Raw genomic sequence first — 124,464 nt, forward strand, 5'->3', positions numbered from 1 at the left:
CAAAGAGAGGTTACTATTCACACTATTCACTAGTGAGTTTCTTGAATTTATTCCCCCCATCAAACCTTGATAAAAAGAGATGAAAGAATTTTCTTACCTTAGTTTAGTTGCTAGGAGGCTTGGGAATTAATTGGGTGATTTTACAAGAGCTTGAACTTGGAGTTTTAAATTCCAATTCTCCCTTTTTCTTCAATATAGCCGAATGGAACAAAAATGGGGATGGGGGGGGGGGGGTATTTATACTACTTGGTTGCTTCTCTTGGATGCTTGGATAGGTTGCTTCTTGGAAGGTGATTTGATATCTTTGCAACTTACTTTTATTCTTTCTAGGATAGCATTCTAGGTTTATTCCTTGTTGCCAAATCCATGGACATATCTTTGTAGCTTGCTAGCTTACAAGCTAACTACAAGGACAGCTTCTTAGCACACTATTTGATAGCTAGCTTGGTCATCCTATGGTTAGCTCACTATTTGATGAAGTAACCATGGTTACTTCCTTACCATGGTTTATTTAGTGCGTTACGTTTATTTAATCGTTTACGCGTTCACTCGGTTACTTAGACGTTCTCCGTAAGTGGTTTGCAATGTAATTCCTTTCGTATTTATTCCTTATATTTTTATTTATCCTACTTGAATATAAATCCGTAGGATTTTAATCTCGTAATTATATTGTGATTCCCGTAATCCTCGATAAATCGTAAATACGGTCGTTTTTCAAAGTTCGTTTTCTTTGAAAACTAATAGCGTTTACATATACTCATTTGGTACGTATAGTCGTAATATCAATTCCGAAACTCATTTTCTCATGCACTACATAGCATGGGCTCAAAAGTTTTTCCCATCTGTCAGGGTTACTATTCATTAAACTTTTTACAAGGTCTCAAAAATTTGAGTTATTACACAGTTAAATTAGTCTGATTTCCCATCTAGATCAAACCTTTTCTATTTTGTATCTATGTTATTAAAATAAGTGTTTTGTGTTTCAGGATATACTACTTGACATAAAATTAATTGCTCCTAATTGTTTCTATTGAAAGATGTACATACCTTTTGTAATAATAAGAGTTAATCAAATTATAATTAGTTTAGTATAGGAATCAGGTAATTTGGTAGAGCTTGGTAATAATCAGAGAGTGATCTACATTCTCCGATTAAAGTTCAATTAGCTATAACTCTAGGTGCATTTGGTTCATGTCATATTGAAGGAGCTTTCCTAGAAGTAATTTTTGGTTTGACATTTAAAACACTGTCAGAGTTGCTAATAAACAAGCAATGTGAATACATCATAGTGTTAAAGGTGTTGGACAAGGCAAGCTATTCTTTGTCAAGATTTAAACAGAAAATAATTGTAGTCGTATCACAAGTTTTAGCTAATAAAGTAAATATTAGTTACGAGCTGCAAGCAGAAACTGATATCTGAAGGGAAACAAAAAATACATTTATTAGCTCATTTGGTTAATGCTTATAAGGATATGAATTCGGAGACAATTACTTTGCCGATCTACACAGGGAGGTGTTTGTCTCTGTTGTTTTATCAAGTATCCCATGTTCTAAAAGATTACAGAATTTCATTTTTGGGACATGTTGAACTTCATGTTTGAATGAACATTATTGTTTTTACTGTTTTACTTAACACTTTTTATAAAAGCTGGTGAAGACTTATACATAATTTTAAGGTGATTTTGTTGGATGGATTCATCTTTTAGTTGTTCGCTACAAGGTTTGTTTCTCTCCCTTATTCATTTGCAGCTTTGTGGTGGGACTTGCCAAGTTCTGATATTTGACATTTTTCATCCCATCAGGCAGGTTTATCATGATGGACTAAAGCTTCCCATCAGATAAAGTCAGTCCAGAGGATAAAAATAAGCTAAGCTAATGTACAACTTTACTTTTTAATAGTGATGGTTTGATGAGGGTAGAAAGCTTGAATCTTGACTCCCAAGTCTTCTGAAAAGGTGGTTATGAATGTCAATGAGTCACAATGTAATCAGTTTTTGTGAATAATCTCTTAATAATCTGGAGATATTTAAATTCATTTTGTCAGCTTAGACATGAATGAAGATTGGAGTTTGAAGGTCTCTTAATGATGTTTCTTCTTCCTGTAGGAAGGACCAGTCGATCAGGATTACAAAGTGGTCAAAGAACCCAAATCATCAGTCCAAGTTGCCAGTAGATTTAGCTATTTTAATACTTCTGATGAAAAGAAGACGGGTCGCCAAAGTACCAGATTTGATATGCTTCCTTTGACTTCCACAATGTGATGGGGAAGTGAATAATGAAGAGCAACAGATTCAGAAAATTTTTAAATTTGAGGGACAATGGGAAGCGGAAGCTATGGCGGAGAGGGTGGCGGTGAGATTCTCAAGTACCAACTCTACCGAGAAACTCCACAACCATCATTTATCTCACATAAAATGATTTGATCCTCCAGTATCAGAATCAGAAGCCACTTTTGTTGGCTCAAATCTAGCTTTGCATGGGATTAGCCAAAAATGAAGATATGATAACGAAGATAATAATCAAAAATAAAAATTGGACTTCAGTGATTTGTATGGCTTAAGTGATCATACAAGTTTTTCAAGAGAATGATTCACAGATACCAGATTCAACATCCAGTTTATGAAGAAGAGATATGATTAGGGTTCTAATGTGATCAGCTGGACACCAGCAAATGTTGAAAGGTACTTTTTCCCAGTAGATCCTAATCATGTGAAGGACATTGATTTTGGTAGTACTTCCTTACTTGGATAGACAAAATTGTCAGTGGATGAAGAACCCCGTAAAGATAAGTTCCCAAATCTTAATCTTGCTTTAGGGGTAGACACATAAACAGAAAACCATGACCATGATCAGCCTCCTGGTAGGATAGTTATTACTTCGGAGGAAGATGCATCTGCAGCTCTCCCGCTTTCACTTGCATTTCCCTTTGTAGATACAGAGCAGGTCGGGCAGCCAGTTTCAACAAAAGAGCTGCTCCCATCAGGAGGGCCAAGAGGTCAGTTTTCATATAGGCTTTTCTGCTAAGTAGACACATGAGGACTGCTGTATATTGTAGCCCATATGGTAGAAGTATACCAATATCATGTATACTGATGTTCATAGTGAGTTGTATGTGAAAGCTTAATCCTATGTGTTCATAAGCAGCATAGGATTTATTGATATTATATCTTGCTTTTTGATCTTTGGTTTGCAAGTGCATGGACAAAGCTGTTTGTGTATATAGAGTTGGAGAAAACTTTGGATTTATATAAAAAAATCAAGATTTTGGACCATTTTATTTTTCATAGGCATTGGTTTACTAGCGGCCTCTTTAAGTTACATATTTGTGTACTACAATTTTGGAATCTATCTTGAATCCTTACTACTTATTGTTCTATCAATAAATTTTGGAAACTAAAAAGTGAGAAATGCCAGAATTTATCGGTGTTCAGTTTGCCAACAATCTGGATTCAACAAGTCACCAAACAGGTATAAGACTAAATCCATGGTTGTGGTCCCTTTTACCTGACAGGTACAAGAATCTATCCCGGATTCGTTTGTGGTTCCTTCATAGACTTGGAACATAGATGTGGTTCCTTTATAACACAATTTGTAAGGATGGAAAAGAACCATCTTTGACATGGAATGCAAACATGACTGAGGTAATGGTTCAAGCTGCAGCAGGATGCGAATGATAAAAGAGAAAGTTGCGGTGACATCTTAGGTCCTTATATTGATAAGAAGATAATTAAAGAAATTTGAATTTTAAAAAACCAATTGGATGTGTAAATATAGTAACAGATTGGAGCAGATCATGCATGAATTGATTTGAATTTAATTTTTTCCATAGATAACTTTGTTTTTAAAATTCAAATAATAACCATATAGATTAAGATGTGTCAATTAAACTTAAGTTGCAGTTACAACTTACCTCTGTCCTGAAATTACTTTTTAACTTTACTGTATGAAAGGCATCCATGAATTTGTTTGTTGTGCTGTATGCATATGAGTGGTATACGGGTATGTTAATAGCATCAATTTTTCCGCCAACCTTTATAAGCCAACGGTGTCAAGTGTCATCACCAGAAACCGTAGGATGCAAAGAGATCTACATGTAGGAAACATATATTGCTATTGTCTACAGAAGATTAGTAGGAACTAAGGATATTTTATTGTAGCCACAATTCGAATCTTATTTTAGTAGTGGTTGAGATTGGGATTATTTCTCTTAGAAGCTACTTTGGTTCTATTTTGTCCCATTTATCATCTAACATGTTAACTCTCTCTTCCAGGGAGCAAAAATGATCTCGAGGCTTTGTTATTTTACTTAGATATTACATGCATGAGATACAAATCAAAGATTTTACAAGAACACTACATGTATAGGATACAAAACTTGAGAATTACATGAATTTGAGCAAGTAATGTTCTTAAATTCTATATAACATTAATCGATTAAGTTAAGGTGTGTATACTTTAAAACTCTATCAATCAAGCAATATAATCTCAAGTTCTAACACTGATTCATGGTTCCATTGTATATATATACTATATGAAAGCAAGATAAACTATAGAAAAAGAATCGATTCATACATCCATTGTAGAGAAAGAGTTTGATTCTACCGAGAGTGTTGTCTCCTTGGTGAAAAGAAGTTACTTTTTGCTTGAAGACATTGAGAATCCGAAAGTCACGGTAGTTTTCTTATCTGGGCTTCTTTTAAGACAGGACTTTGATTTTATGTGGGTTTCTTTTAAGACAGGAGTTTTACGTATCCCAAAGTCAACTTATTTGGGTTGTTTGAGTTTTTTTAATTCTTTTGATATTTCTCCTTTTTTATAATTTTTAAAAAAACGATTTTTACAAAATAGTGTTATATATTATGTTTTAATATAAGTGGGTTTTATATTATTTTGGTTTTAAAATAAAATATTGCAATAAATTGTATGTTATGTAATATTTACTGGATTTTTATAAAAAGTATTTAATTAATTTTTTTTTTACTCAGTTTTGTTGTACAAATTATTAAAACATTGACTACTAAAAACGTAAAAGAGAAATGTTAAAATATGAGTTAAGAAACTTTTAATTGGTTAAAATGTGAGAGAAAGAAAACTAAAATAAAATATTAAGATTTAACGTTAAACTATAATATCAATTTTATATTTCAAAATTAATGGAACCTAAATAACTGTAATAAATAAATTAAATAAAACTAGAAAATAACTATTTATGTTATAAAAATTACAAAATTCGAGAAAAAAATTCAAAATTAAAGAAATTTAGAACGGGTATATGGCGGACAAAAATTCCTTAGTTAAAAAAAACAGGAGATTTCTAAATAGTACACGGCAGACGGTACTAATTCATTGCGAGTTTCCCCTTTAATCTTCGGCTCTATTCTCTCCCCAAAATTGCCGTCCAACATAACAACAGTCCACAAACTCAGTAGTCCTACAACTTTTGAAATTTAAAAATCAAACATAAAATTATTTGCAAAAATGTACGAGTCTCAACAACATTTCGTAGATTTAGATGACAGTGCCGCCGCTAATTCATGGCTCGCCGCCGGTCAGGATCGGTCCGTGGACTCTCCGCTTCTCCGGCGTACTCATGACTCTTTCTCCTCTGCTCCGGCCAGTAATCTGGATCGGAATCTCTTCAATGACCTTGTCGAGATTGTTCCTCTTGTTCAGTCTCTAATTGTAACTAATTTTCCTCTTTATTTTATTTTTGAATTGCGTGAAATTGTATTTTTGTAGTTTTTCATGTCTTTTTTCTTATTTTCATCAGGATAGGAAGGCCAAAACTTCGTTTACTCGTCGAGCCTCGGTCATTTACACCAAGACACCCAAGGTTTTATTCCTCTTAATTCGCATGTAATTTAACATTATACTTGTGTGTGTAGAGAGAGGGGGGGGGGAGAGAGAGGGAGATAGACAGAGAGAGAGAGAGAGATAGACAGAGAGAGAGAGATTGTCAAATGTGATTACGAGAATAATCTCCACTGTATCTCTTGTAATGTTACTTACAGTCAAACGTTATACGTGTGTGTTGGAGAGGCAAATCTGTGAATCTCTTATTATCTTGTATATGTGTGTGTGTGTGTGTGTTGGAGATGGAAAACTGATAAACAGAGCAATTCGTAAGAATTGATGAGTATTTATTACACTGGCTTGTGCAAAGGAGTTGTTTTAATTGATATTGATTTAACTTTCAATGTGGTTCATTCTGAATATAATCATTCTGATCTTAGATTTTAGAAATTACTTCACAGAATGTACCTTTTAGTTAATATTTCCATTTGTGTTTGATAAGCCTTTTTAACTTTACTTTATACTTTATATTAACTTAGTTAGAGCTGTTTACTAATATTGATCGAATTAGCAAAGGTGCAATAAGTATAAATCTAGAAAATTTACCTCTTAGTTAAATTTTGTATTGGGTGTGAACTCTCTAGTGTAAATTCTCCATCTGGAGCTATGGAGTTTACCATGAGCTTTACTGTATATTTATCCATAACGTTTCTGAGAAATAGGGAACCTCTGACATGAGTTAGATAGCACGAAGTTTTAAATCCCAGTTCATTAATTTATTCCATCTACTAAAATATGCTTGGCTCGGAAGCCAAATATGAAAAATCAGTGAAAAGGATGTGTGCAGAAAACTCTTTTGTAAGCAAGTTGTTTGTGTATTCATTTAGTGTACTGTATATTTAGTTTTGAATAGATCCTTTCTCCTATAAATTGACCGTTAAAGTGTAAAATCATCTTCTGTTTAATTCATCTTCTATTGTCATTTGGACAAGCATGTTTTGGAATTGCATGTGACACTGATTATTAGCATTTTTCTTAGGCAAGTGAACTGAAAGGGAAAAATGCAGCTCAATCCATTCCAGCAAAAAAACGTAGAGATCTTGGAGACAAGGACCAAAATAAGCAAGCTGGTGATAACAAAGATGGATGTGCCAACGACTTCTCATTTCTTCCCATAAGTACTACAGTATCAGAGAACAGTGAAGAATTACTTGAGTTGAGGGATCAAGTGGTAGATCTACAGAGGAAACTATCAGAGAAAGATGAACTTCTGAAATCAGCTGAGATTATGAAAGGACAGATGACTTCAGAGATTGCTAAACTTGATGAACTGAAGCAACTGGTTTCTGAAAAGGATTCTGTGGCGAAGCATACCCAGCAACAACTTTCTGATGCAAAGGTGTGAGTCTAATATATGTGTGGCTTTATCAACTTTTTCCTGATATTTATTTTGACAAACCTTTGTCTGTAGTTGTTAAAAAATCACTGCATTCGATCCTTTGGTTTCCTATCATTTTATGTACATCAGTTAACAATATATGTGAGACTTGCCAATGTGTTGAATGTTTGATTTATTTATGTTGACATCTAATCACATGTGGGAACATAATTACATACTCATTATTTAATGAAATTCATAATTTCTTGTTTTTTTTGGAATCAAGTTTTATTAGTTATTGAAAAAGCTGTGAATGCCAAATATTAAGGTTTTGGACAATGTATCAGTTATTGTAAACGCTATAAAATCGGTATATTACCAATTATCTTTCTGTAACATACACAAACATCAGGAAGTTACCTCAAATGACTACATTGATATGGCAAGTGGCTGAACTGTAGGATCATTGCCTTTTTTGGTCTTTCTTAGGGGACACTGCAGATTTGTCAATATCTTGGGACTTGGAAATAAACTATTTACTTCATTGAATATGACATCTAGCAATATAAAACATCTATAGGCATGTCATCTCTAGTCTATGTTATTGTATGAGATATTTTTCCCTCTTTTAACCTAAGACTATTAAATTTCATGATATTCATTTAATAGAGTGACTTCCCTGACTTACATTTCTTACATTCATGTTAATGTTGTGTCATGTATATTTAGTTTTGATACTGCCACAGCTAATCATTTTGAAGGTTACCTTTTAATATCCACAGTATTGCTTCTGTTCCAGGTTTTTAATACCATAATAAGTCATTTCCAAATGACCCATGCTAAAGCTTTTTTGTAATTAGTACTAAGCAAGATACACCTTTAATTTGAATCATCCCTTTCTCTCTTGATTTAGCTTTGTCAAATGTCAGACTATTGAAAACATTGTAATTAACAAAACTGTCATTTACTCAGAGTCTCTCATTGTGATACCATCATAGTCATTTCCACAATGATCTTTGCTAAATCTTTTCAGTAATTAACATCAAGTAAGATATACATTAAATTTGTACCATCCCTTTCTCTCTTGCTTAAGCTTTGTCAAATGTCAGACTATCCATAACACTGTAATTAACAATTCGCTGTTGTTTCCGCAGATTCTCTCCAGTTTTGTAATACCATCATTGATAATTAACATAAGCAAGATACACTTTAATTCGAATCATCCCTTTCCCTCTTGCTTAAGCTTTGTCTAATGTCAGACTACTGATAAGTGATAACGTTTTAAGTAACAACTGGTTTTTCCGCAGATAATGCTTGCAGACAAACAAGCAGCCCTTGAGAAGTTACGGTGGGAAGCAATGACTTCTAACACGCTAGCACAGAAGCTGCAAGAAGATGTGAATACCATGCAAGAAGAGATGTCATCAATCATGATTTTATGCGAAGGCCTAAGAAAGAATAGTGATGATGTGTCTACTGAAGACTATGATATCCCTCTGAATAATGTAGATCACATCCCAGAGGATGTGGTAAGATGAAGACCAGTATTTACTAGTTCATGTTTCGATGTGGTTACTATTTCAATATGTATTTTACATTAACAAATTTTACGAGTAAACAGAATGGAAATACTGTCCTCAAGAAACTGCTTCAAGATAGTACACAGTTAAAATTTCGAATGCTTCTGTTTACACTAACAAATGTGCCATTATTCAGCAGAAAAAACACATAAACAAATGTGCCATTAATTATCACTAAAGAAAGTGTTGTTACTACTCTTTTATAAGCTTCTTGGGGATTATACAAGTTACTGATTTTTTTGCAGGATTCTTCAAATGAGTTGGAGATGCAAAGAATGGAGGACGCACAAGAAGCTTACATTGCTGCTGTTGCTGCTGCAAACGAGATTCAAGACGAATATTCTATTGCTGCAGCTAGGAGTGCAAGGTTACATCTTCTATCACTTGTGATCAAGAACTGAATATTAATGTTGAATGAATATTTATATCATTGCATGCCCAAGACCTTCTGGTGAATACCTTTCACCATATCCTAGTGGCCATCATGGTTCTTGCCACTATGAGATGTAGTGTAAAATTATTTTCATGTCAGCGCAAATGCTTAACCCTTTTGTATGAATGTTACGAAGCGGGCTTTGTAGTTTGTAACTTGTACTAGTGTTTGGGTATAATTTGTGCTGTTGAAGACTTGAAGTGTCTTTAGTTTTCTTTTCTTTATCTTGATATTATAATCTCTCTCGTTAAAACCTGGAGGAGAAGAGAAATAGTAGTTAATGAAAACATAGTTTAAAATGCTTGGAGATGGTTTAGGTTAACTAAACTTGTTTATTAAATTCAGCAGAACTCATATTTATTTGCTTCCAGTGTTGCACTCAGGAGAATGTCGTGCCAGAAAATCATGAGAAAGTGGCAATTTAGTTGAGTTGAGGGGCAGATTAGGTATACATTTTATACAAACCAATGGGCTAAGCTATTATAAAGACCGGTATGCTGTTTAAAATCTGCAACTCAAGAAACTTTGTAACTCCTCCCCTTTCCCGGAAGCTCTTCTGATTCTGTCAATCTCCCATGACGCCACTCTAGACTGTTTGTTAGTTACCAATTTATTCTAAATGTGTATAATTCCGCAAGTTAAGATGATAATGCTCGACTTTCTGCTTGGTAGAATCTTCACTTGCCAGTAAGACTTTCTGCTTGGTAGAATCTTCACTTGCTAGTGAAGAAACTTACACAAGCCAACGAACTCGAAATACTATTTGAACTAGTTGACCTGCCTACGCTTGGATGTAATGTACTACTTAAAAATGATTCGACTCGCTTAGGAGGCAGTGACTATTTATAGTGTAAAACTTCTTTTTTACCAGGACTTTCGTAATGTTAGTGTACCTGTTTCTTCCACCTCTGAAGGACTTCCTTAGATTTCCTTTATATCAATATCTTTACATGGATTCGAGCTGCTTAAAAGAGACAGTCGCTCCACTTTGCACTCTGTGACCTTCAGCCCCTCTAATCTTTTATGTCATTATTTCTGCTTTCTTCTCCGCTTTGATAGGCAGAACCATATTATAAACATCAAACATATATTAATTTACTGATATATATTTTAAACAAAATCAATTGAATCATTAAAGAAATAATTGTTTCACTTTGCTGATCTCCTCGTAATGATCTCTTCACCACCTTTATGCCAACGACTGTAATGTACGTCAGGGAGGGATACAAGTGTTCTAAATTCTTTAGCATCTTCAATGATCTCCGTTAATTCTATGGTATCTCATTATTCACTTCTAAACTTGATGAAATCTACCGTACATTCTATTAATGTGTGTTAGCTGTTTCTTGAATTTTCTCATGAATTTTAGTTGCATTAGACACTTGAATCTACAAATCAAACGCCACAATGATTAATGATATTATGAAGCTCTTCGTCCCTGAAATTGTATAGCAAAAATAAAAATGAAAATGTGTGTTTCATATTTCATTAAACAATGTAAAAGCAAAAACTTGAAACACTATACAATTAATAAATATTACCTGTTTCTTGAGAATATACCCTAGTTTGATGTATTTTTGTGTTGAGTTGGTATAGATTGTTACTCCTTAAACAAAGGCCTAGAAACACTATACACTTGATCTTCTTGAAAACCTTAATTATTGAATATGGTCAACATAAATGGATTACAAACCTTAATCTCCTTTTTCTTTGTATCTTTAGTAGTTGGTATCATTCTTTGTTATGTGTATGATTGTCAATGAATCGAAGTAGCTGCAATGGTCATGTGGTTTCAAGAATATAAATTTGGTTAAGTTGTTGATACACAGAAATTTAGTACCCCGCTTGTCAAATTTGATCAGCCATCGCAGTTGGATTAAGTTTCTATACCATCACGCCTGATCGTACTCTGTTGGTGGTAGACGATATCAGCCGGGATGAAATTAAACATTCAACCCAAAAGAGTGTTAGAAAATGGAAATTTGAGTACATATGTAATATGTCTTCTTGATGTAGTTTCCGGTTAATAACAAGTGGAGGTTGTTCCTTACTATAAGAACATAAGCTTTCATATTTGGATCTAAAATATTTTTTTAGTGAAATTCATATAGAAATAAGAGTAAGAATGTTTATTTGTATAAGATTTGTTTCGGTTTTAGCTGAAAAGCATATTGTGAAATTTATTTAATGTTCAGGATCTGAGGCTAGAGGTTCAGGGCCTGATAATGTGCTGAAATAAGTTTCTGTAATGTTCAGGGCCTGAGGTTGGAAGCTCAGGACCTAATGGTATGCTGAAAACGTTTTTGGAATGTTCAGGGCCTGGGGTTAGAGGTTTAGGTCCTGAGGTGCTGAAAAATTTTGGTTTGCTTAGGGCCTGAGGCTTATGCTCAGGGCCTGAACTGGAAGCCAATTGCTAAAACTATATAAACATGGTTTGTATAAATAAGTATATTATATATTAATATTTGAGTGAGGATTATTATTATTTTAATAATAATAATAATTAGACTCTTATACAATATATAATAGATCAGATTACATACGTTACTTTTGTAGAGAAGAGCAAAAGTTGAAGTGTATGAAAATCTGAGAGGGAGATAGATTGAGGAAAATAGATAGAAACCCTAGAACATCATCTCTCTGACTCTCTCCCACACATACATACATATATTCATTGATTTTCTTGGTGAATTGAGCTGATGATCGTTGTTGAGCCTTCTCGTATTTGTGAACGGATCTCTCTGAGATGTTTTATCCTGAAAGTGATATTGCGGCAACCCATCACAGTGTAAGTGGGGCAATAATCTCTTCAAGAACAGTCAAGTCTTCTCGAGGGTTTGGCGACTCAGCTGATTCTCTAATTCTGATAAAATTTCATAGATGTAAGTGATTTTCTCTAATTTTTGTCAATTCGGTCTCTTCATAGAGCGAAATGACGGTCTGACGATCTTATCGTGTCTTTAAATCTTTTAAGTTTGAAAGAAATACGGAGAAAGTAAACTGAATGGAGTATTTTAAGCCCACTAGCAATTTCTTAAAACGCAATTCATAATGTATACATCACTGAAGCACTCAACTATATGAAATATGATATATAGAGATTTGAAATTGTAAATACTAGTCATAATGTATGCAAATTCAAATGTATACATCACTGAAGCACTCAAGTATTGGAAATATGATATATAGAGACTTGAAATTGTAAATACTAGTCATAATGTATGCAAATTCAAAGTATATGCTTTGGAAATTAAACACAAACAAGGACTAAAAAAGATGATGTAAAGTACACACATTATTTATTTGTATACAAGAGTAGCATCATCTTTGATATATGACATACATATGTGTGTGTTCTGGTGAGTAAGGTCCATGGTTACGATGAATTCATGTGCGAAAACATCCAAGCTGGCATTGTTGTGTTAAAATTTTGTTGTCGGGAAGCATCTTCTTCAACATCTCTAATATTGCTACTGCCTTTTTGCACATCACTGCATCCTCATCAAAATTTACTTGGCCTGTGTTAGTTTATAATCATATAATCCTCTCTTTATAAGTAAATGTGTTGTGTAGTTTAGTAGTGACAAAATATTTGACTGATAAGAGTGTTGTGTATTTTAACAGAGACCCAGAAAAAATTCTACCCATTTTGAGTAATTAAAAGGGTTTGATATATTTCTCTCATGTGAATTATATTTGGGACTCCTAGGAACCATTGCAGTTGCTCCAACTGCACCATTCATGTCACTTATATATGTAGAATGCATTTCTGCCAAAAATATTGTAGTTGTAATCTATAAAGCAAATGGAGATCTTTACCTTGCCCCTGACATGCAAGGCATCTTTTGACATGCAAATATTATGGACTATTTTATTTTGATCAGCTAAGTATAAAATAATTAAATTTATATCTACACACACACATTTATGTACATATACAGAATATCAACTGCTATACTTGTATTTTATATACAAATTACTCTATGTAAGAACACTGATATAAGAGGGTGATCTTCCTGGCTTGTGCGTAGATGATGACTGTTTAATTTGTATGTACTTATATTCCACTATCACTATCAGAGCATGCATGCATGATGAATGTATGGGTATATAATTATATATGTTAAGCATTAATTAATAGTTTCTGAAAACAAATTTTAGGCTAACATACATTTTAAACGCTTTTAAGTTTCAATAGCACACAATGAAGTTGTAGGGGTAGTGAGTTAATATCATAAATTAATGTAGAGGAATTGAAGCCTACACAGAAGGGGCAGAAAGACCAAGTAACCTGGTGATGTTCAAGGGTTGTAATGGCTTTAGCAAAACACTGGATGAACTCTCTTGGTGTTGTTGCTCCGGTGTAAAGACTTGGGCTACCTCTTTCCTTATTCTTCACCTACACATACATACATACATATACACATTAGGCTTGTGGCTTTCTGCATTGCGTAATTTTGTTGAAAATTAGCATTCAAGACGTAAAATTCCCACCTTCTTTGAAAGTTGGTTATATTGTTCCTGCAAAACCTTGTCCTACCAAACAAATAGTAAACAAAGCTCAGATACCAAAGGCAAACAAACCCTATTGGTCTTGTGGACAGGTTGGTCATTGGAGCAAGTACTGTCCAAGTTGAAAGCTAAGAAAGCTGGAGTGGTAGCTCAAGCAAATACTGTGTTAGGACTTGGAATCACGAGTGGGCCAGTAGCTAACATGGCCATTGGTGAGGTTGTTGCCTCTGGAACCGATGACATGTATGTTACTTACAACCCTGTACTACTTTCCACTTATCTGTCACATGAGTGGTTGATTGATACTGGAGCTAATGTACATATTTGTGCTGATATTAGCTTGTTTGTATCTTATCAACAGAGTCATGGAGTGATAGTGACGATGGGGAATGCTAGTGCTGCACAAGTGCTTTGAATAGGAAATGTGGACCTGAAGTTTATTTCTGTGCGATTTCTATCTCTCACTAGAGTGCATCATGTTCCCTCTATTCGTAGAAATATTATAAGTGGAAGTTGTTTAGTTAAAAACGGCTTTGAACTTTCTTTGAAGTGTAATAAAGTAGTTATTAATCATACTGGTACATTTTTTGGCAAGGGTTACTTGTTTGATGGTTTGTTTTTAGTAAATGTTGAACCAATTTTGGGTGGTTTTATTGATGATAGTGTTGCAGCTTCTGTTAATTGTGTAGAATCATCTGATTTGTGGCACTTACGACTTGGTCATTTAAATTTTGGTACTCTAAAGAATATGATGAATTTAGAGTTGATTCCAAAGTACGCCATTAATAAGAAAATCTAAGTGTCAAGTGTGTATAACTGCTAAACAAACAAGGTTCCTTTTCATAATGTTGTTAGGGATTTAGACTTGTTAGATTTAGTGCACTCAGACATATGTGAATTTGGTGGTGTGTTGAGTAAGGATCACTGTAGATATTTCATTACCTTTTATAGATGATTGTAGTAGATATTGTTATGTTTATTTGCTTAAACATAAGGATGAAGCACTAGATAAATTCATTATGTATAAAAATAAAGCTGAAACACAAACTGGCAAAGTACTTAATCGTTTGAGATCTGATAGAGGTGGTGAGTATACGCGTACCTTGTTTAATGAATTTTGCGCAAGCAATGGAATAGTTCATGAGGTTACTCCACCATACACACCTAAGTCTAATGGGGTGGCAGAGCAAAAGAACAGAACCTTTAAAGACATGATTAACAGTATGCTGATTAATCCTGGGTTGCCTAAGTACATATGAGGAGAGGCTCTGAGTGTTAGGTCACACACACACTGTAGAGGGGGTGAATACAGTGTATAGTACACTCAAATCGAACTTTAAGAACTTAAGTAACAGAAAACAAACTTTATTGAAACAATAAATTTTGTAACAGTATGGAACTGTTACCTCTCAGTGATGAACAAATATCACGAGAGCTGCTAGGGTTACAATGAATAATCTTTTCTAATAATGATAACACTTATAGTGTAAACCCTATGTCTGTGTTTATATACTACACAGTTACAAGATAATCGCTAATTGATATGGAATATAATTCTGCTTCCTAAAATATATCAATCAGATATCTTTTCTTCCAAGTATTCTATTCTTCACGGAATTCCTTCTTCATGCATATCTCTTCTTATGTTTATCTTGATCTTCTTTCCTTTAATCAGCTACTGTCCTTATCTGATTGTCCTTCAGCTCTTAAGTTCTGATATCTATCTTCTGATGATTATCTCCTGATAACATACGTACTGATATCCTTAAGTCCTGACTTCCAGTATAAGTACTGATCAACAGTTAAGTACTGATTTATCCTGTTCAAGTAAGATCTGAAAGCTAAACATAAAACATATTAGCCATGACATTATCAAATATATCTAACAATCTCCCCCAACTTGTAAATTAACATAATATACAAGTTTAACAGATATTTGATGATGTCAAAAACATTAAGTACAAATGCATGAGAATTAGACTAGATAACTACAACTTACAGTCCTTAAAGCTTTTACCAATTTCAACTTCTGATAACAACTTCAGTCTGTATAAATATCAGTATTTAAGCAGTTGTAGATCTTCGACTTGGCTTCATCATTTTCTGATCTCTCTGATGTCAGGAGTTGTTCTGAGATAGTTCTTCAACAAACATTTCTCAGCATATCTTAGTTCATCAATCATTCTCCTTTTGACATCTTTAAGCTCTGCAGTATCTTCACCAGTTTGAAAGATTGCAGCTCTGAGATCATTGATCTTTGCTTTTCTCAACTCCTGATCTAGTCTTATGACATAAGCTTTGTCAGACTCCAGATTGAATTCAAGTCCCTTAATACCAAGATATGTTCTGATCTGTGCAGTATTAGGCTTCATATCAACAATATCACCATTGTGATCTCTGTACTTTGGAACATATATGCTGTCAGACTTAACAGAATAAAGCCTTTTCTGTCTCTGAATCTGTTCTTTTAAGTAGTTTGCAGCAGTCTCCGTTATTCTGTCATCCACTTGAAGTAAGAAAAGTACATGCTCCAATTCTTCAAAATACTTCAATGGAATGGCATTTTGTCTTATATGATAAACCCTACCATCTGTCATGAAATACAACATGATGTATTCTTTCAAGTAGGTATGGTAAACCATCTGTACAGATTCCAGTTGATTCAATCTCTCAGGAGTTGCTCCAATACCTGGTTCACTCAAGGAAGTTGGATCATTGGTAGTGTTGTGTACTCTTCTTTCATCAACACTTCCCAATCCAGTTTTATCTCTAGCTTTCTTTCCAGTAACTACTCTTGCTTCAAAACCACTTGCAGTAGTCTTCAAAGATTGAGTCTGTTTTGCTTTAGTGAATCCTGGTAAGAGTGTCTTTGATCTATTTTATGATATCAAGTTAACTTGAGCTCTGTCAGAGGTTACTTGCTTCTTCTGAATATCAGAACTTACAATTTCTTGACTCTGAACAACTTGAGCCATGTCAGAGGTTGTTTTAAGAACTTTTCTTGAAGTCAGAGCAAGATCATCCTTTTCATCAGTAATTTCTTCTTCCTCAGGAGGTACATAAACCTTGATAGGTTAACCAACCTTTTCTTTACCCTTGGATCTTGGATCTATCTGTGGTTGTGATCTAGCCAACGTTGCTTCAGTATGTGTCCTTTCTTTGATCACAATGCCTTTGAGTTTTGGAAGTGAATTTTTACCAGAAGCTTCAGATTTAGATGTGACTTTCTCTGATTTAAGTCTAGCTTCTTCTTCCTTTAAACTTTCCAAGTCCATTCCTGGATTTTCTTGAAGAAATAACTGTCTTGACATTTCCTCATCAAGATCTAGAAGTTCATCAGAACTTATCCTTTTACCAGCAGCAGAACTTATTCTTTTCCCAGTATCAGAACTTGTCCTGTGACTAGCTTGTCTTGATGTAAACCTTCTACCTTGACTATGACCGCTACCCATTCCAGAGTATCCTTGATCATCATTTCCATCATCCTTTCCTTGCAGTGTCTTGTTAGTGTTGCATTTGGACTTAATTACCTTCTCCCCCTTTTTGGCATCAGCAGGTAGTAAAAGAGAGATAAGTAATTCCATTGAGGATTGGATTTCAGTAAGTTGCGATTGCTGAGAAGCTTGATTTGTCAGAATATCATCAATCTGAGCTTGTTGTTTCTCTTGAGTTTTCTCAATATAAGCAATCCTGTCAATGGTAGGTTAAAAGAACTTTTTCTTATCAATTTTCCAAACTTGTTCTTGTTTGATAAAGTTCTCCTGAATCTTGTGTAGCTCTGTATGAGTAGTTGAATGAAGACCTTGTAGATGTTTAGTACTCAATGCAGTGACTCTAAGCTGGGTTTTTAAATCATCAGAATTTAACATTTCATCAGCTTTAGTCAAGTGCTCAGCAAGATGTATTGCAGTTGGAACACATGAAACTGAGTTCCATTCCTTAGTCCACTCCTGACCTGCAGGAGTTTCACTCCAAGGTACTGGTGCATCCCCGATAACAAACTCCTTTACCAGTTCAGACTTAGGAAGAGTCTGTTGAGGAGTATGTCCTGAAGGACCTGCTGCATCAGCATCTACAGTTGGAGCAGCTTCACCAGTATCTCCAGCATTTGCAGCATCAGAACTTAAAGAATCAGTATCTTCTGATAAGACAACAGTGTGAGTAGCAATGGAGGCTTCAACATCCTCTAATTGCTGATCTGATACTAAGTTCTGATCAACAGCCATATCCTGATGCTCACCTAAAGTCTGATCATCAGCATCTTGATGCAGAGAAGGTGTTGTTGATAACTCTGGAGTTTGAACAACATCAGTAACAGGTGTTGTGGAATGATTATTTGCTGTTGGAGCTTCTAAGAGAAATACTTCAGACACAACCAAGTGTTGAACATCAATATCAGCACTTGTGCCTGGATCAACAAGAGATACAGATGGTGAGTTAGCCTTGTCAGATATAGCTTCCTGAGATGGAGTTGATGGAGAAGAAGTGACTGGAGCAAATTCCTTTTCTTGTGAGATCAGAGATTCCTGATCCCCTTCCTTAGCTGCTTCCTCTTCATCATCTGAAACTGGCCTTTGTGCCCTCTGTTTCTTGTACTTCCTTGTTGATTTGGATTCCTTGGGAGTTTCAGGAACTGTCATTCGTCTAAGCCTCTTGAGAAGCCTAGAACCCCCAATTTCAGAATCCTTTTGAGAAATCTCTTTCTCAGCTTCAGAAACAACAGGTTCTCTAGAAGAAACCTATTTCTCAGAATCAGATTCATCTCTCAATACAATCCTCCTTCTCTTTTGAGATGTTTGAGGAACATTCTTTGTCCTCTTTGGCTTGGAAGATGAAGGTGTCACAGTAGGTGCTGAAGATGAAGGTCGAGCAGTCTGTGAAGTTGAGAGATAGGATTTGAGATATGTTCTGAGGGTAGGTTGAGTAGAATGAGAGGTAGGTACTGAGGTTGATGGATTTTGGGTGTTTGGAGTTGGTTGGACATCAGAGTAAACAGATCTATAAGTATCAGGATCAGCATTTACCAGGATCTGTTTTACAGACTTAGGAATCTGTAATGGTCTAACCACTTTTTTCTTAGTATCAGCATTTACCAGGTCATTAAAGTATCGTTTTGCAACCTTAAAAGGTGGGGTTTGAGTGCTGACTAAATGAGGTTCAGCAGTACAATAAGTGTAAATAAGTTGACAGAATCTAGCAAAATAAACAACATCTCGATCCTCTGTCATCCTATCCCCAATAAAACCAATTATTCCAGTTGCAAAATCAAAATGAGTTTGATGAATAATAGCAGACCCTATGTGCTGACTCAGAATTGGGATAACATCAAAATTTGAACATTTGTTCCCAAAAGCTTTGGTGATGCAATCAAAGAAGAAACTCCATTCTCTTCTGATATTAGCCCGTTTCAACTGTCCAAGTTTCGTCAGACTCTTTTCATATCCCAATTCAGCCATTAACTCCCGAAGGGCTGAGTCCTTTGGAATTGAGAAAGTACAATCTTCTGGAAGATGTAAAGCCCTGCGTACTGTACCAGGAGTGACTACAAAGGATGAATCACCCACTTGGAAGATAATACTGGGAGTTCCACGTTGACCACCATCATCAAAAAGTCCAGTCCTCCAAAACCTCAGAACTTGTTGGCTTGAAAAGAATTCAGGCTGTGTTAATGCATACCCAACCTCACTATGTGCAAGAAGATCTTGCACAAAGTGCAATTCAGATGAAGTTTCAGTGTGATCAAGAACTGCAGCATAGTTGTTGGGGACAAACTTAGCTCCATCAATGATTAAATCCTTTGGTGCCATGTGATAAAAAATAAGATTCAAGTATGCCTGTTAGGTGTCTGAGATAATGTCTGTAGGAAAAACCAACGTGAGAAATAAAGAGAAAGAGAGTAAAAGTAAGGAGAGAGATAAAAGATGAAAAAAATAAAAGATTAAAGAAATCTTCTCTCTGTTGTACTTATACTCTGAAAAAAATGTTACCGTTGGACACCTGTCAGACATGCAGTAATAACAGACAGTTACTGGGCTCGAGAAAACAGGAATCATTACTTACCCATTTGCCTAGTTTCAAGGAAAAACCGTTCCATTTATCAAGAGAAACAGTTTTAATTCAAAATTTAAACCGTTATCACTGATTGAATTATTTTTCACTGCATCATTGATATTCTGAAAATACATCACATGAAAATGACCAAGATAAATTAGATAAGTAAGTGCTGAAAAATGAATCAGAACTTAATATAAAACAAAATTTATATGGTCATCGAAATATCAATCAGGATTTATCAACACAAGATAAAATAACTCAGAGACAAAATCTTGAAGTAAAAAAACTTTCATTAATATATCAAGACAATACATTTATGAAATGGAAATTACATCAATACTTATACAAGATTTTCCCTAAGCTTCTAAGCCTAACATCAACAGCCTTAGTCCTAGCTAAGAAGCCTGACAAAGCTGATGATGAAGAAAAACAGGAAGAAGACGAGATTAAGTCATCTTCTTCTTCCTACTCTCGACAAACAGAATGGCGAGTCGGATGATTCGCTCTTGCTGGCGGAGACGATGAAGATGAAGTTCTCTTCGAACGGCTACCAGATCACGTTTGATAACCTCTGGAAGTTGAATCCAGAGATTGTGAGGAATGTTGGTGATAGGGTATGGAGTTGGAATTCCATTCAAAAAGACATGAACAGTCTCATCACCATAATTGTAGAACCAGCCAAATTCAGCCATTTGTGATGATAAGTGAAAAACGAGAGTGAGTTTGTGATAAAAGTGTGATGGGAAGGCTGATGTGAAGTGGTTGCTTATATAGGCAAGAGAATGCCAGGAGACGCAAAGAAATTGAATGCTGACAGATAGAATTAATTCTACCTCGTCTCCCTAGACTTTGAAAAAGAATAACATTCATTGGAAAGAGGAATCATGGTTTAAACCGCACAAGAAACAAGAAACAGTGGACTGTTCAAGGTTGAATACCATTAATCCTAATCATAGTGACTATTAATCTTCCACTTCAACATATTCTAGTTCGAACTGAGACTGTTATCAAATTTTATTCACAGATAAGCCAAGTAAAGGATTAGACTGAGAAATCAGAACTTAGACCTATACCAGAACTTAACAGTCATCAGAACATAATTTCTTAACTCGAAAAAGGAATGCCCATCTCAGTAAATCCTCATACAAGTTCTGAGTTATAGACTTCAGAACTTAATCATCAGAACGTGTAACTAGAACTTGTCCTCAGAATTTGTGCAGTAATGACACAATGACTGTTTATCTAAAATAACATAGACCACCACAGAAATTTTCATCATTCAGATGGAGTGATTAGTGTGTGCATTAAGCTAAATAACAGACAAAGAGTAAAGTCTGATTCACTTCAGTACATCTTAGAAATAAGGCATAACTAAAATTTTGCTAAAGAGCTGTCATTGTCCTGAAACCTACTGATGAATGAGTTCATGCTTGAGTCCACCTCAACTGTTTTGTGCTAATTTTATGCATCTTTTGAAATTCTATTTTACAGTGGCTTCTCAGTGTAAGTGAGTCACGACTGTTTATCAGAATTTATGCTATTATCAGAGTATTTCTCCAGTAATCATAGAGTGTGAAAAGTCACCAAGAAAATATTTTGCTTTTCTAATGCATATCTACTTAATACCAGCAATGCACTTGGGTCGTCCCTTCCATATTTTTACTCTAGATCTCAAAGGAGTACCTGATTTTATTCTTTGATCTTTTTGCTTTTTCTTTTGATAAGTGAGGTTTATCAGCACTTAGTACATTCAGCAGTTTTACTAGTATCAGAACTTAACAGATGAGTAGCATTATTCTAATTTGTGACTTAGTAATAAGATATACAAAGTAAACTTAACTAAGCTCAATTATCAGAATTTGCTAGTGTCATAGGGTTTCCACTGAAATAATTACTTCTTACATGGAATCATTTGTTTATTGAAGACTACTAGGTCAGTATCTAGCACAGTTATCCTTATAGGATTGAATAGGTACTTGAATAGACATATCACTTATCAGAGTTTAGAAACATATATCAGACAACAGTCAGTACTTAAAGACATTTATCAATTAAGCACAGAATACACAATGAGATTAATTCTGTAAATACTGAGCATAAAGTCTGATAACACAAAACAAGACTAAGCAGATTTAGAGAAAGAACTTGAAACCATTCCAAGTTCATTTACCAATCTTGTAAAAGTAGCTTCACACAGTGGTTTTGTGAAGATATCTGCTAGTTGTTGATCTGTGGGAACAAAATGCAATTCCACTGTACCTTCATCCACATGTTCCTTGATGAAGTGGTACCTGATGCTGATGTGCTTTGTCATTGAGTGTTGAACTGGATTACCTGTCATAGCAATAGCACTTTGATTATCACAGTAAATAGGGATTTTGAAATATGTTAACCCATAATCCAGTAACTGATTCTTCATCCAAAGAATCTGTGCACAACAGCTTCCTGCAGCAATATACTCTGCTTCTGCAGTTGATGTGGAAATTGACTTTTGTTTCTTGCTATACCAAAAAACCAATCTGCCTCCAAGAAATTGGCAGCTTCCACTTGTGCTTTTCCTGTCAATTTTACAACCTGCAAAATCTGCATCTGAGTAACCTATTAGTTTAAAATCTGATTCTCTAGGATACCATAATCCCAGAGCAGCTGTTCCTTTAAAATATTTAAAGATTCTTTTTACAGCTGTTAAGTGAGGTTCTCTTGGATCTGCTTGAAATCTTGCACAAAGACAGGTAGCATACATGATATCAGGTCTACTAGCAGTTAGATAGAGTAGAGAGTCAATCATACCTCTGTAGTCAGTAATATCTACTGATTTACCGGTATCCTTATCCAGTTTTGTCGCAGTGGCCATTGGAGTGGATGCACTTGAACAATCTTGCATTCCAAATTTCTTCAGCAAGTTTCTGGTGTACTTGGTTTGACAAATAAAAGTGCCTTCCTCATTATGCTTGACTTGAAGGCCCAGAAAATAGATAAGTTCCCCCTTCATACTCATCTGATATCTTGACTGCATTAGCTTGGCAAACTTTTTGCAAAGTTTGTCATTTGTAGATCCAAAAATGATATCATCAACATAAATCTGGACCAGAAGTAAGTCCTTTCCATGGTTGAGGTAGAACAATGTTTTGTCTATTGTCCCTCTGTTGAATCCACTTTCCAGAAGAAATTGAGCTAAAGTCTCATACCATGCTCTAGGAGCTTGCTTAAGTCCATAAAGTGCTTTATCAAGCCTGTAGACATAATCTGGATGTTTGGTATCTACAAAACCTGGAGGTTGTTCAACATATACCTCCTCCTCCAATTCTCCATTGAGAAAAGCACTTTTCACATCCATTTGAAAGACAGTAAACTTTTTGTGAGCAGCATAAGCTAAGAATATCCTTATGGCTTCTAACCTAGCAACTGGTGCAAATGTTTCATCATAATCAATTCCCTCCTGTTGAGAATATCCTTTTGCAACCAGCCTTGCCTTATTCCTTGTAATTATGCCGTCACTGTCAGTTTTGTTTCTGAATATCCACTTTGTACCAACAACAGATCTATTCTTTGGTCTTGGCACTAGGGTCCAGACTTTGTTTCTTTCAAATTTATTCAACTCTTCCTGCATTGCTTGCACCCAATCAGCATCTTGAAGAGCTTCTTCCACTTTCTTTCGCTCAGTCTGAGAGAGAAAATAATTGTAAAGACATTCATTTGAAGTACCTGTTCTAGTTCTGACACCTGCACCAGGATTTCCAATTATCAAATCAGGTGTATGTGATTTTGTCCACTTCCTTGCAGATGGAAGGTTTTCTCTAGAACTGGATGCTCCCCCATGATCCATGCTATTTTCATTTTCATTTTCTGATGCTCCCCCTGAAACTATGCTCTCTGAGTTGGATTCTTCAGTATTTAGATTTTCAGCACTATCAGAACTTGGCTTATCAGAACTTGAAGAGCCAGATGCTTGTTCTGATGTTTCTTGAGATGTTGTAGGATCTTGAGTATGCTCCCCCTGCAGGTGCATCTTCCTTTGACGTAGTCTCCACAGTTTCAATAACATCAGAGTTTAATCCATCAGAGTTTACAGTATCAGGACTTAGACTGTCAGGATTTTCTGTATCAGAATTTGAGTCTTCATTTTCAAATCTCAGCTGATCATGGTCAATGAAATCTTCAAGACCAGTAATCTTTTTGTCATCAAAAGAGACATTGATAGATTCCATGACCACTTTTGTTCTCAAATTCTAGACTCTGAAGGCTTTTGTGGAAAGTGGATATCCAACAAATATTCCTTCATCAGCTTTTAGATCAAACTTTGATAGCTGTTCAGGATGAGTCTTGAGAACAAAACACTTGCATCCAAATACATGAAAATATTTCAGATTTGGCTTCTTTTTCTTCACCATCTCATATGGTGTTTTTCCATGCTTGTTAATGAGTGTTGCATTTTGAGTAAAACAAGCAGTCTGCACAGCTTCAGCCCAAAAATAGGTTGGAAACTTTGCTTCTTCAAGTATTGTACGTGCAGCTTCAATGAGAGTTCTATTCTTCCTTTCAACAACTCCATTTTGCTGTGGAGTTCCAGGAGCAGAAAATTCCTGCTTTATTCCATGGTTTTTGCAGAACTCTTCCATTATCAAATTCTTGAACTCAGTGCCATTATCACTCCTTAAAACTTTCACAGAGTCTTTGACCATTTTATCCAGATGTTTGATATGATCAATCAAGGTTGATGCAGTTTCACTTTTTGTATGCAAGTAATACACCCATGTGTATCTGGTGAACTCATCCACTATGACCAACGCATACTTCTTCTTTGCAATAGACATGACATTTACTGGACCAAATAGATCAACATGTATTAGATGATAAGGCTCAAGAATTGATGATTCAGTCTTGCTCTTGAATGAAGATTTTCTTTGTTTGGCTTTCTGACATGAATCACAAAGACCATCAGGAGCAAATACTGTGTTTGGCAATCCTCTCACAAGATCTTTCTTGACCAGTTCATTTATATTGTTGAAATTTAAATGAGAGAGTTTCTTATGCCAATTCCAGCTTTCTTCAATTGATGCTCTACTCATCAGACAGATTGCAGAACCATCAGTACTTGTTGAAAGCTTAGCTTCATAAATGTTACCACGCCTGTATCCTTTCAGAACAACTTTGCCTTTAGATTTACTCACAATTTCACAGTGTTCTTCAAAGAAATCAACATGATAACCTCTGTCACAGATTTGACTTATACTCAGTAGGTTGTGTTTAAGTCCTGAGACTAGAGCTACTTGTTTAATTATGACACTTCCAAGATTGATATTGCCATATCCCAATGTTTTTCCAATGTTGCCATCTCCATAAGAAACACTTGGGCCAGCTTTCTCCACAAAGTCTGATAGCAGGGCCTTGTTTCCAGTCATATGTCCTGAACATCCACTGTCCAGAACTAGAATATTTTTCCTGTTGCCCTGCAATCACAAAGACCACTAATTATTAATTTTAAGGACCCAGACTTGCTTGGATCCTTTGGCCTTATTAAGTTTGTTAACATTTGCAGCGGATTTAGCATCAGAGTTTATGTTAACATTTTTCTTATCAGAACTTACACTATCAGACTTTGAATCATAATTTACACTAGAAGGAACAGTGGAAACTTTCTTCAAAGAAGGTTTTATTTGATAATAATCATAGTACAGACTATGATATTCCTTACAAGTATAAATGGAATGCCATAAACTACCACAATGAAAACAAGGATTTTGTGGTTTGTATCTAACAGACTGACTCTTAACTCCTGATTTTGAAGGTAAGGAGTTAATATTCTTATTCTTCCTGCAAAAAGAAGCCAGCTGGTTAGAACTTCCACAGTTATGACATGTTTTCCTAGGAGCATCAGGAACAGGTTTATAACCATTGCTTTTATTCACACCTTCCTTTCCATTTCTATTTTTCCTAGGTGATTTTACCTTGTTTGCATTCTTGACATCTTTCAGCTTATGCTTAAGCTGCTTCTTTGTCATTAAGCCTATGTTCACTTCAGCTGTCTTTTCCTGTTTTAGTTTGTCAGAAGTTGATTCCTTTGTAACTTCTGATTTTTCATTTTCAGACTTTACAGTTACAAACTTAACAGGTTTTAACTTTGGCTTTTGCTTATCAATAGACTTAATTTCTTTAGTTCTTTTATCTTTCTTATCTTCTCCATAACCTAAGCCTTCTTTCCAGTTTCCACTACTTAGCAAATTTTGAGTTGTTTTGCCAGAGTTAGTCCAAGTCCTGATAATCTCTCTTTCCTTTTCTAACTCAGTTTTTAGAGATTCATTTAATTTTAGCACTTCATTTCTAACATAAAAAGCATCATCTCTATCCTTCTGAGTTTGATGGAACATGACTAACTCTTTTTCTAAGAAATCATTTCTTTTCTTAAATGCAAGATTTTCAGAAGTTAATCTTTCACATGTTAAAGTTTGATCTCTATAACTAACAAACATGGTTTTAAGATATCTTCTCAACTCATTAATATCATCAGTATGAAAAGCATAAGTAGTCTGAGTACCTTTGTTTCAGCAGCTTCAGAACTGCTCTCAGCACTTTCTTTATCAGCATTTGCCATCAATGCATAGTTTTCCTCACTTTCAGAGTCTGAGGTGTCTGTCCAGCTTTTCTGCTTTGTGACAAGAGCCTTGCCTTTATCACCCTTTACCTTCTTGCAGTCAGGAGATATGTGGCCTTTCTCACCACAGTTATAGCATTTAACATTGGTGTAATCTCCTCTGTCAGACTTTCCTCCTCTGCCTTCAGATCTTCTGAAATTCTTCTTATCAGAACTTATGCCTTTCCTGGAAAACTTCTTTCCCTTCCTGAACTTCCTGTATGCAATCTTTGTGATTCCTTTCACCATAAGAGCATACAACTTCATCATCTCCTCATCAGCATCAGTCTCAGGCAAGCTTTCAGAATCTGAGTCATCATCACTCTCAGAACTTGATGACTCAGTATCAGACTTTATGAAAAGAGCTTTACCCTTGTCTTTCTTTGAGGAAGCTGCTTTGGGGAATTTTTCTTCAGCCTTAAGAGCAACTGTCCTTGACTTTCCTCCTTTCCTCTTGCTTCTTTGTTCCATCTTCAGCTCATGAGTCTTGAGCATTCCATAGATTTCGTCAAGAGTTGTTTCATCAAGATTGTAGTTGTCTCTTATTGTCGTTGCCTTCAAATCCCAGCATTCAGGAAGAGCTAACAGGAGCTTAAAGTTTGAATCTTCAAGATAATACTCTTTATCAACCAATGACAAATCATTCAAAACTTTGACAAATCTATCATATAAATCATTCAATGACTCATTAGTCTTTGAGTCAAAGTGTTCATACTCTTGAGTGAGTATTGTCTTCCTGTTCTTCTTAATTGTGTCAGTTCCCTGACACCTTGTTTCCAGAGCATCCCATATCTCCTTAGCAGTCTTGCAGTTGATTACCCTGTTTGACATTACATTATCAATGGCGCTATGCAGTAAGTGTCGTACCTTAGCATCCTTAGCAATTGATGCTATGTCTTCAGCAGTATAATCACTCTTCTCTTTTGGTACGGTCTTTGCTGCTTCACCTGCAACTACAACAACAAGCTTGGTTGGTTTGTGAGGGCCTTCCTTGATTCTATCAAGGTATTCTGGATCTGTTGCTTCCAGGAACATGGTCATCCTTACCTTCCATATGGGATATTCAGATGGTCTCAGTATGGGAACTCTGATGGTCTCATACCGACTCTGAATTTGTGTCTTTGGTGATTCCTCAGTTTTGGTAGGCTTAGTTGGAGTTTCTGTTTCCGACATGATTGTGTTTGGATCTTTAACTGTATGTATGTTAACAGATAGGCTCTGATACCAATTGTTAGGTCACACACACACTGTAGAGGGGGTGAATACAGTGTATAGTACACTCAAATCGAACTTTAAGAACTTAAGTAACAGAAGACAAACTTTATTGAAACAATAAACTCTGTTACAGTATAGAACTGTTACCTCTCAGTGATGAACAAATATCACGAGAGTTGCCAGGGTTACAATGAATAATCTTTTCTAATAATGATAACACTTATAGTGTAAACCCTATGTCTGTGTTTATATACTACACAGTTACAAGATAATCGCTAATTGATATGGAATATAATTCTGCTTTCTAAAAATATATCAATCAGATATCTTTTCTTCCAAGTATTCCATTCTTCATGGATTTCCTTCTTCATGCATATCTCTTCTTATATTTATCTTGATCTTCTTTCCTTTAATCAGCTATTGTCCTTATCTGATTGTCCTTCAGCACTTAAGTTCTGATATCTATCTTCTGATGATTATCTCCTGATAACATACGTACTGATATCCTTAAGTCCTGACTTCCAGTATAAGTACTGATCAACAGTTAAGTACTGATTTATCCTGTTCAAGTAAGATCTGAAAGCTAAACATAAAACATATTAGCCATGACATTATCAAATATATCTAACACTGAGTATGGCTTGCCATATTCTGAATAGAGTCCCTCCGAAACATATGGACAAGACACCATATGAATTATGGAGAAAGCGTAGGACACGTTTGAGTTATCTTCGTGTGTGGGGGTGCCTTTCTAAGGTGCTTGTCCCTAAACACAAGAGAAAGAAACTGGGTCCGAAAACTGTTGATTGAATCTTTCTAGGCTATCTTGAAACCACAACTGCTATGAGATTTTTAGTATCAAAATCTGACATAGATGGTATTGTGGCGAATACGATAGTTGAGTTTCGTGATGCAACTTTCTTTGAGGAAGTATTCCCTATGAAGACTGGTATACCTTTGGGTAGTTCTGAAATTGATCCCACTCAGACATCGAGTTCTATTCCTGATCATGTTAAAAAGATGACAAATGTGGGGGTGGATCCTGGTAGTAGTTTTACTCCTAACGAAGTAGAGGAACCTAGAAGGAGTAAGCGTGCAAAGGTAGTCAAGGACTTTGGAAGTGATTTTATCACTTACAATGTCGAGGATGAGCCTTTAAATTTCTGTCAAGCCATTGATTTTTCGGAGTCAAGGCATTGAAAAGGTGCTTTAAAGAGTGAAATTGACTCAATTCTTTCAAATGGAACATGTGAGTTAGTTGATCTCCCTCCTAGGTGTTCTATTATTGGATGTAAATGGATCTTCAAGAGTAAACCTAACCCTGATGGCTAAATAGATAAGTACAAGGCTAGGCTAGTTGCTAAGGACTTTAGGTAAAGGGAAGACATTGATTATTTTGATACATATTCTCCAGTTGCCCGAATGACAACAATCAGAATGTTTATTGCATTGGCTTCTGTACATGGTCTTATCATCCATTAAATGGATGTAAAGACAGTTTTTCTTCATGGTGACCTTGAAGAAGAGATTTATATGGATCAACCTGAGGGATTTATTGCTTCTGGTAATGAGAGGAAAGTATGTAGACTAGTCAAGTCCATCTATGGCCTTAAATAAACACCTATAGACTGGCGTAAAAAGTTTGAAGAAACTGTTTTAGACTTTGAGTTTTTAGTTAATGAAAGTGACAAGTGTCTACTATAGGGTTAGAGGTAATGATTGTGTGATCGTGTGCTTGTATGTAGATGATATCTTGTTGTTTGGAACCAATATTGAGATTATTAGCGAGACAAAGAGTTTCTTGAAGAGGCACTTTGAGATGAAAGATATGGGTAAGGCTAGCGTGATTCTTGGGATCAAGTTGACTCAGTCAACTGAAGGAATAACTTTGTCACAGTCTCATTATATAGAGAAATCTATACTTGAGAAGTACGGTTATTCAAATTGTAGAATCGCTAGTACACCATATGATTCAAAAGTTGCCTTAGTCAAGAATAGTTCAGGAGTTCCTGTATCTCAGTTAAGGTATTCTCAGATTATTGGGAGTTTGCAATATCTTGCTAATGTGACTAGGCCAGATATTTCTTATTCTGTGTCTAAGTTGGCTAGATATACAAGTTGTCCAAACAAGACTCATTGGGAGCCAATTGCTAAAACTATATAAACATGGTTTGCTTAGGGCCTGAGGCGTATGCTCAGGGCCTGAACTGGAAGCCAATTGCTAAAACTATATAAACATGGTTTGTATAAATAAGTATATTATATATTAATATTTGAGTGAGGATTATTATTATTTTAATAATAATAATAATAATTAGACTCTTATACATTATATAATAGATCAGATTACATACGTTACTTTTGTAGAGAAGAGCAAAAGTTGAAGTGTTTGAAAATCTGAGAGGGAGATAGATTGGGGAAAATAGATAGAAACCCTAGAACATCATCTCTCTGACTCTCTCCCACATATACATAAATATATTAATTGATTTTCTTGGTGAATTGAGCTGCTGATCGTTGTTGAGCCTTCTCGTATCTGTGAACGGATCGCTCTGAGATGTTTTATCCTGGAAGTGATATTACGGCAACCCATCACAACGTAAGTGGTGCAATAATCTCTTCAAGAACAGTCAAGTCTTCTCGAGGGCTTGGCGACTCAGCTGATTCTCTAATTATGATAAAACTTCATAGAACTAAGTGATTTTATCTAATTTCTTGTCAATTTGGTCTCTATTTATAGATTGTTTGTTCCTTCATGTTTGTTTCGTTACTTGGGTAAATTTGCATGTTCTTTTTAATTTGTTATATATAACTGTCCCATTGTTGCGCGTAGTGTTAGTTCTATTTAGAATTATACTCGACAAAGAGCTCATGTACTATTTGTATTTCTTTTCTACTAAGGTACTGCAATAATATAACCAAACTAAACCTGAAACGAAATGACGGTCCCACAATCTTATCATGTCTGTAAATCTTTTAAGTTTGAAAGAAATACGGAGAAAGTAAACTAAATGGAGTGTTTTAAGCCCACTAGCAATGTCTTAAAACACAATTCATAATGTATACATCACTGAAGCACTTAACTATAGGAAATATGATATATAGAGACTTGAAATTGAAAATACTAGTCACAATGTATGCAAATTCAAAGTATATGCTTTGGAAATTAAACACAAACAAGGACTAAAAAAGATGATGTAAAGTACACACATTATTTATTTGTATACAAGAGTAGCATCATCTTTGATATATGACATACATATGTGTGTGTTCTGGTGAGTATGGTCCATGGTTATGATGAATTCATGTGCGAAAACATCCAAGCTGGCATTGTTGTGTTAAAATTTTGTTGTCGGGAAGCATCTTCTTCAACATCTCTAATATTGCTACTGCCTTTTTGCACATCACTGCATCCTCATCAAAATTTACTTGGCCTGTGTTAGTTTATAATCATATAATCCTCTCTTTATAAGTAAATGTGTTGTGTAGTTTAGTAGTGACAAAAAATTTGACTGATAAGAGTGTTGTGTATTTTAACGGAGACCCAGAAAAAATTCTACCCATTTTGAGTAATTAAAAGGGTTTGATATATTTCTCTCATGTGAATTATAGTTGGGACTCCTAGGAACCATTGCAGTTGCTCCAACTGCACCATTCATGTCACTTATATATGTAGAATACATTTCTGCCAAAAATATTATAGCTGTAATCTATGAAGCAAATGGAGATCTTTACCTTGCCCCTGACATGCAAGGCATCTTTTGACATGCAAATATTGTGGACTATTTTATTTTGATCAGCTAAGTATAAAATAATTAAATTTATATCTACAGACACACATTTATGTACATATACAGAATAGCAACTGCTATACTTGTATTTTATATACAAATTACTCTATGTAAGAACACTGATATAAGAGGGTGATCTTCCTGGCTTGTGCGTAGATGATGACTATTTAATTTTTATGTACTTATATTCCACTATCACTATCAGAGCATGCATGCATGATGAATGTATGGGTATATAAATATATATGTTAAGCATTAATTAATAGCTTCAGAAAATAAATTTTAGGCTAACTTACATTTTAAACGATTTTAAGTTTCAATAGCACACAATGAAATTGTAGGGGTAGTGAGTTAATATCATAAATTAAATGTAGAGGAAGTGAAGCCTACACAGAAGGGGTACAAAGACCAAGTAACCTGGTGATGTTCAAGGGTTGTAATGGCTTTAGCAAAACACTGGATGAACTCTCTTGGTGTTGTTGCTCCGGTGTAAAGACTTGGGCTACCTCTTTCTTCTTATTCTTCACCTACACATACATACATACATATACACATTAGGCTTGTGGCTTTCTGCATTGCGTAATTTTATTGAAAATTAGCATTCAAGACATAAAATTCCCACCTTCTTTGAAAGTTGGTTATATTGTTCCTGCAAAACCTTGTCCTACCAAACAAATAGTAAACAAAGCTCAGATACCAAAGGCAAACAAACCCTATTGGTCTTGTAGACGGGTTGGTCATTGGAGCATGTACTGTCCAAGTTGAAAGCTAAGAAAGCTGGAGTGGTAGCTCAAGAAAACATTGTGCTTGGACTTGGAATCACGAGTGGGCCAGTAGCTAACATGGCCATTGGTGAGGTTGTTGCCTCTGGAACCGATGACATGTATGTTACTTACAACCCTGTACTACTTTGCACTTATCTTTCACATGAGTGGTTGATTGATACTGGAGCTAATGTACATATTTGTGCTGATATTAGCTTGTTTGTATCTTATCAACAGAGTCATGGAGTGATAGTGACGATGGGGAATGCTAGTGCTGCACAAGTGCTTGGAATAGGAAATGTGGACCTAAAGTTTATTTCTATGTGATTTCTATCTCCCACTAGAGTGCATCATGTTCCCTCTATTCGTAGAAATATTATAAGTGGAACTTGTTTAGTTAAAAACGGCTTTGAACTTTCTTTGAAGTGTAATAAAGTAGTTATTAATCATACTGGTACATTTTTTGGAAAGGGTTACTTGTCTGATGGTTTGTTTTTAGTAAATGTTGAACCAGTTTTGGGTGGTTTTATTGATGATAGTGTTGCAGCTTCTGTTAATTGTGTAGAATCATCTGATTTGTGGCACTTACGACTTGGTCATTTAAATTTTGGTACTCTAAAGAATATGATGAATTTAGAGTTGATTCCAAAGTACGCCATTGATAAGAAATCTAAGTGTCAAGTGTGTATAACTGCTAAACAAACAAGGTTCTTTTTCATAATGTTGTTAGGGATTTAGACTTGTTAGATTTAATGCACTCAGACATATGTGAATTTGGTGGTGTGTTGACTAAGGATCACTATAGATATTTCATTACCTTTTATAGATGATTGTAGTAGATATTGTTATGTTTATTTGCTTAAACATAAGGATGAAGCACTAGATAAATTCATTATGTATAAAAATAAAGCTGAAACACAAACTGGCAAAGTACTTAATCGTTTGAGATCTGATAGAGGTGGTGAGTATACGCGTACCTTGTTTAATGAATTTTGCGCAAGCAATGGAATAGTTCATGAGGTTACCCTACCATACACACCTGAGTCTAATGGGGTGGCAGAGCAAAATAACAGAACCTTCAAAGACATGATTAACAGTATGCTGATTAATCCTGGGTTGCCTAAGTACATGTGAGGAGAGGCTCTGAATATGGCTTGCCATATTCTGAATAGAGTCCCTCCGAAACATATGGACAAGACACCATGTGAATTATGGAGAAAGCGTAGGACACGTTTGAGTTATCTTCGTGTGTGGGGGTGCCTTTCTAAGGTGCTTGTCCCTAAACACAAGAGAAAGAAACTGGGTCCGAAAATTGTTGATTGAATCTTTCTGGGCTATCTTGAAACCACAACTGCTATGAGATTTTTAGTATTAAAATCTGACATAGATGGTATTGTGGCGAATACTATAGTTGAGTTTCGTGATGCAACTTCCTTTGAGGAAGTATTTCCTATGAAGACTGGTATACCTTTGGGTAGTTCTGAGGATGATCCCACTCAAACATCGAGTTCTATTCCTGATCATGTTAAAAAATGACAAATGTGGGGGTGGATCCTGGTAGTAGTTTTACTCCTAACGAAGTAGAGGAACCTAGAAGGAGTAAGCATGCAAAGGTAGTCAAGGACTTTGGAAGTGACTTTATCACTTACAATGTCGAGGATGAGCCTTTAACTTTCCATCAAGCCATGGATTTTTCGGAGGCAAGGCATTGAAAAGGCGCTTTAAAGAGTGAAATTGACTCAATTTTTTCAAATGGAACATGTGAGTTAGTTGATCTCCCTCCCGGGTGTTCTATTATTAGATGTAAATGGATCTTCAAGAGGAAACTAAACCCTGATGGCTCAATAATTAAGTACAAGGCTAGGCTAGTTGCTAAGGACTTTAGGTAAAGGGAAGGCATTCATTATTTTGATACATATTCTCCAGTTGCACGAATGACAACAATCAGAATGTTTATTGCATTGGCTTCTGTACATGGTCTTATCATCCACCAAATGGATGTAAAGACAGTTTTTCTTCATGGTGACCTTGAAGAAGAGATTTATATGGATCAGCCTGAGGGATTTGTTGCTTCTGGTAATGAGAGGAAAGTATGTAGACTAGTCAAGTCCATCTATGGCCTTAAACAAACACCTATAGACTGGCATAAAAAGTTTGATGAAACTGTTTTAGACTTCGAGTTTTTAGTTAATGAAATTGATAAGTGTGTCTACCATAGGGTTAGAGGTAATGATTGTGTGATCGTGTGCTTGTATGTAGATGATATCTTGTTGTTTGGAACCAATATTGAGATTATTAGCGAGACAAAGAGTTTCTTGAAGAGGCACTTTGAGATGAAAGATATGGGTAAGGCTAGCGTGATTCTTGGGATCAAGTTGACTCAGTCAACTGAAGGAATAACTTTGTCACAGTCTCATTATATAGAGAAATCTATACTTGAGAAGTACGGTTATTCAAATTGTAGAATCGCTAGTACACCATATGATTCAAAAGTTGCCTTAGTCAAGAATAGTTCAGGAGTTCCCGTATCTCAATTAAGGTATTCTCAGATTATTGGGAGTTTGCAATATCTTGCTAATGTGACTAGGCCAGATATTTCTTATTCTGTGTCTAAGTTGGCTAGATATACAAGTTGTCCAAACAAGACTCATTGGGAGGCACTAGATAGAGTTCTTAGATATTTGAAGGGAACTATTTCCCTTGGCTTGCATTACCGTAGATTTCCGGGGGTACTCGAGGGGTACAGCGATGCAAGCTGGATAGCTAAAAAATCTGGTTCCAATGGAATGACTGGATATGTGTTTACCCTTGCGGGTGGAGCAGTGTCCTGGAAGTCTTCTAGACAGACATTGATTACTCGGTCTACTTTTGAGGCTGAGTTGTGTGCACTTGATGCCACGGAGACGGAGGTTGAATGGTTACATGTACTCGTGATTATGTTACCTGTAGTAAGCAAGCCGCTTCCTGCCATTTCTGTTTATTATGATAGCCGTACAACTATCGACAAAGTTATTAGTGTAAATTATAATGCTAAAACAAAGAGACACATCCAAGTTAGACTAAAGTCTATGCGGGGTCTTGTGTCTGATAGGATTATTGCTATAGAGTTCATAGGAACTCAGGATAATATAACTGATCCGCTGACTAAAGTGCTTGAGCATGCTGTAGTCCTTAAGTCGAGGTTGGGGATGGGACTGATAACACATCATAATTCATCAAAAGTGGGAACCCAATACACTTGAGAGGAGATCCCTCAAAGTGTATTCAATGTGGTAATAACAAGTTGTAATGATGAATTGGTAGTACCTCTACCATATACTTTTAGATACTTATGTATCTGAGTCTATCCCCTATAGACCTTTAGAGGTACTTGGATTGCTAGTTAGCAAGAGTTTTAACAAACTCTGATTGTAACAGTTTTGGATCTGGATTTGATAAATTCTGATGGACCAAATACTGTGTTAGAATTTGTAAAATCTGAATGGGGTCAAGTCGAAAGACGAGATATTAGCAATACATCTTTGGAGATGCCAAGCTAAGCGAATGCAATTGTGTGGTCGTAGATCTGCACCATAGCCTTTTGACTTGTCGTCGTCTATGGAGTGTGGTTACACCAAACGGATAGAGATTCAAGATGAAACATTCCATCTATATCCGGTAGCCATCGAAGTAGGGGACTTAGGAGGGTTCAAACTCGGAAGGGTACCGACTCTGAAAAATAATTCATAATAAAATATGATATGCATTTCTGTATGGATTTGTGGGGGATTGTTAGAAAATGAAAATTTGAGGACACATGTAATATGTCTTCTTGATGTAATTTCCGGTTAATAACAAGTGGAGGTTGTTCCTTGCTATAAGGACATAAACTTTCATATTTGGATCTAAGACATTTTCTTAGTGAAATCCATATAGAATTAAGAGCAAGAATGCCTATTTGTATAAGAGTTGTTTCGGTTTTAGCTGAGAAGCATATTATGAAATTTATGCAATGTTCAGGACCTGAGGTTAGAGGTTCACGGCCTGATGATGTGCTGAAATAAGTTTCTGCAATGTTCAGGGCCTGAGGTTGGAAGCTCAGGACCTGATGGTATGTTGAAAACGTTTTTGGAATGTTCAGGGCCTGGGGTTAGAGGTTTAGGTCCTAAGGTGCTGAAAAGTTTTGGTTTGCTTAGGGCCTGAGGCTTATGCTCAGGGCCTGAACTGGAAGCCAATTGCTAAAACTATATAAACATGGTTTGTATAAATAAGTATATTATATATTCATATTTGAGTGAGGATTATTATTATTTTAATAATAATAATAATTAGACTCTTATACAATATATAATAGATCAGATTACATACGTTACTTTTGTAGAGAAGAGCAAAAGTTGAAGTGTGTGAAAATCTGAGAGGGAGATAGATTGGGGAAAATAGATAGAAACCCTAGAACATCATCTCTCTGACTCTCTCCCACATATACATACATATATTCATTGATTTTCTTGGTGAATTGAGCTGCTGATCGTTGTTGAGCCTTCTCGTATCTGTGAACGGATCGCTCTGAGATGTTTTATCCTGGAAGTGATATTGCGGCAACCCATCACAACGTAAGTGGGGCAATAATCTCTTCAAGAACAGTCAAGTGTAAGTCATATGTCATAGGCCTATTTGTATATTCGAGGATTCAACTCAACTCAAATAAGAATGTAATAAGTAAATAGTGGATCTATCATCAAAGAGATCTCGCAGAGTAATATCTGTCAAAGGATTCAGAGACAAGGTTCATCTACAGACTTGAGGAGTTAATTCACTGGAAGAAGTTCAAGAAGTTGATCATGCCTCAGTGATATAAATCAAGATCGTGGATTTAATCAAGTGACAGAGATCTCGTCAGAGTATCATTAATTACAAGGATTTAATCTGAAGAAAATCAAAGTGTCAAAGTCAAGACATGAAGAAATGTCACGGAAGTTAGTCACTCATGAACCAGACAGTACATCGAGTGTCAACATTGAAGTGGTGAAATTGATTCATAATTTCAGTGATTTTCAGAAGATTGGTTGCTGCTCAGGGTTAGTATTAATTCTCTATTAATTAATTAAGTCATATAATTTAATTAAGAAAATAAATTATATTTGCAAAGATTAATTTATTGATTAATTGAATTAAATTGATTAATTAATTTAGAATTAATATTGAGGATTTACAAGATTTTAATTGGTTTAAAATCTGCTTAAATTCAAAACAAGACAATTCATTTGAACTAGTATGACAATCGGTATGACAATTGATAGTCATACCGAAAGTCATGCCAATACATTTAATTGTCTTATTAGAATTTCTGTTTGGATTAAAATCTGTTATTAATTCAGCAAGACAATTTATTTGAACTAATATGACAATCAGTATGACAATCTATAGTCATACCGAAAGTCTTGCTAATTCATTTTGATTGTCTTGCTAGTTGTAAATATTGTCATACCGAAAGTCTTGCTGGCCAAAGAGATTGTCATGCCAGTACATTTTTCAGTTCGGTGTTTGATAAAAGAAGCAGAAGACTTTTATTGATCAACTCTCTTACATAATCCAATCCAGAAAAAATAGAAGCCAAGAACAAACAGAAAGAAAAAGCAGCCGCCTCTGAAACATTCAATTTTTGATCTGCTTATTTCAAAGATCAATTTCTAGATTGCAAAGTTAAATCCAATCAACTAGAAATCATTCTCTTGTTCTTGTGTAACAATCTAGCGGATCAAAATCCCTAGAACTTAATCTCAAATCGCGTTTAGCATTTGATTCTAATTATTGCAAAAATAGAAAAAGTTCATGTCGAATTTATTCTAGATTTGTGATAATTGATTTGAGATTAATCCCTTGTAATCGATACAATTATTGTAACACATTTCAAGTTTAATAATATTTTTATTTAACTTGAATTTTGTTTCACATTTTTTATTCCGCATTTATTCGATTATTTAGTACTGTTTGTATTCAACCCCCCTTCTACAAACACATTGGGACCTAACAATTGGTATCAGAGCCTTCTGATTAACGAACAAATCAAGATGCTAGACTTTTGTGATTTTTCAACTCCTTGAATTTTTATTTATTCAAAAATTCATAATGACTTCACATAAAGTTGGAACCGTTAATATTCCACAATTTGATAAAGAGAATTATATCATGTGGAAGAAGAAGATGCTATTATTTTTACAAGTTGCAAATCCCAAATATTCAAACTTGTTAAAGAAGGGTATAAAAACTCCGATGGTTATTGAACCGGAGGTAATAATAGATGGTGTGATGACTACTAAAGCTAGAACCTATCCAAAAGAGCCCGAAGATTTTACTCCTGCTGAGAAGGAAGAAGCCTCCTTGGATGCCAGCCTTCAATTAATATTAATTGATTCCCTTGATCCCTTGATGAACAGACATGTGATGAACTGTAAAAATTCTAAACACATGTGGGAAACTATTGAGGTAATTAATGAAGGCACAGAGGAAGTTAGGGAGAACAAGTTGGAAATCCTAACCTCTGAATATGAACATTTCAAATCAAATCCAGGAGAAGGAATTACTGAAGTGTTTGAGAGGTACAATGCGTTGATCAACAACCTGAACATCAATGGAAAGTATTATTCAATCAGGGAGGTCAACAAAAAGTTCCTTTTAACACTGCCAGCTCATCTTGAACATAGAGTCACTGCCATTAGAGAAGCTAGAGATCTGAGTGAGATTTCTTTGGACAGGCTCTATGGAGTGTTAAAAACCTATGAGTTGGAGCAGATTCAACAGAAGGAAGTCTACGGGAAGGATAGAATGGTCAGCACATCTACTGCACTTGTAGCTGAAGGTCAACAACAACAACAATCTCAACAGTTAGAAAGAATGGTACAGTTTTCCAAGGGTGAGGAAAATGAGTTAGTAGCAGAATATGATCCTCCTACTACAAATCAATCAAGTGATGATTTTTATTCCTTGGAAGAGCTGGAGCAATTGGAAGACGAATCAATGGCCCAAATTGTCAAGAGATTCTCTAATGTCAGATTCAGGAGGAATCCCAAGCTTAAGTACAAGTCCAACTACAACAAATTCCAGAAAGGTGGATCTTCATCCTCTAACACCAGCAGTGGTGGGTACAAAACAGGGATGGTTGATCGAAGCACCATTAGATGCTATAACTGCAATGAGTTGGGACACTTTGCCACAGAATGTAGGAAGCCAAAGCAAGTAAGAAAGAACTCTGAAAGGGCTTATCTGGCAAAGGGAAGAAGCTGGGATGATACTGACAGTGAAGATGAAGAAGAAGGGAATCTTGCTCTTATGGCTATTGATGGAAAAGCTTCATCGTCAAGAATAGAGGTAAAACTTTCTGATGCTGAAATGGTTTATCATCTAAGAGGTAACTTAGATTGTGCACGTCGTGATAATGAACTGTTAAGTTTACAGATCCCAGACCTTGAAAAAGAGGTCAATGAATTAAGACTTGTGCACATTAATCAAGACAAATTAAAAGAACATGTATCTTTTCTAGAGAATAGAGTTGACTGTTATAGAAAACTCGAAACTATTCTCAAAGACAAGATCACCGGTCTTGAAACTAAGGTTAGAGCCTACTTCAATCCTTGTTCGAAGGCTAAAGAGTTCTACAGTAAGCAAGCTGTTAATCAAACATCTGGAATAGGTTATGATTACAATGCTGCTATTGGAGAATTAGGCATAAACTCCCCTCCTCATGTCTGTGCTAAAGGGAGGGAAGTACCACATGTGCTTAAGGGTGTTGATGAACCCCTCTATAAAGCATCAATTGCTGAACCATTTGATGCGACCTCTTCTGTTATTCATGAAGAAATACGTGCTGAAGATCATGCTAATGAGAAGATTGTTTCCAAGTCAAGTGAGTCGAAAGTTCCAGTCAAAGTTGTGAAAGCAACTGAGACTAACTCAGACACACATGAGTTGGATAACAATAATTCCATGTCTACCATGAATAAATTACCTGCTGTTAATCACTCTCATAAAGCATGTGGTGTTGCTAATTGTATGTCTTGTGCTTTTAATATGATGTATGCTTATTTTAATGGTAAGCATGTGTCTAATGATAAGACTACTCCTCGTCAGCATGTGAATAACAAGAAGCATGATAGGTCTAAGACTGCTAGTCCTTCTAAGGCTAGAAAGGAGACATTTGTGCCTAAGCTTAAACAGAGATTTGTTAAGGCTGTTTACAAGGTCAAATGTTCAGTCATTGAGAAAGTTGAGACCATTAAAATTAAAAATGTTGTTTTGACTGACAAAGGACAATTCTACAAGTATGCCGGGCCCAACCAAGTTTGGGTTCCGAAGAAGGTCTAATCCATTTGTAGTGCAGGGCATTAAATAGGTGAAACTGGGAGTGTGGAGTCTTGACAGTGGATCATCAAGACATATGACCGGAGATAGAGCCCTGCTATCAAATGTGGATTGAGAAAGCTGGCCCCCTGATTACCTTTGGAGATAACAGCAAAGGTTTATCTGAGGGATATGGCTGTTTGCAAGCTGGATATGTTATCAGTGAAATTTTGTATATTGTGCTAGGTTATTATCAGAAAGCAGTATCTAACATATAGCACCAGTGACGAGACTTGAGAATATTACGACATATCAGGCACCTGCTGCACATTACACTTGGAATTGTACTCTAGTAAGATGTGTACAAGTGTACTCCTGGTTGGTGAGTTAAAAGAGGAAGTCAGTGCACCACAGTTCATGGACTTTGCAGCTGCAGATCTATTGGACTATGCAATCTCTTCTTCACAATCTCACTTCAGGTTGGTATGAACTAGTATACTGCTCAAGCAATCGTCAAGGACATGGTATGGCACTCTAACAGAAGTTATAATTTTATATGAATAAGTAGAGTCGTCATATTAATAACTATCTTAGCAATAGGCACAATCATATTGTTTTATATGTGCAGTGATATATTGCTTATGCAACATAACAATTAGTATCTAAAGTACTTGACAAGTATCGGTCAATGATATCTTGTTAACATTATGTTGCAGATATTTGTAAGCTTTTGACATGAATGAGAATTATTTAGACTTTACCATAAGTGATCAATGTTTTATCCAAAAACTCATTCATATTGAAAAACAAAATTAAACTTCTTTCTACATTAGTGATTTCTTATTTCATGTAAAATCTTTTGAAATCACTATTATAAATCATTTTCTCTCTATTACCATATATTCTGTGTTACAGGTTCAGTCTCCAATGACTTTCTTTCATTAACAGTCATGAGGTTGAAAACCCACAACGTCTATCCCAGACTGTAAAGACAAACACAAAAACAGAACCAACCAACACTCTCTTACCACTAAATGTAGTATGAATGAGCGTGAGGGAGATAGTGCCTAGTGCACCACATAAGGAAGGTTCTGTAGTCAACCCAGTAGCTCTGTCTCCTACATAGATGAGTAGTATTTAAACCGAGACAACTGCTAGCCCCCATACATCTTCTCAAAAAGATGTAATGGCTGAAAAGGCACAAAAACAGTTACTAGATTCATTCTCTCAACAGGGTGCGTCTATTGAATTTTGCCTGTCGGCCAAGGTATCCGATATAGTGTCACCACTTCAAACATAATCAATTCTTGATGCACAAGGAGAGGTTACACAATCAAAGGATGAGTTGACGGAAACAAGAGTTTCGACCATTTTAAGGTCAGATTCGATTGTTCAAGGTTCGTTAGTGGACCAATTGCCTTTACAGGTGTTAGGAGAGGATACTGATCCAAAAGCCATATGTCAGTGGTCAGTGTCTACCTCCCCAGGCTTAAATCCCCTGGATGAATCTGCGGATAGTGGATCTGACATAGGCGCATATCGGCAACTTGTTGACAATAATTCAGATATTACCTGATGAGTCACAAGGAAATGTCTTCACAGGCATTAGAAGGGAACTTGGATCTTTATGCTAAATTCTTTGGATCATTGTTTACCTTCCCAGAATTCAAATCTGGAACCCTAAAAAGGAAACTAGCAACTTGTAAATTATGACTCAGATTCATCTGACGAGTTTAACAAGGATGGGGATTTGCGAACTCCCATTGCACCACCTGTGACCTCCTTAAGGATGGCTAAGGTGATTTTCCTTGCAGGTACAACTGGATTATGGAGCTATGAGAGAAGAGTGATACACTTGTGAGAATGAGTGTAAACACGAGTGGAGAGAAGAGTGAAACACATGTGAGGTACACTAAAACACAATCACACACTCATAGTGAGGAAGAAAGAGAAACTACTTGTTATTTCTTTTCCAACCAAGTGAAATATGAGAACTCCTTCAGACGACGGCATACATTCCTTCTTTAAGGGGGAGATAAAAGCTTAAGTAATAGTTTGGAGGATTCCTCAACTAAGGGGGAGAAATAGCAGGGAGGAAGAAAAAGATCCTAAAAATGTACACTACACCAGACCATTGTTGTTTGTAACTACGGATCCTATTGTACGGGAGAGGTGGTAAACACAAGGTGATTTCCTAGTAAGGGGAGAAGCTGTTAGGGGAGTACCATTGGTTTTTATCTGCGGATCCTATTGTACGGGAGAGGTGGTAAAATGAAGGTGATCTTCTTTAATCAGTTGATTCTCATAGGGGGAGAAGCAAGAGATATGGGCTTCTCAACAGGAAATGTGGTTGTACAAATGAAGATGGAACTACTTGAAGATATGTTCAGTCTAGAGGAACATCTACTTGGAATCTGGAAAATGTTAAATCTCATCCAGAACTTTTCTGCTATTTACTTTGCATGTATGTTTATATCTTTTTCTTATTTGTTAGTTGAGTTATCCTCTAGGTATTTGTGTGTTATTGTCTAACAAACAAATAGGGGGAGATTGTAAGTCATATGTCATAGGCCTATTTGTATATTCGAGGATTCAACTCAACTCAAATAAGAATGTAATAAGTAAATAGTGGATCTACCGTCAAAGAGATCTCGCAGAGTAATATCTGTCAAAGGATTCAGAGACAAGGTTCATCTACAGACTTGAGGAGTTAATTCACTGGAAGAAGTTCAAGAAGTTGATCACGCCTCAGTGATATAAATCAAGATCGTGGATTTAATCAAGTGACAGAGATCTCGTCAGAATATCATTAATTACAAGGATTTAATCTGAAGAAAATCAAAGTGTCAAAGTCAAGACATGAAGAAACGTCACGGAAGTTAGTCACTCATGAACCAGACAGTACATCGAGTGTCAACATTGAAGTGGTGAAATTGATTCATAATTTCAGTGATTTTCAGAAGATTGGTTGCTGCTCAGGGTTAGTATTAATTCTCTATTAATTAATTAAGTCATATAATTTAATTAAGAAAATAAATTATATCTGCAAAGATTAATTTATTGATTAATTGAATTAAATTGATTAATTAATTTAGAATTAATATTGAGGATTTACAAGATTTTAATTGGTTTAAAATCTGCTTAAATTCAAAACAAGACAATTCATTTGAACTAGTATGACAATCGGTATGACAATTGATAGTCATACCGAAAGTCATGCCAATACATTTAATTGTCTTATTAGAATTTCTGTTTGGATTAAAATCTGTTATTAATTCAGCAAGACAATTTATTTGAACTAATATGACAATCGGTATGACAATCAATAGTATGACAATCAATAGTCATACCGAAAGTCTTGCTAATTCATTTTGATTGTCTTGCTAGTTGTAAATATTGTCATACCGAAAGTCTTGCTGGCCAAAGAGATTGTCATGCCAGTACATTTTTCAGTTCGGTGTTTGATAAAAGAAGCAGAAGACTTTTATTGATCAACTCTCTTACATAATCCAATCCAGAAAAAATAGAAGCCAAGAACAAACAGAAAGAAAAAGCAGCCGCCTCTGAAACATTCAATTTTTGATCTGCTTATTTCAAAGATCAATTTCTAGATTGCAAAGTTAAATCCAATCAACTAGAAATCATTCTCTTGTTCTTGTGTAACAATCTAGCGGATCAAAATCCCTAGAACTTAATCTCAAATCGCGTTTAGCATTTGATTCTAATTATTGCAAAAATAGAAAAAGTTCATGTCGAATTTATTCTAGATTTGTGATAATTGATTTGAGATTAATCCCTTGTAATCGATACAATTGTTGTAACACATTTCAAGTTTAATAATATTTTTATTTAACTTGAATTTTGTTTCACATTTTTTATTCCGCATTTATTCGATTATTTGGTACTGTTTGTATTCAACCTCCCTTCTACAAACACATTGGGACCTAACATCAAGTCTTCTCGAGGGCTTGACGACTCAGCTGATTCTCTAATTCTGATAAAACTTCATAGAACTAAGTGATTTTATCTAATTTCTTGTCAATTCGGTCTCTATTTATAGATTGTTTGTTCCTTCGTGTTTGTTTCGTTACTTGGGTGAATTTGCATGTTCTTTTTAATTTGTTATATATAACTGTCCCATTGTTGCGCGTAGTGTTAGTTCTATTTAGAATTATACCTGACAAAGAACTCATGTACTATTTGTATTTCTTTTCTACTAAGGTACTGCAATAATATAACCAAACTAAACCTGAAACGAAATGACGGTCTGACAATCTTATCGTGTCTGTAAATCTTTTAAGTTTGAAAGAAATACGGAGAATGTAAACTGAATGGAGTGTTTTAAGCCCACTAGCGATGTCTTAAAACGCAATTCATAATGTATACATCACTGAAGCACTTAACTATAGGAAAATATGATATATAGAGACTTGAAATTGTAAATACTAGTCATAATGTATGCAAATTCAGAGTATATGCTTTGGAAATTAAACACAAACAAGGACTAAAAAAGATAATGTAAAGTACACACATTATTTATTTGTATACAAGAGTAGCATCATCTTTGGTATATGACATACATATGTGTGTGTTCTGGTGAGTATGGTCCATGGTTACGATGAATTCATGTGCGAAAACATCCAAGCTCGCATTGTTGTGTTAAAATTTTGTTGTCGGGAAGCATCTTCTTCAACATCTCTAATATTGCTACTGTCTTTTTGCACATCACTGCATCCTCATTAAAATTTACTTGGCCTGTGTTAGTTTATAATCATATAATCCTCTCTTTGTAAGTGTGTTGTGTAGTTTAGTAGAGACCAAAAATTTGACTGATAAGAGTTTTGTGTATTTTAACAGAGACCCAGAAAAATTTCTACCCATATTGAGTAATTAAAATGGTTTGATATATTTCTCTTATGTAAATTATAGTTGGGACTCCTAGGAACCATTGCAGTTGCTCCAACTGCACCATTCATGTCACTTATATATGTAGAATGCATTTCGGCCAAAAATATTGTAGTTGTAATCTATGAAGCAAATGGAGATCTTTACCTTGCCCCTGACATGCAAGGCATCTTTTGACATGCAAATATTGTGGGCTATTTTTTTTTGATCAGCTAAGTATAAAACAATTAAGTTTATATCTACACACACACACATTTATGTACATATACAGAATATCAACTGCTATACTTGTATTTCATATACAAATTACTCTGTAAGAACACTGATATAAGAGGGTGATCTTCCTGGCTTGTGCATAGATGATGACTGTTTAATTTTTATGTACTTATATTCCACTATCACTATCAGGGCATGCATGCATGATGAATGTATGGGTATATAAATATATATGGTAAGCATTAATTAATAGCTTCAGAAAACATATTTTAGGCTAACTTACATTTGAAACGCTTTTAAGTTTCAATAGCACACAATGAAGTTGTAGGGGTAGTGAGTTAATATCATAAATTAATGTAGAGGAATTGAAGCCTACACAGAAGGGGCAGAAAGACCAAGTAACCTGGTGATGTTCAAGGGTTGTAATGGCTTTAGCAAAACACTGGATGAACTCTCTTGGTGTTGTTGCTCCAGTGTAAAGACTTGGGCTACTTCTTTCTCCTTATTCTTCACCTACACATACATACATACATATACACATTAGGCTTGTGGCTTTCTGCATTGCGTAATTCTGTTGAAAATTAGCATTCAGGACGTAAAATTCCCACCTTCTTTGAAAGTTGGTTATATTGTTCCTGCAAAACCTTGTCCTACCAAACAAATAGTAAACAAAGCTCAGTAGATGCTTTACCTCATGCCATGATATTTGATGGTAATAAGCAATATCAGCAACTAAATGATCAAGTTTCACCTCATGAAAAACACACACACTTGCACAATAAGGTAGCAATGTGTGCACTTCGATCTGTTCAGAGTTGCTTACTGATATGGGTTAAAAGTGTAAAACATTCACCTTTCTTGACCGAAGGTTTTTTAGAGCTGAATCGAGCTGGCTCTCCAAATTCTGAAGCTCTTTGAGACTCAAAGTATCTAGGTCTTCTCCCATGTAATGCCTTCCATATAGGACAACAACATTATTACAGATCTATTATTGTTTAGTTGCAGTTTTACAAAGTAGGGGGGGGGGGGGTTGAATTACTTTTGGTTTCGCTGCAGAACTTCTATCCTTGCCTTGAGCTTTGCATGTTCCAAAGTCCAGCTTCCCTGAATGAAAAAACATTTCCACAAAGTTGTAGGTGTAAAAAGAAATATCACACAGACACATGTCATCCTCATGTCGTGGCTGTTTTTAAGCATAGATGTTATCAAATTCTGAAATTAAACATTTAGTCATGTTGTCAAAAAAAATTGAGAATTTGAATTTTATAATTATTCTGAGTTTCCTGCATAAATTTATTACCTGTGATATAGTATCTGCTGTTGAATATCTATCGTATCGTTCAAGAATCCTCTCCATGCGAAAATATCGAAAGAAAAAATATCAGTACAAAGAACATGAAACTCTAAACAAAATAATATATCATTTCCTTGATGTTTAGGTAAACAGGACCAATAAATTTCTTCTGAAGAACATTTGAATGAATTATGTACCTTTTTGGGGTGCTCCATCATTAAGTTCTAAACTTCGTCTGGGACAAATAACATATTTTGTATCATCTATGATATGACCAACTCCTAGTATCTCTTAAGCAAGTAGGTTTTTATTTAAGAAAACTTACAAGATCATGCTATTAATCTACAGGTTGAATTGATGTAGAGATGAAATTACTGCTTGGAGACCCTGGTTAAGATGAGTTGATAATTGTAGCTAAATTATTTCAGAGCTATATTATAAATTATGCCACTAAATTCTTTGTATTCTTTTGCATGCATGTGTATGAGTTCCAGGGTACTAGTCTGGGAAAATCCAGTGTAACAGTCTGGGAGTTACCCGGAAAACACAATATGTCTGCTTTCAGGTAGAAGTAGGATTTGTGCAAATGCTGCTCTAAAGGCAGGATACCTTTGGTTTTACTGTAAGAGTTGTTTTGAAATATTTTTCCTAGGAAAACTCTTATTTCTCTCTATTAGCTAATTAGTACTTGCTTTAATAGAAGACAAAAATATTTCTCTTTACCAATAAATTAAGAAAGTATTCCGCAATTACTTCAATTTGGCTTCTGCAGCAGAACATGTTACGACTCTATTCTTGTGTTGTCTCCTTATGATGAATTATAAACTGTTTCCGAACTAAACAATGTTATCTGGAGAGGTGGACTTTCTGATAGCATTCATCTGTAATGAATTTTTTACAATTTGTTTTCTATAGCTACGTCTTAACCCCCCAAATCTAAATAGTACAACTCACTTACCCAACCAATAGCATATCGAAATTTATAGTTTAATCTTCCTTCCGTGCCTGACAAGTTTTTTCTGAAAACCCTTTCAGTGACAAGTCAGCTATGTAGTACACTATCCGAGGAATGAGGCTGCTCGAGCAGCTCAAAAACCTCTAACTCGAACTCGTTTAACAAAACTTGATGATCAACGCTTTTGTAAATTCCGCTCCACTCGAGCTGTAACTCGTTTATAACTTCAAATAAAAATAATATTTAAATTTATTTTTATTATTCAAAACTCACGGTAAAAATAAATCAGTCATATTTGCTCGGATGTTTGATCTAGTCGGACTCAAATGAACACCTTCACTCGGCTGTTTTATTATATGAATCGAACTCGTTTAGTAAAATACCTCACTCGACTAAGCTCAAATTACTTGTATATATATATAGATAATGAAATAGAAACCAACCTTATAACAGAAACTAGAAACTAGAAACCAATCCGAGCCTTGATTTTTTTTTAACAATATATTAATCTGGACGGTCCATTCATTATCTTCTTTTTTCTCAATTCACTTTCTCATCTAATTAGCCATTGACCCACTTTCCCCACAATGTCCCGGCTTACTATCGCCATTTTCTTTTCCCCAAATATATACATACTTGCTTATATCATTGTATCATTACCATTTCAATCCAATCTATCCATCCTCCTTCCTCAACAGTACTTATGCTTTTTTCTACATCCGACTCAATCATAAATATGCCAATATACATACATATGTTTACATATATCACCCCTTCCAAGCAGGGGTGAGCAACGGGTCAGAACCGAACCGAACCGGAACCGGAAGAACCGAGAACCGAAATAGGAATGTTTTAAGAACCGAACCGGATCCCGTTTATATGTAAGAACCGAACCGGAACCGAACCGTAAAATTCGGTTCGGTTCGGTTCCGAACCGAAAGAACCGAATCTATATTTTTATTTCATATTTATTTATTTTGTAAATTATTTTATATTCTAACTTTTTAAATTTTGACTAGTTTTGATTATATATTAATGGTAACTTAGTAAAAGAAGATTTTTATTAGTGGCAGATCATTTTAAATTAGATTACTTTCTAATGTTTAAGAAGTAAAATATTTATAAAAATATTCAAAACTCCATAAATATCTAAAGAAATGAGTAATACAATAAAAATCATATTTTTCTTAAAATTTATTAAAATATTATAAATAATAAAACATAATACGTAAAATATATACATATATTTATATATATATATTTGTATTTATTCATTTTTATACGGTTCAGTTCGGTTCTTACGGTTCTAGTATGTTAAGAACCGAACCGAACTAAGAACCGAAATTTCTAAAGAAACAAGAACCGAACCGGACCCGAATTAGTTAAAAACCGAACCGGAACCGCAATTTTTGAACGGTTCGGTTCGGTTCCCGGTTTCAAACCCGGAAATGCTCACTCCTACCAAGCAGTAATTCTTAAGATTATTTTCGAGGTCGGAATTGTCATATAATATATTTTCCTTATTGGTTTAATCCTCATGCACTTTCGACAAACTATACATTGAGTTACGGATCTGGAATGTGAATCTGGTGATTTTTTCGATATATAGTAGTAATTGTTTTTACTATAATTGGTGATAATCATAAATTCGCGAATACACGTATATATATATATATATTTACATATATCAACCCCTCCAAGCAGTAATTCTTAAGATTATTATCATAAATTCCGGTGAATCTATTATAGATTCGAGGTCAGAATTATCATGTGATATATTTTCCTTTTTGGTTTAATCCTCATGTGTTTCGACAAACTATACATGGAGTTACGGATACGAGATGTGAATCTGGTGATTTTTTCGATATATAATAGTGATTTTTCTACTATAATTTGTGATTTTAGTAGTATAGATTGGTGATTATTTACGAAATAGTAATTTTTGTTATACAAATTGGTGATTTCGTTTAGATCTTGTTGTGTATCAATTTTGCACGATGTTGGTAATGAATATGATGGTGGTTGTAGTGTCATGTATTAGTAAGTTCGATTAATCTTGAATTTAATTTGAAACATTTTTTTACTTTTCATTTGACATCTAATATATGCGTGAATTCGTGTTTTTGAATATTAATCTTAGTGATTATATCTGTTGATTTTGCTGGAGACAATGATAGAGGGATGTATATATTTGTGCGCGTGTTTCATTTAACTGTTTTTTAATTTCAACTTCTTAGACGAGTAAATATTCGGGGCATGTGTCTGAGACTGGGCTGTTTTCTTTTGAGCTGGGTTTAAGTTCCTAGTTTTTATTTTAAGGCGGTTTATATTTGAACAACTATATATATATATATATATACTATACTATACTAATATGTGAAATATGGTTTCGTTTGGTCGGCTAGTTAACACCTGTCTAAAAAGTATGTTAACATCTTCCAAAATAAAATTTAAACAAATATAATTTTACTAAAAAAATTAAATCATCTATCTAATATCACTATGAAATCTATGAATTATTATCCAACTTAATTTCTGATTGCACTAAACTTCTTTTTTACTTATTTTGTAAGGAATCAAATAGTTTTAAAATTAATTTTAGTAATTCAAATTATAATATAAAAAATATTTAATAAATCAAGAAAAAATTAAAAAAATAATATTAAAAAAAATAATACCAAGTCATCCACATATACCACTCATGTTCAAAACTCCTACATCCGCACAACAACAAAGCAACCTATATATAGGAGAATATTTTAAGATTTTAATTATTTTAATTTTAAATTTTTCAATAATATGATATATACAAAATAATACGTAAATATTTTAACTTCATTAATGTCAATAATATATAAATTTTATTTTTTATATTTTATTTATATAAAATAATAAAATAATAAAATTGCAAATATTATAATCTGCATGTGCATCGCACGGGGTTACAAGCTACTCTATATATACACACACTACTATAAAAATAAAACAATGAAAGTTTGGTTGGTAGTCGGTCTCGTCACCGTAAATGTAATAATACTAAAAATAAAACACTCTAATAAAATAAATTAATATTTACAATATAATTATATAAACAAAAATAAAATTATAATAGGTATAATGGTCTTGGTTTAAAAAAAAATAATATATAATATTCACTTGGACCGAGCTAAACAAAATTATACTATTGATCCAATCTTAAAATTAAAAATAAAAATAAATTACATACAGTTAGTTGGATTTGTAGCCTCGGACCAGAACAAAACAATGAAGAGTAATAAAAATTTGAACGGAAATTCGTTTGATCAATATAATGTCGTTAGGCTAAAATAAAATAAAATTTTAAGGAATTCGTTTGCCCGATTTTATGTCATCGGGCTAAAACAAAATTAAATATATTATCCATTCTATCAAAAAATAAAATAATATTCACCCCGGGCTATAAATAAAATTAAACAAAAAATTAAATATAATTAGATGGATTTTTTTGATATAACTGGCTTGAGGCTAAAACCAAGATTTGTTATCCCATGTTATGTTAAAAAATAATAGTAAATACTACCGATCTGCCTAAAAAATATTTTATTGAACTGGGCTAAAAAAAATTAAAACGTTATACGTTGGTCGACATAATGTCATCAGGCTAAAACAAAATATATTATCTATTCAATTTAAAACAAAATAATATTCACCCAGGAATAAAATAATATTAAAAATAAACTAAATGTAATTAGCTGGTTGGTATAACATGAATGATGCTAAAATAAAATAATGTTTATTATTTATCTACACTAAAACTAAAATTAAATTTGAACTTAAGATAATTCTTAATATTATTGACCGGTGTTAAAATAAAATTAAAGTCTAGATAATTTGTTAGTAGTTATCATGTAGGCTTAGAAGAGTGGGATAGCCGTGATCTTATCCTAATAGCTAGCTCAATTGTAACGCCCTCCAAACCCGGGTCAGAAGTTTGGGGCTCACAACACACACCACAATATATAAACCTATATATAAAATATAATATGCATTGACCCTTCTTTACACAACCATGGATCGCAACAGGTTAAAGTATGAAAACAAGCCACAACCTTGACTTTTATTATATCGTACCAAATCCCAACTAGTTCAACTTATAATTGCTAATGATATCGTTCTTACAATCTTGCATAACTCATCTACAATATAAAGCTCCTGCTAGCTCGATCCAGCTTAACCTTGAATCCTAGCTTGCACACTAGACTGGGAATCCTTGTTACCAACAATTTCCTTTTCAACTGTTGAAAACATAAAAAGGTTTGCAAGAGTGAGCTAACTAGCTCAGCAAGTCATAATAGCAATAACTGAGGTTAAACAATTACCAACTGAAATGATTCAGAAGAATCAAGTTTCTGAATAAGCAATGATTAGAATTGGATATTCACTTTTTATTTTAAAAACCAAGGTTAGGCTACTGATCAGTCACTCGCTAACCCCGAACAAGGCTCCCAGCTTTGCTCTATATAGTGGATCCAAGGCACGCATTGGCCTATTATGACCACAAATCTGGTCCGACCACGAATCTGGTCCATATTTATAAACCCATCCAATTCTAAAACAATTCAATATGATAACCAATGTAATTCAATAAGCCGAATCATAAACAACATTTATCTTGAAGCATAGGGTGATTCACAATACCATGAAGGTATAACAAAGAATTCAAAAAGATTGGCTTTCGATTGAGGAAAGAATCAGAAAGTAGAAGACCAAGGGTTCAAGGGTTCCAAGGATTGGTCTTCTGTTAAACAAGGTATAATGGTTGGTATGTCAAGAAATTCAATATCAGAAATTAATATGTGGTAGATATGTATTTGTGGAGTAGTATCGTATGTGTATGGCTCGTATCTGAGAATTCAACAATCAATGGTTTATGAAGAATAAGGTGTATGTCTCAAGATCAATAAGAATCAGGGTTCAAGGTTGAATAGTTTAAAGTGCTTGTAATATAAAACATGATTTATTTTGAATACTAGCAACATATTATGAGAAAGTTTGAAAATATTTGCAATATATCTTGAAGAAGGTGCAGAAGTACTTGCCTTATCATAGATGATTACCATCTTCACTTCCATTCATCTATCGTTTCAACAACAACATATCTTCTTTTTCTATGCCTTACTTTTATTCACCGATCACTTGCTTTCTTTTTCTACGCTTCAGTTCTATTTACTGATCACTGGATTTCTATTTCTATACCTCGATTACTTTGATAGGCATCACAAGTATCTATCAATACTCAATCTTATATCATTCTAATCGTCACATAGACGTCATAAGCTTTTATCTACCCTTCGTTTTACCCAAATCCGATTTACGGATTGAAAGTTATGACTAAAACAGTCAAACAATAATTACATAGGCATATAACAGATCAATCAGATAGCACGTAGCATATAGCACGCAAGATATTTGATCAAAATAATTTTTTATAGAAGAGTCGGGGTCAAAATGATTTTTCAGGTATTTCATACGAATTTTTGAACATTTTTCGGAATTAAAACGAGACTCCGAATTATTTTATAATTAAATAATAGGGTTCGGACATCCGAATCTGACCTTAAAATAATTTTACAAAACTTATCGAGCCTTGAAAATAATTTAAAATAATATATTAAAGCTCGAATCTATTTTTCAGAATTTTTAAATATAAATAAATAATTAAATCTAATTAAATAATCAATTAAAATTAATTAATAACTAATTAAAGTAATTATTAAATTAATATTTAAATTAATTAACTAATTAAATAATTAATTATCAATTAAAATTAATTAATAAAATAATTTAGATTTATTTTGGAATTAAAATTAATTTTCATAATTAAAATTAATGAATTTTTGAAATTTTGAATAAATAAAAACCATTTTATGAAATTAAAATAAAAGGAAATACTATTTTTTTAAAACATTTAAAACCACGGTCCTGTTTTTGTAAAGTTTTGAAACTAGAATACAGGATTTATACTTTTTGCAAACTACAGGGACTCATTTGCAATTCCAGAAACCCGGGGGATCAAACTTCACCATCTCCAAAAAGTCAGGGTCTATTTGCATTTTGGCACCGCCGCCGCCGTCGCTGTCTCCGGCGAGTCGATGTGCCCAGAATTCGACAAAAACGTGCATATTGGAAGAGTTCATCGAGACGAATTCGATTATGCAACCCAAATCACCAAACACCTCGTCGTTTGACCGGAATATTCACGGGAAAAACCCGCCGTCGACGAACCTTCCCAACTCCAATCAAAGCTTTTCTGATATTGTTTGTTAATTACAGATACACCAATAAATTCGTCTTCTCACGATCTATAATATGGCATGATCAGTTTTAAAAAATAATCCTTAACAAAGAAATCCCTAAATCTCAATTAAGAACATTCATATCAAGAACCCTAATTTAATTTTTGAGAATCAAACCACCTTTTCTATATGTTATTGAACTCGATTTTTGACATATAATATACCAAATTGACCAGAAAATATTATCTACACGATGGAATCATCAAATCATATCAACAACATCAAGAACAAATTTTCATAATTTAATCCTTAATAAATTCGAAATAAAACAATTCAATAAGAAAAATACCTTGATCTCTGCATCAAAATAGATGGTGGATTTAGAAAGAGGTTTTCGAGAGCTTCGTTTCGATATATTGTACGCGCGAATCGGAGTTCGATAACGTCTCCGTTTGTGTGATTGATTTTCAAGAACGCAGTATTAATTCGATGTTTTCTCTGTATTTTATGGGATTTTACTGACTAATTATGATTATACGAATAAAATGAAATAATAAAAGGGCTATATATATTTATGAAATATTGGATCGTATTGGATCAATAAATTAGTTGCTTAGCCGCTAAGTAACTGCAAAAATGATGGTACCCGTATTGGATAAGTATCCAAACCGGGCTTTTTCTAAAACACTTTATGCGAAAATAATGTAATAATATTCCGTCTTTCGAGAATACGGGTTTTGATGATTCACTGAAATGATTATCGTATCGAAAATCTTGCGCCGGGCCGCGCACGGGTCAAACCGTAATCCAGATTGAAAAAGTCAAAACACGGAAAATGTATGGAATTACCAGATTAGGTTAGGAAGGAATTTTCGGAAGAGTTTCGGGTTGTAAAAACGGTTGAAGTCGGATGATTTCCGACTTTATAAAATAATTTTGTAATTATTCAGAAAATAATTAATAAATTCATAAATCAATATAAAACCATATAATACTCCAAAAATTTCCAGAAAAATACCCTAATTATCTGTATTTTATTCTGGACATAATAAAATTAACATACTTATACTTTACCACATATTAAAATCCACATAACAACACCAATCGTCAAATAATTCACCAAAAATCACATAATAATCACATAATAATCACATAATAATCATTTATCGATAAAAATAATTACGTGCTATGTTCCATATATTACATCCTTCCCCACTTAAAAGGGTTCTGTCCTCAGAATCACACTAAGGATCAGATAATGATACATTCAAGTATCTCACTCTCATTTTCTCAGGTTGATCCCTTAACCTTACAACTTTTCATAAAATTTACTCGCAGCATTACTCATTACTTAACAGCCTCTTGCTGATATCATATTCTATTAGTTGCTCATATAACTCAACACAAGTCTCCATTTTATATATATAATAAAGCTTAATTAGTCTTCATGATTATACACCTATAAACACCTATGAACCTGCTATACAGTTAGCGGTGAAGCCAACTCACTTATACTTATCCTGCTTCTTTTACTGTCTCAAAAGGACCAGCAATCACGCAAATTAATTCTCTTCTCTTTCTATTTCTAGTAATTGTGCTCATGAACGTTTGCAATAGTTACTGGTTGTTGAACCCCATTCCCACATGTTTCTCTGTTCAATTAACCTAGTTTATAATTGCTTTCAATCGCGTTCGAGTCTTTTTAATCGCTCCCTTAAACTTCTTATCCATCTGCGAATGATATACTGAAACCAGGGCGTATTCGATTTCTAATGTTCTCTAATTTATTCCAAAATTAAAAAATTAACGAGAAAATATCGACCGAATATAATTGACATACAAACTGATTACCATATCTTATTTTCCTTGAATCAAAATTGAGTATATTTGTTGACCAAAAATCTCTTACTACTTTGAAGAGAATACACTAGCCTGGAGGCATCACTAGCATATTCTAACCAATCTTATCATTGATTTTGGTTCTATGAAGTTCTCATACTAAACTAACCGCAATGCTTTCCTTGATGTCTAGTCACATATAACATTTAGTCTTTCTTTGTGCCATACCATCAAAACATCTTCTTTGATATCTATGTCTCGTATCATATTCCCGAAGTAGCTTGAATCCCTTAAGTTATCGTAGCCAAATTCCTATCTTTTAGTTCCGCCTTACTTAATGTCCGTTCATCTATGAGTGGTATATACTATTCTGGTTTGACATAATTCATCGTATTCTGAATACTGCTGTCAAATCTCATATCAACCAATATTGATAATTTATAATCAATTTCTGGACCTGATGACTTACCACCCTTTTTCAAGTAGCAACTAACCCACCTATTGGATAAACTATTTATTGATATACGAAAATGATTAGGTTTGGATAATCTATCAATAATGATGCAATTAACGCTTTGCTCACCTTTAGTTCTCAGGTGATTTCACTACAACGTCTCCTGACGAAATGTATCCATCTAGCCTTTGATGTCCCGCCTTAATTCTTGGGTAGGTGTAACATTTATTTACATATTTTCTCCCATTTTATCTTCACGTCTGGTAACTAGATATTTTCTTTTAGCCCTTGGTACTTGATCGTACTTCTGAGATGCATTCCATATCTCAATTTACAAATTTTTCCTTAAACTCTTCACTTTACTCGTGTCCCACATAATACCCATATCTTACCTATATCCTGGCATCTTATAAAGTTTCTTTATCATCCTTTTGATTCCACTTCCTTTCATAATCCTATTCTTCATTCTCATAGCTTATTCAAAACCGAACTCTTGATATTAATACTCATTTTGATGTCATATCAAATTAGATATCAATATGAACTTTGATGCTCACAACATCCCATTCTAAAGTAAACATCAATCATCTATATTAATACCACTTTCGATATTTAACAACAACCTAAGTATCAACATCAATCAGAAACTGAATTAAAACTGTATCTCACATTTTATCCAAACCAGAATTACTTGATAAATCACTTATTGTATGATTATCGAAACAATTTGGAAACAAGACGTCCCTTAATAAAACTTTATTGCAGATGATAAAATCTTTTTGATTGACTAATAAAATCCATACCGGTGTAGGTACTAATCTCTTCTTCATTCCACCTCCCTTTTTCCTTTCCTTCCTTCATTCTCGTTGCTTTATCTTAACTCTTTAGCTCTTGAAAACATTCTTCTCACTTGTCTATACAAATAACTTTTGATTTCTCTTGTCCATTATGAAGGGCATATTCATCCAAGTAAAGCCTCATGCATTTGCAGCAACTTCTGAATTTTACTGGTGTCTATACCTTCTCCAAATTCCTCATTGCTTTGATTTCGGATTCGGAGGTCACATCAAACTTTAACTTAATCTAATTGGAATCGATTTCCATCTATCTGACCATTAATTGGTAAAATTAACCAATTAACTTACTTAATTGATCAATTATACCAAGTGATGACTAGCTAAATGAAATCAAAGGCCAATTATATATAGTCAGATTGGCTGTAATAACCTTTTTCAAGAGTCGAGATCACAATTATTTGGAGTATCAATATGAATATCAATAACACACGGAAGTATACTTTCTATTTTTAAGAGTAGGGTATTTTCCGAAAAATTTGGGCAGCATCTCCTTTATATTATTGACTACCAGTCGGGCTCAAGCCGACACCAACAATCAATCACACGACCAACCATCAACCTAGAAGTAGAACAATCAACTTCCACCTTCTAAACTTACCATTTCACCATCACATACCAGCCGGTATAACCCATATTTTAGTTCAACTTAAGATTATAGCGAACAATTCTTATTATACCATACCTTTTCTCATTTCTTCTGATTATAACAGAATACTACTAATGAGTGCATTTCCAAATTATTCTATAATTCTGCTAGTTCGTGCTCCAATTCAAGCTCTCTAATTAGCAATTTATCCGTCCTTGAAAATAAAAACTTATTCCTATTAGTCAACTTGTTCAACTTCTGATAACCAGTACGTGGTCTTAACCAACACTCGTATAATCTTGTGAAATAATTCCTTTAGTTTTAAAGGATTATTAAAAAAAATTCACAGTTGAATCACCATATCTTCATCTCTACCTATGCCTTTCTATACTGAACCTTCTTTGCTAGCTCATTTATGAGTATCAAATTTACCATAACTCACTTACTTAAGTGGAAAAGCCCAACCATTCCCTAAGAACACACTCAAAGTTTATTTGTAACTAGCACTTCTTCGATCTTAAACCTTCATGACAGTATCTCCCATATGATTGAGGTATGCTTCATCTTCATAATGTACTAATTGATAATTTGGTTATTATTAAGAATTTCTTCATTCGCTTCCGTTATCCAATCAATCATTTTCCTTATCCGATATACGCAGCTTTACTTTCTTAATTCTCCAGTTAATTTACCTCATACGGTTTGCTAACTAATTCAATTCACGCCAAAATCCCAGACTCGAAACGTATCATGCATATAGATTTTCGCCTCTGATTTTATGTCCTCATAAAACCACGTCATTGGCATAATGATTCTTCTCTGTGTTAGTCGCTAAATACGCGCTAATAACACACGCAAGTATACGTGTTCGCAAGTAGTATAGAATCTTTTTTAGTTCGTTCCCATAGAGACTGTATTGGTTAACTGTTTAATTTATGCACCTAAGCAACAATGTATGGTTATTATCCAATGCTAAGACGATAACAAATTGAGATTGTTTATAACTAAGAATTAACTAATAATTATAACTACGAGAATAAGATTGACTGAATTAATATATATGACAAACATGAGATTCTAACTTCATTAAATACTTCATTCAATAGACTTATTATTCTTAACCTTAGCATGCAATGGTGATGATACTAATCAGATAACATGAAACTGATAAACATCAACTTTCGTTGCACAAGTACCATTCTACCAGACATCCACGAAAGAGATAGAAGCTGAATAGGCACCAATTATATTGAGACCCTATATGTCTATAGAATTTGACAACATAATGGTTTAAGCACAAGTTATCTATCTTGATTACATAGGGCAGGTAAGATAGTTAAAATTACCTACGAATCATGCATGACAAATACATGAACCTATACTAGCATGGCAAGTTCTAAATCCTTAAATTCACTTTTACTTCATTAAGAATTAACACACTATCTTATAAGTTCGCGACAATCATAAGACGAATACGCACAACCAATACTAGGATATCATACAATCACCACATACTAAGGTATCAAAACAATTAACTAAAGAAATCCATAAATAAATCCGCTAGAACCCCATGATAACAATTAGCCCATAATCGGACTCATCATCAACATGGGTTCCGATGAAATCATGATATATAAAACATAGTCTTTATACGAAAAATTAAACCAAGTACAAACAAGAGTATACATTCAGCAAAACAAGAAACAAGCATCCAAATTATAACTCAAAACAAAGATTCACAAGAATAAATTAGATCGTCTTCGTCTTTGTTGAATTGTGCTAAAGGTCTCTTGTCGTCTTCTCCTTGCGCTCTGGTCCGTTTCTTTTTTAAAATGACCTAATATGAATATATATAGCAGCCCTCAACAATCTGGAAGCCTTCCCTTTTAGATTGTATTAGAAACAGGATTCCTGAATTCGGCATCAGCGCGGCGAGCGCGCTGTATTTCTGGAACCCCGGCGCGGCCGCGCTCTATCACAATGCGGGCGCGCCGTCCTTCTGGGAAAAACTCAGATTTTTTCTTAAATCTTGCTGCTTCGAGCCGGCTTTCCACGAACTTTTATTCCAACACCACCTGGACACCAAATTAGCACCAAAATAATGTTATTCACCTGATTACCTGAATAATGCCTGAAATGCAAAAATACTAGAAAACACATTAAAACACTTAACAACTTGAGTACAAATGCATCAATTCAAAGCCTATTAGAGCATAAATAAGTGTCATAAACGCCACTCAACATACCCCTAAACTTGAATCGATGCTTGTCCTCAAGCATAAACAGACTCAAAGAATAAGAAACAAAAATGCATGAATGTAACTATATGAATGCAAGGATCCCAATAGAATAACTCAACCAATCAACAAGCAACATATCAACAAATGCAGTTACTCGCATGAAGATCAATTAAATCATACAAATCAACTTACAAATTAGAGACGTGTGTGTGTGAATATGCTTACAAATATACTATCGCAACTAGATCAATAATCATGACTCACTACTCATCAAGGCAAACGCAAGGTTATAAATAAAATAAAAAGTTAGACTCAAAATAACTTATAACACTTCAATTCTTATATTAGAGTTTTATACGGATTCCTGCTTTTATTCACAACAAAACAACACAAGTATGCTTATTTGATCGTGCAATGAGTCAGGTCCATAAAAGTCTTATACAATAGCACCCATGTAGCGAGCGTTAGGTTTGCGGATCCCAGACCATAAAAGCCTTATGTCAATAGGCACAAAGTATCTAAGAACTTAATAACTCGAGTACTAAAGAAACCACTCTTGATCAATTATACATAACACTTATTCTTTTTTTTTCTTTTTTTTCTTTTCACAATTTCTGAATGAGTGCGTTTCAACTCTAGACTACTCATAAAAATATGAGCCGGCTACTAGCCATTTGACACCTAGCCACATAAATAGCAATAAAATCCAATTTCTCCTATTTTTAAATATCCATGTCTTTTATTATTAAGAGAATACCCTAAATTCTAAATATAAACAAACGATTAAACCTCGACAAATCAACAAACCATGATCATGATCTAGCACTCTAGCAACCTATAAGACTTAGTGAAATACAAGTGACTCTGGCATGTAAATTAACTTAATACGACTTAACATCTCTAAACACGACATCACTACACTAGCATCAATATCGCTAGTCAATCGGAAAAATTATCTCATGTTATAATGAAAACGCATGAAACTACATGAACAAAATATCATAAAACTACCAAAATAAAAAAAACTACATGGGAAAACATGCAAACTATATGAACTAAACTATACGCAACTATATGAGACTCACACAAATATATTTCTTCAACTACTACCCCCAAACTTAAAATATTCACTGTCCTCTGTGACGGTAATAGTAAGGAATCGGGCATACTTACTCTGAATCAGAATCCTCACCCTCAAGGGGTGGAGTGTCAGGCATTTCAGGAGGCAGATACACAGAGTCCTCACCAAATACTGGCCACTGAATGTCAACTCCGGTGGCGCTAAATGCAGTCCCAAGTACCTGGGTGAGATCGTGTGCAAAACGACTATGGATGTCGTGGATCACATTCATCCTCCTCGCAAGACGCCTATACTGCGTCGAACTCAAACCAGCTCCCATGTCTTCTCCTGCTGCCTCCTGCTGCTGCTTCGATGATCCTCCTTCATCTCCTAACTGAGATCTCCATGCAGTCCTGCTCGCCTGACCAGCAGTTGGCCTCCCACCAGGTAGGTGGTGAAAAGAATAGCCAAGCCCCTTCAGATCGGACTTGCCTCTATCCCATTCCTGCATCGTAGCCAAAGTAGTGCTATCGATTGGAGCACTCGGAATCTGCAACTGTTCATGTGCGGGCCAATGCACACCAACTGCCACACACAGTTTTGTCACAATGGACGCATACAGAATAGACCCCATAGTGCTCCCCCACAAGAACTTCAGAATCCCCTGAAAGATAGCCATCCCCAAATCTATATAATCACCCTGCAGAATGCCCCATAACAGCCGTGCATGCTCCACAGTAACCTTATGCACATACGAAGATGGCATGATATTAACACATATAAAAGCGTTCCATACACGGGCAAACCTGTTCATGCCGGATGTCGGGAACGTAGAATACTTGGTGACTGTTCCCCTCTTGATCTTCTAGTGAGTGTCGAGCCGGCACAGAGTAGCTACAATCAGATCTAGATCAAAGTCCTTTGGAGTCTTATCGTTCCAAGTATCCTGCCCGGGCTTCCTTGCGGGCTGCTCAATCACTGTCCTGATAGCCTCTGCATTATAATCCACCGTCCTCACTCGCAACACACTCCACTGTCCTCCCTCGCACCACAATAAAGCTATTCTTCTTGGCCTTGGCATTCACATAGAACTCGCGAACCACAATTATAGGCACAGCAGCGGGAGCCTCGCAAAAAGGAACCCAACCCATCTCAAGAATCATCTCCAAAAGCATACCATCGTTTCCTGATAGCAGAAAACCTCGCTCCTTAATGATTGGCTTCGAAAGAAGCCTCGTGTACTCCTCCTCAGCTTCAGGGGTAGAAAACCTGGGCCTCACACCACTCGCAGTTGAAGAATCGGTGGTGCTGCTTCCAACTTATGTTCTTTGTCTCTTGGGTGCCATGAAAATTGATTAGAGAGAATAAGAGTTGTGTTTGAGAGAGAATTTATGTTTGAGAGTTTGTGAATTGGTGAAGAAGTTTGTGTATGGGGTGTATGTATATATAGGTGGTGGAAAGAGAATTAGATATGGAATAGAAGTGGGATTTAATTATGGGAATAATGGGAGTAATGGGTTTGATTTGGAGAGGGAATTATGGGATGTGGGGTAGTAAAATTCGGTTGGGAATTTATTTTGGGACAAAATTCCCGTTTTCCCCCTTAAACTGCCTTTTATTTTTTCCAGAGTCGGGACATGGTAAGGCCGCGCGCTGGGACGGTGCGGGCGCGTGCTACTTCTGCCAAACTAGCGCGACCGCGCCCTGTAACAGTGCGGGCGCGCCGTGTCTCTGTGTAAATGGCGCGGGCGCGCGCTGGGACAGCGTGGGCACGCCAGGCTTCTGTAGTCAGACCTGAATTTTTTCCATTTTTTTATTTTTTTGTGATTTTCTCTTTTCTTCTTGCTTCCTTTACTTACTAATGTACAACAAACTTATGTTGCCTCCCAAGAAGCACTTCTTTTATGTCTCTAGCTTGACGTAGAATTTTGAGATCAAGTGGACAATAAAATGGTACTAACCACCTCACGGGTTGCCGTGTCACCATAATAATGCTTCAACCGTTGACCATTTACCTTGAATGTTTGGACGGATCATTCTCAAAAATTTCCACCGCTCCATGTGGAAACACAGTTTTGATTATGAAGGGCCCTGATTATCTTGACTTCAACTTTCTAGGAAAAAGACGGGGATGAGAGTTGAATAAAAGAACTTGTTGCCCTGGCACAAATTTCTTGAGCACTAGACCCCGATCGTGAAACCTTTTGACTTTCTCCTTATACATCTTGTTGTTCTCATAAGATTGAAGTCGAAACTCGTCAAGTTAATTCAACTGAAGCATCTTCTTCTTTCCAGCTGCATCCAAGTCCAGATTCAATTTCTTCAAAGCCCAATAAGCTTTATGCTCGAGCTCCACAGGCAAATGACACCCCTTACCATACACCAACTGAAACAATGACATTCCCAATGGAGTCTTATATGCTTTTCTATACGCCCAAACAACTTCATCAAGCATCAAAGGCCAATCCTTCCTTGATGGACATACCATTTTCTCCAAAATGTGCTTGATCTCTCTGTTAGATACCTCAGCTTGACCATTTATTTGAGGATGATAAGTCGTAGAAATGCGATGATTCACATTATACCTTTTCATCATGGCAGTGAACTTGCGATTACAAAAACGCGACCCCTCATCACTGATTATGACCCTTGGAGTTCCAAACCTTGTAAATATTTGTTTGTGAAGAAAATTAAGCACCACTTTTGCATCGTTTGTTGGCAATGCCTTAACTTCAACCCATTTCGACATATAATCAACCGCCAACAAGATATACTGATTGTTAAAAGATGAGACAAACGGCCCCATGAAGTCAATTCCCCAAACATCGAAGACCTCAACCTCGAGAAGCACATTAAGAGGCATCTTATCCCTCTTAGACATATTACCCAAACGTGGACATCGATCACATTTCAAGACAAACTGATTAGCATCTTTAAACAATGTTGGCCAAAAGAAATCTGCTTGAAGAACACGAGCTGCTGTCTTTTCTCTACCATAATGTCCTCCATAAGCCGTTGAGTGGCAATCTCGCAAGATTCCCCCCGTTTCACTGTAAGGAATACATCTCCTGATAATTTGGTCAGCTCCTTGGGGAAAAAGAAATGGCTCATCCCAAATATACCACTTCAATTCTGTTAGTCGCTAAACACGCGCTAATAATACACGCAAGTATACGAGTTCGCAAGTAGTATATAATCTTTTCTAGTTTGTTCCCACAGAGACTGTATTGGTTAACTATTTAATTTATGCACCTAAGCAACAATGTATGATTATTATCCAATGCTAAGACTATAACAGATTAAGATTGTTTATAACTAAGAATTACACTAACAATTATAACAACGAGAATAAGATTAACTAAATTAATATATATGACAAATATGGGATTCTAACTTAATTAAATACTTCATTCAATAGCCTTATATTCTTACCCTTAGCATATAATGGTGATGACACGAATCAGATAACACGAAACTGATACAAGCCAACTTTCGATGCATGAGTACCATTCTACCAGACATCCATAAAAGAGATAGAATCTGAATATGCACCAATTATATTGAGACCCTATATGTCTATAGAAATTGTCAACATAACGGTTTAAGCACAAGTATCTATCTTGATTACATAGGGCAAGTAAGATGGTTAAAATTACTTACGAATCATGCATAACAAATACATGAACCTATGCTAGCATGGCAAGTTCTAAATCCTTATATTCACTTTCGCTTCATTAAGAATTAACACACTATCTTATAAGTTTGCGACGCTCATAAGACGAATACGCACAACCAATACTAGGATATCATACAATCACCACATACTAAGGCATCAAACAATTTAACTAAAGAAATCCATAGGTAAATCTGCTAAAACCCCACAATAACAATTACCCCATAATCAGACTCATCATCAACGTGGGTTTCGATGAAAATATGATATAACAAACGTAGTCTTTATACGAATAAATAAAATGAAGTACAAATAAGAGTATAGGTTCAGCAAAATAAGAAACAAGCATCCAAATTACAACTCAAAACAAAGATTGACAAGAATAAACTAGATCGTCTTCGCCTTTGTTGAATTGTGCTAAAGGTCTCTTGTCGTCTTCTCCTTACGCTCTGGTCCATCTCTGACTTGATATCTATTAAAATTGACCTAAAGTTATTTATATAGAAGCCCTCAACAATCTGGAAGCCTTCCCTTTTAGAATTGTAGTAGAAACAGGATTCCGAAATTCGGCCTCGGCGCGGGTGCGCGCTATCACAAGGCGGGCGTGCTGCATTTCTGCAACCCCGACGCGGGCGCGCACTATCACAGCGCGGGCGCGCCATCCTTCTGGGTAAAACTCAGATTTCTTCTTAAATCTTGCTGCTTCGAGATGGCTTTCCACGATCTTTTATTCCAACACCACCTGAACACCAAATTAGCACCAAAACAATGCTAATTCAACTGATTACCTGAATAGTGCCTGAAATGCAAAAACACTAGAAAACACATTAAAACACATAACAGCTTTAGTACAAATACACCAATTCAAAACTTATTAGATCATAATAAAGTATCATAAATGCCACTCAACATACCCCCAAACTTGAATCGATGCTTGTCCTTAAGCATAAACAGACTCAAAGAATGAGAAACAAAAATGCATGAATGCAACTGTATGAATGCAACGATCCCCAATAGAATAACTCAACCAACCACCCAACAAGCAACATATCAACAAATGCATTTATTCGCATGAAGATCAATCAAATCATACAAAATAACTTATAAACTAGAGATGTGCGTGTGTGAAGATGCTTACAGATATTCTATCGCAACTAGATCAATAATCATGACTCACTACTCATCAAGGCAATCACAAGGTTATAAATAAAATAAAAAGCTAGACTCAGAATAACTTATAACACTTCAATTCTTATATTGGAGTTTTATACGGCTTCATTCTTTTATTCACAACAAAACAACACAGGTATGCTTATTTGATTGTGAAATGATTGAGGTCCATAAAAGACTTATACAATAGCACCCATGTAGCGAGCGTTAGGTTAGCGGATCCCAGACCATAAAAGCCTTAGGTTACTAGGCACAAAGTCCCCTAAGAACTTAATAACTCGAGTACTAAAGAGTCCACTCATGATCAATTATACATAACACTTATTCTTTTTTTTTTCTTTTTTTTCTTTCACAATTTCTTTTTCTTTCTCAATTTCTGAATGAGTGCGTTTCGCTCTGTAATAACCCCAATTTTTGGAAATTTTTGAAACCCTTATGAATAGTGTTTTTGCTGAATGAGAAAACTTTTCATGCCCCACTATGTAGGGATTCTGTTATGGATATTCTGAGATTTTATTAGTACTCTATATGACATATAAGTGTTTGTAAAGATCGTCAGAATCCAATTTCGAACACTTTGATTTTTCCCGAAAATCTACCAGATACAGAAAGAATTGAGTATAAGGTAACAGAATAAAAAGGATTTAAATTCAAGGATTATAAGAGAGGATCATGAAAGGAATATAATGTATTGAGAAAGGTTAAAGAAACCTAAGTAATAAGATCCCGGATATGATCCCTCAAACGATAAACGAAAACGAAAGTTAAGCGAACCGTATAACAGATCAGCGGTCATTAGGCAAGCAATTAGGAGTTAATCAAGGAGGTTAGGGATGATGATGTCATCAAACCAACAAGGTGTGGACAAGTGGAAGCATTATGACATGTGCAAGATGACATAAGCATGACAAGGGGTTTTGTTTTGTTGGTTGATTTTGGGCCATGTAAAATTTACCATGGTAAAAAGCTAAAACATTTTCCAAGGCAAAAAGGAGAAGCAAACAAGCAAATATCATAAAACACAAAAATTAGAAGTTGACTTTTCCATTTCAAGAAGAAAGCTCTCGGCTAAAACAAACCCAGCAACTTCAAACTGCCATATCTCCTTCAATACTCACTCAAATGTTGTGTTCTATAGCTCGTTGGAAAGGTATTGAGATTTCCTACAACGCTTGTTCACAAGTCTCTTCCAAATAAGCATGGTAAGACCCTCATTGTTACAGTTCTTTAAATCGGACTATTAGAAACTTCAAAGCCTAACTTTGTGTTCTTGATTTCTTTGGAAAGATCAAGCTTGTAGGAGGCTCCCTAAGGCTTCCTAGCAACTTAAAATCTCCCAAGGAAGATATAAATCTTCACACCCTTTAGTAATAAGTTTGAATGTTGAAGTTTGGAGATGGTTTGGATGGATGAGTTGTAATTTGAATGATAAGCATGATTCGAGATTAATTGTTAAGTAGTTTAGTTGAATTTGGAGATGTTATAATATATGATTGGATTGAGATCCTTGAGCTTATTATGACTGAAATCATTAGCATTGATGTGTATCTTGATTTGTTGTTGATTAGTAGTTGGATTGATATGATTTGGAATGGTAAAAGTTTGGGAAATCGCGTAAACATAGCCGTCGTAATGTCCGATTTACTTTAGACTGTTTTTGCTCTTAACATCAGGACCCGAGAACTCCCTGTTAGGTTTTTACCATTGCCATGATTAGATAGTTCATGTTACGAGCTTCGTTTTGATATGTGGTTCGGTTGAATCCGATGTACGGTTTAGGAGAAACGACCGTTTTAAGTAACGGCGTTTCGCGACCGAACCATTACCCCTCGCCTTACTTTGAAACATAGGTTAAAGACCTTAAAGGGTTAACTAATTTATGAAAAAATTATGTTAAGTATGTTAGGCAGTTGGTAAGACACTCGCGAAGGAATTGCCTTAAAACTCGTAATGGTTAAATTATTAAAAATGGTGGAGCCGAGGGTACTCGAGTAACTTAAGAGAATCAGTAAGCGCAAAACAAGCGTTAGAGTCTAAGTTAGTTAAAGTATAGATTTACAAGTGACTTTGGTTTAATTCCAACTTACTTGTTGTTTATTGGTTACCAGACTCATCCCGAGCCTTTTATCACCCCCAGTCGCTCAGGCAAGTTTTCTACCCGTTATACTGTTGTTGTGATGTATACACTTGTATATGCATTATCTTGTAACAGATGCATGATGGTTATATTAGTAAATTCTTGCGATATATTGTAGCATGTGATATGGTATATATGCATGCCTGTTTCATATTCTTGCCATATATATCTGTTGGTTCAGTTGATAATACATATGCTAGAGAATAGCGGTAATTTGCATATACCCTTAGTATAGGGACCCAAAGGTGAAAACATTTTCTAAAACCGGGAGTCGAGGATCCCGAGTAGATTTTATATATATATATATATATTTATTTATATATATATATCGTTATATTTTTCAAAACTATTAATCGAATAAGGTTTATTCGATAACTTTATTTTATTAATGAATATTATTTTGAATATTCATCCGAGGACTTATGACTCCTTTATATTATTTATTGAATATTGGCCCAAATGGCCTGGAAGTTCCGCTAAGGCGGTCCATTCCTTAGGAGTTCAGTGTTCGGTTGACAAGTAAATCCGACAGGTTCTCCTCTACATGTAGAAAATGGTGGGGTTGTACTACTATGACTGATCATCGTAAGTGGTCTTCCTGGTGCGGCAAACTCCCGTAATGAGTTCATCATCCAATTGGATATTTCTGCAACACTACCCAGAGCACTTCGATAGAAAGGCTACGGTTGGGCGATTGTTGAGTGTTGGCACGGTCAAGTTTTCAAAATGATGTTTGCATCAAATGAAGTATCTCATAACTTCATTTTATTTTGATGATATTTTAAAGATTGAATCTATTCAAGTATTATCTTGTAGTCTCATATATGTGATGAACTGTTGAACTAATTATAACTTGAACGGTGGTAGTTCAAGTAGTATTTGGAAAAGATATAAGTATATTGGAGTATCTTGTAAATTCATCTTTTAAAAACTTATATCTAGTAAATGATTATATTATGCATGTCGAAGATTTTTAGAAAAACGTTGAGTCAAGGTTAGATATATGAGATCACCTTGCAACGATAGTTTTATACAGTTATAAACTGGAACTCTGTGTATATTATGTATGGAAGAGGACTTCCAAGATTTTGAAAAGTATATATGTATATATACTGAATATTTTGCGACTTCATCACATTAAGATATCAAACTTGGTTTATTTCTTTTGACCAAGACTTTCATGAGTACTATGAGAAGGCTCATATATTGTTAATCATTATACATATTATTTTGGTGGGCTTGCTGCTCACCCTTGCTTTCTTCTTTCATCACACAACAACAGATAGAAAAGATGAACATGACCAAGCTTCCGATTCGCAAGCGATTAGGAAACGTTCCGCAGTTTTCTATAGGCGTTGATGTCGCTGTAGCTGAGGTAGGAACTACCAATAGGCTAGGCTTTCAACTTATGATGTACCAGACTTATGTATAATATGAATTGTAATAATGGCAAAGAAAATGTAAATTTATTCAGAAAACCTTTTAAGGTGTATTGGCAGATAATTGTGGAATAAAATGACTTATGATTATTTTTGGATGTTCATCTATGAGACTATAACTTGTGGTGTGTGTGTTTATTGTGGGGTCACAGTACAAAGTAGTTGATTAATTATTAAGATTGGGTGTTATTAAGGGAAATGGAACTCGTGACAACCCGGATCCCCGACCCCGGATTTGGGGGTGTTACAGAAGTGGTATCAGAGCTAAGCGTTATAAACCTCGGAGATGATGTGACGTAAAGATAATAAGTTCACTAAGATAATAAGAACTCTTGCCAAGTTCATAGTCGGGCTACCTAACGTAGTACTGACAGTTAAAACCCTTATGTGAACCCTTATAAATATCGTGATAGAAGCGTAGTTCGTTATCGTATATGGTAGCGGGACTCCGAACCCTGAGGTTGAGGAGCAACAACGCGATGATGTTTTATTACTTATTGGAGATCAGATTATGGATCCGATAGAGCGTCCTAACGCGGGATCGGATGATGTTCATATTGAGGATGTAGCGGTTGAGGATGTTGTCCTAGAGAGGGCAGTTGCTGAGGAGGATCCCATGAAGGATCCTGACAAGAATGAATAAAGGACCACTGATGAATTGATGACCATGGTTAGGTCGACTACCAGAGGTAGGATTGGTCGATCACTACCGGAGGTTCGTTCAAGTTTGTAAAGATAGTAGCCCCCTTTAACGTGGCTTACTCGTAAGACTGAGAAGTTTGAATGGACATAGAAATGCGAGAACAGCTTTCAAGAACTGAAGCAAAGGTTGGTGACGGCCCCTATGCTAGCGTTACCGGATGGAAAAGGAGATTTTGTGAAGTATAGTGACGCTTCGCACAAGGGCTTAGGGTGCGTGCTTATGCAGCACGGTAAGGTAATCGCGTACGCGTTAAGACAATTAAGGGAATATAAAATTCGATATCCCCGCCACTGAGCTTAGGCTCGTGGCAATAGTTTTACCCTAAAGATTGGAGGCACTACTTGTATGGAGAGAAGTGCGGGATTTACACAAACCATAAGAGCTCTAGTACATTTTTACGTAGAAAGAGCTCAACATACGCCAGAGGAGGCGGTTAGAGCTAATCAAGAATTATGAGTGGGAGATTCTTTATCATTCGGGGAAAGCCAATATGGTGGCTGATGCCCTTAGTAAAAAGGAGAGACTCAAGATAATAATGTCTTCGGGAGAGTTTATAAGAGATTTTGAGAAAATGGAAATAGAAGTGAAGGTAACCGGAGCCGGTACCGAAAAGCTGTTTGAGATTGCAATACAGAACGAATTTTTAATAAAGAACATATTGTGCCAAAAAAAGTGATGAATGAAGGCAGAGAGTCAATGACTGGAGAAGAGATCCATACCGAGAAAGATGATAAGGGGATAGTGAGGTATTCCTACAAAATTTGGGTTCCAAATGTTCAAGAGCTTAAAGATGAGATCTTAGATGAAAGATAGTTTGAGGAATAAGATTTAGAGCAAACCCTGAACGTGATAGTCAAGGAGGTCTTCATCAAGATAAAAGGAACCCATAACATAATGAAGTGGAAAATGAGGATTTTAACGTATAAGATAACCCCAAGTATGGGAGAAGGATGAAACATTTTATACTAAGGAAACAGAAAGTCGAGTAAGGAAAGGAGACCCGAGACGGTACTCCTATACGGCAATTCATGGACCTGTCTAAAAAGAACTTAGACTATTATCCCCAACCACCACCTTGAGGAAACAATGCGGTAGGAAATTCTTTCATGACCTATAAGTCGCTAAGCTCTCAGAGTTCCCAGGAACAGGTTGACCTAGTCGAGGCAAGAGCCTGGCTAAAGGAAATATAGGAATCATTTGAGATTCTAAATGATTGATGAATCACAAAAGACTGTTTTTGTCACTTACCCTCCTAAGAGAGAGGCCACCCGCTGATGAAAGGCCAAGGAAGGCACGAAGCAAGAGATTATACTAAACTGATTTAAGTTCAGTCAATTGTTTTCAGGAAAGTACTTCCCAAGGTTATGGAAATAGTGTAAAAGCTTTAGAGCCAGAACAAAGGCAGACGAGTATGATGAATTATGAATCTAGGTTGTAAAAGTTATCAAGATTCGTTCTGAGGACACGAATCCAGAATGACGGGATGTATGAAATCAATGCTTATGTTGTGTTGGTTCATGAAATAATGATAAGAGAAAGGAAAATAAAAAAAAAAACTGAAGTGGAAAGGAATATAAAGGCAATAGAGTTTGAGGAATGATAAGGGAGTTGAGTATGAGGAAACCCTAAAGACTCGTAGTAATAGAAATAGAAAAGTATGTAATCGTCAGGATGAGGGTGATTCACCATGAGTTAAATTGATGGTTGAAGGTATAAGAGATACATATATTTTATCCCCTGTAAGTTGGGAGGATTCGAGGAAACCTTGAGATAATTCGAAGGATAAATAATGAGACGCGGATAGACTGAGGAGACAAGGAAGTAAGAAATTAGGAAAATTGGATGAAGGAAGGACCTTCAAGAATGTGAAGTGTAAGACCGGTGGCATGATACCCAGAAAGGGAGACGCCAGGTATGAAAGATATCCCAACGTTAAGATGACTATTGAGATAAACAACAAAAGTAAATATGGAATTATTAAGAAGAAGTTCACGTTGAACACGACCAATATCTTCCACAACATCCCTGTTGTCATTACCAAATTAGGAAAGAAAAGCGGATAACCGCTGTTATCTTTTGGAGGCCATAATTGATTGACCTCATTTGGAATACATATGTTATTGTGAAATTAGGCATATACTATCGAGGTGGGAATGATTGAATAAGACACCCTTATTAGGGATATATGACTTGATTTATCTATGGAAGGATGCATGTACCTTTTTAAAGGTGGAATTAAGGATATAACTTCGATAACTTGAGATGAACCATAGGGGAATACATGAAGGTTGGCATTTCACCCTTAATAGGGATAGTATGAGTTTTGACAGTATGAATTGGAAAAGATTAAGGTAATGATGACCTTTAAGTATCAGTGGAGAAAATTTTTCAGAAACATATAGATAATGGTTCTAGTATTAGTAAAGGGTATTTTGATATGCCCTGTATCTAGGGAATACAGGAGGAACGAATCAAGGATAACCTTACAAGGAGAAAGGTAATTTTCAAAATTCTCAAGAATAGAAATGTTGATAAAGGAGATATGACGTAATTATAATGATGCCAAGTGGGGCACGTGTTAAACCACGAGAAAGTATGGATCGAACCAGTAAAGGTCAAAACTGTTCAGGGAAATTAGGACCTAAGATAAAAGATGTTCTAAGTATGATTGAGAGTCATTCATGACAGTGATTAACCTCTAAAGACTGAGGCAATAACTTATGGAAAAATGGTGATATTTTTTTTTACTCATCAGATTTTAAGGAAAACATCTTCACATAAGCAGTGATTGAAATGAGGTAGAAAATTTATTTGGAAGTGGTTAAAATGACATTGACTATAGGGAAATGTTACTATCAGGAAAGGCCAAAGAGGTGGCCAACACTTTAAAGGTAAGAGGATAATTATAGGCGCTTGTGCCAAAGGAATATAGTGATGATGGTTAAAGCTATGAGGGTTGTATTATGGTTTGGAAGATTGACATTCCTTCTGATGACTGTGCAATACCTAACCTTAATAGTAGTTGGTTAAGGTTTAATTCGTGTAATCGCCATGAGCGGGCTATCTATCTCAGAAGGTACTATCTTGAGAATAATCCAGGACAATATTTCAAAAAGGACTAAACGAACCTTGAGTTAAGTCTTCTATTTAAGGCATACGATTAAGAATGGTATTCACCTGCTATCGTTGCTTTGACTGAAACTCTTCTGCAATTTTATCTACTTCATGTCATGAAAGTATGTCAGAGTTTGGATTGTTCTTCATGAATTATGATTGGTGATTATGTTAACTCCTTAGAAGTATTCTATACGACATGTATGGACTCCGTATGGTTATATATTAAGATTTCATGGAAAGTGAATGATGACAGTAGGTCAGTGGTGGACCATAGGAATACAACAATGATTCTGCAAGTAATGAGCTAATTACAACCGTGAGAGTTGTATTGGAGTGGATGTTGAGATTGAGTACCACTAATCGGGTCGTGGTAGAGTATAAGTTATCATTGATAGACTAATTAAGTAGAGTATCTACCTATTGAATATTTATTCCTTCTTATCAATAGAGAGTCGTATTACTATACGAGGAAGGTTGCGATGCAAGCACAGAATTCTAGTAATGATGATGTCTAAAATGAGATCCCAGGTTCGATTTTCGATATCGAAGGAGTTTCAAAGGTGATTGTGTATAAGCTCGAGGAAGAGCATGGGTCCATAGAATGATGGACGGAATAGCAAAAATATTTAGGCATGTGAAATACGATGCTATAATACTTGAAGTTGATATAAATACATATATGTTTTGTTCTCCTATGACAAACCTCTATAGTTCAGAGGTAGATTCCGAGCCAGATATTTTATGGCAATAATTTTTTTTTTTTTTACGAATATACAATTCTCTTCAGTTCGTTCTTTTCTCTTCTTTTCATTTCATGTAAGCTGAGAAGAACAACCCTTCCAGAAGGGGAGGTATTGCTGAATGACTATCTATCTGTGTGATAGAAGCTTAGTAGGATACCATCTATTGTTTAATTGCTTGTCAAGTACTAAAGGCTGGCCACCTTCTGTACTAACTATGCGATATAAAAAGTGTTCATGATCATAGTGATCTCTCAACAAATTCCTTTACTTCTATATGATTGATCAAACCTTGGGAAATAGAAACAGCTGAAAAAGGAGTAATAAAGTTGTGGTAGTATTCGGAATGGAAACACATTCGTGATACTAAGGTTGACGAGGTTATTAAAAGGTTATAGAACGCTAAAGAGCAAAAGTATAACCAGTATAATATTAGGAACGGAAGGTAGTAGCGATTACGAACTGGAAAAGAATGGGTATTGAGACGCCAAAGCTATAGTGCTAGAAGCTGTGATAAAAATTCCATGCAATAGACTTGAAAGAATTTGGAATGATCACTTAATGCGGATTAAGTTATCTTACGATAATAGATCATATGTCATTATCGAGATGTCTCCTTATGAGATCCTTGAGGGAAGACAATGTCGATCTCCCTTATGTTAGGATGAAGTTGTAGAGCGCAAGATGCTCGGACCAGCAGTGGTCCAAAGGACCAAGGATTTAATAGATTTAATCAGAGGACGGCTGGTAGTAGCCCAAGATGGACATAAGAAGTATGTTGATTTGACACAAAAGGACAAAGAATAGGAAGTAGGGGACCTAGTGTTGTTAAAGGTATCCCCTTGGAAACCTTTGGAAAGGATTGATGAGATTCGGAAAGAAAGGAAAGCTAAGTCCACAATTTGTCGGACTCTTGGATGTATTAAGACATTTTGGGAAGTTAGCATATGAGCTAGCCCTACCCCCGAACCTGTAGCAAGTTCATAACATGTTCCACGTATCAATATTAAAGAAGTATAATTCGGATGCCAGACAAATAGGGGCATATGAGCACATAGACACGCAACCCGACGTAACCTATATGGAGCAACCAGGAAGTGTTAGAGAGTGAAAAGGAACAAGTGCTTAGGAGAAGGGTTATTAAACTAGGCAGAGTTGGTGGTAGGACCATAATGTGGAAAAATTTACTCGAGAGTTAGAAAGTGCAATACTAAGAGAGTATCCCTATTCATTTTCTATCTGATTCTGGGACAAAATCCTTTTAAGGAGGGGAGACTGTAATAACCCCAATTTTTGGAAATTTTTGAAACCCTTATGAATAGTGTTTTTGCTGAATAAGAAAACTTTTCATGCCCCACTATGTAGGGATTCTGTTATGGATATTCTGAGATTTTATTAGTACTCTATATGACATATAAGTGTATGTAAAGATCGTCAGAATCCAATTTCGAACACTTTAATTTTTCCCGAAAATCTACCAGATACAGAAAGAATTGAGTATAAGGTAACAGAATAAAAAGGATTTAAATTTAAGGATTATAAGAGAGGATCATGAAAGGAATATAATGTATTGAGAAAGGTTAAAGAAACCTAAGTAATAAGATCCCGGATATGATCCCTCAAACGATAAACGAAAACGAAAGTTAAGCGAACCGTATAACAGATCAGCGGTCATTAGACAAGCAATTAGGAGTTAATCAAGGAGGTTAGGGATGATGATGTCATCAAACCAACAAGGTGTGGACAAGTGGAAGCATTATGACATGTGCAAGATGACATAAGCATGACAAGGGGTTTTGTTTTGTTGGTTGATTTTGGGCCATATAAAATTTACCATGGTAAAAAGCTAAAACATTTTCCAAGGCAAAAAGGAGAAGCAACCAAGCAAATATCATAAAACACAAAAATTAGAAGTTGACTTTCCCATTTCACGAAGAAAGCTCTCGGCTAAAACAAACCCAGCAACTTCAAACTGCCATATCTCCTTCAATACTCACTCAAATGTTGTGTTCTATAGCCCGTTGGAAAGAGATTGAGATGTCCTACAACTCTTGTTCACAAGTCTCTTCCAAATAAGCATGCTAAGACCCTCATTTTTACAGTTCTTTAAATCGGACTTTTAGAAACTTCAAAGCCTAACTTTGTGTTCTTGATTTCTTTGGAAAGATCAAGCTTGTAGGAGGCTCCCTAAGGCTTCCTAGCAACTTAAAATCTCCCAAGGAAGGTATAAATCTTCACACCCTTTAGTAATAAGTTTGAATGTTGAAGTTTGGAGATGGTTTGGATGGATGAGTAGTAATTTGAATGATAAGCATGATTCGAGATTAATTGTTAAGTAGTTTAGTTGAATTTGGACATGTTATAATATATGATTGGATTGAGATCCTTGAGCTTATTATGACTGAAATAATTAGCATTGATGTGTATCTTGAGTTGTTGTTGATTAGTAGTTGGATTGATATGATTTGGAATGGTAAAAATTTGGGAAATCGCGTAAACATAGCCGTCGTAATGTCCGATTTACTTTAGACTGTTTTTGCTCTTAACATAAGGACCCGAGAACTCCCAGTTACGTTTTGACCATTGCCATTATTAGATAGTTCATGTTACGAGCTTCGTTTTGATATGTGGTTCGTTTGAATCCGATGTACGGTTTAGGAGAAACGACCGTTTTAAGTAACGGCGTTTCGCGACCGAACCATTACCCCTCGCCTTACTTTGAAACATAGGTTAAAGACCTTAAAGGGTTAATTAATGTATGAAACAATTATGTTAAGTATATTAGGCAGTTGATAAGACACTTGCGAAGGAATCGCCTTAAAACTCGTAATGGTTAAATTATTAAAAATGGTGGAGCCGAGGGTACTCGAGTAACTTAAGAGAATCAGTAAGCGCAAAACAAGCGTTAGAGTCTAAGTTAGTTAAAGTATAGATTTACAAGTGACTTTGGTTTGTTTCCAACTTACTTGTTGTTTATAGGTTACCAGACTCGTCCCGAGCCTTTTATCACCCCCAGTCGCTCAGGCAAGTTTTCTACCCGTTATACTGTTGTTGTGATGTATACACTTGTATATGCATTATCTTGTAATAGATGCATGATGGTTATATTAGCAAATTCTTGCGATATATTATAGCATGTGATATGGTATATATGCATGCCTGTTTCGTATTCTTGCCATATATATCTGTTGGTTTAGTTGATAATACCTATGCTAGAGAATAGCGGTAATTTGCATATACCCTTAGTATAGGGACCCAAAGGTAAAAACATTTTCTAAAACCGGGAGTCGAGGATCCCGAGTAGATTTTATATATATATATTTATATATATATGGTTATAGTTTTCAAAACTATTAATCGAATAAGGTTTATTCGATAACTTTATTTTATTAATGAATATTATCTTGAATATTCATTCGAGGACTTATGACTCCTTTATATTATTTATTGAATATTACCTGGATATTCATTTGAGGATGTATGACTCCTTTATTTTATTTAATGAATATTATTTATAATATTCATTCGAGGTATTATGACTCAGCTTATTATTTAATGAATATTATTTCGAATATTCATTCGAGGGTTTATGACTCAGCTTATTTATTTATTGAATATTATTTCGAATATTCATTCGAGGGCTTATGACTCAGCTTATTTATTTATTGAATATTATTTCGAATATTCATTCGAGGGCTTATGACTCAGCTTATTTTATTTATTGAATATTATTTGAATATTCATTTTAGGATCTATGACTCCGATTATTTGCTGAGATATATTCTTTATTTTATTAAAGAATAATGTGTCGATAATCAAACTCACTTTTGATTATTCAAATAAAGATAGTACTTTCGTATAGGTATATCTTTGGTTATTTAATATTCATTTCAAGTATAAGTTTTAAAACTTCTACTTCAATTATTTTTATAAAGATTATTCTTTATGGAAATATTATTTAAATAATAATATTAAGATATTTTCTAATATATTGGGACTGATTTATTTTGTTAAATCAGCATCACTCCAAACATTCTTAAAAATGTTTTGCGAATCTTCAAAATGATTTTTAAAAGTTAGAGCGGATCCCAAAACTCATTTTTATATTTAAGATCCTCCTTTCGTAGGGGATTTAAATACTCGCTCAAAACCTGAGGGATCCGGCTCTGTGGTGTGTTTTATATTCGCAACAAGGTTGCTGTTTTGTTAAATGAATTGATTACTTACCCAACACTCGGGAAGTAAAATTCTTGGAACAAGTTAATCCATTAACAGGCATCGCCTGGGAAATATCGGTGAGTTCTCCTTTCCATCTAGATACGACTTCTTGGTGGAGCCGTATCAACAAGTTTCTACTTGGGGAAAGGGGGAACGAGCTTTACGTTTCAGAGTCATGGATTTCATCTGAACTAGGAGTGGCGTAAGTGGTCGAGTGGTGCCGGCCCAGCCTTATTATATTGGCCCAAATGGCCTGGAAGTTCCGCTAAGGTGGTCCATTCCTTAGGAGTTCAGTGTTCGGTTGACAAGTAAATCCGACAGGTTCTCCTCTACATGTAGAAAATGGTGGGGTTGTACTACTACGACTGATCATCGTAAGTGGTCTTCCTGGCGCGGCAAACTCCCGTAATGAGTTCATCATCCAATTGGATATTTCTGCAACACTACCCAAAGCACTTTGATAGAAAGGCTACGGTTGGGCGATTGTTGAGTGTTGGCAGGGTCAAGTTTTCAAAATGATGTTTGCATCAAATGAAGTATCTCATAACTTCATTTTATTTTGATGATATTTTAAAGATTGAATCTTTTCAAGTATTATCTTATAGTCTCATCTATGTGATGAACTGTTGAACTAATTATAACTTGAACGGTGGTAGTTCAAGTAGTATTTGGAAAAGATATAAGTATATTGGAGTATCTTGTAACTTCATCTTTTAAAAACTTATATCTAGTAAATGATTATCTTATGCATGTCAAAGATTTTCAGAAAAACGTTGAGTCAAGGTTAGATATATGAGATCACCTTGCAACGATAGTTTTATACAGTTATAAACTGGAACTCTGTGTATATTATGTATGGAAGAGGACTTCCAAGATTTTGAAAAGTATATATGTATATATACTGAATATTTTGCGACTTCATCGCATTAAGATATCAAACTTGGTTTATTTCTTTTGACCAAGACTTTCATGAGTACTATGAGAAGGCTCATATATTGTTAATTATTATACATATTATTTTGGTGGGCTTGCTGCTCACCCTTGCTTTCTTCTTTCATCACACAACAACAGATAGAAAAGATGAACAGGACCAAGCTCCCGATTCGCAAGCGATTAGGAAATGTTCCGCAGTTTCCTATAGGCGTTGATGTCACTGTAGCTGAGGTAGGAACTACCAATAGGCTAGGCTTTCAACTTATGATGCACCAGACTTATGTATAATATGAATTGTAATAATGGCAAAGAAAATGTAAATTTATTCAGAAAACCTTTTAAGGTGTATTGGCAGATAATTGTGGAATAAAATGACTAGTGATTATTTTTGGATGTTCATCTCTGAGACTATAACTTGTGGTGTGTGTGTTTATTGTGGGGTCACAGTACAGAGTAGTTGATTAATTATTAAGATTGTGTGTTATTAAGGGAAATGGAACTCGTGACAACCCGGATCCCCGACCCCGGATTTGGGGGTGTTACACGCTCCATCTCATTCAACCCTAGACTACTCATAAAAATATGAGTCGGCTACTAGTCATTTGACACCTAGCCACACAACTAGCAATGAAATCCAATTTCTCTAATTTTTAAATATCCATGTCTTTTATTATTAAGAGAATACCCTAAATTGTAAGTATAAATAAGCGATTAAACCTCGATAAATCAAATAAACCATGATAATAATCTAGCACTCTAGGAACCTATAAGACTTAGTGAAATACAAGTGTCTCTAGCATGCAAATCAATCCAATAAGACTCTACATCACTAAATACAACATTACTACACTAGCATCAATATCACAAGTCAATCGGGAAAATTATCTAAGGGATCATGTTATAATGCAAATGCATGAAACTACATGAACAAATTATCATAAAACTACCAAAAAAAACAAAAAAACTACATGGCAAAATATGCAAACTATATGAACTAAACTATCATGAACATGCAAACTATATGAGACTCACACAAACATATTCCTTCAACTACTACCCCCAGACTTAAAATATTCACGGTGCTCAGTGAAGGTAATAGTAAGGAATCATGCATACCTACTCTGAATCAGAATCCTCACCCTCAAGGGGTGGAGTTTCAGGTGTGTCAGGAGGCGGATACACGAAATTCTCACCAAAAACTGGCCACTGAATGTCAACTCCGGTGGCTCTAAATATAGTCTCAAGTGCCTGGGTGAGATCTTATGCAAAACGACTATGGATGTCATGCATCACATCCATCCTCCTCGCAAGATGCCTATACTGCGTCGAGCTCAAACCAGCTCCCATGCCCGCTCCTGCTGCCTCCTGCTGCTGCTACGATGGTCCTCCTTCAACTCCTAACTGAGATCTCCATGCTGCTCACATGACCAGCAGCTGGCCTCCCACCAGGTAGGTGGTCAAAAGAATACCCAAGCCCCTTTAGATCGGGCTTGCCTCCATCCCATTCCTGCATCGTAGCCAAAGTAGTGCTATCAATCGAAGCACTCGGAATCTATAACTCCTCATATACGCGCCAATGCACACCAACTTCCACGCACAGCTTTGTCACCACTGACGCATACGGAATAGAACCCGTAGTGCTCTCCCTTAAGAACCTCAGAATCCCCTGGTATATCACCATCCCCGAATCTATATAATCACCCTACAGAATGCCCCATAGTAGACGTGCACGCTCCACAGTAACCACATGCACATACGAAGATGGCATAATATTAGCACCTATAAAAGCGTTCTATGCACGGGCAAACCTATTCATGCCGGATACCGGGAATGTAGAATACTCGGCGACTGTGCCCCTCTTGATCTTCTAATGTGTGTCGGGCCGGCACAGAGTAGCAACAATAAGATCCAGATCAAAGTCCTCTGGAGTCTTATCGTTCCAGGTATCCTGCCCCACCTTCCTCACGGGCTGCTCAATCACAGTCCTGATAGCCTCTACACAGTACTCCACCGTCCTCCCTCGCACCATAATGAAGCCATTCTTCTCAGCCTTAGCGTTCACATAGAACTTATGAACCATACTCATAGGCACAACAGCTGGTCCCTCCCAAAAAGGAATTCATCCCATCTCCAAGATCATCTCCAAAAGCTTATCATCATTCCCAGATGGCAGGAAACCTCTCTCTTTAGCAATAGGCTTCGCGAGAAGCCTCGCGTACTCCTCTTCAGCATCGGGAGCAATAAACTTGGGCCTCACACCACTTGAAGTTGAAGAATCGGTGGCGCTGCTATTGACTTGAGTTCTTTGTCTCTTGGGTGCCATGGAAATTGATTAGAGAGAATAAGAGTTATGTTTGAGAGAGAATTTGTGTTTGAGTGTTTGTGAATTGGTGAAGAAGTTTGTGTATGGGGTGTGTGTATATATAAGTGATGAAAAGAGAACTAGATATGGAATAGAAGTGGGATTTGATTATGGGAATAATAGGAGTAATGGGTTTGATTTGGAGAGGGAATTATGGAATGTGGGGGAGTAAAATTCGATTGGGAATTGATTTTGGGACAAAATTCCCGTTTTCCCCCCTTAACTGCCTTTTATTTTTTTTCCAAAGTCGGGACACCGCGCTGAGTCGGCGCGGGCGTGCGCTACTTCTGCCAAACCGGCGCGGCCGTGCGCTCTAGCAGCGCGGGCGCGCGATTTATCTGTGTAAATGTTGTGGCCGCGTGCTGGGGCAGTGCGGGCGCGCCAAGCTTCTGTAGTTAGACTTGAATTTTTCCATTCTTTTTTATTTTTAGTAATTTTCTCTTTACTTCTTCCTTCCTCTACTTACTAATGTACAACAAACTTGGGTTGCCTCCCAAGAAGCGCTTCTTTTACGTCGCTAGCTCGACGTAGAATCTCGAGATCAAGTGGACAATAAAACGACACTAACCACCTCGTGGTTTGCCGTATCACCATAATAATGCTTCAACCGTTGACCATTTACCTTGAATGCTTGGCCTATATCATTCTAAAAAATTTCCACCGCTCCATGTGGAAACACAATTTTGATTAAGAAGGGCCCTGACCATCTTGAATTCAACTTTCTAGGAAAAAGACGGATACAAGAGTTGAATAAAAGAACTTGTTGCCCTGGCACAAATTTCTTGAGCACTAGACCCCGATCGTGCCACCTCTTGACTTTCTCCTTATACATCTTGTTGTTCTCATAAGCTTGAAATCGAACTCTTCAAGTTCATTCAACTGAAGCATCCTTTTCTTTCCAGCTGCATCCAAGTCCAGATTCAATTTCTTCAAAGCCCAATATGCTTTATGCTCGAGCTCCACAGGCAAATGACACCCTTTACCATAAACCAACTGAAACAGTGACATTCCAAATGGAGTCTTATATGCTGTTCTATATGTCCAAACAACTTCATCAAGCTTCAAAGACCAATCCTTCCTTGATGAACATACCACTTTCTCTAAAATGCGCTTGATCTCTCTATTAGATACCTCAGCTTGACCATTTGTCTGAGGATGATAAGACGTAGCGATGCGCTGATTCACATCATACCTTTTCATCATAGTAGTGAACTTGCGATTACAAAAATATGACCCCTCATCACTGATTATGACTCTTGGAGTTCCAAACCTTGTGAATATCTACTTGTGCAGAAAATTAAGCACCACTTTCGCATTACTTGTTGGCAACGCCTTAACTTCAACCTATTTCGACACATAATCAATTGTCAACAAGATATACTGATTGTTACAGGATGAGACAAATGGCCCCATGAAGTCAATTCCCCAAACATCAAAGACCTCAACCACGAGAAGCACATTAAGAGGCATCTCATCCTTTTTAGACATATTACCCCACGTTGACATCGATCATATTTCAAAATAAACTGATGAGCATCTTTAAATAATGTTGGCCAAAAGAAACCTGCTTGAAGAACACGAGCTGCTGTCTTTTCTCCACCATAATGTCCTCCATAAGCCATTGAGTGGAAATCTCGCAAGATCCCCCCCCCCCGTTTCGCTGTAAGGAATACATCTCCTGATGATTCGGTCAGCTCCTTGGCGAAAAAAAATGGCTCATCCCACATATACCACTTCACCTCATGAAGAAACTTCTTCCTTTGAGCATAAGATAAGTCGGGAGGCATGATATTACTCACAAGATAGTTCACAATGTCTGCAAACCACGGTTCTTCTTCTTGCACTCCAAACAGCTGCTCGTCGGGAAAAGACTCATTTATCAATATCTTGTCCAATGAAGTAGCATTAGGATTCTCTAAACGTGAGAGATGATGATCAACTTGATTTTCAGTTCCTTTTCTGTCCTTGATCTCTAGTTCAAATTCTTGGAGCAAAAGAACCCATCGAATTAATCTAGGCTTTGAGTCCTTGTTTGAGACGAGATATCGAATTGCAGCTTGATCAGTGAAAACTATCACCTTAGTCCTAAGTAGATAAGATCGAAATTTCTCAAAACCATAGACAATAGCCAAAAGTTCTTTCTCCGTAGTAGTTTAATTCAGTTGAGCACAATTTAGAGTCTTACTAGCATAGTAGACCACATGAAATATGTTGTTCTTTCTCTGCCCAAGAACTGCTCCAACTGCATAGTCACTTGTATCACACATCATCTCAAAAGGCTCATTCCAATCAGGTGTAGTTATGACAGGTGCCATGATTAAACTCTTCTTCAATGTCTCAACAGCTGCAAGGCACTCGTCATCAAATTTAAAAGGAACATCTTTCTTTAACAGACTGCACAAAGGCTTTGAAATTTTTGACAAATCTTTGATGAAACGCCTGTAGAAACCCGCATGACCAAGAAAACCTCAAATTCCATTAACAGAAATTGGTGGAGGAAGATCCTCAATGACCCCCAGCTTGGCCTTGTCCACCTCTAGGCCTTTATTAGAAACCTTGTTCCCGAGAATAATTCCCTGACGCACCATAAAATGACATTTCTCCCAATTGAGAACCAGATTGGTCTCAACACACCTCTTGAGAACGTCTCCCAGATTATGCAAGCATTCATCAAAATATTCGCCAAAGACTGAGAAGTCGTCAATGAACACCTCCACATTCTGGCCAATCATATCTGAAAAGATGGCCATCATACATCTCTTAAATGTGGCTGGTGCACCACAAAGACCAAAAGAAACTCGTCTGAAGGTGAAAGTACCAAATGGACAAGTGAAGGTAGTCTTTTCCTGATCTTCTGGAGCGATACAAATCTGGTTGTAACCCGAATAGCCATCCAGAAGACAGTAATACTCATGACCAGCCAACCTGTCAAGTATGTGATCAATGAAGGGCAATGGAAAGTGGTCTTTCCTTGTGGCCTTGTTCAGGTTCCGATAGTCCATGCAGATCCTCCACCCCATGACTGTTCTGGTAGGGATAAGCTCATTGTTTTTATTTGCTACCACAGTTATTCCATCTTTCTTTGGCACACATTGAACCGTGCTTACCCATGAACTGTCAGAGATAAGATAGATGATCCCTGCATCTAGCCACTTCAGAATTTCATTCTTCACTACTTCCTTCATGATAGGATTAAGTCTTCTTTGCTGCTCGACTATAGACTTACTACCTTCCTCTAGCAGAATTTTATGCATACACTAAGAAGGGCTGATACCCTTGATATATGCTATAGTCCATCTAATTGCCAACTTGAACTCTCTCAGAATCTTTGATAGCTTTTCCTCATCACAACCTGAAAGGTCAGATGCAATAATAACAGGCAGAGTAGATGCATACCTTAAATTTTCAGGTAAAGTCTTAAGCTCAAGAGAGAGGGCTTCAAAAGGCATATCAATCTTCCTCTTCCAGGGAGAAGCATTTAAATACTGCAATTGCTCTTCACCTTCATCATCTTCACTGTCTGAATTTCCCAATAAGGCTTTTTCTAAGGCATCAAACCTTAACAATTGATCAAGTTCCGATGTGACCACCGAATCGACCAACTCCACTTTTAAGCACTCCTCATTATCAGTAGGAAATTTCATAGAATTGAACACATTAAAGGTAACATCCTGATCCAACACTCGTATTGTAAGCTCACCCTTCTACACATCGATCAAGGTTCGGCCAGTTGCCAAGAAAGGTCTTCCCAAGATTATGGGAATCTTCTTATCCTCCTCGAAATCAAGAATTACAAAATTAACAGGAAATATGAGTTTATCAACCTTGACGAAGACATCCTCCACAATACCTCACGGATATGTAGTAGAACGGTCGGACAACTGCAAAGTCATATACGTTGGTTTAGGATCAGGTAGATCCAACTGCTTGAAAATTGACAAAGGCATCAGATTGATGCTAGCTAATGGCTTTGTTCAGCTTTTGATAGTCCATGCAGACTCTCCACCCCGTGACTGTCCTTGTCGGAATAAGCTCATTCTTCTCATTTGCTACCACAGTAATTCCACCTTTCTTTGGTACACATTGAACCGGGCTTACCCATGAACTTTCAGAGATAGGATAGATGATCCCTGCATCTAGCCACTTCAGAATTTCCTTCGTCACTACTTCCTTCATGATAGGATTAAGTCTTCTTTGCTGCTCGACTGTAGGCTTACTACCTTCCTCTAGCAGAATTTTATGCATAAAATAAGAAGGGCTGATCCCCTTGATATCTGCTATAGTCCATCCAATTGCCGATTTGAACTCTCTCAGAATCCTCAAAAGCTTTTCCTCATCACTACCTGAAAGGTCAGATGCAATAATAATAGGCAGAGTAGATGCATCACCTAAAAATTCATACCTCAAATGCTCAGGTAAAGGCTTAAGCTCAAGAGAGGGGGCTTCCTCAATAGAAGGCTTGGGGTGTTTAGGAGCTTTGTTCAATTCCTCCATTCCAAGATATTCAAAAGGCATATCAATCTTCCTCTTCCAGGGAGAAGCATTCAAATACTGCAATTGCTCTTCACCTTTGTCATCTTCACTATCTGAATTCCCCAATTAGGCTTTTTTTAAGGCATCAGACCTTAGTAATTGATCAAGTTCCGATGTGACCAAGGAATCGACCAATTCCACTTTTAAGCACTCCTCCTTATAATTAGGAAATTTCATAGCATTGAACACATTAAAAGTCACATCCTAATCCAGCACTCGCATTGTAAGCTCACCCTTCTCCACATCTATCAAGGTTCGGCCAGTTGCCAAGAAAGGTCTTCCCAAGATTATGGGAATCTTCTTATCCTCCTCGAAATCAAGAATTACAAAATCAGCAGGAAATATGAGTTTATCAACCTTGACCAAGACATCCTCTACAATACCTCGCGGATATGTAATAGAATGGTTGGCCAACTATAAAGTCATATACGTCAGTTTAGGATCAGGTAGATCCAACTGCTTGAAAATTGACAAAGGCATCAGATTGATGCTAGATCCCAAATCACATAAGCATCTATCAAAAGACACTTTTCCAATAGTACATGGAATAGTGAAGCTTCCTGGATCTTTAAGCTTTGGAGGCAACTTCTGCTGCAACACATCACTGCATTCCTCCGTGAGAGCGACAGTCTCTAAATCATCTAGCTTCACCTTCCGAGAGAGAATACCTTTCATAAACTTTACATAACTAGGCATCTGCTCGAGAGCCTCAGCGAAAGGTATGTTGATATGAAGTTTCTTGAACACCTACAGAAACTTCTCAAATTGCTTGTCCATCTTTTTCTTCTGCAACCGCTTAGGAAAAGGCGGTGGATGATAGATCTGTTTCTCCTCTGTATTACCCCCAGGCGGAGTGTGCTCAATAGTAGTCTTCCTTGGTTCCACTTCTCATCCTGTTTCTTTGCTTCTTTCTCAGCCCCAACTTCTTCAGTTAACTCTTGAGTTTGTTCGGGATTCACAACCTTCCCAGACCTCAAAGTGATTGCTTTTACCTGCTCCTTAGCTTCCCTCTTTCCTGGCACTTCAGTGTCACTAGGAAATGTACCAGGTTGACAATTTACCAAGGCATTGGAAATTTTCCCAATTTGATTTTCCAAGGTCTTGATAGAAACATCTTGACTCTTGCACATAAGCTTCAACTCCTCTAATTCAGATTTTTCATTAGCTTGTTACAACTGGAGTTGTTGTCTTGGTGCATACTGCATTTGCTGAAAACCAGGGGGTTGTACTGCTTAGCTGGATACTGCTGAAAAGGCTATTGAACCGTATTTTGAGCGTTGCTCCAGCTGAAATTAGGATGGTTGCGGTTATTAGGATGATATGTGGCTGGCACAGGTTGCTGCGATTGCTAGAAGTTGCTCATGAACTGAGCTGATTCACTAGAAATTATGCACTGATCAGTCTCATGGGCACCAGCACAAAGCTCACAGACACTAGTGATTTGATTAACTCCATAATTCGCCAAGATGTCCACCTTCATCGTCAAAGCATTAAGTTGGGCAGCGATAGCATTTGCTGCATTCAACTCCAGAATTCTTGCTACTTTTCCCTCAGTTAGTCTCTGGAAAGGATTCTGGTACTCATTAGCAGCCATTAGTTCAATAAGTTCATAAGCTTCATCGTAGCTCTTAGCCCACAAGGCTCCTCCTGATGCTGCATCAAGCATGGGTCTAGAAGTAGAATCCAATCCATTGTAGAAATAGTTGATAATCATCCAATCAGTCATGCCATGGTGTGGGCACTTACTTAGCATCTCCTTATATCGATCCCAAGCCTCACACAGAGATTCTCCAGTTTGCTGAGCAAACTGAGTATGAGCATTCCTGATTGCGGCTGTCTTGCCAAGGGGAAAAATTTAGTGAGAAACTTTTGAGCAAGATCTTCCCAAGTGGTGATAGACCTTACTGGTAGAAAATGCAACCAACACTTAGCTTTATCCCTCAGAGAGAATGGGAAGAGTCACAGCTTGATAGCATCTTCAGTCACATCATTGAACTTGAAAGTATCATAAATCTCAATGAAATCCCTGATGTGCATGTTGGGGTGTTCAGTTGGAAAACCCCCAAACTGAACTGAGTTCTGTATCATCTCGATTGTGCTTGACTTGATCTCAAAAGTGTTAGCCCTGATGGCTGGTCTAATGATGTTAGACTGAATGTCATTAATCTTAGGCTTAGAATAGTCCATCAAAGCCTTCGAATTTTTTGCTTGATCAACCATAGCTACTATAATTGGCTCTTCAACTTTCTCTTCATCCTCTAACTTCTCTTTATCCTCAAAAACTTCCCTACAAACTACCACAAGTTCTTCCTCGGCTTTATCCAGTGTTCTCTTATGAGTACGCGAACGCGTATGCATATATCCTCGCTAGAGTACCTGAAACCAGACAAGGAACAAATAAGTAACAATGTCCGGGTCAATGAACTTTACCGACCACTGATGGAAATCACATAAACTATAAATTAACACTGCAGTCCCCGGCAGCGGCGCCAAAAACTTGTTAGTCGCTAAACACGTGCTAATAATACACGTAAGTATACGAGTTTACAAGTAATATAGAATCTTTTCTAGTTCCTTCCCACAAAGACTATATTGGTTAACTGTTTAATTTATGCACCTAAGCAACAATGTATGGTTATTATCCAATGCTAAGACGATAACAAATTGAGATTGTTTATAACTAAGAATTAACTAATAATTATAACTGTAAGAATAAGATTGACTGAATTAATATATATGACAAACATGGGATTCTAACTTCATTAAATACTTCATTCAATAGACTTATTATTCCTAACCTTAGCATGCAATGGTGATGATACTAATCAGATAACATGAAACTGATAAACATCAACTTTCGTTGCACAAGTACCATTCTACCAGACTTCCACAAAAGAGATAGAAGCTGAATAGGCACCAATTATATTGAGACCCTATATGTCTATAGAATTTGACAACATAACAGTTTAAGCACAAGTTATCTATTTCGATTACATAGGGCAAGTAAAATGGTTAAAATTACCTACGAGTCATGCATGACAAATACATGAACCTATGCTAGTATGGCAAGTTCTAAATCCTTAAATTCATTTTCGCTTTATTAAGAATTAACACACTATCTTATAAGTTCGCGACGCTCATAAGTCGAATACACACAACCAATACTAGGATATCATACAATCACCACATACTAATGTATCAAAACAATTAACTAAAGAAATCCATAAATAAATCCGCTAGAACACCACGATAACAATTAGCCCATAATCGGACTCATCATCAATGTGGGTTCCGATGAAATCATGATATATAAAATGTAGTCTTTATACGAATGTAATAACCCCAAAAATTTTGGACTTTTTGTAACCCTTATGAATAGTGATTTTGCTGATTATGCTGAATAAGAAATCTTTTCATGCCACACTATGTAGGGGTTCTTTTATTGATATTCTGAGATCTTATTAGTACTCTATATGGTATATAAGTGTATGTAAAGATCGTTAGAATCCAAATTCGAACACTTTGATTTTTCCCGAAAACCCACCAGATACAGAAAGAATTGAGTATAAGGTAACATGATTAAAAGGATTTTAATTCAAGGATTATAAGAGAGGATCATAAAAGGAATATAAAATATTGAGAAAGGTTTAAGGGAACCTAAGTAATGAGATCCCGGGTATGATCCCTCAAACGATAAATGAGAACGAAAGTTAAGCGAACTGTATAACAGATAAGCGGTCATTAGCCAAGTAATTAGGGGTTGATCAAAGAGGTTAGTGGGTGATGATGTCATCATACCAATAAGAAGAAAACAAGTGTAAGAAGATGACAGAAGAAAGATGACATAGGCATGGTGACATAAGCATGACAAATAGAAAGGTTAGTTGGTGATTGTGAGCCATGTAATTTTTACCATGGTAAATTTAATTAGCAAACTAGAGAAGCAACCAAGCCAAAAGAAATCATAACACAAAAATTGAGAAGTTGACTTCCACAAGAAGCTCTCGGCCAAAACCAGAGTAGCAACTTCAAACTACCATATCTCCTTCAATACTCACTCAAATAGTATGTTCTATAGCTCTTTGGAAAGGTATTGAGATGACCTACAACTCTTGTGCACAAGTCTCGTCTAAATAAGCATGGTAAGACACTCGTTTTGACAGTTCTTTCAATCTGAATTTTAGAAACTTCAAAACTTAACTTTGTGTTCTTGATTTCTTTGGAAAGATGAAGCTTGTAGGAGGCTCCCTAAGACTTTCTAGCTACTCTAATCACTCCAAGGAAGGTATAGCACCTCCAAACCCTAACTTTACTTTGAGTATTATGATGGTTTTGATGGTTATAGTAAATGAGAAGTATGATGCTTGTGTGTTTAGAGTTTGGATTGGATTTGTAGTGATTTGGATGTTGAAATCTTGTTTATAGTTAATGAAACTTAAGTATAGCTAGTAGTTCATGTGTGGGGTTGTATAAATTGGAAAATCTTTAGGTTTGGGGACTGATGTAGTAAGGTTTGGATGAGGGTTGGTTGTATTGTTGATTGTGAGTTGAATGATGGTTGTTTGGAGTGGTTTAAAACTTGGTAATCGCGTAAACATAGTCGTCGTAATGCCCAATTTCATACAACTGCTTGTTCTTAGTGTTCGGGACAGAGAGCTAAATATTGAATCTGTGACTTTTCCTTGTTTAGTTAGATTATGTCGTAAGCTTCGTTTTGATATGTGGTTCGCTTGAATCCGATGTACGGTTTAGGAGAAATGACCGTTTTAAGTAACGGCGTTTCGCGAACGAACCATTACCCCTCGCCTTACTTTGAAACCTTGGTTAAGGCCCTTAAATGACTAATTGGAGTATGAGACAATTATGTCAAAAGTGGACTAGGCAGTTGGTAGGGTATTCGCGAAAGCGTCGCCTTAAAATTTGTAATGGTTAATTTATTAAAAATGGTGGAGCCGAGGGTACTCGAACGACTTATGTGATTTGTTAAGCGTAGAAATGACCATAAGCAAACGTTAGGGTTCAATTGGTTAAAGTCTAGTTTCTTAAGCGACCGTGGTTTAATTCCGGCTTATGTTATTGTTCATAGGTTACCGGACCCACTCTAAGCTTAAGTCTACCCCGGAGCACTCAGGCAAGTTTTCTACCCGTTATACTGTTGTTGTGATGTATATATGTATATGCATTATCTTGTGATAGATGCATGATGGTTATTAGCAAATCTTGCGATATATTGGAGAATGCTGATATGGTTTATATGCATGCCTGTTTCGTAATCTTTATGTCTAATTGTTGATTCAAATGCTTATAAGTTGCATAATACATATGCTAGAGATAAGCAGTAGTTGCGTATACCCTTGGTATAGGGGACCCAAAGGTGAATATTTTCTAAACCGGGAGATGATGTTCCCGAGTATATTATATATATATATATATATATTTATATATATATATAAATAGTTTTCAAAACTATTAATCGAATAAGGTTTATTCGATAACTTTATTTTACTTAATGAATATTATTTTGAATATTCATTCGAGGACTTATGACTCCGCTTATTTTATTTAATGAATATTATTTTGAATATTCATTCGAGGACTTATGACTCCGCTTATTTTATTTAATGAATATTATTTTGAATATTCATTCGAGGACTTATGACTCCGCTTATTTTATTAAATAATATTCTTTATTGTATTAAAGAATAATGTTTCGATAATCAAACTTATTTTCGATTATTCAAATAAAGATCGTACTTTCGCATAAGTATATCTTTGGTTATTTATTATTCATTTCAAGTATAAGTTTTAAAACTTCTACTTCAATTATTTTATAAAGATTATCCTTTATGGGAATATTATTTAAATAATAATATTCAGATATTTTCTAATATATCGGGACTGATTTATTTCATTAAATCAACATTACTCCAAACATTCTTAAAAATATTTTCGAGTCTTCAAAATGATTTTTAAAAGTTAGAGCAGATCCCAAAACTCATTTTTATAATTAAGATCTTCCTTTCGAAGGGGATTTAAATACTCGCTCAAAACCTGAGGGATCCGGCTCATTGGTGTATTTTACATTCGCAACAAGGTTGCTGTTTTGAGAAAACATCTTGATTACTTGCCCATCGTTCGGGAAGTAAGTTCATCTATTGAGTCGGCATAAGCAACATGGGCTCTGTGGGCGTCCATGAAAGTGTAAGTGGCTCATTGGGAGTCCATCAATGCGTAAGTGGCTGAATGGCAGTCCAGCATAGGTCCTAATGTGGCCAGGGTGATGACCAGTGGAGAATTCGTCCATCTACTAGTAGAAAAGGTTACTTATTGGTATCTTTGCCTGATCAGCAAGATATCAGGTTTATGCCAAGGTTTCTCCTTTTCAAATTCATTGGATATTGCAACTCTATTTATAATTTAAATAACAGAGGTTTTCAAGGAGTGTATGAAATGTATATATATATAGGTGTATATATATATCGGGACATAATGAAGTATCTCGTAACTTCATTTCTTTCAAATGATATTTCAAAGATTGAATCTATTCAAGTCTTATCTTGTAGTCTCATCAGTGTGATGAACTTTTGAAACTAATTATAACTTGAACGGTGGTAGTTCAAGCAGTATTCGAAAAAGATATAAGTATATTGGAGTATCTTGTAACTTCATCTTTTCAACTTATATCTAGTTAATGATTATCTTATGAATAACAAAGGTTTTCAGAAAAACGTTGAGACAAGGTTAGATATATGAGATCACCTTGCAACGATATTTTTATACAATTATAAACTGGAACTCTGTGTATATTATACATGTCAGAGGATTTCAAGGATTGTGAAAAGTATATAGGTATATATATACTGAATATTTTGCGACTTGGTCGCATTAAGATATCAAACTTGGTTTAATTCTTCTTGACCAAGACTTTCATGAGTACTATGAGAATGCTCATATATTGTAAATTATTATAAATATTATTTCGGCGGGCTTGTTGCTCACCTTTGCTTTCTTCTTTCATCACACAACAACAGATAGACAAGATGAACATGACCAAGCTCCCAATTCATGAGCGGATAGGAAACGTTCCGTAGTTTCCTGTAGGTGTGATGCCGTTGTGGCTGAGGTAGGAACTACCAATAGGCTAGGCTTTCAACTTTTGACGTACCAGACTTATGTATATTATGAATTGTAATAATGGCAAGGAATATGTAAATTATTCAGAAACCCTTTTTAAGGTGTAATGGTTTATAATTGTGGAATAAAATGACTTGTGTTATTTTTGGTATTCATCTCTGAGACTATAACTTGTGGTGTGTGTGTTTATTGTGGGGTCACAGTACGGAGTAGTTGATTGTTTATTAAGATTGAGTGTTATTAAGGGAAATGGAACTCTTGACAATCCGGATCCCCGACCCCGGATTTGGGGGTGTTACAACGAATAATTAAACCAAGTACAAACAAGAGTATAGGTTCAGCAAAATAAGAAACAAGGATCCAAATTACAACTCAAAACAAAGATTCATAAGAATAAACTAGATCGTCTTCGCCTTGGTTGAATTGTTCTAAAGGTTTCTTGTCGTCTTCTCCTTGCGCTCTGGTCCATCTCTTTTTAAAAATGACCTAATATGAATATATATAGAAGCCCTCAACAATCTGGAAGCCTTCCCTTTTAGAATTATATTAGAAATAGGATTCCTGAATTCGGCATCGGCGCGGCCGCGCGCTATCACAGCGCGGGGGTGCTGTATTTCTGGAACCCTGGCACGGGCGTGTGCTATCACAGCGCGGGCGTGCCGTCCTTCTGGGAAAAACTCAGATTTCTTCTTAAATTTTGCTGCTTCGAGCCGGCTTTCCACAAACTTTAATTCCAACACCACCTGGACACCAAATTAGCACCAAAACAATGCTAATTCACTTGATTACCCGAATAATGCCTTAAATGCAAAAACACTAGAAAATTCATTAAAACACTTAACAACTTGAGTACAAATGCATCAATTCAAAGCTTATTAAAGCATAAATAAGTGTCATAAATGCCACTCAATACTCTGTACATATATGTCCACCATTTATTGGCTTAAAATTATACAAACTCATCATATAACCTCATCTGCTACACAGATTCATTTAACTTCCTTTTTAAAATATTTCAAGAATAGACCTTACACAAGAAGGAAATTTGTGTATGTGGTTCTGTTTAGAAACCTTTTGTCAGGAATAAGAGTAAAAGAAAACAATCGGAAGGATCCATGAATCAACAAATCATAATTGAAGAGGAAAGAATTAATGATGATTTGGATATGAGTGAGACAACCATATTTGTACTCAAGATGGCTAATATTTTATACTATATGGCATACAACACATGATTATGTGGCGTCCCACCAGACTCTTTGTCATTTTGGCAAAGCGTCACACCATAACACTGCTTGTCCCAATTAGAAAGCAATATTTTGAAGGAGGAATGATTTGAAAAAGATTCAATAATTTTCTTATCACCCTATAGAGCCGATCATGAAAGAAGTTCATACTTTACTCGAGATTCATAAGAATATATAGAATATAGGAAAGAATGATACCATTAGTCGCCATCCATATTTCATCTGTTTAGAACTTCAACGCTTGTCCGATCAATAGATCCCATTCTGAGTCATCTATTAACTTTAGAAAGTTCTCTACATTGCTTTCTTAAATTGATCATTAAAATAAATTCCCATGCACCGGGTCTTGTATCTTTCGCGTTGCGCTTCCATGTTTATAATTCGACTTTATTTGCAGTCTTACGAGATTTACACTCATAACTTCATATTTTTCCTATGTTGCTGATCGTTCAACATATCGTCTCTTTTGCTAATGACGTTCTTCCTTTATAAATTCTGGAGATTTCCTAAATCTTCTTTGCTCATACTCGGCTTTTTGTGAATCGACGTATTCTTCGAACTCTAATCGTCTCAGAAATTGGATGAACAGTTTCTCCGTACATTGGTTTTGTCGTTATACTTGTTAGACAATATTTACATTATTATTCTAGGATCAGTCAAATCTTCTCCATAATAGCGAGTCCACTTGGACTTCTAAACAAACCACACTAACTTCTAGAACAAATATTCTTCTAGATAATCAAAATCTTATAACAATTGAGAAAGTCAAGGAGTAATTGGACAACCAAGTTTTAAAACTTTTTTTGTTTAAAGGACTTTTAGAAAAAAATTTGTTAAGAAAATCTCTTTCGAAAACTGGTTTAAAATTTTGAAAATCATACACCTGGTCGTCATTACTATATGAGTTGGTTGTCGTTCTTTTCAACCACTACAAAGTGTCAAATTGATAACACAATCAGATAAAAGCTCATTCATTTTTATATATCCTATATCCCTCGTTAGGTCCATTTTACCTTCACTGGTCGACAAAAATTCCAATTATTGTTGCATATTATCTTATTCAATTCTTTTCTTCAAATCTTTCATATTAGTAACATTCACATCATCACCTCTTATGATTACTAAGTATAACAGGTTAATCTAATAATCATCAAACCTATTTTTATAAAACAAGGTTGATTAATATCCCATCACATTACTACTATACGCATCATGTTTGGTCATAATATCATCATCTACTTCCAAGAAAATTCTCGATTTCCAATATTTTCAAACTTCTTTAAAATCCATCTAGCTCACTCCACAAGATAATCATAGGTGGCATACTTATTAGTAGCTCCATATAACCTAGTAGCGGCTATCTTCTAGAACACACGTATCCTCATTCTAGGTTCTTTCTCATATTTCTTAATACCTCGTGTACACACCATATACTGTAGCTCTCGAATCCATCCTCATTGGTGTTGTTACTTCATAAGACGAGTTCTAAACAGATGTTATAGAACAAGATGTAGAGTACAAAGAAAAGATGCACTCACAATTGAATATCCGGTAGAACCAGAATTAGCATATGGGGGATTCTCGAATAGGTAGTCTCGCATCAGGGAATGTGATAATAACGTGAAAAGGTGCAATCACCACAACAGGATGTGACATGGCTAACACCGGTGGACGAGCTGGGCTTGAATCAGATGATGGTCCTCGGACTGAATGCTCCGAATAATCAGACGATACCGGAATAAAAGAATCTGCCATTGCCGATATCTGATGATTGCGTCGCTAGATAAGAATCTTGAATCTCATCACGAATCATACCAAAACCTACTATACCGTCGTACTCAACCTCTTGACGTCATATTTTTCTATTTCTTAATCCTAATCCCAACCCTCTATCCATTCCCGACATTTTAAGCTTGTTTCAGTGACTTATAACTTGTGGCTCTGATACCAAAACTGTAACACCCTCCAAACCCGGGTCAGAAGTTTGGGGCTCACAACACACACCACAATATTTAAACATGTATATAAAATATAATATGCATTGACCCTTCTTTACACAACCACGGATCGCAACAGGTTAAAGTATGAAAACAAGCCACAACCTTAACTTTTATTACATCGTACCAAATCCCAACTAGTTCAACTTACAATTGTTAATGATATCGTTCTTACAATATTGAATAACTCATCTACAATATAAAGCTCCTGCTAGCTCGATCCGACTTAACCTGGAATCCTAGCTCGCACACTGGACTGGGAATCCTCGTTACCAACAATTTCCTTTTCAACTGTTGAAAACATAAAAAGGTTTGCAAGAGTGAGCTAACTAGCTCAGCAAGTCATAATAGCAATATCTGAGTTTAACCAATTACCAATTGAAATGATTCAGAAGAATCAAGTTTCTGAATAAGCAACGATTATAATTGGATATTCACTTTTCATTTTAAAAACCAACGTTAGGTTGTTGATCAGTCACACACTAATCCCGAGAAAGGCTCCCATCTTTGCTCTATATACTGGATCCAAGGCACACATTGGCCTATTATGACCACGAATCTGGTCCGACCACGAATCTGGTCCATATTTATAAAATCATCCAATTCTAAAACAATTCAATATGATAACCAATGTAATTCAATAAGCTGAATCATAAACAACATTTATCTTGAAGCATAGGGTGATTCACAATACCATGAAGGTATAACAAGGAATTCAAAAAGATTGGATTTCAATCAAGGAAAGAATCAGAAAGTAGAAGACCAAGGGTTCAAGGGTTCGAAGGATTGGTCTTCTGTTAAACAAGGAATAAGGGTTGGTATGTCAAAAAATTCAATATCAGAAATCAGTATGTGGTAGATATGTATTTGTGGAGTAGTATCGTATGTGTATGGCTCGTATCTGAGAATTCAACAATCAATGATTTATGAAGAATAAGGTTTATGGCTCAAGATTAATAAGAATCAGGGTTCAAGGTTGAATAGTTTAAAGTGCTTGCAATATAAAACATGATTTATTTTGAATACTAGCAACATGTTATGAGAAAGTTTGAAAATATTTACAATATATCTTGAAGAAGGTACAAAAGTACTTGAGTTATCACAGATGATTACCAGCTTCACTTGCATTCATCTATCATTTCAACAACCACTTATCTTCTTTTTCCATGCCTTACTTTTATTCACCGATCACTTGCTTTCTTTTTCTACGCTTCAGTTCTATTTACTGATCACTGGCTTTCTGTTTCCATGCCTCAATTACCCTGCTAGGCATCACAAGTATATATCAATACTCAATCTCATATCATTCTAATCTTCACATAGACGTCATAAGCTTTTATCTACCCTTCGTTTTACCCAAATCCGATTTTTGAATTGAAAGTTATGACTAGAACAGTCAAACAATAACCACATAGGCATATAACACATCAATCAGATAGCACGTAGCACATAGCACGCAATATATTCGATCAAAATAATTTTTCAAAGAAGATTCGGGGTAAAATGATTTTTCAGGTATTTAATACGAATTTTTGAACATTTTTCGGAATACAAACGAGACTCCGAATTATTTTATAATTAAATAATAGGGTTCGAACACCCGAATCTGACCTTCAAATAATTTTATAATAATTATCGAGCCTTGAAAATAATTTAAAATAATATATTAAAGCTCGAATCTATTTTTCAGAATTTTTAAATCTAAATAAATAATTAAATCTAATAAATAATCAATTAAAATTATTTAATAACTAATTAAAGTAATTAAATAATTAATATTTAAATTAATTGACTAATTAAATAATTAATTATCAACTAAAATTAATTAGTTAAATAATTTAGATTTATTTTGGAATTAAAATCAATTTTCACAATTAAAAATAATAAATTTTTGAAATTTTGAATAAATAAAAACCAATTTATGAAATTAAAATAAAAGGAAATACTATTTTTTGAAAACATTTAAAACCACGATCGTGTTTTTATAAAGTTTTGAAACCAGAATACAGGATTTATACTTTTTGCAAACTACAGGGACTTATTTGCAATTCCAGAAACCCGGGGGATCAAACTTCACCATCTCCAAAAAGTGAGGGGTCGATTCATTTTGGCGCCGCCGCCGCCGCCGCTGTCGCCTTCTCCGGCCATCGCCGGCGAGGCCCAGTACTCGACAAAAAAATTTAGATTGGAAGAGTTCATCGAGACGAATTCGATTATGCAACCCAAATCATCAAACACCTCGTCATTTGACCGGAATATTCACCGAAAAAACCCGCCGCCTACGAACCTTCCCAACTCCGATCAAAGCTTTTCTGATATCGTTTGTTAATTATAGATACACCGATAAATTTGTCTTCTCGCGATCTATAATATGGCATGATCAGTTTTAAAGAATAAACTTTAACAAAGAAATTCCTAAATCTCAATTAAGAACATTCATATCAAGAACCCTAATTTAATTTCTGAGAATCAAACCACCTTTTCTATATGTTATTGAACTCGATTTTTGACATATAATATACCAAATTGACCAGAAAAATATTATCTACACGATGGAATCATCAAATCTTATCAACAACATCAAGAACAAATTTTCATAATTTAATCCTTAATAAATTTGAAATAAAATAATTCAATAAGAAAAATACCTTGATTTCTGCATCAAAATAGATGGTGGATTCAGAAAGAGGTTTTCGAGAGCTTCGTTTCGATATATTGCACGCCCGAATCGGAGTTCGATAATGTGTCTGTTTGTGCGATTGATTTTCAAGAACGCGGTATTAATTCGATGTTTTCTCTGTATTTTACGGGATTTTTCTGATTGATTATGATTATATGAATAAAATGAAATAATATAAGGGCTATATATTTATGGAATATTGGATCGTGTTGGATCGTATTGGATCGATAAATTAGTTGCTTAGCCACTAAGTAACTGCAAAAACGATTCGATTTGGTACCCGTATTGGATAATTATCCAAACCAGGCTTTTTATAAAACACTTTATACGAAAATAATGTAATAATATCCCGTCTTTCGGGAATACGGGTTTTGATGATTCACCGAAATGAATATCGTATCGACAATCTTGCGCCGGGCCGCGCACGGGTCAAACTATAATCCGAATTGAAAAAGTCAAAAATGGAAAATGTCCGGAATTACCGGATTAGGGTTTAAAGGAGTTTTTGGAAGAGTTTCTGGTTGTAAAAACGTAAAAACGGTTGAAGTCGGACGATTTCCGGGTTTATAAAATAATCTTGTAATTATTCAGAAAATAATTAATAAATCAATATAAAATCATATAATACTCCAAAAATTTCCAGAAAAATACCTTAATTATCTGTATTTTATTCTATACAAAATAAAATTAACATACTTATACTTTACCACATATCAACATCCACATAACAATACCAATCGTCAAATAATTCACCAAAAATCACATAATAATCATTTTTCGATAAAAATAATTACACGCTATGTCCCGGATATTACATCAATTATTAAAAGTTTAATATTAGATATGTCTGTACAATATTTGGGTTTATATAATTACATGTTTTCTTTAATTTCTACAATATCAATAATACTATTTAATAAAACGAAAATAAAGATGATTATTTAGTGAGTATAATTAGGCCGGACTAAAATAAATCAAGATATGCTATTAATCGAGGTTTAAAAAATTATACATTTGATTCATGATAAATCAAAATTAAAATAAGAAAGTAACTAGACCAACAAATATAAAATAATATGTACTTTTATTCAGGTTAACATAATTTTTTACCATTGATACACAATTATTTTACCATTGATCCGGGTTTGAACAAATTAAACAAAAATAAATCTGTATATAATTAGATGGATTTGGTCGTCTTACCAAACTAAAGACTATCCGTATACTATTGATGCGAGCTAAAATTTACCTTTTAACTAAAACATAATTGTCAATAAAACTTATAAATATCAATAAAACTAAATCTTAACCAATGATATTTTTTTAAACTAAAATATCATTAATTTATACATGTCTATATTTAAATTTTAAAGTAAATTAAAAAATTATATAATATTTAAAACAATCCGTGTATCGCACATGTTTTAGGCTAGTATATATATATATATTTGTAAATTTTACTATGCTTCTAATAGTCAAATAAGTTACGAGAACTAGTTAGACACCAAGAACATCTTCAACATGCTCTCTAACTCAAGATTTGAAGAAGGAGAAGAAAAATGTGGTTCAGACATACTATTAGTAGTTAAGAGACTCTTCTCGCTCCTCAATTTTATGAGTCTAAGTTTCACTCTTGACTAATATTATAATATATATTCATATATATTCTCTTCCTCCATCCACTTTATTACATTCTTAAGGTTTCAAAATATTTTTAATAATAAAAAATAAATTTAAAAGTCAATATAAAGAGTATTGTTGAAGATGAACTCATACTAAATTAGTAAAAGCCAATTGTTTATATTATTTATAAAGAGTTGATATGGATAGAAAATACATCCTAAAGACACATTAAATGTTGCATTAATTACACCTGGGCTTCTTGTCTAAAAGTCCAATATAGAACTGTCTGGTCCAAACTCATAGCAGACTCAAGACGGCCCATGTAGACAAGGCCCGCTAGCTGAGGTCGTCAAGGTCTACGAACACAAGCTGTTCACGTACTAGGCCCAATACAACTGGAAGAACATGGATATGTGTTCTAAACGGACTCAAAGTCCTACACAGAAGGTTCTGGAGCTCCTTTCTCAATAGGACTCCTAATTACCATCTAAGTTGGAGACTTGACCACCAAGTCTCCCAACAGAAGTCTAACCCTAGACTCACCTCTATTTAAAGAGCTCTACCCCTCAACCTAGAACTACCTTTTTGGCTTGATTCTCTACAATACAGAGATACGTAGGCATCTTGCAAGGATCGATAGTCCCTAATGCAAGAGCAGTCATTAAAACCCAAAGCTCACTAACCCTATCATTAAATACTAAGGCACTCAGGTTTTTAATCAACACAAGAGTGAACTATGAGTCTTTTGGGAATGCTCTAAGTTACAACAAGTAATGTAGTAAGAAATTACACAAATTATCTATGTTTTTAAATTCATTTTAAAAAAATACAATCATTTTCAAAGTTATTTTCAAAAATATAATTTTTTAAGTTTCATTTTTAAAAATACGGTTTGCAAGCTCTGCAACCTATTATGCAATTAAATCATCTATGTCAAAAATACAGTATACAACATGACACGCAACTTAATTTCAAATTTTGTGAAGTTTAATTTTAAGGTTAAACCTGCTGCGTTTCAAATTTGCAACCGAATCAAACTTAACTTTGAAAAAAATAAAATAAAAATTATATCACATGTTGCAGAGATTGCAAATCGAATTTTTTAAAGTTAAATTTTAAAAATTAATTTTTGAAAATAAGTTTAAAAACAATAATATTTTCGAAATATCTTTTAGAAATATTGTATTTTTGGAAAAACCTGAATTAATTTATAAACTTGATTTTCATATGTTTGACAAATTTCACATTAACCTTATGTGCATCCCGTGTCAATTTGGATGAAGTCTCATGTTTACTAACCAAATGTAGTCTACAAACTACCCATCAACTATTCCTATTTTCGTTGGTATATATTACTCTCTCTGTCCCTCCTATTTGTTTACAATTTCCTTTCTGGGATGTCCCTATTTGTTTATACATTCCATCAATTGTTTACATTTTAAATTATTTCAAAAATAGTAAAGTTACGGGCTCACGTAATAGCCTGCAAACCACGTGAACCAAGATAAAATGCTCACGCAATAGCCTACAAACCGATGTCCCTATTTGTTTACACTTTCCATCAATTGTTTACATTTTAATTTTTTTCAAAAATAGTAAAGTTATGGACTCACGCAATAGCCTGCAAACCACGTGAACCAAGACAAAACACTCACGAAATAGCCTGCAAATCATGTGAACCAAAATAAAATGCATTTAAGCGATATGTTCTAGATCAGGAGGCATAATCATAAATTCTCCTCCCGTGGGATTCGCACCTGTGACCAAGAGGATAGTTATCCCCTCTTTAACCAACTGAGCCAACCCTTGCGGGCTTGGTGAGTGTTTTGTGAATATTTTATTGACAAATCAGGGATAACATTTTGTGCTCATGTATATTTGAATCTTATTTCAATATTTAGCTAATTTTGTACACCTTAATTAAAAGTTCTACCTGTTCCTTACATTAAAAATACGAGAAATAATTGGCACTCCATGGATATAAAAATAATAGCCAATTCAAGAATATTAGTTATATTTGTCGACATTTATTGAACTTGTAAAACTCCACATTGTTATGTTAAAATACTATATGGTATTTATAATAATTTAAAATATAATCAAAAATTACAATTATAGCCAACCCCACCACCTTATACATTAGATAATCAATATTTTTATATTTTATACTATTTTAACCAAACACTTTAGATAACGTGTTGAAACACTTTAGATAACGTGTTGAAACACTTTAGATAATGTGTTGTGAGATGACGAGACCATTTGTTTTAGATTTGTGTTTTGGAGCTTTAGATGATTTTTGAATTTAGTTTAGATATTCATGTATTAATTTGAAATGTCAAATAAAAAATTAAATTCAAAAATTGATACAAGATAATTTTGAAAGAAGTTTTTTTTTGTAATTTTAATTGATATTAGGTAACATAATCAAAATGTAGAATTTTTGTTTTTTTGATATTTTTAAGATGTAATGAGCTAATATATAATAATAGAACTGTCACGCCCCAAACATTTACAAAAGACAATATACGAGTAATTATATTAGGTAACAAAAGGAAGTAAATACATCCGAATCTAAGATCTTTACGGTTTAGGGTTTGGAACAGCCCAACACTATTAACTATTACAACCTGATTCCAATATCGAGTCCTCACACACAAAATTACTTACCTGAGCTCGAACATACGAATCGGAATCACAAGTCTTACGCGCTATCTGCTTGAATCTAACCATATCTGCTAGCTGTAATATCAGGATAAGCAAGTAGTGAGCCAAATGTTCAACAAACGCTATAATATACATAAACAAGAATAATACATTAACAATGGAATTGAAAGATTCAATAATATTGTATCAAGAGATAAACTTTCAGGATAATGGCATCTTTTATTATAATAAAACCATTCAAAACCATTTCCTTATCAAAAACAATTTTATGATGCTACAGATTACAGTCGGTGATCAGCCACGAAGTAATCCCGAACCTCGCTGGGTTCTAGAACATTAATGGGATCCCTAGGCAACTTTTAAGCCTACAAATTAAGAGCGGAAAGGACTTGCGTCTTAGTCCAGATCCACTATCTAAAGAAAATATTTGTCCCCCTTTGGGACTGGAAATCCAAATTTTAACTTTTTATTTTAAAAACTGATGCCAAGTGACGGTTAATTTCTTAAACAGTGAGCATCTTTATCAAGGGTTCTAGATCAACTTTGAAGCACAGGGAATAGGTCCACTAAATTTCAAGGCCATGATCAACTAGACTATACTTTATCAAGGGAATTGCAAGGTTTCTATTCACAAGGAATTTGACAATGAGATTTAGCAGGGTTATCGGCTAGTATGAAGGAACTAAGTCAAACTACGTTCAAGGTAATGGTTCCAGATAAGACATAGGTATTGAAATATAAAGAAAGTGATCATCAGTTCAAAGTATAACATGGTATCATGTTTTAGGGGTAAGAATAGGGTTATCAAGCAATCATGAACGACTTTTAAGGGATAGCTGACTTTTAGGTATCAAGATAAGGTTACTGAGTATAACTTGCACAGGGTTCCACATCATAATTACTTGGTATATTAGCATGGTATGACTTTTAAATTACTTGCATAGAAATCTCCAAGCAAAGTTAAACTACTTGCAATAGATACTTGAGGGTTCATGGTATTTGCATATAATACGAAAGATAGATTTGAAACCATTTGGATCATATATATCAAGGTGAATTAGAATACTCGCATCATATATAAAATCTGGGCCAACACTATCTTGCAGTATAAATAAAAAGGTAGGTTGAAACACTTGCCTTGAGAAATGCTTGACTTCACTGGCAGGTGAGAGCAACTGGAGCTTCAACCGACTTTAAAGGCAAGTTTACCCTCATCTCGAGAGCCTACATAAAATAATGATATCCTCATTATAATATATACTCACTAACTCAACCTAATTATACACCGAAATTACGCACATTGGCACTTAGGCCTATGTACACATAAACGCTTATAATTACCTTATAAGCATAATAGTTCACATAGCCACTCATGTTCACATAGAAAATTTAAGTACATAATAATATATCCATACACACTATATTGCATCACTAGGCATGGATGATCTCATTCCACTTACTCAAGTCACTTAGTTATGCTAAACTAGCCAAAACTCTTAATATCGTCCTCATAACTCGAAGTGCATTTTCTAAACCATCAAGTTCATATGGACCCTGACTTAGGCCTTACACTCTACTGACCTCATACTATCTTACAACTATGGTGGTCAACCTAGGCCTCACTCATAAGTGCACTAAAACTAATGGTTAAGTGATTTTGCTCATTATAGTAATTTCTGGGTGACTCCAATAGGTTTATGAGTACAATTGACACCCTTACACTTCAATTTTACCTCTCAAACTTCTACACTAGACTCTTCTGACCATAAGGAAACTCTCAAACTTGGTTTTGCTCAAGGGCCTAGCTTGGGCCTACCTGAGCCTAAGCTTAAAGTCCAATGTTCCCCTGTTTTCTGGACAAAAAAGTATCATGTTTTGCACTAACTTATGACACATGATTCTAACTCAATTCCTATAAAATATAGCTGGAAAAACTTCTCTGACACTCCCTCTAACTAGGGCTAACCAAGGCCTAGTGAGGGCCAACCCATGACATGGTCAAAACTCCTCATTTCTATGTTATAACAAAACTGTCCCCTGCTGGACATATTCTAAATTTTGGTGTGTGCACCTCACGAAATGGTTGAGTTTCTCTAATTTGTGACTTCTAGACTTAATTATACCCCAAGTATTAACTCCCCGTGGTTTGGTCCTAATAATGCCTAAGAAATGCCCATTCAAAATCAACACAAAACTCACATGCAAATCTGGAAAAATTTTCAGGATTCTATCCTAGGCTTTCCACCTTAACTCCCACTTTAAAACCACGAATTAAATCTCAACCAAGGCAAATTTACTACTATAAAACTCTAAACTAAGGCCTTAACCAATAATGGAGATCATCCATTCCTTATAGTACCAACAAGCAAAATAAAGCTTAACATGCAACTCAAGATGATCACTAAATCAAGTTCGACTAAACAAGAGGGTTATTAGCTCATAAATTCGACTTAAAATACTTAAAAACTTCAAAAGATCATGCACACTACCTTTTAAGAACTAAGATCAAGCATAATATCAAGGAAACAATTTGTTTTAAGCACATATAAGGTCGAATTAGACACAAACTAAGCATGCATGTACATTTTCGAAAAGAAGAGCATATATAACATGATTATACTTGAAAATAATTCCCTATCTCTAACATGCAAAGTAGAATATGACTTTAAAACTAAAGATCAGTAGCATTCAGAGGTTTTAAAAGAGTATTATTCATGTAAACACTTAGTTTATGCACGTAAAAAGTATATCTCATAGAGAACTCTTTAATCCACATGAATTAAGAGTTTCTCCTTGGAGATCTCATAAAATCAAGACATGCAAGAATTAAACTTCATCTCCTAAGTATGGAACTTCTTGTAAAGTGTATATTATATGAATGGGTAATGGAATTACACTAGAATGACAAGGATTTGATGAAGAAAAATTGAAGGGAATGAGGGAAGGGGCTTCGGCCGAATGAAAAAAAAGAGAGGGGGAGGAGAGAAAATTTGAGAGTAAAAATGATGAGCTTGAGTGGAATGTGGTTTTGGGTTAACTCCTCTCTTTATGGTTCATCATGCACTAATTCAATAGTTGAATTTGGAATGTACTAAAGTGCCCTTCTCCAATAACCAAGCAAAAGTGCATACAGGGGTAGTTTAGTCTTTTGGTGGATAGAAGAAGGTTAGTGGGGTATGAATTGTCTCTTATGCCCTTTTAAATTGAATTGGAGGGTATTTTCATGCTTGGGAAACTAAGTAATTTGTAATTTAAAAATCAACTAATTTATATAAAACAATTTTTATAAATATAAATGCACCTCCATAAATCACAAAACAAATATCATAAAATAGCTTATGATTTTAGAAATTTAATGATATAAAATTTGAAAGTTTATTATTAAAAGATTTTTAAAATCGATTTTTCATATAAAATGAAGTACTTTTGGTAATCATTTAAAAATACTAAATGATAAGATTTTCTTTTCAAATTTTTTTTATATAAACTAATACATTAAACACTTAGTTTATAGGCACTCAGTCATATAGATCATCCACATTTATAATTCCATACAATTTAAATTTTAATTATAAACACACAATTATATATAGATAGGGTTTATAAATACCGGTCATAACAAGAACTGTTGAAATATACACTGCCTTATTAAAAATAAGAATTTCACCATTTACCCTACATGAATATGATGTAAGTAATTTTTGCAGGGTGAAACTTGAGTATACAATTATACATGTCCATTGGTAATCGGGTCAAAAACTAAAATACACCCCATTTGTGGTAAACTACCCAAAATATCAATTACCGATACTCTGAGCCCAAAATACCCACCAAACACACATTTGCGGATGTATATTGGGCTTTAAAAAAATTAACAAAGAATATGCATGACTAACATGCGTATTCCCTTTCACTTTTTGGGTATACGCATGTTAGACATGCGCATACCTTACAAAAAATTAAAGGGAATCACATGCTTATCATTAGTATTTTTTATTAAAATTTTAAAAGCTGAATACGCATTCATGTAATGCGTATTTCCTGAATATTTTGGGCGGAAAATATCGCCAATCAGTATTTTGGGCAGTTGAAACTCGAAAATAATGTATTTTGGACATTTTTTTCTTCCTAATTATCTATAATCATGCGTTTTGATCTCCAGAGCTAAAAAGTAAAGGGTTAGTTTAGTCTTCTAATTTCGATTTGGTTGTGTGAGATGAATCCTAAATAAGGTTATCATGGAAATTAAGAGCAATTTCAAGAGATTCCCTATTTGTTATCTTAAGATGTAAGTTAAGGAATGAGACTAAAAAATATGTTCCAATAGAATCCTAGCGAGTCCTTATTTCACTAAGATCCTTCTTTCATTACTTGTATATAACAAACCTACCCTTTTTCTTAACAAATGCTAACTTTCATTTAATAATATAATATTAGAGCACTATCTTTCCGTCTCTGTTATCTAGTATATGAAAATTATTATTAATAATATAATATCAAATAAGGAACCTATATAAGGAACATTGTTCGAACTCAAAGTTCTTAGAAAAACTCCAACAACTTACTTATAATGGATCCTTACCTAAAATTTTAAGGATTGAATCAAAATTGGCACTCCAACGGAATCCTAATTCCTTAAAACCTTAAGATCCACTTTTGCTTCCTTAAAGATAAGGAATGCATAACCATTCCTTATCTTATATTCATTAATTAAATATTCATTTCCCTTCTTTTCATCCTCCTTTTCTCCTATCTTTTTCTCTCTCTTGTTTAAAAATTATGAATATAATTTGAATTTATTATTATTATAATATTAAAGAACCAAAATAGGAACTCTTTTTTGGTGTCAAGGTAATAGCTATGAATAGTCAACGACTTCGGGGAAAGATCGTCGTTGGAGTTGTCCTACCCTAAAATGTATTAAATAACCAGGATTCCATTTATTTATATTATTTTTAAGCAACACACAAGCACTCTGTCGGTGTCGGAGTTGCTCTTATCAATAATCTAAATCACTAAAATCCAATATTTTATATTAAATATAAGGAATGAACTAGCACTCAATTGGAGTTGCTTTAAGCCTTACCTTACCGTATTTATTTTGACACACTTAAGGAGAATAAATATAAAATAAAACACAATTGTGCAGCAACTAAATTATCAAAATAGATAGATATATAGCAGACATGCATACGGTTTTAATTCTCAGTGACACGCCCCCTGTATACACTAAAATATATGGTTCATTTTCAAGGTAATAGACAACCAAGTTTGACATTTTAACCAATCCTCCCGTCCATTAAAACGTTAAATTTCATTCTACATATATAATTTTTGCAAGGTTGATTGTTTTGCAGAATGCGGTGTGTATACAGGTAATATAAAAGGGGTTAAATATCAAAGTGGTCACCGAAGTGGAGGTGATGTATCACTTCGTTCACTGATCTTAACGGGGTATCATTTCAATCATTAAAGTCACAATAAATATCAATCAAGTACCTCCAAATTTTAGTTCAAAGAGTAAAAATATTATTTATAGAGTTTTACACATTGTTCTGGAATGCTACCACAACCAAGTAAAAAGTTATGACTTCTAGTATTTATGACAATATATTTAGATTTTATCAATTTTTTTTACTATTTATTTTTAATTAAAACAAAAATAATAATTATATAATAAAAAATAAATAGTAAATAAACTTTATAAAATCTAAATATATTATCATAAATACTAGAAGTCATAACCTCTTACTTGGTTACGGTAGTATTCAAAAATAATGTGTCAAACTCTATAAATAATATTTTTACTCCTTGAACTAAAATTTGGAGGTACTTGATTGATATTTATTGTGACTTTAGTGATTGAAATGATACCCTGTTAAGATCTGTGAGTGAAGTGATATATGACCTCCACTTTAGTGACCACTTTGATATTTAACCCAATATAAAAGCATATATCATATAATCAGTTTAATCTGAGCAACCTAGTACTTGTGCATGTAAATCTTCTATTTCTATCCTAAAGAAGAATAGTGTAAATTTGCAGAAAATATTGAACTGAACATAGAAATGGGAAAGTAATATGATATAGCATAAATAAGGAGAGAGATATACAGTTACAGTACATACCAAGAATCAGCGGAGAATTGAGAGAGTTTGCCTTTAGTAGAGAAGATAATAAGGGCAACCTCAGCATTACAAAGAACAGAGATTTCATGTGCTTTTTTAAGCAAACCAGATCTTCTCTTTGAGAATGTCACTTGTCTGTTTATCTTGTTCTCTATCCTCTTCCGACAGTTTTTTTTACAAAAATACAGTTCTTTGCAACTGGGATCAACTAGATACAACTGTCAACGAGTTTCTGCAAATACACGCAACCTCATGCAATCTCAAAGAGTTTCTGCAAATACATATACATGCAAACTCATACAACCTCATACAATCTCAAATGTAACAAAAAAAACTCGACTCAACTAGTTGCATGTATGGTTGATTTTAGTGGATTCCGTAATTTTACAAAAAAAATCATAAGGTAGTAAAATTGCAAAAATACTTAGAAAAATTATTGCGTGAGCCCGTAGGGTTTACCCAGTGCGCACCGAAAGTTAGCGTTACCTACGATAGAAAAAAATAGTATTTTTAATAATTTCTCATTTATTTTTTTATTACCTCAAAATATCTCAATCAATTACTCTTATTAAAAAATCTTGTAGCCTAAATCTTCCATAAATCTAATATTTACTCTTTATTAATAAGGTAAATCATATACATACCATCCGTATATTACAATATAGCAAATATTAAAAGTTTGGTTGGGTTTATTAGTCGTCAATATTTTAATTTTCATTAATATTGAAGTCAACTTCCTCTATAAATTTAAATTTTAATTCATATTGAAATTAAATTCTAAAATAATCTTTACTACAACAACCAATTAAATTATTATTTAATCAAACTCTAAAATAGATATTATAATATATATATATATTATATATTATGTAGTATATATTATATATTATATATTATATATACATATCTATCTATACCATAAGAAGATAATTTGTTGCTCGGTATAATGGTCTCAAAATAAAACAAAATAATCTACATTTTTCATCTAGGCTAAAATAAAATTATATTATTTGATTCGAGCCAAAATTATATATAAAGCAAAATAAATATAATTAGTTGGATTTAATTGATATAATGTGTTTCGGGCTAAAATAAAATAGTAAATACTATTTATCAAGCTAAAAATATTATATTACGGAACTAGGCTAAAATAAAATATTTTATATTCATCAGGGCTATAAAAAGTATTAACCTATTGATCCAAACTAAAAAAAATTAAAATCAAAACATAATTCGACCAACTATAAAAAAATCATATATATTGATAATCCAGGTTCAAACAAAATTATCTTACGGTTAAAAAAATATATTAAAATCAAATTAGAAATAATTAGTCAAATTTGGTCTGTGTAATGAGGCTCGAATTAGAACAAAATAATGTAAACTATTAATCCGAGATATAAAAAAAATAATATATGACTGATCATAATTCGTATTCTACAAGATTATTATTTTTGTAAACAACATTGAAATATCAATAAAACTATATCGGTAAATCAATAATATTGTATGTATCTGTTAGGCATTTAAGTATACTGTAGAGGGGGTGAATATGGTATGTAACAATCAATTTTATTTAAAACTCAAATATGAAGAACAATTTGTATATTGATGAATAAAAACTGTTTACAAAGCTCTATCAAAGGATGAACATATATCCTTAAGAGCTGATAAGTTATACTAATGATATAATCATAAGAAACACTTTTAGTGCAAACCTAATTTGTTCTTATATACTGCACAGTTACACAATCAACCTAATTGATATGATATACATGAATAAGGAATCATAATACATATCAAACTGTTGATTGCTACAAATAAGTAAAGTCTTACACCGACATATCTTCTACAAATTAAGTCTTATAGATAAAATCAATCTCTTCCTCAAATCCATTTTTGACAGATGCTAATAGATAAATGCTGATAATAAACTATGATATATCAAATACTGATAAACTGATAAACTCTGATATCTTTCAGTCGTATACTCTGATGGAAAACTCTTATAGTTAAATGCTTATATCATAAATTATATCTAACAATCTCTCCCAACATGTGCATTATTAAAATATGTACAAGTTCTTAATTGATGATGTAAAAAACTATCTAAAATATAGAATTATTAACAAGTGTAGAAACATAGAGTCAGTATTTCAGAGTCTAGCTTCAAATATTGGACTATGGCATATCATATAGCTTCATTGAAGAAGTGTCGAGGTAGATTATCCTTAGCTATGTTCAATTATATTTCCAGTCTTTGCTTGACATCCTTGAGCTTTTGAGATGATTCATCGATCTGGTTAATAGCATTATTAAGATCAGAATTTTTACTTTTGCTCACACAGATCATCAAGTTGAATCAACCCATAATCTTTTACATTCGGACTGAAAGAAATCAGCTTAGAACCAAACTGTTCAATCAGTTGTGCTCCTCCTTTAGGAATAACAACAATTGAATTGTCCTTCGTGTTAGATATAATTGATGATATCAGTATTTAGGACTATCAGAGTTTGCCATCAGTATTTTTTGAGAAGTACTTGTCATCAACATTTGTTCATATTCGTATTTTTCAAGATGAAAATTAGGAGATATCATAGGAGGATATATTTGCAGAGATATATCGATGTAGGGCTTTACTTATTTGTAGCAATAAATAGTTGGATATCTATTGGGATTCCTTATTCATGTATATCATATCAACTAGATTGATTGTGTAATTGTGCAGCATATAAGAATATATTAGATTAACACCATATGTATCAATTATTGTTTCATCATTCTATGTAACCTAGAAGCTCTCATGGATATGTGTTCATCCTTTGAGAGAGTTTTGTAAATATTTTATATTCATTCATATAAAGACTATTCTTCATATTTGTGTTCTTATTTTTAATTATTTGTTAATACCGTATTCACCCCTTCTACAGTATACATAAAGGCCTAACACTTAAGTATGTACTTTGGAATGAACTTTGATTTAGACATACCTCTTTGCTTCTCATGTAATAAGTTTTTTAAGAACTTAGACCACCTTTCAGTAGTTGAACTTCTGATAGTAAGCATGCAGATAAAATATTCAAGTTCTTGCCAGGATTTCTTCAGCATTGGTTCTTTGCAACGAACAAAACAAATAAAGGAAAGCCTTTTGACTCGTTGACTTACACACGACATCCTTTTGCACCAAAAGGGTAGTTAAGTCTTTTAACAGGTGGAAAAGGAAAACAAGAGGGAGGGTTAAAAGAAGAGGAAATAGGATCGGGTTTCTTTATATTATATTTTGTTAAGAAAACCCTATAGAGGGACTTGGGAGTTTCTCGGCCACTCGAAAGCTCGAGGTTGTATTCATTAATTAGTAATTCTGTGAATTCATTGTTATTAATTAAATTTAGTCCATCTGTTGAGTTATTGTGTTAGTTGAGAATCATTAAGGCGATCCACTCCAAACTGGTATCAGAGCTCGTGGGTCCATGGCGCTACAACCTGAAACCCGACAAGGTCTGAAGATAGAGCAGATGGAAGCCTCGATGGCTGAATTATGCCGTACCATGATAGAAGAGGTGGCAGCGACAGTGAATTGCATCGAAAAGGAGATGCAGCAAACCTTAGTTGACCAAATGACAACTACCCTTGATCAGGTCACTCAAAAACTGCAGATCCGGATAGAAAGAGCCCGTGCGGCAAACGAGACTTTAATCGGAGAAATGCAAAAGAAATAAGAGGTGTTTCAGTCGGAATTGTTGTATACGATTTTTTTTATAAGGAGTAATGGCCACAGAGCTACTGGTGATGTTATTGGGACGAGGGGACGAACAAACCCATTTGAAAGTGTGCCCAGTGGTGGGCAAGGAGGAAAAAAGGGTGAGATAAAGAAAAGTTTGATGAGGAGTCTTGATGATGGGGAAATGAGAATCGGTGAAGTAATTGAAAGTATCGCAAGCTGGACTTACCCTAATTTGACAGATTAAACCCGGATGGGTGGATCCTTAGGGTAGAGAGATATTTCAGTTTTTATCAATTAATAGATAAAGAAAAACTGGAGGCTACGATTGTAGGGTTTGAAGGGGATTCCTTGGTCTGTTATCAATGGGAACACCGGAGATGACTAATTTGGAGGTGGAAAGATATGCGGAGTTTAATATTACAGCAGCCCATGCACTCAGGGACACTATGTGAGCATTAGTTGGTAGTGAAATAGATGGGAACTATGGAAAATTTTAGGAGGAAGTTTATAGGATTAGCTGATCCACTGGAGAACATTCCCGACACTATGCTATTGGCTCATTTTATGAATGAACTCAAGGAAAAAAATCAAGGCGGAGGTATGAATGTTGGGGTTGTATACAGTTGAACAAGCGATGGAATTGGCGCTTAAGGTGGATGAGAAGAATAGAGTAAGGTCGTATGGTACATGTGCAATCAAGTTGTCTTCATTCACAGCTCATAGGCCAGCTTCACTCATCCAGTTTTCAGAAGGATTAAAAAGTAAAAGCCGATGGTATACTTTATAAATACTGAAAGCTTCAGGTTGGGGATCAAAGTCAGAGTCAGGCTCAGCATCGCCTAGCGCGTTGTCACATAATGGGATTAGTCAAGCCATACATGAGAACCCCAAACTAAAAAACTACAACAATCCTACGGCCAAACCATTGAGCGAAGTCAAGAGGTTGTCCCCTAAGGAGTTGCAACATAAGAGAGAATGGGGTATGTGCTTTCGTTTTGACGAGAAGTGGACGACAGTACATCGTTGTGACTAAAAGGAGTAGAGTGTGCTTTTGACTCAAAACGATGATGAAGAGCTCGAATCTGGGGAAGAAGGGATAATAGTTGGAGAAGAGCTAGTAGTCACACCAGAGGTGTCCCTCAATTATGTAGTAGGATTATCATCACCAAAGACTTTACGAGTAAAGGGTCCAATTTCCGGTGAAGAGGTAATTGCCATGATTTATCCTGGGGCAACCCACGATTTCCTTTCTTTGTCTTTAATTGAGAAATTAAAATTTCCATCGGTGCATACAAAAGAGTTTGAGGTGTCGTCAAAAAATGGTGAGTCTATAAGAGGTTTAGGGGAATGCAGAGGGGTGTGTGTACAGTTCGAAGAAGTGGATGTAATTGAGGATTTTTTGTCATTTAACCTAGGAAATTCTGATGTGCTGTTAGGGGTACAGTGGTTTGAAAAATTGGGTGCAGTCACTACGAATTGGAAATCAGAGCGCATGAGTTTCAAAGTGGGAAAGAACACTGTGGTGTTACAGGACGACTGGTCGCTTACTCATGCTCGCATATCGCTTAAAGCATCGAAAGGTAGAAATAAAGGAAATTGGAGAGGAAAAACCATCACAACAAAGGGTACCGACTTATTTGCAGTCGGTGTTAGAAAAGTATGAGGCTGTGTTTCAGAATCCCGAGGCCTACCCTCTTTTTGAGGACATGAACATCACATTGTGTTAAAAGAATGAAGCAACCCTTTTAACGTACATCCTTTTCGATACCCCCAAATACAAAAAGATGAAATAGAGAGGCTAGTATAAGAAATGCTTGCTGCTGGGGTGTTTTAGCCATTGTCTAGTCCTTATTCCAGTTCAGTTTTGTTAGTAAAAAATAAGTACGGTTCATGGTGGTTCTGGATGGACTATAGGGCTTTAAATAAAGAAACCATTTCAGACCGCTTTTCCATTCTAGTCATAGATGAGCTTGTTGGATATATTTGAGATGTCATCTCTAATATGTTTCATGTTTAGTTTTCAGATCTTAACAAACAGGAAATATCAGTTCTTACTGGAATCAGGACTTACCGGAAGTCAGTTTTTAAGGATATCAGGACTTAGATTATCAGAAGATAATATCAGAAGATGGATATCAGAACTTAAGTACTGGAGGACTAACAGTTAAGGAAGGAAGCTGATTTACAGGAAAGAAGATCGAGACTAATACAGAAGAAGATATGCATGGAAAGAGTTGGATAACTAGAAGAATTATATAAGATATCTTATTTATATATTTTAGGAGACAAAATTATATTCCATATTAATTAGAATTTATCTTGTAACTGTGTGTCTATATAAACATAGACATAGGTTTACACTATATGTGTTACGATCATCGAGAAGATCATACCTTGTAACCTAGCAGCTCTCGTGATATTTGTTCATCACTGAGAGAGGACAGTTCCATTGTAACAGAGTTTATTATATCGAATACATCTATTTTCTATTACTTGTGTTCTAAATCGATTTGATTATATTCTACACTGTATTCAACCCCCTTCTACAGTGTTGTGTGACCTAACAAGTGGTATCAAAGCCAATCTGTTAACACACATACAGTAAAGATCGATAACAATCATCTCTGAAGAAGTAGAAAATCCAACCAAGCCCGCCAAAACTGAAGAAACTCCAAAGTATCAAACCCACAGTCGATATGAGACTATCAGGGTTCCCATGGTGAGACCTTCTGAGTATCTCATATGGAAAGTGAAGATGGCTATGTTTCTGGAAGCTACAGATCCAGAATACATTGACAGAATTTATGAAGGACCGCATAAGCTAACCAAGCTCTCTGTTGTAATTGCAGATCAGCCATCAAAGACCATACCAAAGGAGAAAAGTGAATACACAGCTGAAGATATCTCATCTATTGCCAAGGATGCAAAGGTAAGACATTTGATGCATAGTGCCATTGATAATGTCATGTCAAATAGGGTAATTCAATGCAAGACTGCAAAGGAGATATGGGAGGCTTTGGAAATAAGGTGTCAGGGAACTGATGCAATAAAGAAAAACAGGAGGACTATACTTACTCAAGAGTATGAGCACTTTGACTCAAAAAGTAATGAGTCATTAACTGACTTATATGATAGGTTTGTCAAACTCTTGAATGATCTGTCACTGGTGGACAAGGAATATGATATTGAAGATTCAAATCTAAAATTCCTTTTAGCTCTTCCTGAAAGTTGGGATTTGAAAGCTACTATTATAAGATACAAATATGCTCTTGATGAAACTACTCTTGATGAAATTTACGGTATGCTCAAGACTTATGAACTTGAGATGGATCAAAGAAGCAATAGACATGGGAGAAAGTCAAGGACAGTTGCTCTTAAGGCTGAGGAGGAATTCCCCAAAGTGGCTGTCTCAAAGAAAGGCAAAGGAAAGGCTCTCATCATAAAATCTAATTCAGAATCATCAAGTTCTGATGATGATTATTCGGAAACTGAAAATCTACCTGAAGTAGATGCTGATGAGGAGATGATGAAGCTGTGTGCTCTTATGGTGAAGGGTATCACAAAGATAGCCTACAGGAAATTCAGAAAGGGAAAGAAGTTTTCCAGGAAAGGTAGAAGTTCTGATAAGAAGGGCTTCAGAAAATCTAAAGGCAAAGGAGGAAAGTCTGACAAAGGAGATTACTCAAATGTAAAATGCTACAATTGTGGTGAGAAAGGAAAGAGTGACAAAGGCAAGGCTCTTGTCACAAAGAAGGAAAGATGGAAAAACACTTCAGATTCTGAAGATGAGGAGAACTATGCCTTGATGACAAATGCTGATAGCAGTTCTGATGCTGCTGAGTTAAAGGTACCTCAAACAACTTATTCCTTTCATACTGATGATATTACTGAGTTGAGATTATATCTTAAAACTATGTTTATTAGTTATAGAGATCAAACTTTAACATGTGAAATATTAACTTCTGAAAATCTTGCTTTTAAAAAGAGGAATGATTATTTAGAAAAAGAGTTAGTCATATTCCATCAAACTCAGAAAGAAAGAGATGATGCCTTTTATGTTAGAGATGAATTGCTGAAAATGAATAAATCTCTAAAAACTGAGTTAGAAAAGGAGAGAGAGATTATCAGGACTTGGACTAACTCTAGTAGAGCAACTCATGATATACTAAGTAGTGGAAACTGGAAAGAGGGCTTAGGTTATGGAGATGATAAAACTGAAAAAGGAACTGAACAAGTTAAGCCAATTATTGTTAAAAAGACTACTAAGCCAAAGGTAAATCCTGTTAAATTTATAGCTAAAACTGTAAAGTCTGATTCTAAAAAGATGAAAGATAGTGAGACAGAAGTGATAGCAGAGTCAACTTCTGATAAATTAGAACAGGATAAACCAACTGAAGTTAAGATAAGCTTAATGACAAAGAAGCAGCTTAAACATAAGCTGAAAGAAATTACCAGTGTGAACAAGGTAAATGAAGCTAGGAAAAATAGGAATGGAAAGGGAGGTGTGAATAAAAGCAACAATATAAACTCTTTAACTCCTAAGTCAGGAGTTAAGAGTCAGTCTGTCAGGTTTAAGCCACAAAATCCTTGTTTTCATTGTGGTTGTATATGGCATTCCATTTATACTTGTAAGGAATATCATAGTTTGTACTATGATTATTATCAGATAAAACCTTTTTTGAAGAAAGTTGCTTTAATTCCTTCTAGTGTAAACTATGATGCAAAATCTGATACTGTAAAATCTGATGAGAAAAATGTTAGCATAAACTCTGATGTTAAATCCACTGCAAATGTTAACAAACTTAATAAGGCCAAAGGATCCAAACAAGTATGGGTCCTTAAAATGAACTATTAGTGGTCTTTATGATTACAGGGAAACAGGAAGAACATCCTAGTTATGGATAGTGGATGTTCAGGACATATGACTGGAAATAAAGCCTTGCTATCAGACTTTGTGGAGAAAGCTGGCCCAGGAGTTTCTTATGGAGATGACAACATTGGAAAAACTCTGGGATATGGCAAGATCAATCTTGGGAATATCATCATTGAATCAGTAGCTCTAGTATCAGGAATTAAACACAATCTGTTGAGTATAAGTCAAATCTGTGACAAAGGTTATCATGTGGATTTCTTTGAAGAACACTATGAACTTATAAGTAATTCTAAACGCAAAGTGGTTCCGAAAGGTTACATGCATGGTAACATTTATGAAGCTAGACTTTCAACAAGTAATTATGGTTATGCTATTTGTCTATTGAGTAGAGCATCAATTGAAGAAAGCTGGAATTGGCACAAGAAACTCTCTCATTTAAATTTCAGCAATATAAATGAGCTTGTAAAGATCTTGTGAGAGGACTGCCAAAAACAGTATTTGCTCCTAATGGCCTTTATGATTCATGTCAGAAGGAAAAACAAAGAAAAACTTCTTTCAAGAGCAAAACTGAGTCATCAATTCTTGAGCCTTATCACCTACTGCATGTTGATCTATTTGGTCCAGTCAATGTCATGTCTATTGCAAAGAAGAAATATGCTATGGTTATAGTGGATGAATTCACAAGGTACACTTGGGTGTACTTCTTGCACAAGAAGAATGAAACTGCATTTACTTTAACTTATCATGTCAGACAGCTGGATAAGTTGGTCAAAGATTCGGTTAAAATAATAAGGAGTGATAATGGCACTGAGTTCAAAAATTTAATTATGGAAGATTTCTGCAAAAAGCATGGAATCAAGCAGGAATTTTCTGCACTTGAAACTCCACAGCAAAATAGAGTTGTAGAAAGAAAGAACAGGACTCTGATTGAAGCTGCACGAACTATATTTGATGAAGCAAAGTTGCCAACCTACTTTTGGGCTGAAGCTGTGCAGATTGCTTATTTTACTCAAAATGCTACACTCATAAACAAGCATGGAAAAATACCATATGAGATGGTGAAGAAAAAGAAGCCAAATCTGAAATACTTTCATGTATTTGGTTGCAAGTGTTTTGTTCTTAAGACTCATCGTGAACAACTGTCAAAATTTGATCTAAAAGCTGATGAAGGAATCTTTGTTGGATATCCACTTTCCACAAAAGCCTTCAGAGTCTACAATTTAAGAACAAGGGTTGTCATGGAATCTATCAATGTCTCTTTTGATGATAAGAAGATTACTGGACTTGAAGATTTCGATGATCATGATCAGCTGAGATTTGAGAATGAAGATTTAAATTCTGATTCTGGAAATTCTGATGACTTAAATCCTGATCATGTAAGTTCTACTGGATCATTGAAACTATGGTAACAACTCCAAAGTAAAATGTACCTATCCATGGGAAGCAAGCTGAAGATCATAACACATCTCAAGACTCCCGAGAACTGACTCTTCAAGTTCTGATTCATCTAGTTCTGATACGCCAAGTACTGATAATTATGGAAGCTCGGATTCTACAACTCCTGAAAAATCAAACTCTGAAGTCTCAGAGAGCATAACTACAGGGGGAGCATCAGAAAATGCTGATGGAGACAGCATGGATCATGGGCGAGGATCTAGTTCTAGAGATTAACTTCTATCTGCAAGGAAATGGACTAAAGCACACACACCAGATTTAATCATTGGAGATCCTGAAGCAGGTGTTAGAACTAGAACTGGAACTTCAAATAAATGTCTCTATCATTCCTTTCTATCTCAGACTGAACCAAAGAAAGTGGAAGAAGCTCTTCAAGTTGCTGATTGGGCGCAAGCAATAGAGGAAGCGTTAAATGAATTTGAAAGATATAAAGTCTGGACCCTAGTGCCAAGACCAAAGAACAGATCTGGGGGTTACCAGCTAATCACCAACCCTGTACAATCTAATTAACAATTAATAAAGAAATGAAATTAAACCCCTTTAATATTAACCAGGATCTTTTTAGGTTGAAGTATGAAAACAAGAACCACTAACTACTTTTATTACAAACCAACATTCAAAATCTCACAAACTCTTTTTTTTACAAACCATTGTCTAATTCATTTTAAACTAAGTTCAACTTTTATTCAAACACACACACTATCTATCAACATTCCACCTGCTCGGGCAACTCAAAGCTTTCTTCCTGGATTGGGATCAACACCTTGGGTATGAGAGGATCCCGAGGCTTGACCCGCTTCTTTACCACTCGAGTCCAGATGGGTTTCATATTCCTTCTTAACTGAAAATAATAAGGTGAATAACAACAAAAGGGGTGAGCCAAAAATTGCTCAACAAGTCAACAAAATATAAAAAGTGTTAAAGCATTTTAAATGAATCCGTCATCCGGGTATATCTGCAAAGATATAACCCCACGAGAATAGAAAGAAGGCCATTACTGGCGAGTACAAATGAACTAAACTGGACACAAGTTCGCATCTATATTCTGCTGATCAGTCAGAATATAATGCAGATCCATATCTCAATATATAGATCCAGTCGAGTACCCAGGCACTACGGCCCACGTCGAGGCACCAGTCATCCCGGTCCTCAGGATTAAGAGACACTCAATCCCAAAATATCCTTATCCAGTCCATCGCTTAGCAACTGGAACAATCGGTATGCTTTGACATATTCTAATCACCACAATATATCAATCTCAATGTATCATCAATGGAATATGAATCAAGTATCCAAAGAAACGGAGAAATCAAGAATCAAAATGAAATATGAATAAAAGAATAACAAGTGTGTATCAGTGATTAAGAACAATAATCAAAAGAGTGCAAATGTGATAAATATTTGAATCAATATCATTATTCTGAAAGTAGAATAGGGGAAAAACTTGCCTTCTGCGCGATTCACTGCAATTAGATCACTTTCGTCTGTCACCTTGGACTAATACCGACTCAACTTGCATGGGTGGCTGGTTGGCAAAACAGACTAGTTAAGTTACGTCGTACTTCATTTGTATCTTGAATCGACTTCACACCGTTCCTAACATCTACCCATGCGCTTATGACTAACTCATATATTACTTATCAGTAATTAAGACTCAATTAACCACGTAATACACATAAGCACATAGGCACATAATCATTTTTATAGTTAAAATAATTTTTAGAACCAAAATCGACTTGCTGATTGCTCAACTGATCGTTATCTGACTCATTTCCCATTTTTCCGGAATTTTTCGGACTCCTCTCGGCACGCATTACGACCGATAATCAAACAAGTAACAAAATCAACTAATTTTTAGAAGAAATTAAGCTTTGATATTATTTTTAATGAAAAGAATTTATTTTTCTGAGTTAACAGGCTTTCGTTTCACTCGAATCGGACTACGGTTGAATTATTTTTAATTAAACACTGATAATTCCATTTATTATTCACTATAAATAATTATTATTAATTTTTACAACTCAAAAATAACTTTTAAATCATTATTTAAGAAAAATCAGAATTAAAAATGATTTTTCTATAATTTTTGGAATTAAAATGAATTTATTATGATTTATTGAAAATTATTTGATTAATTATAAAAGTAATTAATCATTTTTAAATAATTATTAAATAATTATTAAATAATAAATAAATAATAAATAAATAAGAAAATAATTCAATCTGATTTTTAGAAAATAATTTAGAATTATTTATAATATAAATCAATTAATTAAACAATTAATTAATCAATTTATAAAATAAATAAATCTTGATTTTTAAAATTAATAAAAATTAAATTAAATTCAAAATTCCTGAAACATATGTTAGAAAACCATTCCTGACAAAATCAGATCAAACCCGGGTATTTTACACGGGTCAAACGGGTCAAAATCCGGGTCGTGAAGAACACGCCGGATTTTGCCCAGAATCCAGCCACCGGTGCAGAATCCGGTGAGCCATTTTCAGGCCAAAAACGGAACCGTTTGGTTCGTTTTTAAGCTGGAATCAATTCCAAATCACATCACCAATCTGATTCCGGCCACAACATAACAAAAACATCTCAGAATCTTCATCTCCGGTCAAATTCGAATTCAACTCCGGCCAAAAACCTATCTTTTGATTCTGTACACCAAACTTAACGTTCTATAGTGCAAATTAAAGCTAAGAACATATACAACCAAAGCCCTAACATTACAAGAACCAAATATTCACAGAAATCATCGAGTTGTGTTTTGAAAATCCGACATAAACCCTAGAAATCGTGAATCACTATCCAGGAATCGTTTGTTCAATTAAACATCATGAATCAACTGTAAATCATCTAATAAAGCTATATCAATCATCAAAACATCATAATAACCCCAGAATCAAAATTTCCTAATTCGAACATAAACCCTAGAATTTGAAAATCAAAAACTACGAATTAAAACGTGAAATTGATGCTAGAAATGGAAAGAACATATCAAAACCTTCGATTTAGATACTCGAACTGCTTGATTTGGTACAGAAATCAGATCAAAATCAACGATTGAATCCTCAACCCGAATTTGTTCAACCCGACCCGGCTGAAGAGAATTTTGTATACTTGATTTTTAATTAATAATTATGATTAATTAAATAAAAATTAGGCTACTTATAATAGTAAAATTAATACTCCTAATTAAAATTAAGGCCCTAATTCTACACTTTTTAAAATTAATAGGCCCCTAATTTTATAATTTTTGAGTATTAAAATATAATTTATAAATATTTTATATATACAATATATATGCCAAAATTTACCAAAAATTGTGAATAATGCAAAAATGCAAAGAAATAATATAAATGAAAGTCATATAATTTTATAAAAATAAAAATGTGATTTTTGTGGGGTTTTTGACACTCAATGGGGCCCAGAAAAGTCATTTTTCGTAAAACGAGAATATTTATAAAATATCTAGATGTTAAGAATAATGCGATTGTAAAAGCCATTTGATAAAAAATAAGGCCCATTATTTTATTTGAAATACTGGCTTTAAAATCATTATTTGGGTCGTAAAACGTTTGAAATGAAAATGATGAATGCATAATAAAATATCTGAAAAATACCTTAAAAATACAGAAATGACATAAAATGCACGTAACACATAACAAACAGGGTTTAACAGATAATCACACATAAATGACACATTAACACACCTTACTTATTATGATTCTAATATAATATAAACGTAAATTTCCCAGTCGTTACATCCTTCCCCCCTTAATAGGATTTTGTCCTCAGAATCTTCTATGAAAACAAATGAGGGTATTTTTCTAATATCTCGCTCTCAAGTTCCCAGGTTGATTCTTCAACCATAGGATTTCTCCACAATACTCGCACTAAATATACAGACTTATTTCTCAACACTTTCTCTCGCCGATCTAAAATTCTTACCGGCTGCTCTACAAAAGACAAATCAGGTTGGATTTCTATCGGCTCATACTCTATTACATGTCTAGAATCAGGATTATATCGCTTAAGCATTGACACGTGAAACACATTATGAATATGTTGCATATGAGGCGGTAAAGCTAATTCGTACGCAACTTTTCCCACTTTCTTCAAAATTTCAAATGGTCCGACATATCGTGGTTTTAATTTACCCTTATTGCCAAATCTGGTCAATCCTTTCCTTGGTAATATTTTGAGTAGTACATTTTCTCCTTCCTGATAGTCCATATCTTTCCTGGCTTGATCTGCATATTTGCACTGCCTGTCTTGTGCTGCATTGAGTCATTTCCGAATGAGTTCAATCTTTTCTTTCATCTGTTGAATTAATTCTGGACCCAAAATTTTGCGTTCTCCAACTTCATCCAATGTACTGGTGATCTGCATTTTCTCCCGTATAGTGTTTCATACGGGTGGCATTCCAATACTGGAGTGATAACTGTTAATTATAAGAAAATTCCACTAGAGGTAGATGTTTGTCCCAACTGCCTTCAAATCGATCGCACAACTCGTAGCATGTCTTCAATCGTTTGGATAGTTCTTTCACTTTGCCCATCGGTTTGCGGATGATAAGCGGGTACTCATGTTCAATTTAGTTCCAAGACATTCTTGAAATTGTCTCCAAAATCTTGAGTTGAAACGAGGATCTCGATCAGACACGATAGATATTGGAACTCATGTCGCATCACAATTTCCTTGAGATATATGTGCACTAGCTTGTCGAGTGAAAATCTTTCGTTAATTGATAG

General features: G+C 35.0%; 1 protein-coding gene, 1 non-coding gene and 1 pseudogene across 2 annotated transcripts; 2 read left to right on the forward strand and 1 right to left on the reverse strand.

Annotated features, from left to right (window-relative positions):
* The first annotated feature begins 5,320 nt into the window (after positions 1 to 5,320).
* Positions 5,321 to 9,406, forward strand: LOC141717941 (protein MICROTUBULE BINDING PROTEIN 2C). The gene is made up of 5 exons (XM_074520217.1): positions 5,321 to 5,682; positions 5,771 to 5,833; positions 6,833 to 7,192; positions 8,479 to 8,700; positions 8,997 to 9,406. The coding sequence occupies exons 1-5, from the start codon at positions 5,479 to 5,481 to the stop codon at positions 9,150 to 9,152; spliced, it is 1,005 nt and encodes a 334-aa protein (XP_074376318.1). The 5' UTR covers positions 5,321 to 5,478; the 3' UTR covers positions 9,153 to 9,406.
* A 21,482-nt stretch (positions 9,407 to 30,888) lies between these two features.
* On the reverse strand, positions 30,889 to 112,656 carry LOC141718496 (agamous-like MADS-box protein AGL8 homolog; annotated as a pseudogene).
* LOC141722945 (small nucleolar RNA R71) lies at positions 87,898 to 88,004 on the forward strand. The gene has a single exon (XR_012575943.1). It is a non-coding gene; the product is annotated as a small nucleolar RNA R71 (small nucleolar RNA).
* Positions 112,657 to 124,464: the final 11,808 nt, after the last annotated feature.

This window comes from Apium graveolens, chromosome 4, assembly GCF_009905375.1.
Source record: "Apium graveolens cultivar Ventura chromosome 4, ASM990537v1, whole genome shotgun sequence".
Lineage (NCBI taxonomy): Eukaryota > Viridiplantae > Streptophyta > Magnoliopsida > Apiales > Apiaceae > Apium > Apium graveolens.

Coding starts and splice junctions, on each gene's coding strand:
- LOC141717941 (XM_074520217.1), top strand. CDS start 5,479: ATGTACGAGTCTCAACAACATTTCGTAGATTTAGATGACAGTGCCGCC. Junction 5,683..5,770: donor CTCTTGTTCAGTCTCTAATT/GTAACTAATTTT, acceptor TATTTTCATCAG/GATAGGAAGGCCAAAACTTC. Junction 8,701..8,996: donor ATCACATCCCAGAGGATGTG/GTAAGATGAAGA, acceptor ATTTTTTTGCAG/GATTCTTCAAATGAGTTGGA.